Here is a 144,179-nt window from a genome sequence, read left to right as displayed (position 1 = left end):
TGTCGGCCAGAAACATCAATAAATCATCAGCATATAGTGATATATATTGCAAGTCCCTGTGCAAGTTCAAACCCAGGTAATACCGCCCTAGCCTGGCGCGCACAGCTAACGGCTCGATGGCCAATGCAAATAATAAAGGTGACAGAGGGCATCCCTGTCGTGTGCCCCTCTCCACAGAGCAGGAAGTGGAGACCATCATCCCCGTTTTCACCGAGCCATCGCTGATCTATAAAGAATCTCTGTCCATCCTACAAAAGCCTCCGCAGCCCAAACATTCACATACCTTGAAACAGGTTCGACCACTCCAGGCTGTCAAAAGCCTTTTCAATGTCTACCGATAAGACAGTCGCTGAGGGCACACCACTGTACTCTTCCCCCATAAAGCGGAGTAAGCGGCGCACATTTACAGATGTAGTCCGGGTGGGAATGAATCCTGCCTGATCCCGGTGGACCAGCTGCACCATGCATGGTAGAAGCCGAGCCGCCAGGATCCTGCTCAGTATTTTGTAATCTGTGGTCAACATGGATAGAGAGCAGTAAGCTGTCCTATCTGAGGGGTCCTTCCCGGGCTTCAGCAGTGGGATAATGACTGCCTCCCGAGTAGAAGGTATGCAGCATGCCTACTTTCCTCGCTTCCGTAAAGATTACCAGCAGCCTGTGGGCTAGGCTGTCAATATAAGCTGAATAAAACTCTATGGGCAGCCCATCCGTACCCGGCGTTTTATTACGTGCCATATGTTTAAGGCGCCCCTTATTCCGCCCCTTATTCCACCCAGTGTGATCCCTGTCCTAAAAGGTCCGCTTGCTCCTCTTCCAGACGTGGCACCTCTAGATCCACTAAAAAATCTCTTACCTTGGCCCTAGCCTTACTCCGATACAGTTCGGTTTGGTACTTCAAAAACAATCTGTTGAACCCCTGCTGCCTATACACTGGTTCTCCCTCCAAGGTGGTCAAGGCCAAGATGGGCGTGCCCCGAGGTGCCGGGTTGGCCAACCATGCCAGTGATGTACTCGCCTTATCCCGTTCCGCATGCGCTTGTGCCAAATATCCTCTAGAATCAAAACAGCGCAACCTCTCTACTTGTGCCACTACTGCCTCCCTGGCCTGTAAAATTTCCCCTTGTACTCCTGGGCTCTCTGGGCGGACCCTCTCAGCTGTTCACAGTCTATGTTCCACCACTTCTATAACCTGCCAAAGCGTCTTCCGCACCCCCACCATTTTAGTAATACATAGGCCCCTCACCACCACCTTAAAAGCATCCCACTCCAACGCCAGTGATGATGCTGTGCCCTCAGTCTCAGTGAAATACTGTTATGTTATGTTATGTTAATAAGGCATTTGTTAAGCGCACTATCACCGATTGGTTTCTTGGCGCTGAGATCAACAGTAACATAATCTTAGATGTGGGAAGGAGAGTTATTGGTATGCTTGTCTGCAAAGCCAGGTCTTCAAAGCTTTCCGAAATGAGAGGAGGTCCTGGCAGGTCCGAATCTCGAGAGGGAAGGTGTTCCACAGACAAGGAGCCAATGTTGCAAATCTGCGACCGCCAGAGCGCTTGAGTTTAAAAGGGGGCATCTGAAGGAGGCCGAGATGGGATGAGCGGAGGTTGCGAGATGGTACGTACTTTGTAATAAGTTGGTCAATGAATTTGGGACTTTTACAATGTAAGGATTTAAAAATCATACATCCTGTTTTAAAAGCACAACGTTGAGTCACTGGAAGCCAATGGAGTTTCATGAGGAAAGGAGTGGCTGCGTGCCACCTAGGTTGATTCAAAATCAGTCTAGCGGCATAGTTCTGTACCATCTGGAGACGTTTTGACAAGTAAAGGGGGAGACCTAACTAAATGGAGTTCGCATAGTCTAGATGGGACAGAACAGTGGCGATCACTACCTGGGTAACTGCCTCCAAGGTTAGAAGAGGCCGAACCTTCCGGATTTTTTTAGATTGGAAAATGCACTTAGAGACCACCTGGCCCACTTGTGCTTTTAGCGAAAGATCGCAGTCCACGGTGACCCCAAGCGTTTTTACCGATGGTGAGGGGGTCGGGATTGACCCAAATCAGATGGCCAATAGTTGGGGCCCCAGTGTTTGGCGCTAGCTCCAGTGAGGACTAACTTAGTTTTTCCCGGGTTTAATTTCAGCTGGTTTTGGTCCATCCATGCTTTGATGTACCTCATGGTCGATTGAAAGTGCAAGATGGAGGTTTCAGAGTTAACCCCTATCTGTTGAACCCCTGCTGCCTATACACTGGTTCTCCCTCCAAGGTGGTTAAGGCCAAGATGGGCGTGCCCCGAGGTGCCGGGTTGGCCAACCATGCCAGTAATGTACACGCCTTATCCCGTTCCGCATGCGCTTGTGCCAAATATCCTCTAGAATCAAAACAGCGCAACCTCTCTACTTGTGCCACTACTGCCTCCCTGGCCTGCAAAATGTCCCTTTGTACTCCTGGGCTCTCTGGGCGGACCCTCTCAGCTGTTCACAGTCTATGTTCCACCACTTCTATACCCTGCCAAAGCGTCTTCCGCACCCCCACCATTTTAGTAATACATAGGCCCCTCACCACCACCTTAAAAGCATCCCACTCCAACGCCAGTGATGATGCTGTGCCCTCAGTCTCAGTGAAATACTGTTATGTTATGTTATGTTAATAAGACATTTGTTAAGCGCACTATCACCGATTGGTTTCTTGGCGCTGAGATCAACAGTAACATAATCTTAGATGTGGCAAGGAGAGTTATTGGTATGCTTGTCTGCAAAGCCAGGTCTTCAAAGCTTTCCGAAATGAGAGGAGGTCCTGGCAGGTCCGAATCTCGAGAGGGAAGGTGTTCCACAGACAAGGAGCCAATGTTGCAAATCTGCGACCGCCAGAGCGCTTGAGTTTAAAAGGGGGCATCTGAAGGAGGCCGAGATGGGATGAGCGGAGGTTGCGAGATGTTACGTACTTTGTAATAAGTTGGTCAATGAATTTGGGACTTTTACAATGTAAGGATTTAAAAATCATACATCCTGTTTTAAAAGCACAACGTTGAGTCACTGGAAGCCAATGGAGTTTCATGTGGAAAGGAGTGGCTGCGTGCCACCTAGGTTGATTTAAAATCAGTCTAGCGGCATAGTTCTGTACCATCTGGAGACGTTTTGACAAGTAAAGGGGGAGACCTAACTAAATGGAGTTCGCATAGTCTAGATGGGACAGAACAGTGGCGATCACTACCTGGGTAACTGCCTCCAAGGTTAGAAGAGGCCGAACCTTCCGGATTTTTTTAAATTGGAAAATGCACTTAGAGACCACCTGGCCCACTTGTGCTTTTACCGAAAGATCGCAGTCCACGGTGACCCCAAGCGTTTTTACCGATGGTGAGGGGGTCGGGATTGACCCAAATCAGATGGCCAATAGTTGGGGCCCCAGTGTTTGGCGCTAGCTCCAGTGAGGACTAACTCGGTTTTTCCCGGGTTTAATTTCAGCTGGTTTTGGTCCATCCATGCTTTGATGTACCTCATGGTCGATTGAAAGGGCAAGATGGAGGTTTCAGAGTTATCAATCGTAAATAACAGCTGTAAATCATCCGCATAGTTAAAAACCTTCACCTGCTCATCTCTGAGGGCCTGAATCAATGGGAGGATGTAGAGATTGAACAGGTGGGGTGACAGGGAGGAGCCCTGTGGAACTCCGCATGTAATGGACTGTTTTGAACCAGCTAGGTCTCCAAGCCGTACTGCTTGAGAGCGGTTCTCCAAAAAGGACATCAGCCAGCAGGCCGCCGTGTCCAGGATGCCGGCCTGTCCGACACGGTCGATCAAGATGTTGTGATCGACCGTGTCAAACGCGGCCGACAAGTCCAGGAGCACCAGAGCCAGAGGAGAACACCTGTCAGCACAGTCCCGGAGAGTATCCAGGACTGTGGTTACCACTGCCTCTGTTGAGTGTGCCGGCCGGAACCCTGCTTGGTGGGGTTCAAAGCAGCCAGATTCCTCTAAGAAGTTAGAGAGGCATTTAGCTATGTGAGCCTCCAACACCTTTGCCAGATAGGGCAATAAGGAGATGAGCCGGTAGTTTGCCTAACAAGATGAATCAGCCCCAGGTTTTTTCAAGAGCGGTATGACCGTGGCTTCCTTAAAGGCCAGAGGGACTAGTCCGGAAGTCAGAGAATCATTCAAGAGTGTAAGGGAAGGGGCCGGGAGGACGGAAAAACACTCTTTCAGGATGTAAGGGGGGCATCTGTCCGAGGGGGCACAGGATTTAACTCTTGTTAGTAGTTCCTGAAATTGATCCTGGGTGATAGGTGGGAAACTACTGAGAGTGCCAGGGCTGTTCTTGATTGCCATATCGGTAGTAATTGGAGTCACAGACTGGGGGATGCTGGCTTTAATGTCTACAATTTTCTCACTGAAGTAAGTATTAAGTGAGTCACAGAGAGACTGGGTCGGAATTATCCTTGGGCGGACATTATCCAAGTTCGTTAATTCATTAAGAATGGTGAAAATATCCTTGGATCTATTTGAGGATTTAAGGACTCGAGAAGAGAAATGAGCCACCTTCACAACGGAAATGGCATTCATATATTCCTTCCTGGCCCTTGTATATTTGATCTTTAATACTGGGTGATACCTGTCCCAATGGCTTCACGTAAAACCCGGTCCTCCAATGCCTCTGGCCGCAGCCGCCAGGTCAGTACAACTGGTCTCTCCTGGGCCCAATGCATCCTCACCAACAACGGATTATGATCTGATAACGTTCTCGTGAGGCATTCACTGTGGGCTACCCTACTGTGAATGTCAGGGGAGCAAAACACTGCGTCTCGTCTCACATGCAGTTCGTGCAGGGCCGAAAAAAAGGGATAATCTCATTCCTCAACGCGGTGCTCGCGCCATGTGTCTACTAGTCCCCACCTATTCTGCCATTCCCGTCTAACCTTGGAGAGTCTAGGCGTAGGCGCATCAGAATTGAAATCCCCTCCAATCAGCACCGGGCCAGTCATATAAGGCATCAACTTCGACGACAGGTGACCAAAAAAGGATACCTGATCTACATTAGAAGCGTATATGCTGCACAACGTCACGTCTGCACCATTGAGTCGATTCGCCACTACCACAAATCTCTCTTACGGGTCCAACAAATGTTGCGTTAACTGGAATGGGACCCCCGCTCTGATCCATATTAACGCCCCCCTAGCGAAGGCTGAATACAACGTGCAGGACAGCTGTCCTCTCCACTTGCGCTGCAGCGTCAATCCCACCACTCGATTTACATGGGTTTACTGAAGTAACGCAATGTGGACAACCCTGCGCACTAAGTAAGCATGCACTTTGTAGCCCCTTTGCATCGTATGTACACCCCTTAAATTCCACATAATGCATTTCAATTCAGGTAACATCCACATGCTGTGTTCTAGGTCTCATAGCCACCTGCTCACTCCCTGTGAACACACCGGTGGCTCTGACTGCCCTAAGACAAACCCGCAAATCCCCACCCCAGAACCGGCCTCACAACACTAGCATCCATCCAAACTAGCACACTAACTGATCCCCCGTGACTACCGATGAGCTACAATAAAAGAAAAATAGGGTGGTGGACATGAGCCGAGAGCATCAAGCCTACAGTGCTACTGCTTGCTGAAGCTCGGCCCCAATAATAAGTAAGCCCCAATTCCTCGTGGGGCAGTACGATGTAAGGGAACCTCATGCTGCAACCACCCTTTTTGCTCCTGGAAACCCCACCAACCGCCATCCCCTAATTACCACAGGAAAGATAGAGACCAATAATGAGCAATCTACTCCAACCACCCTCTGCTCAATAAATCCCCGCAAGTCTAAGCATCAACCATTTCGTCCGCTGTCCCCAGCGTCACATGAGGTAATTGAAAACTTCTTGCGTCAGACTCATCCGATTCAGACCCCAGCAAGTCCTTTTCTGATTCAGTTACCACCTCCAAGCCTGCTCCTTCTTCTCTGGATATTGCTGACACAGTCTGCAACGCTGCCAGTCTTTCTCCCTCTGCTTGATTCTCCATGGGCCTCTGAGTGTTAGGACGGCGCCTTCTAATACACCGTGACCGGCGCAGGGACGGCATTTCCGCTGGCGCACCCCTACCTCGCCCCGCTTCGCCCATGCCCGCTTTATAAGACTCCAGCCAAGACCATGCCTCCTCATGGCTGTTGTGTATGAATGTTTTACCGTCCACAGCCACTCTCAGGCATCCTGGGAACATTAAAGAATACTGTAGTCCTTCTTCCCGAAGTGCCTTTTTGACCGCCAAGAACAAGACCCGGCGGCATTGTACTTCAAGCGTATAATCCGGAAACAATGTCATGTTACCGTTCTCCACCTTGTATGGGCCAGAGGTTCGAGCCTTGTGTAGCAGCAGGTCCCTGTCTTTATAATGGAGAAGCCTCGCCACCACTGGTCCGGGCAGTCTACAAGGTGCCAGCGGCCTGGCCGGTACCCTATGTGCTCTCTCAAAGGTGTAGAAGGAGGTTAGGCCCTCAGGAGCGATCTCCGTCCGAAGCCAATGTTCTAAGTAGTCCACTATACTGGCTCCTTCCACTCCTTCCGGCAGCCCCACCACCCTTACGTTATTCCTCCGGTTCCGCCCTTCAGCATCCTCAGCCCTTCTCTCCAGAGCTTGCAAACGGTGCATGAAGTCCCCCATCTGGGCTTCCAATGTCTTCTGGTTAGGTTCCAGGGCCTCCAAGGTTACTTCGGTCTGTTCCACGCGGTCAGCCAACTTGGCGTGATCTGCGCAAAGGTAACCCAGCCCAAGCGCCACCTGCGGAATGTCCTGCTGCAAGGCATCCCTGGTATCCGTGATGGCCTTAAGAATTTGGTCCACCTGCTGCTGCATCATCCCATCCAGGCTCGACGCTGACACATCTCTCTTCTCATGTTCCAAAACTTCTTCCTCCGGGTCCGGGGTTACACCCCCTTGTTTCCCCCGCGGTTTCCCCATTGGAGGCCTCGAAAGTGTCCCTCAGCGGCGCCGCCGCCGCTCAGACGTCTCCTCGCACTATATGCGCCGGTCGCCAATGCTAATTCACGCCCTCTGGAGGGGGGCCCTCTCTCCAATGTCTGCTGCTATTTGCTTCCCAGGGATGTCCGTCATCAGATGTTGGTAGTTCTCTGCTCAGCCCAGCTGGTCCCACTACTGCCCCGTTACGCCTCTCTCACCCAAAATGTATGTGTCACCCACAGATGCTCCCCCATCTATGATGGGCACCAGGCTCTGAGGAAGATGGAAGGAAACAATAGTTGGCAAAGGTGGCACCGTCGCTCCCAAGCCCGGCGCGGAGGCGGTCGAGAGCCAGAGCCGTTGATTCTAGCCCCTACACATGTAGGCTCCCTTCACCAGGTTCACGTTTGTGCCTGTCTGCACCAGGCTGGCGCCCTCAGTGTTGCCGTAGATGATATGACCCAGTACACAGCTGTTTCCTGGCTGCAATTCCACTCTATCCACCACCAAGGCAGCGCTCCACTACTTCCCCCGTAGTTGCGGTCGCTGAGAGGAGCCGCTGCAACACCCACTCGCTGGCCCCCACACTGAAAGGCTATGAGTGCGCCGCCATGTGTCTGCAGGCTTTGTCACTCTACAAATCTCGCTCCCCAGTGCCTGTTCTCACTCGTGCACATGGCCCGACTGCCGCCACCGGCTCCAGCTCTCCAGGACACTCACCCCAGCTAGCAATGTCTTCACAGAGCCCGTCTAGCGGTATGTCGCTGCCCCAAGAGGTCCAGGTTTTTCTACCCAAATGCTGTGTATCATATGGCACACCGCCCCTGCACCTCCGTTCTCTCGCGCCACCTCCATCCGCTCCGTCATCGGGCACCCGCACAAACAGTTCCGAGGTCGCCAGGTCCGGTGCTCCGCTGATCCCCTCTCTGCCTCACCACAGGAGTCCCACCAACATCGGGACCAGGGAGCATGCATAGCTCACTGTTGTTCACCCCTGGGGATCAGGAATCCGCATCCTCCTCGCGCCCAGGTGCGCCCGATCGCCACAAGAGCCATCTTAGCCACTGCCCCGCCGGAGCCCAAGGCTTCCTTGAGTCTCCAGTCAGCAGCAGACTTCTCTGCTCGGCAGGACCCAGCAGCAACAGTGCCCCGCACTCATGGGTGCCGTCGTGGATATTCATGCAGTTAAACACTGTTCCCTACCAGGATAATAAATTGGGGTCGGTGCGGAGCTTCAGGCTCACACGTCCATCCACATCGGCTACCTAGCCACGCCCCCACAAATGCTCACTGATGAGTGCTGTCCAAGAGGTATTTGTAAAAAGAGGACACCCTCTCCAAACAGTCATGCAAATCAACCCAATGTCGTATAACCACCAAACCCAAACTAACCCCAGTCTACCATTCCACAGCAATCCATCAAATCCCTTTGCAATCTTGCCCATTAGTAGTCACATACAGTTTCTTCCAGTACAAATTCCCACTGCAATGCCACAAAGCCACAGCTACAGCGGTAATTTTATGACACCACAACAAGACCCCTTGACCAAGAGAAATTGTGTTTGCTTGGATTCAAGTGAATACTGATAAAAAAAAGAGTGCAGAAAAGATCACTGTTGATCAACAGACCAAAAGCCAGCCTGAGCTAAACAACTGCACAGCCAACAACTAGCCCACACTGATCCATGGAGAACACCTTCTATTAGACATGAATGTTTTTCAAAACATACCAAAGGGAACGGTTGTATGGAGATTTTTGTCCCAGGCTACATGCTCTGCATCTTATTTGTGTTACCAGCAGTCTAGAAGGTACTTTACTAAATAGACACCGCCTTCATATGTGATATAGTAAGGAACTTTTGATTTAATTACCCACCGTACAATAGATTATTAATGTTGCTGCAAACCACTACTTAATTCCCCAGCCACTAACTTCATACTCATAATGTGACTTGATTAAAAAAAAGTCAAGTCTCTTCAAACACACATTATTGCCTGATAATAATGATGGATGCAAGAACTGCCAATTCTTAAAACACCTAGCAGTCAAGAGTCAATATTCATAACATTCCTGGGTGTTTTTATTGTATGGTTAATTGGTAGTCTGCACATGGACCTTAAGGGCAAACCCTGCCTCCAGCATTAGGCAGAACTCCCAAAGCAATGCAGCAGTGAGGAAAAAAGTTGCAAGTGTGTACAAAAGATATTAACAACAAGGCAGTACATACAAAACAGTGACATACATAAGCATATACCCCAAGCATGATAGACAGCAAGTCATAATGAAACATAACTTTAAGATAAAATTCAGATGCCTTGCTGTATTATGTTAAAGTCTCTGAGGCCGGCTTCTTTGTTGGCATGCGACACACCATAGCCTACCAGAAGCAGATGGGCGAAACTCAGTGTTAAGGTAAAACTATAATTGCAAAATCTACTTTAGGTGGTCTCCCACGAAAAGTAATTGCATGAAAAGGCACCCTACCCAATATCAATTTAGCAGAGTAACAGAAATAAATAACTGAGCCCAATCAATAAATGATTTCTAGGTCAGAGAAACGTTAAAGGGTTCTATTACAAAGATCTCGAAATCAAGCGGTATAGAATAATGCCATGAAAATTTCAATGCAGAGTTATACAGAGCAGTCAGTAATTATTGTAAGTCCCAAATAATAAAGACATCAGGCAGTATCCCTAGCAGAAAGGGAAAGTCTTCTAAGATCTCTGAAATGTATCTTTTGGCCCATCCATAAAATCAAGGGTTTTTATAGATAATGTTTGCATATCAAATTAGTAAAACATCACAATCATAGTAGCATGACTGATGGTTGCAACTATTTGGCAAATCAGAAATATGAATGTCAGTACCTTAACACATAAGCAATATCCCTTTTTAAGAAAGCATTCAGCTTCTTTCATGCTACTTCCCATCTGGATATGTCCGACCAACATATCAAACATTTCGACAATATCACTCCAGACAAATGAATAAGTCCAGTCTACATAGCAGAATGATAGCAGAAGGGCATTGGAAGTTGAAACATATCAGGAGCACATGAAAGGTAATTGAAAGCTTTATATTCATAACTGTGGAAATAAACCATAACATCGGCTTTCCTTTGCTCTGCAGAGCTTGTGAGAAGATGCGCAGGGGGACAGGATGGGTGGGAGTGAAAAAAGGTGTGAATGACAGAGACAGCATCCATTTTATTGAAAATGGCGTTTTCACATAAATGTGGCCTGACTAAATTATATTAACACACTTCTACAAATTATATTAAACTTGTTTCAGCTGTAACCATATTAGCTCATCATATGTGTATTGGATACAACAAAATTACTTTTTATTATGTATTGCATAAAATATAAACCTAGAAAAACACTACCACAGTTCCCCCCTCTAATTATTCTATAATCATTAAAACCCATTAATAACTTCATTAATCACATTTTCAAATGAACATGTTTTAAACATCCATGAAGCACAATACATAGTTCATGCTTCTGTTCCTGTTCTGGCCTTAATCTGAGATGTAAATTTGACAATCTAAATTCTTCCTCTTCTTTTATCTGCTCCATTATAGCTTTCCCTCTCTCTAATTTCTCACAACTTTCATTACACTTTCATTATATTCTCTAATGAAATCATGCTCTTCTCTACTTAAAACGCATATATAAACCATTTATGAGTTGAAGTTTCATGCTTAGTTTGTGCAATCACCTTAAAATATGTACCATATTTAACAGCTTTGTTATCTTCTTTTATGGGTTAGTCCTCAAAAGACATGTTGAAATCTGTTAGATAAGGATAAAGGAAATCATCATTATTAAATGTAGCAACAGAGACATTGCATTATAATGCATAAGAAATTGGAAGCTAAACATATGTGAAATCTACCCTAAGAGAAGTAAGAAGATACAACTTTAACATCCCTTAATCGTCATATTTATATAATTATGAATCTTTTTAGTTAAATGTTATCCTGAAATACACTAAGTTTTTTTATGCTCTCACATGGAATGTTTTAATTCATTCTTAACATTAGTTAACTCAACATTCATAGAGGCATGGCAAGTACAACAGCCCAACTAAGACTAAACATATGAGTATAATCACCAAACCTACAATTTTATAGTGTTGCTGTTCTCCATCTTGTATTTGAGACAAACAATTATCATGAGGCTCAAAAATGTAAAGGTAGCAAACATTTTATTTAAAACAATAATACATTTCTTCTTTTATTTTTATTTCTTTAAACAATATACAAAACAAAAAATTCATAATGATCTTCTTCTTGCTTCTTTCAAGAGTTCATTTCAGTGTACAATTTCACCTTGTTCAACAACTGTTTCTCACTTTAATTCACTCTCAAATTTGTACTGGCAATAATTCACTAGATTCAATCAGTTTTCTTGTGTAAAGCACAGCTACTAACCCGTAAGTGTCTCAAGCTGCTGGGTATGGGTTGGGGGGAGGGATCTGCTGTTCAGTTGAAGAGCCAGGTCTTGTGGTTTTTCCTAAATTGAGGCAGAGATGGAGATTGCCTGAGATGTAAATAGATTGTAGCTTTCTAACTCTGATTTGTCTTCTTCTGACACTGGCTAGATATACCCATTGATGTGAAACATTTTCTATTTGGAGCTCTTCTTCTTCTTAACCCTTTGACAACAGGTGGTTCACTCCCACTGATTTCAGAGTCTAATTGCCTCTCAGGTTTTTCTGGTTCACAATGTTTTCTTTTACAAATTATTTTCCGAGAATATCTTCCTCAGCTTTCCTTTGTTTACCAACAGTCTTTGAGAGGTTTGATTTATTTTCTAAAGAACTTAGACTTGAGCTTGAACTTGTGCCTGAACCTTGATCAGCCTTGTCTACACAATTTACTGGAAAATGTATTTCTTCCCCTGTGGTTTCTTGTGACTCTGATTTTCAATTTCCATTAATTGGATCAGAGATTCTTTTTTCTTGCTTCCACTCATGTTTCTGGCTTTTACAAGGTAGCTGCCCTTCACTCTGATCCTTGTTTTGGAATTGGACTTTAGACGTTTCAGATTCTTCATCAGAGTTCTCGCTTCACTGAAATATTATAGGTTCATGTCTTTCTTCACCAGTTTCAAAACTCTCCAGTTGAAAATTCTCACCCTCATCTGTGCTCTTCACTTTGTGCTTGACTCTGTGGATCATTGGCTGTTTCTGCCACTTCTTCGTCTGCTACTTTCACCCTTTTTGCATGAGCAGAGTGGATTCACTGTGACACATTTCACTGCAGTGTTGGTCGTCTGTATTACAAGATAGGTCCACTACAAAGCTCCTCCAGACAACATTTTCTGATGTGCTTCAGGGCCACAATCCATTCCCCAGAATTCAGACCATGCCAGAGTATATTTGTGTCACTTTTGTTGCCGCTTTTGTCTGATGAGAGACAGATTTTACCATATCAGTTAGACCTTTGTAGTAATGTAGCACAATGTCATAAATTATTGAAACTAATGCAGCAGAAGGAATATATGCAAGTCTCATTGTTTTCCCCATGGTCACATCACGTGGCGATAAACCAGTTTTTCTGTTGGGTGTGCTTCTCATGCTCCTCAAAACAAGAAGTAGTGTATCGGGCCACTTTGGACCAGATGAAGCACCTACTTAACTTATTTCTTCTTGAGAGTTTCATTCATTCTCTCCACCAAACCAGAAGATGGAGGATCATAACTACAATGGAATCTTTGGTTTATCTAGAAGGCTTTGCAGGTTATTTGCAAAACCTCATTGTTAAAATGTGAACCATGTTGTGTCTCAATGTTAAAATCTAGTTTGCGACATCAACATTATCGGCGCCATCTTGCCCCTTTTTTAGGCCCATTCATGCGCGTAAGTGGCATCCATTTTGAAAGCCATGGCCTCTCTGCCCACTGCCGGTAGCCAGCACGTCTCTCTCTCTCTCCTGACCTCGCAGGCATCCCCCGCGCGCTGACAGCCCCGCTCTTACATGCTTGGGCCATAAACCCCTCTCCAGCGCAACCCTTCCTCGGAACCCCATCCTGTTCCCAGCTCGACACCTCCCTCCATTCCTTTCATGATCCCGTATCCTTTGATAAAACCCCCTTTTCCTCTGTGCCCGATTGTCCTGCTTGTTCCCAGGCCACCACCTGGCCCTGCGGATGCTGTTTATTGCCCCCATACAGTAGGAAGCTCCCCCATCAAAGGATCCAACTGATCAAAGCCCCCACCCCATGAGATCCGATCAACCACATGCATTCCGGGAATCGGCGGAATGCCCAGCTGCGTGACAATCATCACCTGTTGTGACCGGGGTAGGGACTTCTACTGTAAATGTGTGTGGGAACGGGCTTGAAGCGGGGATTCCGGGGATGTCTTTCCGTACATCAAAGTGTTGACAGAGATGTGTTTTATGCAATAAAGCAATAAACTTGTGTATAAGAGGCCAGGCCTCAGAGATGCGGTTAGAGCACCTCGAGAAGATACCCTGTTGTCTGAGTTGACATGTTCTGCTCCGTCGGAATAAAACTTCTGTTTCCTGCCTTCCAGTCTCCAGCGCCTGCCTCTTTGTTTGAAAGATTCGAGTGGTATGGGAGGTGGTTAGCGCCGGGCAATACTGAAAAAGGTTCTCGATCGACATCAGCCCTACCTTTTTCCACAATTGGCGCCCAACGTTAGGCCCATCAGTGACACGTGGATCCAGTGGGAGAGGTCCTGACGACAGAGTGAACGACTGCAACGATCGGGAGAGCTCCTGTCCGATAGACCCTCGTCTGACAGCCGATCATCCGAACTTCACTGGTTCCGAACAGACCTCTCTCGAGTGATCTACGGTCCTGACTGGGAACCATCAGGAGTGCCGCGACAGTCACGGAGAATAGAGGACGATCGGGCACTGGATTCGGAAGACAAGAAACTGTCCATGCGGTCCGGGTAAGGTCGTGTAACACGACAAATTGCGAAATGATTGTTTGGAAAATACTAGTATTACTCTTCGAATTGTTGGTTCTTTTGGAGATTCGCTGTCTGCAAACGGAGAAGAATAGATTCTCTCTTCCTTTGCAGGTAGTGAAGGGTAGGAAACGCAGACTTTTGTCCCCTTTGTAACCCGTCGTGCCTATCTTTCTCCCCCACTGATTGATTGTTTGACCCGAACATTGTTGTTTGCGGATTGTTCTCTGGAGATTCTCTGTCTGCAAACGGAGAAGAACAGGTTCTCTCTTCCTTTGCAGGTAGTGAAGAGTAGGTAACGCAGACTTTTGTCCCCTTTGTAACCCGTCGTGCCTATTTATTCTCCCCATTTGATTGTTTGATTGTCCGAACATTGACTGTTCGATATTGGTTCTTTTGAGGTATTCTCTGCTCGCAAATAACGAAGAATAGAAATGTTCTGTCTAGTCTTTGCGAGTAGTGAAAAGATAGGTAGTGCGGACCTTTGTCCCCCGTTGTAATCTGTCATGCCTATCTTCTCCCCACTGATTGGTAGTTGGTTCAGCCCAGACCGCTTATTAGAGATGAACCATCCAGCTCCACTGGGAGGCACCCCTAATAAGGACATGTTCATGAAGCATGGATTAATCGCCATAGCCTATAGTAAACTATGGCATAAATATACGAAAAAGGATCAGAAAAGTCAGTGGCCACTGATAGGATCCTTCGATGAAGATAAGATAAGTGCGCTAGAAACAGCCCTTCGTAACAACAAGACAACGCCCACTATGCTTGATAGTCTCGGCATGTGGCGCAAAGAAACGGAACAACGTAAAAAGAGAAACGAAATTAGATTAGAGAAAGAACTACGAAAGGCAGCCCACCTAGCTGCTAGAAAATTAGAAGAAGAAATAAAGGAGAGAGAGGAAGCCAAACGGAAGCAAGAGTCCGAAACATCAAGTCAGTGTCCTGTTAGAACACCCTCTACGCTCTATCCTGAATTACCCTCAAAACAGCGAGCCAACGATGATCTTTTATTAGGTCCTCTGATCATCTACATGCCCCCTCCATATGCCCCTTCCCAAGCTTTGCAAACAAAACAGGTGATGGACCGAATGTGGATCAATGTCACACATTCAACCCAGTCAAAAGATCTGGGCCCAAATCCATCGATTTTTTGCACTCCACACCACCCTGGGTTAGACAATGGCGATATGCAAATCAGCTCTGACCCTGTGCCCCATGGGAACAGTCCAGTCCGAACTACAAAAGCCATGTCCTTCCCAGAACGGAATCAAGCATCCGAGGACCGGACCGGTTTCGAGGTAACACCTCTCATCAGCCCGGCTAGCTTGACTCCAGTGTTGTGGAGTGCCTGGGACCCACGTCTGAGCATCCCCAGCACACTTATGGCGGCAATTGCAAGCAAAACAGGTGATGGACCGAATGTGGATCAATGTCACACATTCAACCCAGTCAAAAGATCTGGGCCCAGAACGGTGATGGATTAAACCCAGATCTTTTGACTGGGTGTGAGTGTTTGATTGATTCAGATGCTCCGTCCATCACCACCCCCTTTTGTACCGCTTTTGGCCGCCATAAGTGTGGCAGGGTATGCTCAGACGTGAGTCCCTTGCTCACTTTGCCACTGGATTCAAGCAAGCCGGGCTGAAGACGGCTGGAATGCCAGAAACCGGTCCTCGGAAGCTTGTTTCCGGTCCAGGGAAGACATGGCTTGGCAGTTCGGGCTGGACTGTTCCCATGAGGCACAGGGTCAGACTGATTTGCATATAGCCATGTCTGAACTGGGGTGGCAGAGTGGGCTAAAGAACGGTGATGGATTAAACCCAGATCTTTTGACTGGGTGTGAGTGTTTGATTGATTCAGATGCTCCGTCCATCACCACCCCCTTTTGTACCGCTTTTGGCCGCCATAAGTGTGGCAGGGTATGCTCAGACGTGAGTCCCTTGCTCACTTTGCCACTGGATTCAAGCAAGCCGGGCTGAAGACGGCTGGAATGCCAGAAACCGGTCCTCGGAAGCTTGTTTCCTGTCCAGGGAAGACATGGCTTGACAGTTCGGGCTGGACTGTTCCCATGAGGCACAGGGTCAGACTGATTTGCATATAGCCATGTCTGAACTGGGGTGGCAGAGTGGGCTAAAGAACGGTGATGGATTAAACCCAGATCTTTTGACTGGGTGTGAGTGTTTGATTGATTCAGATGCTCCGTCCATCACCACCCCCTTTTGTACCCCTTCCCAAGCTTTAGCACAACACCCGCTGCCCCCAAGCACAGGCGAGAGTAGTATCAGGGCTTCGGTCCCCATGGCCTCCGCGCCGGCCGAACCCCTTGTACTAGACACAGCACAAGCAACAATGTTAGATGACCCTGAGGCCCGAAAGACAGATTCCACAAGAACGAACAGGTTAAACAAAGATGAGCGAGCAGGGATTGACAAGGTAGTAAGGACACTAGTAGAACGAAAGGAGAGTGAGGAACACATCATGGATATGTTCAACTCATATGCTGGGAGCCACAGACGGCATTTTGTTGTACGATTATGTTATCATGCCCTAAATGCGTATGAGGACCGATATCGAGACAAAGGTCCCGAGAGCCTAATGACTCTGTATAGAAAGGTTGATATCGGGGATGAGGGCGAGTGTGATGTGACGGACCTCCTTGCGCGAACGCTTGAGGTTTTCCGCCACCTCACTGAACAAGGGTTGGAAGCTAAACCTACGACACCTATAGCGACCGAACCACGAATAGAACAAGCTAGCACCATGATGCCAATAAGAGAGGCTGCCCCCTACTGGGTCCCCCCACGAGGTCAGGGAACACACAATGACGTCAACCACCAAGATGCTAGAGGGAGGGTAGTGTATAACTGGGTCTACCAACCATGGGATCGGCAAGATATTCTGACGTTCCGGAAATCTCTGCCCGATTTACGTAAAAACCCCACTGCCTTCTATACTGAACTAGGTACAGCCCTAGGTTCAACGATTATGCACCTAGCTGACATCGATTTGTTTTTTGGGTTATGTCTGCCAGCTGATGTGTGGAAGCGAATCCGGAAAGTCGACCACCTTGAGCTGTTTGGACATACCTGGTCACAACTCGATGGCATAGATAGACAGTGAGAGCCTGGACAGAAGCCTTTGAAATCCATTTTAGAACTCCCAGACAAAATTGTGCAGAAACTGAAGACCCTGATCCCAGAAAAGAAAGTTGACTGGTCGATAGTAACGGCCTGTCGCCAGAAACCCCAAGAAGACGTATCAGAATACTTCTCCCGGTTTGAAACGGTGTTCTCCGATTACAGCGGCCAAGACATGACCACTGCAACCGGACACCATCTGTTTGTCCAGAATTATGTCAAAGGTCTGTCGCAGGAGGTCTCTCAGAAACTGCAGGCCAGCGAGAGTAGTTGGGCAGCCTCCAAACCCGCGGCTATCCTCCAGATGGCCCAATATTATGAGCATCAGAAAAACGAAAATGATAGGGCGACTGAGAAAAAGAAAAAGGACTTGAAGGAAAGGGTGATGATTGCACAGTTGCAAGGGGTGGCTGTAGGTCGAAAGCAGTACAAGGGGAATTACCAGATGAATCCCCCTAGGAATCCACCCCCTAAAGACCGTACTCCCGCACCCTATGTTGGACGTAAAGATATTAGCGAAGACCAGTGTGCACTCTGCAAGGGATTCGGCCACTGGAAATCCCAGTGTCCACTTCTGTTGGAGATGAATAGGAATAGGGACCCTAAAGACGTAGCGGGTGGACTGAGAAATACAGGACAGGGACGAGGGTCCGCGAACGATACGAATAACGACAGATCAGGCAGACCGAACACATTTGACCGTCCCCGACAGAACCAGTACCAACAGTCTGACTGTGACGACGCCCACAACTTCGCATAGGACTGCCTAGGGCAAGGGAGGGATCCAGTCGAGCTCCATGTTGACCAGCAAGGTCCTTATGTCACCGCTAAGGTCCTGGGTACGAAGTCTCCATTTCTGATAGACACTGGTGCGACACGTAGTGCGTTATCTAAACGACTGATTCCAAGGGCACCCTTGTCTGGCTCACTTGTAACATCGATAGGTTTCGATGGAACGCCCTCCACTAACCCTTTGTCCACACCGATCTCCTTTGACCTAGAAATAACATCACTGACACAACGTTTTTGCTTTCCTCCAATACCCCTGACGCCATTATGGGACTTGACTTGCTGAAATATTTCCGAGCCACTATTAGGTGTTCGCAAGATGGAGTTCGGGTCTTTCTGTACGACAACCCGGCTCTGCTCAGACTTTGTCCTTCCCGACGCATGTTCTCCATCACTGACGCTGACTCGTCCCTACTTGACACTCTACCCCCGTATCTGTGGGCCAAAACTGACTCGGATGTAGGACGCATGATGATCGACCCAGTGCACATAACTGTTCGACAGGACGCAATACTCCCGAAACTCCCACAATATCGGATATCGCCCGAGGGCGAGAAGGCATTGGTAAAGATTATTCAGTCCCTGATAGACGCAGGAGTGGTAGAGGAAGTAGTTAGCAATGTTTGCAACAGCCCTATCCTACCCATCATAAAGAAGCAAGGAGAGGGAGATGAGAAAGCGTACCGCTTCATCATCGACCTACGAGAGGTCAACAAAGTAGTCGTACCTCAGTACCCCGTGGTCTCAAACATCACCACTATTCTGACTCTGATTCCTTCCACTGCCACCACCTTCACTGTCATTGATCTGAAGAACGCCTTCTTCTCTATCCCCATCCACCCAGATAGCCGATACCTCTTTGGTTTCACCCTAAAAGCCCGCTCGTATAGATTCTGTCGAGCACCCCAAGGCTACACTGAAAGTCCCAGCATCTACAGCCAGGCCCTCAAGAGACAACTGGACGCAGTCCAGTTATCCGACGGAGTGGTGTTGATACAGTACGTCGATGATATCCTTTTGGCGGCCGACACGACTCCACTTGCAGTCACAGCCACCATCCAACTCCTGCACTTCCTTGCGGAAAATGGTCAAAAGGTCTCCAAAAAGAAGCTGCAATTCTGCCAACCCCAGGTCACTTACCTAGGCCACCTTTTGTCCAAAGACGGAAGGAAACTTACTCCTGACCGAATCCAAACCATTCTAGAAACCCCTGTCCCTAAGACTCAGAAACAAGTCCGCTCCCTACTAGGCCTCACTTCCTTCTGCCGACAGTGGTTGCCAAATTTCAGCCTCATCGTGAAACCACTGCTTTCTCTGCTGGCTAAAGATGTTCCCTTCCCACTCCCTTGGACCCCTGAGTGGCAATCCTCCTTCATAGAACTACGAGATGCCCTCTGCTCGGCCACTGTCCTAGGAACCCCCGACTACACGAAGCCCTTCTCCCTCTACACTCACGAAAGGGAGGGATGTGCTTTGTCTGTCTTGACCTAATTCATTGGCCCAAAGCAACGCCCATGCGCTTACTTCTCTGCCACTCTTGATCCCGTAGCCAGAGCTTTGCCTGCCTGCCTTCGAGCTGTAGCTGCCGCTGCTATCTCTATCCGACAAAGTGAGGGGATCGTACTCTCGAACTCCCTCACGGTGTTAGTACCCCATGCAGTAGACACCCTCCTGAACCAAACCAAGACGCAACACCTGATGAGCGCACGACTGACTGGATACGAGTTGACTCTGCTTGCACCCCACATCACCCTGAAGAGATGCACCACACTGAACCCAGCGACTTTGTTACCTCTACCAGAGAATGATCCCAATGTGTCCCCTGTACATGACTGCGTGACCCTCACAGACGAACAGACTAGGAGTAGGGTTGACCTCAGAGACACAGCCTCCCCAGACCCTGACGGAGAGCTATGGGTGGACGGTTCTTGCATCAAACTCCCCGATGGCACCACCTCAGCTGCTTATGCAGTTACCACTGCCCGAACTGTAGTAGAGACGGCCCGCATCACACAACGATCTGCACAGGCAGCAGAACTGATTGCCCTCACACGAGCATGTATCCTGGCAGCAGGAACCACAGCAAACATTTACACCGACAGTCAGTACGCCTTCGGGGTGGTTCACCATTTTGGGCTCCTTTGGAAGGAGAGGGGATTTCTGACCTCACACGACACCCCCATCTTACACGGAGATCTAGTCTCTGCCTTAACTGAAGCAGTCCTTCTTCCCAAACAACTTGCAGTAATAAAATGCCAAGCACACAAAAAGGTGACGGACATCATTGGGCAGGGGAATGCACTGGCTGACATCACTGCCCGAACCACAGCTGAGAATAGGACAACGACACGCATGTACGTGACCAGGTCACAAGCAGAGAAATGGACAGACGCTAGGGAAACTATTAGGGACATCCAAATGGCTAGCTCACAACACGAATTAACTGAATGGGCGCGGGTGGGACTGAAAGACGATGAATGCTGCTGGCGAACAAAAGACACTAACAAATGGTTGCTACCCGACTCATACCTGATCCCCATACTGACCATGGCACACTCCCCTGCACACATATGATCAACCCCCATGACCGACCTTGTCTCCAGAGTTTGGCACAATGACAAGATCGCAGACTCCGCCAAACATCTGGTCCAACAATGCTTGATATGTTTGCAACACAACCCTGGGAAAGGAACTGTAGTACCCAGTCATCCGTTTGAAGTCCTGCAGATGGACTACATCCAACTAGAAAGATGCCAAGGCCTGAAGTATGTACTTGTCGTGGTGTGCGCATTTAGCAAGTGGGTGGAAGCCTATCCAACCCGTGACAACACTGCCATGGCCACCGCAAAGGTACTACTAAAGGAATTCTTCCCTCGTTACGGCCTTTGTCGAATTTTATGGAGCGACAATGGCCCCCACTTCGTAGCCGAAGTTATCCAACTCATTTTGAAGGGGTTGGGTGTAAAACAAAAGTTCCACGCAGTCTTCCACCCCCAATCTGCTGGACTAGATGAACGACATAACGCCACCTTGAAACTCAAGTTAGCTAAAATAGTGGCTACCATAGGACTGAAATGGCCAGACGCTCTCCCACTGGCATTGCTATCAATGCGTTCCACCCCCACCAAACACCACTTGACACCCTACGAGGTTGTTTTTTGTCGGACCATGAGCATCTGGTCTGCATCAAAACCGACATCCATTCATGACGTCCCGGACGTCCTAATGTCTGATTACTTGTACCAGTTGACTAAAACACTGTCTGTTATCCACCAACAGGTGCTGCATGCTATTCCCGATGCTTCCAGGGGCCCCGGACACAACCTGCAACCCGGAGATTTCGTGTTAGTCCGGAACTTCCAGCGTGCAAAGAGTCTGGAACCCCGGTGGGCGGGCCCCTGGCAAGTCCTGATCACCACCCGAACTGCACTTCAAGTGGAAGGCAAGCGCCATTGGGTACATGCGCACCACACTAAGAAAATCTCCCCGACTCTGACGACGACCGAAGACGTGACCACCCAGGAAGAGCTCCTGAACAATGACCGGCCATCCTTGAACTGTTATCCTGATACAGAGACACTCGAATTGGCAAAATATCCCGACCCCACTGTGCCATCCAGAGAAGGGTATAACCTGCGACGAAAGGAGGGAGCTTCGGCTAAGCAGACCACTGACTAAGTCGTAATTCTCAGAACGGTGGCCTAACACTACAAAGGCTGTCAGGAGAGAAAGCTAGACGAAGTTTGTGGTTCTGCCCGCTACCAAGCTCCCTTGAAGATGATGGAAGCGCCCGATAAGAAGATGATGGAAGGGCCCGATAAGAAGATGATGGAAGCAACCGGACCTCCGAAGATTCGCTACAGAAATCCAAAGACTGACAAAATCCACAGTTCAAAGACTATTGCACTTTTTATCGCCCTTCTCTTTTGCCTCCTCCTCATGACCACCCTCTGGATTGTGGAAGAGAGAGCACCAGCTCGTGAGACATTCCTGACCATTGCACAGCCTACCACAACGAAGGAACATGATCTGATTTCTCTTTCACCCCAACTCCGAGAAAGACGAAAGGAGTTTTGGAACAACTCCTTCGTGCAACTGTTGCACCAGCACAATCTTGCTACCAATGCCACCAACTGCTGGATCTGTGGGTTGCTACCCCACGCCACTGGACATTCTATACCCTTCATCCCTTCACCCTTCTCAATTCACGGCTCCTGCCTTGCTTGGCTGATCCTCTTGCAAGAGAGCTATAGGGATAATGCCACCTCCAGCAGAACTATGACACATTTCTTTCATGAGGTTTGGCAGAATAAAACGAAGAAAACTGCTGCACACTTCTGCCCACAGACCTCCAACGACTCTATCCACCTGGACATCCCTGTCAAAGAACGAATTGAAATGCAGGTGTTTAACAATCCGACCAGACCCACCTTTTCCTACCTCCGAAAACGAACAGCTGCCACCCTGACTGTGGCCCTATCCGTCATCAACGTCACAGGCCTTATATGCATCGAAGGGCTTGGGACACAACTGGTAGGCCGCAGCGCTTGCCGCACCATCAGAACTTTGGACTCCATTGATCCACCCTCTTTTGTCTCCTCTCCGAACATGTACTTTGTTTGTGGTACAAAGGCTTACACCTGGCTCCCCAAAGGCTGGGGGGGCACCTGCTACATTGCCTTCATCCTTCCTCCGACCTATGTGGCTCCAGCGAATCACCACAGACAAAAACGAGCCAAGGACATTGAACAAGCCGACTCCACCGGAGTGCAGTTCCTCGATGCAATGAAGGGACTTGTTCCACTCTGGGGCCCGATGGCGAACAGCCGTGCCATCCGACATTTGACCCAGGCAGTTGAAACATCGATGAACATTACAGCTGGCATCCTCACGAACAATACAGCCGAGTTTCAAGCGGTCCGCCTGGTGGCTCTCCAGAACCGCCTTGTTCTAGATGTGGTTCTAGTGGATCGTGGAGGAGCATGCCGAATCATTGGGTCCAGCTGCTGCACATATATACCGGACAATTCACCCTCAGTGTACAAAGCCATCGAACATCTCCACAGACTTTCCTCAGAAGTTCACCAGGAACAAGAAGAATGGTCGCTTGGTGGATGGTTCTGGAGTACTGTAAAGGACTGGGGGTGGAGATTATTTACAATTATACTGATACCTGTTGTTGTGATATGTGGGTTCTGCCTAGGAATCCAATGCCTGCCACCTCTGTGTTCACTATGTGCAAACTGTATCTGCCCTAAGACTTTGGACTTCGAAAAAGAACGCATGAGAGCATTGTACGATGTCGAGGTTAGGAACTTGATGAAGATAGGTGTCAATTAAGGCAAGCTGGCTAGATATGTTGAAAAGGGAGGACTGTTAAAATCTAGTTTGCGACATCAACATTATCGGCGCCATCGTGCCCCTTTTTTAGGCCCATTCATGCGCGTAAGTGGCAGCCATTTTGAAAGCCATGGCCTCTCTGCCCACTGCCGGTAGTCAGCGCGTCTCTCTCTCTCTCTCTATCCTGACCTCGCAGGCATCCCCCGCGCGCTGACAGCCCCCGCTCTCACATGCTTGGGCCATAAACCCCTCTCCAGCGCAACCCTGCCTCGGAACCCCATCCTGTTCCCAGCTCGACACCTCCCTCCATTCCTTTCATGATCCCGTATCCTTTGATAAAACCCCCTTTTCCTCTGTGCCCGATTGTCCTGCTTGTTCCCAGGCCACCACCTGGCCCTGCGGATGCTGTTTATTGCCCCCATACAGTAGGAAGCTCCCCCATCAAAGGATCCAACTGTTCAAAGCCCTCACCCCATGAGATCCGATCAACCACATGCATTCCGGGAATCGGCAGAATGCCCAGCTGCGTGACAATCATCACCTGTTGTGACCGGGGTGGGGACTTCTACTGTAAATGTGTGTGGGAACAGGCTTGAAGCGGGGATTCCGGGGATGTCTTTCCATACATCAAAGTGTTGACAGAGATGTGTTTTATGCATTAAAGCAATAAACTTGTGTATAAGAGGCCAGGCCTCAGAGATGCGGTTAGAGCACCTCGAGAAGATACCCTGTTGTCTGAGTTGACGTGTTCTGCTCCGTCGGAATAAAACTTCTGTTTCCTGCCTTCCAGTCTCCAGCGCCTGCCTCTTTGTTTGAAAGATTCGAGTGGTATGAGAGGCGGTTAGCGCCGGGCAATACTGAAAAAGGTTCTCGATCGACATCAGCCCTACCTTTTTCCACATCAATAGAAGTTGGAAGTCTGAATCTGACTATCAACTCCCTCAACAAAATGTTGCCAACTGTAAAGCTATCTGATCTACATTCTGCAGCTCACTTGGTCTATGGGGCAAAAAATAAAAACAACCATATCTCATCTATGTGTGTCACTCTACGCTGGATCCCCATAGAAGCTAGGTTGATATACAAGACGTAAAGGGACAAGCATGGGCGCAACCTGAGCGCCGAGCCTGGCCTGTATATACGTGAGTATGTTTGAAAACAAACATATCTATAATGAAGTAAGCCCGTACTATGAGAATATCCGAAGCTGGGCACGCTTCATAGATGACATCTTCTTTATATGGCTTGGAACAGCAGAACTCCTTGAAGAATTCCTATCTTGGCTTAATCTAGGGGATGTGAACCTAAGATTCACAGCTGCATATAATAGGTCCAAAGTTAACTTTCTAGATATTTGTATAAAGAGCCAAGATAAACAACTTAAGGTAGAGCTATACAAGAAAGAGTCTGATCGCAACACAGTGTTGCACTACAAAAGCTATCACCCGAGAAGCCAAAAAGATTCTATCCCCTTTGGGGAATTTCTCCATCTCAGGAGAAATTGCACCGAAATAGATGACTTCTACAGACATGCAGGAGAGATGAAGCAAAAATTCAAAGAAAGAGGCTACCCAAAAAAACTGATTGACCATTCTTTGAAAAGAGTCCGATATTATGATAGGGACTGCCTGCTGACCAAAAAAGATAGAAAGAAGACACAAGAAAAAAATGTGATGGTGAGCCAATATTCAGTGGTGGCCAATCATGTGAAGAACATAATAAACCACAATTGGAAAATCTTGAATGATGGAGCAGAAATTGCTCTAGAACGTCCTCTATACGCGTACAGGAAGAACAAAAACTTAAGGTCCAACCTAGTACATACTTATAGGGACGATGTAATAGAAGGTCAAACTACCCTAACAGGAACTAGAGCAGTTGGGAACCACAAGTGCGGTAACTGCTGCATATGTGAATTATGTATAGTTACCAAAAAGGTGGAACACAAAGGAGCTATACAAGAAATCACCACACTTAACAATTGCAGAACCAAGAATGTGATATATATGATCCTGTGTCCAAGCGACCAGGCATATATAGGGGAGACGGGCAGAGAAGTGAGGTTGAGAATAGAAGAACATAAGTCAGCAATCAAAAATAATAAGGAAAATGCACCACTAGTGGCCCACTGGAAAGAACAGGGACACAGTGAGAAGGACCTAAGATGGGTCATCCTAGAAAGAATAAGGGAACAAACCCGATTAGGAAACAGCATTAATAGAAGAAAACAACAAGAACAATGGTTCATGGTAAAATTCAATACCATTAGGTGTGGCCTCAACTCAAGGGAAGAGTGGGAAGCCCTGATATGAATGAGAAAAACCAGAAGGAAGTTGTAGGAAGACAGGTAAATTGAGGTGTTATACACAGGTTAGAAGGGGAATAGAGAAGGCAAGTTTAAGAACATACCCAATAGATACACATAGGATATATCACAATCCAAGAGAACATAATTTTTGAACATCTAAACCTATGTGGAAAGGGAGCAGGATCCTTACAAAATAGGGGCATCGAGAACTTAGAGCAATTACCCTGTAGGAATTACATTCGACATAAATCGGTATTAAAAAAATGAAACAGCGTCTAAAATAGTCCCCCCGGGTCACCACGCAAAGTATTTAAAATAACGAGTAAAAAAAAAGGAGAGACTACACGACACGATAAAAAAATCAGGGTATATTTATAAATTTACGGAGCTGAAACAAAATATTTAAATATATTTAGTAATAGATGTGGGGATGATATAACATGCACCAACGGGCTGAAAAAAGTGTCGGTTGAATGAATCTAACACACGCAACCACACTGTAAAATAATAGGAACGCCGTTCTAAGATGGCGCCACCATATGTGAAGGATCCATTGAGTTAGCGCATGCGCGCAGCCCAGGTGAAACCAATCTATCAAATCTAAATTTGCATAAATACAGCGCGCCCCGATCCTCGGCGTTGAAGGCGAAAGAACGAGGCAGAAACGCGAATCCCGAACGTAAGAGGTAAGAGAGGGGAACCAAATAGACTTAACATGTAGACGGGCAAGTCGGCCCATTTAAAAACGGGTTGAAGGGTGTAGCTCGGGTGACAGAGTAAAGCTATAATTATAACGCGGACAACAAACCCCGATAGCAGCGCACAGAGGTGGGAAGGGCTAAGTCAACAGACAAACCCTCGCAGCGGATATAATGGCAATATAAATGGCAAATGGAAACGGGGATACAGAATAAAGCCATACCAAACGTGAATAGAAAACTCCTGAGATAGCAGCATGCAGGGGAGGGACCGTTTAAGCAAACAGATTAACCCACGCAGCGGATATAATGGCAATATAAATGGGAACAGGGAAATAGAATAAAGCCATACCAAATACTGAGAGAAAACCCCTGAGATAGTATACCAAGAAGGGAGATAGATAAACAACTAAAACTAGATAAACCAAAGTAGCAAATCCAATATGAATAAAAATAGGCAGTTTGATTTCTAAGATGCACACATATATATGTACATTTGTTTACCCCGACAGAACATATCCAGTTCATCGATGGAGTTACACAGATATATGCCCGTTCAAGAAAGGTTTTATAAACTTTTAAGGTAAGGTAATAAAAACTGACCTTTACCGACTGTACCATTAGATGCATTTAACTACCAAGGAGTGGGGGGATACAGTCCTAAATAGTGCTATGTTCTCTATTGGTATAGATACCCACACAGGTGGCTAAAAGGAGTGGAAGCACCCACATAGATCTGTAAAGGATAGAAGAGGTTCCCCATTGTTCAACCCAACAATCGTGAAGAGGTAAATGGACCTAATTTTCAGATTTTTGAAAAGGGTGGGACTAAAATAATAGATGTACTGACAGTGTCCCATGTGCTCTCATTAGGATGAACTACACCTCAGATTAGAAGCCAGGAACGGAGACTCAAAAAAAACATCCATAGTGGTGCTCTGTCTTACACCTACATGGTAAGAATGTGTTTGATTGTAATGAGTTGAGCTTAGATGTGAGTGAGGACCTTATAAACACCAGACAAGAAATGTAGTGGGACCCTTATACCCATACCTATTTCCACACCAAAATGGAAACGGAGGGATATTATCCATAAAAACGAACGTTCGTAATGAAATGCATGAACCATACAGAGGGAAATTACATGTGTAGAATGGAAAATGAGAGTCTCCATATCTTGTAAGTCTAAATGCAAACATATGAACCCTGATAGCGGGTAGAAGGACAAAAGAGAGATAAATCGAAACAATAAAAATAATATGTGAGAGAGAAATTGAAATTGGTTATAGAACCATATGTACCTATGTGGTAAGAGCCTTAGATCATGCTATTGTGCCAAGATCTGTTCAAAAATAGTGATATCTTGCTTTTCTCCCCGTGTATTCACAGAAAGGGTGTTAAGCATTATTCATTGAAGCCGGTGACCCCAAATTCGGAGGTCCTGAAGAAGGTGCTACAGTATCTTATGTGTTCTGCACCGAAACGCGTCGACGCATTTTTTCATATATAGAATCCAAGTAGGGTCCAGTGAGCAATTGATACACATACATAAATGGTACTGTTGACGTCACTTCTACATTAACTTAGGACCTTTGGATCCAGAAATTAGTAGTGGCAAAAATATCAGTAAGCCACAGTGAGTGTAGGGGGTTGTTTGTTTTATTTTCTGATCTGTGATTCAATGAAATATCTGCCTGTGATATTTGTTCTTTCATGACTTCTTTGTTTTAAATTTAATTTAAACTTGTTTATATATGTAATGAACTGTTATGAATATGTGTTTTTACTTTACCTTTTCAAAGAGTGTTCTTTGAAAGTTTAACCTGTCATTTTTTGCTAATCTTCTTTTGTATATGCTTTTATTAAAAAAAGACTGTGAACGTTCCAATTCTGGTGTGGAAATTAACATTTTGTGAATATAGTGTACTGAACTAGTCTTTCCTGTTGATGTTTGAATGCCTAGACAGATGGGTATGAAAGTATAGCAAGTCCATACGTGAGTGTGTACCCAGGGATTTCTCTTTGACTGATATACAAGACTGCCTGTATCGCCCTCAAGACCTTACATACAGCCAGTCCTCGTTACCTAGCAAACAAACTGAAACTATCAGGGGACACCAGGCCATCGTGAAAAGTTGAAGCTGTGTTGTTAGAGCCTCCAACCTGACGTACAGCCCCTAAGGTCCGAGTCCATTTTAAGTAGGCCCTGGTTCCATCTAGGGTAAAGGAAGTTGCAGTTTTCTCAATTTTAGACAATGGTAGGTGCCATCTTTCCTGATTTATGCAGAATCATTGTCATGTCTGCCATTTGACACAGATATCATCTGACCGTTTCTTTTTAAGAACTGTGAACGTGTCAAGTCATTCGGCTAATGACATAGATATAACACCTGATGCAACATCAGTCTGGGACAAGTGTCTACTTAGAACCATGTAAAAGTCAAATGAAACCAAAAAACTATATATTGTCAAAATAGTGTAGTCTGAATTGATGTCCTCTTACCTTATGTATCTTCATAAAGAAACATCTGGGGTGCACAGCTTAATGCACAAAATCTACTTCAAAGATGCTACATCTTGCACAGTGCTGATAACGCAGAGCCCCTGGAGGAAGGACACTACAGCAGCACGTGTTTGCCCTCTGTAGGGTGCTCTGCCTTCATGCCTTAGCTGGTAACGACAGCTCTTACTGTCAACAAAGCATGCAGTGTGTCTCTTCTCCCTAAGACACTCTAAACCACAAGTTGCTGTACTTTCTATGCTCTTTTATTATAGCGCATAATAGTAGGTTTTAGGGTGTTAGCTTTTTTAGATTACATTTTAACTATGTCAGAAATTTTCATTGTATTTTTTTGTGCTGTTTTTATATCTTGTGTAGTTGTTTTACATATACTGAGAAACAGGTTCACCCTGTTGTAATAAATTATTTAAGTTAAAAGTGGCTATTCTTCTAAGTGCAGTGTGTGTGATACTGCGAATAACGGAATAGGTTTGTTTCTGTTACCACAGTCCCCCTGATCCTTTTATACAGATTGTTAGTAACCCAACAGCAATAACCTTACTTCAACAATGTATTGTGAGGTTATGAGGGGGTACAATAACCTGTCTTTGACATTCAGCATTATTGCATTGAACTGAGTTCACGTGTGTCACCTGTGGGTGGGAAATCAAACTTTGTAGAACTACACCAAAGTTGTAGTTTACGCAACAGTTGGTGACCAACGTAGTACTTGTATCTTACGGTTAGTTTTTTCACTATACACACACACATGTGAACCATTATTACATCATTGTTAGACCTGGCTTTTACAGCGGGTTTATCCCCAGACCTTATGCCTTTGGGCCTTCTGTTTTTGTTGGTTGTATGAATGAGCACTTTACCGCTGCTGATCAGTGATAAAGTGCCTATGTTCTCCCTGTAAAGTATGTTTATGGAATGGCGTTTCCATGATTGGCTTGTTTGACTTACTACTAAATCCCTAGTACAGTGCACTGTGTGTGCCCAGGGCCTGTAAGTCAAAAGCTGCTAGTCGGTTTTTTGCACTGATCGTGCCACTCAAACAAGCAGCTTTTTAAAAGGGTCTCAGACCTGCCACTGCAGTGTCTGAGTGCAGTTTCTACTGCCCTGTGGACCTGGCAAGTGCATCCATTAAAAGGCTATCTGTCCCATAGGATGATATGGGAGTTTAGTTATAACATCTTCTAAGTATATCTTCCCACTGGGACAAGATCGAAAGTTAGAGTTTGGTATGGCTGAACTCAGAATATAAAAATGCACCTTTTAGTAAAGTTGATTTTTATACTGTGTTTTTGAAAATACTAATTTTAGAAAGTGGGTATTTTTTTTACTTAGCCATCTTGTGTGTCTCTGCTGGTTTGTGGATTGACTGTCTGGCTTTGAAGTGACAGAGGCTGGGGGTGTGTATTCCCTGTATACAGCCACTGGGGGTGGTGAGGTATGTCCTGCCTTTCCTAGACGAGTCAGGACTGGGCTGAATAGACCTGGGCTGCATTTAGAGTAGGGGAAGGAGATTTCCTTGCACCTGAATGGGCTTGGTCTGCCTTACGCAATGCTGTCTCCGGCTCCTGCCAGGAAGCTGGACCAGAGAGGACAGAACTGGTTTTGACTGAGCACAGAGCATATCTGCCACAAGAGAACAAAGAGGCATGTTCTATTAATATTGGGGCCCAGAACTTTAGAGTACTTCTAGACTCAAGAGGAACATCTGCCAAGGAGAAGAGCAGGAAAGCTGAAAGAGAAGTACTGTCCCTTTGCTGTGTGCTGTCTGGGGGTGGCCTGCAGTGGCTGTTTCTGCCAAGGAGAGGACACAGACTTTGCTGTATGCCGTGTATCCTGCTTGAATAAGCTATCCACGGTCTTGAAGTTGAGCTTGCCTCCTGTTCAGAAGTCTCAGGGACACACAGACTTCACTACCAGCATCCTTGAACTTACTTGCTGGGAGTTCTGGCCTGCCAAGAGGTGCCTGTTGCTGTGTTGGGACTATGGAGGTTGTTCCTGCTGTTGGGAGTTGGAAAAGAGACGCAATTAAGAGAAGCACGACGGATCCACATCCGTTTCCAACGGATCACAGCTGTGCCACTGAAAAAAACAATGCAGCATCTGTCTGTGGCTGGAGAAATCGCTGCACGCCGAAGCCTGTGCACTGATCTCCGAAGTCCAAGATCACTGAACCGATCCCGACACAGACCGTGCTGTGCGGCTGCAAGAACCAACGCATCGTGGGAGCGCGACTGGAGAGACCAACGCCTCGTTGTTGCTGCATCGAGAACTGATGTATCCCTGATCCCCACACATCGCACCAAGTCTACAAGAACGCTTGGGCCGCAGTAAGAAACTGACGCATCACCTCCCCGCACAGTAACGAACTGACGCATCACCTTTCCTGTGTGGCAGTAAGGAACCGACGCATCACCTCCCCTGGAGTAAGGAACCGATGCATCACCTTCCCTGGGCGTAAGGAACAGACACATCACCTTCCCTGCTGCGTTTTCGTTTATGAATGTGACGCTTCTAAAGTACTTGTGTTGAAAGTGTCATATCTATAGTTTGCTATGGACAGAACTGTTTTTACCTTTTAAGAATCACATTTTTATTATTGTATGTTGGATTTTAGTTGTTTTGGTCTTGTTTGGTTTAGATAAAGATTACTTATTTTTCTAAACTTGTGTGGTATCCATTTGTGATGTTTTCGCTAGACTACAGTATGTGTGCACAAATGCTTTACACACTGCCTCTGAGATAAGCCTGTCTGCTTGTGCCAAGCTACCAAGGGGGTGAGAAGGGATTATTTTAGAAGTGCACCCCCCTTACCCTGACTAGAAGCAAGGGTCCCTACTTGGACAACGGTGCAAAACATTGCCAACTAAAGACTCCCATTTCTAACAATCATTACGGAAATCCCCATATTAATCATGGTTACCTCCTACTGGTGATAAGGAAGCACCTATTTCTGTCAGTTTGCAAAGCTTGACTCATAAAAGGTTATTCCCCCTGTGAGGAAGTACTCACCGATGCGGTCCCGTGGGCCGATAACCCTCATGAGCGGACTCCCCGCACTACCACACCCCCTTCTGTGGCTATTCTAATTTTTTGATTCCAAATTTAGTTGAATCCATTCACTATGGCAGCACCTACTGCGATAGGGGCAAAATACAGGGAAGTGGTCATTCAGCATCTCAAAGCTTGAGGTGTCCCTGATGGGAGGGGGCAGTTACTTTTGTAACAGCTGCACACATAGTGTACACCATTGAGGGCTTACCAAGATTTGGAAATCCATTTAACTTACCAGGAACACCATAACTGGTTTGCTGGTCAACTGCCATCCACGCACAGATATGTCAGTTTGGAGATTCTGAGCAATCAAGGAACTATGTAGCAAGTCTTGTCTGGCTACACATCTGTTCCTCGCCCTGACAATCTGACACTTGCTGAGATGGTTGGGGTGTTAAACTATACAGTCCGCTAATACAAGAGACTTGAATAGTTTGTACAATGTACTTTGAGCTCCAGACCTGATCTCACAGCAGAACCAGCAGCTCATTTACAAGTACAAACTATTACTCCATAGACTATTAATGCTATCATTGAAAAAGTGACCAAGAAGCATGACAAAATGGCCTTCTGTATGGCATGCAAGACCAACCAGCTAAAACCAGTGTATCCATACACTACAACCTGAGATCAACATAGAATACTGACTATGTGTCTTTCTCTTGTGATAGTGCCACCCATAGAGGAATCTAATACCTGGGGAAGCATCTTCACATATATTTACACTAGCACTCATGGCACGCCTCCATTGGAAGGTTTCCCTGATGTACTTGGGCAAGTACACCAAGGAAATGCACAAGCACTGGATTTAGGAATTAAATAAATGGAGAGTTTTTCAGCAGTCTCCACTATCATTTTAAGCAACATTAAGGGAGAGGCCTTGGTTCTGGTCATACGCCAGAGACTGGAAGCAGTTCCAGTTCAAAAGGGAACTAAAAAAAAGAATCACAGAAGTGTATACCTCTGTAGGGTGTGATACCTTGGATGCATGGCTTGTTAAATCACATTTAAAGCCTAAAAATGATGCTGAAGGTTCCATTAATGAGAAATCTGCAACAGAAGGGAAGAAGAAACAGAAAGACAAATCAAAAACTCACAAAACAGAGATCTCGCAAGCGACTGTGTTAACCTCCAGAGTTATCTTATCATTATTATTCCGTGAGATTTACTGAGCACACAAAGATACATGCAGCAGGTGCCTTAACCCTGTAATATATTTTAAATTGCAGAGTATGCAACCAATTAAGCAGAGCAGATTTACTGCTACATTTCTCATTGATGCCAATTTCTTTGTGGCAGAGTGTGTAGTGAGGTCCAGATTTTGAGTCTGGTTTGCATCACTTTTTTGGCACAACCTCAACGCAAATCTCACCTGGTACATCTCGTAATGTGCTCCTATCTACTCAAGTTAGACCTGCTAAACATGTGTGTGGTCCTAATATCTGTCACTTCTTGTGATGTCATTTCCTGTGAGGTCATCCACTTCCTGTGATTTCATACAGTCAGTCACACGCTGTGATGTCAAACACCATGTCACTTCCATACTGCCTGACTTAATACATGCCAGCATTTTAGAAGAGCACAGAGGGAGATTCTAAAAAACAATTGGGAGAATGTTTTCTATTGAAGCAAAGGCAATTTCAGGTGGGATACAGCCAAAATAAAGTCATTTTTGCTTCAAAAATCAGGAGTCTCCCGCCTGAATAGAGTATATTGGCATATATGTGAATTGATTACACACACCCTTTTTTCAGGACTTATAACCAAGTGCTTTAAATGGGCCTGTACTGTCCTGAACAGAATACTAGCACTTTTTCATTTTTAGAGGGAGAGGAGTACCGGCACTTCTCAAGAGTAATGTAAGGAAATACTTTTAATTGGAGAGTATCGGAACTCCTCAGAAACAAGGAGGTACTATGGTACAGAGTAGCACTTTAATTTTTCAGTAGCAGGCACTGTTATACCATGTTTGTAACTTTGTAGCTCAAGTGTAATGAAAGCAGCTTAACCGTGAAGCGCTCTAACACCTTTGGCTTATGTCAGCGCCATGTAAAAAAAAAAATGCCAACCCGCCGCGCTTCCACACCACCTTGTGCGATTTCGGCGAAACGTACTGATATTAAGAATAATAAATATCGACATTTAGAGTTGTTTATATTTCTAAATGTCAACGGTTTAAACGTGTAATACGTGTCAGGTAAACAGTGAGCAAAACACCTAAGGAAGGCACCCAAACATAAGCTAAGAGCAGTTGCAAACTCAACTGCAATATTCACAAACACATATGCTCCTCTGCGTTTGGAGAAAGAGCGATCCCAGCTCACGATATAGGAAGTGCGGGCCGTCGGCCAATCAAATTAAAGAGGAGATTACCCGACCAATCAAAGTTAAGGATAGAATTGCGTCCTCTGAGTGAGAACGCGAGGCTACAGTGGGAAAGTGAACCGATCGTAACGGTGAGAAAATACGCCACCAACTTCGGGGACCGCTTGTAGAAGGAAAGCTTCCCTGACTTCAACACTGATCGAAACATCGCGGACAAGTGTGTTCTGACTCTTGCGGATCGCATACGTTTCACGTGTGAACGATCGCCGAGATACCAGATAGTGAAAGTTCGTTCGCAGATGGTTGCAACGACTCTACTGCGCGCCCTCCGCCGTGTTGGTGCTTGGCTAAGCTGAAAGGAGTCAGGCTACCATCCAATCAGAATGAATATTCTTCCAAAGAAAAGCTGGCACGTGCGCAATAAGGACAATGTTGCGCGTGTGAGGCGTGACGAGGCGCTAGCGGAGGAGGAGGAGCGCGAGCGTAAGCGACGGGTGGACCTAGCTGAGCAGGAGGTGAGATGACCGTGAATAAAATCGCTGTGCTTGCAGAGCGGGTCACTTGGTCAATGCAGGACCTCACCTAAATCATACCAACCTCTATGGGTTCAGAAGGAGGGGCCACAAGACATTGCTTTTCTTTTCTCATTCTCTCTTCTAGCACATTAGTTGCTGTTGCTTGTATTGTTTTGAGAAATACGGGGCATATTATCAAGTACCGGTGTTAAAATTATCGCCAGGAAACTGTCGATAAAACGGCGATAATGGGCTTGATAATACTTCCTTGTTAATTCCCGTAGAAGCCCATGTTCTGATTTTAACATGGGCTTCTATGGGAATTAACAAGGGCGTATTATCAAGCCCAATATCGCCGTTTTATCGGCAGTTTCCTGCTGATAAAACGGCGATAATTTTAACACCGGTACTTGATATATGCCCCTACATTTTTTAACACGCCCATTCCTTTATACAAGGGGTGTCCATGTTAGAACATTAGATGCATGCATCTACAATTGTAAGGGCGTTTCTGCCCTTCGTTTGATCAGCCACTTGAATAATTGGTCCTAATTATCCACGATAAAGGAACTATGGGGCATATTACCAACAACTAGCGATATTTATTGTAAATGGGCTTAGCAATTTTTTTTTTATCGCCAAGCATCGCCGGATATTATCGCAGAGATAACGTGCTATTAGCAACATTTATCTCTAAAGCGATAAAATATCCGGCAATAGCGTCGATATGCGTGAATATCGCTGAGAATACAGCGATATTCACGCATTCACGCCAATAGGGCCTTAGCCATAATATCCACCTCCCATTTTTGTTAAACTCAAACCTACATTAAATTTGTTTGTGGTTGAGCTAAAATTGTCATTTACTGGTGTTTCTCCGCTAAAAGATTCAAAATAGTAGCATCTTTTCTGCCTTGTTTGACACTTGAATTTTGCCTCCAGGGGTCGGGCATTCTTCTCTGGACTTAAGGTCTTCGTATCTCTCAAATCAAATATTGTGAAACAGACCTAGACTCATACGGCACATTATGCGGTTACATTCAGAATATCTTTAAAAAAAAAATTCAAAACATGGGCAACAGCAGTGAACCTGTCTTCATAGAACAGGCATGTTTAGACAGAAACTGTGTAAGGACAAGTACATCTAGGACAGAAGCAGTACAAGCTTTCTGTGTCGTGTTACCTCATTAGCTAGAATTCTCAGAGTACTCTCATGTGAGAGGATTCTGAACTCTAGCAGTTGGTGCGCCACCGCCGTTGGGTGAGAGGAATTGGTTAATAAACACCACTTAGCTGCTTTACTTCTTGTCTCTTATTGAAGTGACACTACAATTTGGCGACAAGGATGGGATCGTGTTTTTAGTGGTCCAGGATACACCTCAACAAGGCAGGAAGTCGAAGTGTGACTTTAAGCAGGCTTCGCCAGCGAGTGATTTCAGCTTCTGAGTTGGCTTTAAATAATTTCTCTGGGGTATCAGATTTGATGTGCAAACTGATCACAAACCCATAGTGGAGATATTTGCAAAAAAAGGATTTAATTCCATTTTGTCATGCATTCGTAGATGGGTTGTGGGATTACAAGACTTTCCTCTCACTGTCCAGTATGTACTTGGTGCAAGTTATTTTGCAGCTGATTGTTTATCCAGGCTTGTTGATTTGGATATGGTTCAGTCTACCAATTGTAATGATTTTGATCAAGAAGAGAGTGTGAGTGTCTGTGAAGTGACCAAAGGATCCATCAGTGAAGAAGAGTGGTTAGAGGATCTTGGGAAGGATGCCACTTTGTGCAAAATAAGAGATATAGTTGCTTCAGGTATGAGAGATAAATATAAGTTCAAGGTATTTACAGGATGTTGGGAGAAGGTGTTAAATGAGCTTGCAGTTGACAGAGGGTTTCACTTGAGAGGCACGAGATTAGTTCCTCCCAAAAATTTGAGAGGCAAGATTTTATGTCTGGCACATGGGTATAGTAAAGACAAAAGGGAGATTTTTTGGTGGCCAACGCTCAATCATGATGAAAGTTTGATTAGAGACTGCGTGGAGAGTACAGTTTCAGACAAAGGTCTCAAGACTAATCCACTACCAATGGTTTGCAGAACTCTACCCAAATATCCTTGGGAAGAAGTTGCGATGGATATTCTTGGTCCAATAAGAGGTGAACATGCAACACTTTATGTCATTGTGCTCATGGATCTGTATTCTAGGTGGGTTGAGGTGTCATGTGTACAGGACATTTCTTCTTCAGCGATTATCAAATTCCTAGAAGGTGTGTTTGAGAGAGAGAGAGCTTTCCTAGGTATCTGCTTACTGATAATGGTGTGCAATTCTGTTCTTGTGAGACAGAATCTTTTTTGCAGAGATGTGGCATTGTTCACAAAAAATCAGCGTTGTATCATCCTGAGACCAATGGTGCTATTGAGAGAATTATCACAAATCTAATGGAAGGCATCCATTTAGCAAGGCGAATGGATTAGACTGGAAAAAAAGTTGTCCAATAGACTTATGGGCTATGGAATCTCTCCACATGCTTCTACTGGGAAGATCCCCTTTGAATTATTCAGAGGAAGATCAGCATCTACTCTTGTGTGTCGTGGATAGATAAAGTGGAGCAAAGGTTGTGTGGATGAATCTCCTTGTTTACGAAGAGACAAAGAAATAGCTTCTCAGCACAAAAGAAAAGCAGAATTTGATTTTCATAAGTGAGTGAGAGATGTGGATGTCAATGTGGGTGATTTTGTCAAAATAAAAGCTCCTAAAGGGTGTGCAGAGTGGTCCAAATTCACCAAAGAACTTCAAGTTATCAAATGTTTTAAAAATGCTGTTAAGACTCCTGATGGTCATATATGGAACAAGAGCTGAGTTACTATCTCACGTAAAACATCTAATCCCATTGACCACTCATTGTCGAGACCACTACCAGCTGTAAGAGGATCTTGTATTTCAGGTTTGCATGGTTGTTATAAAAGTGTTCCTCCAATACACAGGCGGAGTGTCAGAGTGATCATGCTTACCTCAAAGACTTTGTAGCATGAGGTATGGTCCTTTTTGTAATAGTTTATTTAGTGTTTGTCATTTTCTTATACATTTTAATATTTGAAGTTTTGCTATGTACTTTCTTGTATGGTAGGGAGAAGTGTGGCGTGTCAACTCATTTGCTAATAAGGTCACTTGGAATTCTCAGAGGATTCTCATGTGAGAGGATTCTGAACTCTGGCAGTTGCTGCGCCACCGCCGTTGGGTGAGGTGTATTGGTTAATAAACACCACTTACCTGCTTTACTTCTGGTCTCTTATTGAAGTGACACTACACTTTCCCCATCACAGCACACCTACAAATCAGGTAGGAGCAGTGCGAGCTATGCTTTCTCATGGAACGGGTAGAGCATGGCAGTAGCAAAGCAAGCTCCCCGCCCCCCCCTCGCGAAAAGCAGATAGTAGAACCTCCCATTCCCCACAGAACATATTCAGCAGGACAGACTAGGACAAGTTATAATCCCTCACAGAAGATGCAGTTAAGGCATGAGCGACATGTAGTTTGGACATATCTCTTGGGGGGGTGCTTAATTTACTAAGAGGAATGAATGGTGGATGAGTGAGTGAATATGAAACTGATCTAATTCTCACTTAGGTGATTTATTGCACCACTAGCTTTCCCGTCGCGCGTTGCTGCGATCTCAGAAGAAAGGAAATTTAAGGAAACTTGTTATGATACCATACAATTTACATTGTGTCATTTTTATTGAAACTTATTAATTTTACTATGGAAAACATTTTAAAGTGTTGTTTTAATTCTGTTTATTTATTCGAGTGCTTGTGGATACACAGTATTTTTTGTTTTTCCGTCTGGTGCGTACACGATGAATCAGAAGGTTTTCCGACGCGTGAGCTGGCCACGTAAAGTTGTCCATGTGAGAAGCACGGATTCTCCAAGTCTAGTCCACACACTTGCAGCGATTGTCCTTGTGCTTTGTTGATGGTCATTGCAAAAGCAAGTCGCACCGGAAACTGTAAACTTTCAGTATTGGAAAGATTATGTGGGGCCGCGGGGCTGCTATTTAACAATTAAAAAAAAAAATGTTTTGCCAGAAACTTTCGCGGGAGTGCAATGTGCCCTAGCCTTGTGTAAAGAGACAAATTATATATGCGTATAACAACTGCAAAAGGTCCTTTGCAACAAAACCGAAACAATAAGCAATAAACTGTGGCACTGTCACAGAGGTACATTACGGTCCATCCCCATACCCGACGCCGGAGCCCGCCCCCCTCCTTCCTCCCCTACCCAACCCCCTTAGCCTACGTGTCTCAATTGTGCTGCTGTCCCTACATGTTTTCATGTTGTGCACCAGTCTGCGTGTCACGTGTGTTGTCCGCTTCGTGTCCATCCGCCGCTCGCTGCGTCTCACGAGCCCCCGTTCCCTCTTCGCTCGCGGCATTGTCTGCTGTCTGTAAAGCGTTGAGCATGCGTTCCCAGTGTTCCGCCATGGGTACCCTGCGGAGTCCCATGTTTCCTCCCTCCGTATGGCAGTCCATTCTGCTCTGACCCACGACTGTAGGGACAGAACCCATGCCCACGCGCTTGGCGTAGTGCTCGCCTTCCACCTCCTAGTGAGGAGGCGTGTTGCTGTTACCATCCCAAATCTAAGAAGCGGGATGATGCCTTGTCTTTAGGCGAGCGCCTAAGGTGATGCAAAAGGTATTCAAGCCAGTCGCAAGGGATGGTGCGGCCTATGCACCATGCAAGTAACACACTAATGTCCCTCCAGTAAGTGCCAAGCCCGGGGCAGTGCCACAGACGAAGAAGATCTGCGTTCAGCATACGACATCTAGGACAGGACGCGTCCATCCTGTGAAAGTACTTATTTATTAAGTCGGGGTTGAGATAGGCCCTGTGAACTATATATACCTGTATTTGCCGGAAGCGCATATTTCTGGGGATGCGTACCGGACTTTTAAGAATCTTTTCCCATTCTTTGTCTGTCAGTGCTCGCCCTAAGTCTCGCTCCCACTTTCCGCGGAGCGGGGTCAGGTCCAATTCTGTGTGCATCCGTAGAGATGCGGCAAACCACTTGCTTAGATGCCTGCCTCTGCCCATGACATGCAGGTATTGTACGGTCAGGTGCTGCACTGGCTACTCCCAAATGTCGCCCCACCTAGCTGCCATGTGAGCCGTGATCGAGCGATGCAAGAGGAACCCCCCCCCCCCCAAGGGGGAGCCCAACGTCCGTGACCAGGGTCTCATAAGGTACCAGTGCTCCATCTTGATACAAGTCGCCCAACATATATGGACGTCCACTTCCTGCCACTGTTCCAGCATGCAGCGCGTGAGGACTCCCGGTGAGCCCTCCAGTGGCACTGCTGGTGCATACAGGAGCACTGCTCTCGTGAGCTGCAGTGCCCTGCGAAAGTATCGGAATGCCACCACCAGCAATAGCGGGGTGGGACGCACCGGCGCCGCTAGAGGGTGAAACATTGCAGTGATCCGCTCCAGAGTGTAGGGCGGTATGTTCGTGGCGGTGTCTTCTCTGCCCCTGTCCGCTAACCATCGGGCGATCCACTGCAGCTGCGCCACCAGATAGTAATGCTCAAAGCAGGGAGCGGCCAATCCTCTTTGTCCGGGGGTAGAAATAGCTTCCCGAGCGCCAGTCGATGGCGGGACGCCCCCAAACAAATTCGCGCAGGATCTTGTTAAGTTTGGAGAAAAAGGACGCGGGCACGAATAAGGGCAGGTTTGCGAAATAGTACAGAAGGCGAGGAAACATCACCATTTTGGTGAGAGCTACTCTGCCTGTGGGCGTCAGGGGAAGCGTGGACCAGAAGCCAATTTGAGCCCTAAGTGCCGTCACCGCTCTTCCCAGGTTTCCATCAAGTAGGTCTGCCGGCTGACGATAGACCAGGATCCCCAGATACTTAAACGTGTCTGCTTTTCACTGGACCCGAGTGCCAAGAAGGCTATACTCCGGATCGGCTACGTCGCTGCTAAACGCGTAGAGGCATGACTTGCCTGCATTTACGCAGAGCCCCGATAGGCCGGCAAAGCGATGCAGCAGGTGGGCCAGTCGCTCCGGTACACGGCTCACATCACGGACGAAGACTAGTAGGTCATCTGCGTACAACGACACCTGGTGGACTCCATCGCCCAGTGGAATACCGTCGGCCAGGGTTTGTCTCATGGCCGCAGCTAAGGGCTCCATGGCCAGCGAGAAGAGTAGCGGAGACAGACGACACCCCTGACGGGTGCCCCTGCCCACCGCTACCTCCTCCGAAATATAGGGACCCAGCCTGCCGCGGACCACTGGATTCCTGTACAAGAGTCCCGCCATCTGTAGGAAGTTTGCTTCCAGCTGGAACTTCTCCAGTACCACCGATAAATAACCCCATTCTAGGCAATCAAAGGCCTTTTCTAAGTCCAGCACCAGGCACCCCGCCCTGGGCCAGACCCTCGTCGCTTCCGCCGCTACCCTGAAATACCTCCTGAGGTTCAGGGATGTGGACCTTGCTGGGACAAACCTGTTATGATCTGGGTGAACTAAATGTGGGACCTCCGGCACCAGGCGCTCCGCAAGGATTTTGGCTAGCACCTTATAGTCTGTATTAAGCATTGCCAGCGGGCGGTAGGACCCCAAAGACATGGGGTCTCTGTCGGGTTTAGGTAGGGACACTAGAAATGCTTCCCGCATGGACGATGGGAGGTGGCCCGCAGCGACCGACGCCCTGTACACCCGGAGGAGGTGAGGCGCTAGGATGTCCCTATTCGCCTTATAGTATTCAGCTGGCAGGCCGTCAGGCCCCTGCGTTTTTCCGGTCGCCAGTGCTTGGATCGCATCTCCCACCTCCTCCAATGTGAGTGGTGCACGAGGTCTGCTTTCTGGCTCTCCATGGCTGTAGGTCAGCCAGCATGTGCGCATGGCCAGTACCTCTGGCTCTGTAGAGGTCTCTGTAGAAGTCCGTCATCACCTGGTGGATCTCGGGTTGCGTGTATACTATCGTCCCGTCCCCCTCGCGACTGGCACCGATCAGGATATTGCGCTCTGCTTTCTGCACCAGCCAGGCCAGTAGGCGATCAGCTCTATCCGCCTTGGTGGTGTGTGCTGCATAGGTGTAGCACCTCAGGTGTTCGATGAGAACCGCATGCTCTCCACGAAGGTCCCCGAGTTTGCTCGCAGGTCTGCCAGTCCCCTCCCCTTCCCTTTCTCTGGAGCGCAGACTCTATGCGGGTCAAGGAGACTGACACTTGTGTGCGGATGTTCCACGTTGCACCTATGCAATGCCCACGTATAGTCGCCTTATGGGCATCCCACTCCACCATTGGGTCATTTGCCGAGTCCTCGTTCTCTTCAAAGTAAGCCAGTATGGCCGTGCCCAGCGAGGATCTAAACTCTGCATCCTCCAACCAACGCTACCGGCTGCAGCCGCCACGTGGGTACCGGGGGTCGTTCTGCCTCCCAGCTAAGTTTGAACCATAGGGGGTTGTGATCCGAGTGTGTTCTGCCTAAGTATTCCGACTTAGTCAGAAGTAGAAGCAAGGATTGGGAGCCTACTATTCGGTCCAAGCGGATATGGAGGTCGTGCACTAACGAGTGGTATGAGTATGTTCTGTCTGTGGGGTGCTGCGCGCGCCAGAGATCATGTATGCGACAACCAGTCCCGCAAAACCTGCGCTGTTTATGTCGCTGCCACTGCGCGGAGGGGCAGGAAGGAGCGGTCTAGGTGCGTGTCAAGGACCATGTTGAAGTCCCCGCCCAGTAGCCAAGGGAGGCCCATATACCACTGAGGGACATGATTTAAGGACGCCAGGAAGGCAGTCTGGTCCGTGTTGGGGGCGTAAATGGAACCTAGCAGTATCTCCTGCCCATTGAGACTCCCCCCTTGCAAGGGAGTTCCGTCCCTCCGGGTCTACCTGGGTGTCAGTACATATAATTCGGACGCCTGCCCGCAGCCAAATCAAGGTGCCACATGCGTGCGCTGAGTAAGTCGTACCATGCACCTGTCCTCTCAAGCGTCTACGGAGACGATCCAATTCCACTGGGGACATATGGGTCTCCTGCATGAGCGCTATCCCTACCTTGTGTCAATGCATGTAGGCAAAGACAGAGTATTGGCGTGACGGGGTGTGCATGCCGCGGATGTTCCAGGTCATGATGTTGGTGCACGCCATAGTCTGATTCATAGTGTAGTCACCCTGGGGTTCAGGGGGGGTGTCGTGCTGGGCCAGGGAACGGGCTCTCGGGCGGGGGTTTCTACGTGCCGCTTCTGAAACATGTGAACCAAAACCAACGATTGAACTTTATGGGCGAGTTCCCAGCAAGGCAAGCCTCCAAACTAGGTGGTGGATCTACCTCTTAGTGTAACGTGTCCGCAACTCAAATGAATGCGGTGGAGCGCGCAGCCAGCTGTTACATCAGGGCGCTCCCTGACCAAGGGCCCTTAAGGGCTTCTGTGAGATGTTGAAGAACAACTGAGCAGTGTAGCACCCCAAGCTGGCGCGGGCCGCTCGTGAAAGCCCCCCCCGCGCGTCAGGCCCCCAACCACCTTTAACATAGAGCGCGGTGGCGCATCTGCGCCGCATCATCAGTGCCTAATACTTGGTACGCGCACGGCGCTAGAGCCAGCTACAATACTTAACAGCGCGCCGCAGCAGGCACATAAAGGATACAGCTAACAGTGTGCTGCGAAAAGGGGATACATCAGTCTATTTCAGGGCTAATACCCGTCACACCATAAAGTCAGCTGTCTGGGGTGTCACCACAGGCAGAGTACTGTCGCCCGACATCACGGTGGAAGGTGAGGACGATCCGCTTGCATCAGTTTCTCTCTGCAGTCTAGAGCCTGGGCTGCCGCCAGCGTTCTCCACCCCCAATGTCGCAACCGCCTCGAGTGCTACCTGTCGTTCTTGTCGTATTTTCTCAGAATTGGGCGCAGCTTGTCCCGGGCCCGCGGCCCGCCGGGTCCCCCTCTTCCTCAGCCGTCTTCTGGAACGTTGTTTGTGCTAACCGCCCTCCTCCGGGCCCACTGGCCGTGCCTCTGACCACTGTCCTGTCTCTTCCAGCCAGTCCTAGACTTCCGATGGATCCTCGAAAAAGCGAGTGCCCCCTTCGGCAGCCACCCCCAGTCGGGAGGGGAACAACAGCGAGTACGGTAGTTCCAGTTCCTGCAGTTGTTTCTTCACTGCCAGGTAGGAGCCACGTCTCTTCTGGACTGTTGCTGTGTAGTCTGGGAAGAACATCACGTGGCTGTTGCCCACTTTGAGGTCGCTCATCTTCCGGGTCTCGCGGAGCACCGGTCCCGAAAGTTGAGGAGTCTGAAAAGGAACGGGCGAGGCCAGGCACCGGGTCTCTGGGCTTGTGCTGGCTCTCTGTGCGCCCTCTTCACCACAAAGTGCGGGGATAGTGTTCCAGTCGGCAGGAGCGTCCGCAGCCAGGTCTCCATGTAGTGCTCAGGGTCCTTCCCTTCGTCCCCCTCCGGCAGGCCGACCACATGGACATTGTTGCGTCGAACGCCCTTCCTCATCCTCTGCTCGGTCCTCCAGTGCGTGGACTCTGTCAATCAGGTCTTGTAGAGCTGAGGCATGGATGTGCACCACAGGCTGCAGTTCCTGGACTGTTTGGCGCTGCGTGTTGACTGACTCCGACAGTTTACGGTGGTCCGCATGGAGCAGCGTGAAGTCAGATGTGACTTTATCTATTCCTGCTTCCAGAGAGGTCTTGGTTTTTCGCTAGGGTAGTTCTAATGCGTTCCACTGCCGCCAGAACCGTGTCCATTTTGGCTGCCAGGGTAGCTGTGTGTTCCATGGCCGCTCGCTTCCTGCCGTTTCGTCTGCGTCTTGTCCCGAAGCCTGCCCATTGCTAGCTGCTGCGCCGTGGGCATCAGTGCGTCTGACTGTGTGTCTGCCAGTGACTGCAGGGAGGACCTTCTGTCCAGGTAGTCAACGTTATGCGCAGAGCGCGGGGAACAACAGCCGGGTCCGACCTCCTCCTTCAGTTGCCACTGACTAGATGCTCAAGGGCAGTCCGTCACCAAGATCAGCTCCGGGTCGCACCTTCCCGCTTAGACTTGGGAGAATGGACAGCCACTTTGTCCCAGGCTCACCCCAGTTCCATCAGCGCGGGGGACCCCTTCTCTCAGCCCTTCCGTAGTGTCAGCAGAGGGGGGAGCGATCTACACAGTCCAGGGGTGATGGCCGCATGGAGCAAGGACCATCAAAATGTCGCCTTGAGCAAAATGGCGCCCACGTGTATTGTCGTGTTTGGTACTCTCCTCCTCTCTCAGACCACAGCCGCCGTTGCCCTCCTGTTTCTCTGAGGCTCAGGTCCAGTGTCTGGCGCCCCCGCAGCCCTGAACAGCCCGGTGGGTGGCGGACGTGCAGCTCCTCCCTGTCCAGTGACCCACTCGATGGCGGCGAGCAGCACCAGCAGCGCCGCGCCTCAGCATTCCCTGGCGAGTAATGTGATTTCCACCAGAATCGGGGCGTGCTTCTGCAACTTGCTTTGGGGTGTCGGAGTGCTAGCCAACGGACTAGAGATCACGAAGGCGCCTCGAGCTGCAGTGAAAAAAGGGGACTCACAGAACACGGTGTAGAGCAGGCAGACCCGGAAGCTGAGGTCAGACCCGGGACCAGGGTTCAATTCCCGACGCGGCAGGGTCTTGAGCTCAAATGTCCACGGACTCGATAATTCTCGCTTCGGTGCCTGCTCTAATCATGGGTTCTCACTCTGCAACTCTGGGCATTAAGCTTGCTTAATCTCCACAACGGCCCCCCTGCGGCGGGATGCCTGGCTTTCACCTTGGGGATGCCCTGTAGGGGCTATTTCACAGGGAAAAGCCAGGACGGGTTCCCAAGGCAAGCGCCGGGAAACCTCCGGGTAGCTGTGCGCTCAATAAATGCAATAATAATAATAATAATAATAACACTCATGGAGTATAGGCCTCTCAGCTTCAGTGCAAAAGGTGCTCAGGGCACAGCTAACAAATAGCCCAATGCAGAACTTCAGGAATTAGGTGCAGTTGCAAAATTGCAGGATGTCCAGGAGTTCCGGTCCCACGTCTCTCGTGATAGCTACAGGTCTCAGCTCTGCTGGGCACTCGTGTCAGCCTCTGAGATATCTGGAAGTCTGTGTCCTGTGTCGCAGATTCTTCGGGAGCCTAAAAAGTGCAGACCGGCAAGATGCTCTTCGGTGCCTGTTTGAACAGGCAGGTCACTCCTTGACCCCAAGGGAGATTTCATCTGTCTTTCAGTCGATATGGAAAGTCGAAGGTCCAAGATTTCGTCTTCAGAGTTTCGCCCAGGGTAATCTAAAGTCCTAGGGACTGGTTTCCTATACTTCTACTAAATTTAGGAGTTGGCCTCTCTCTAGGGTCCCACCTATGGGAGGACCTTGGCAGGGGGTGGTTACACCCCTTCCACTTTGTCCAGTTTCGCGCCAGAGCTGGGACCGAGTGCCCCAGCAATCGGTTTGAACTGGGAAATGCATGGAGCACCTTGTGTGCCCCAAGCAGTGTCTGAAAAGCATTCACTGAATGCAACCCACCCTGCCCCAATACACTAAAGCCTGTCTGGAGAGGTGCTGGCACCTCCCTGGACAGGAAACCTATTGTCCAGACCACCCCTGCCAGACTTTTGTCCAGCAGCAGGAGGCCAGACTCGTGTCTGTGGCAGCAGCATCCATTTTGTGATGCTGAGGCTCTTTAAAACTATTACCGGGTATACCAGTGTGTACATGTCTTCTCCCTCTAGAAGGGTGGAATGCTACCCCGGCTACCAGAAATGGTGGGGGGTAGTATTCCAAAGTGTTTGACACCAAACACAACATGTTTTGATAAAGCCAAACCAAAGTTAGCATTAACTGCGAGAATTATAATGCACTTAAGAGTATATGGTATGGCTATATCATAGAACAGCTATAAGGAAGGATTTCCGAAAGCTGCGAGGGGCTCATACATTCAAGCTCCAAGAAAGATGCAAAGCACTCTCGGGACAAGTTTCAGGTGGGTTTATTTCAGCAAATGCATTTTGGCATCAAGCTTTCTTAAGTGCTGATCGTCTAGGCATTTGGCATCACACAGATTTTGAATGCTCATTTGCAGGATCTTATTGGAGGCACACAAAGTCATGGGCAGCGGCGAAGGACTGATTGGGTTAAGGTATGATACCTCTCTCCCTGGTGGCCATGATGGCATGTCTTTGATGATTTCTCGCCTTCTGGTAAACATTCAGATATTTTCATGTAGGCATTCTCAGTCTATCATAGACACTTTCTGATTGCAATGTTAGATGTTGCTCACATGCCTCATGCCGCCTCCGGTCCCCCGAAGCTGAATCAACCATTGTGCCTCTCGGTTGCCGGTACCACAGTCAATTGTTCCTGTTCCTCGCCAGCCTCAGATTCAAATGTTGCATCCCAAACAATATGTCCTGTACAACAAGCTATAGGAATTCCACATCTCTGTAGCTATTATTTTCCATACTCCACTCTTTACGTTTTTCTGTTATTATAGCTCTTATTTCTCTTTTCTTGCCTCTTGCTTTGTCCATGCTCATCTTGTTCTTGCCTTCTTGTTGAAGTAACAAGCAGAGCAGAATAACTTCAAGAGGATCTGCTTTTGAGCTGATGATATAAAAGATCACTGTACAGAGAAGAGAGGCCCAGTAACGCCACAAAAAGTAGCTACGATATTCACCCTGCAAAGAGATAGCTCATACACCCATACACACACATGCAGCAGATATGCCTCATACAGACACACATAACCTGCAAAGACAAACCTGCCTACTTCTCTCATGCGCAAACACACAATCTCCTGCAAAGTCAAATTAAAACACACACATATGTTCTCTGCTTGAAAGGCCTCCTCCCTGACAGACCAGTATGCGCGCACACCCATCCCACACTAAATCTCTGCAGCAGACACACAGACTCTGCCAGAGGCAATTCCATAAGCAGACCTATGCCATAGCTAACACCATTGTAATGACTGCAACTTTTGCCTAGTCTGAGAGATGAAACCTGAGATGAAAAAAGCACAGGCTGCTGGGCAGACTTAACGTTCATTTAAAAAAAATTTTTTTTATTGTTCAGCTTGACATCTTAAACAAAAGTACAATGTCAATAAACTTAATCATGGCAATCAATGCAAGTACGGGTTGATATACATTGTTCTACATAGATAAGAAAAGGCGCCAAAAACAAAGAAAATAAGGGAGGAAAAGCGAGGCAAAACCAGGGGAAACAAAAACATATGTCAGAAGAGTCGCACCTGTCCCATAAGGACTGGTACCAAAACATACAGACTCTATGGCCCAGATAGCTCCTACATTCAATTATTCCGCCATTGTGTAAAAGGAGCCCACATTTTTAAGCCTTTCTCCCTCCTCCTCTTACCCCCTCTTAAAAACACAGCTGATTCCAAATTGTGGAGAGCTAGAATTCTTGCTCTCCAGTTTATAAAGGTGGGGGGAACCGGACTGATCCATTCAGATGTTATACACAACCGAATTAATGACATAACAATGCATAATAAGGCAGAAGCATAAGTTGATCTGTCCGACACACAGTCGGTTTCGCAGCCATTTATTACTAATTCGGGAGATAGGACCACCGGAATATTAAGACAAACAATGATAAATGATTGAACATTCCTGAAGAAATGCATCCAGTTTAGGACAAGAAAAAAACATATGTATATCATTGGCTGCTATTAAACCACATCTTGGGCAACCGTGACCACCACTACCTCCCCATTTGGATATTTTGGCCGGAGTATAGTAAAGATCGAAAAGGGCCATATAACTTTGGGAGCGAAGGCTCCCGGAGATTAGCACTGAGTTGGATAGTTCCAATGCAGCAGAAATATCTATAGCGACCTTGCCAAACTTAGTATCCAATTTAGTGTTCTGAAACAGAAGATCATCTGGGAGACCTGATATTAGATTTTGATAGAGGGACCCAATACGTGCCTTCCTCATGATCAGCTCCATAAGTGTGTTTTTAGCAAGCGTCGTAGGAGTGTTATGAAGACGCCTATCAAGGAAGCTGCGTATCTGTAGACATTTGAAAAAATCATGTGTTCCTAAGGCAAACTTATCTTTTAAAAATACAAAAGAAGCCATATTACCCTCATAAAATAAATCACCCAAAACCAAAATACCTTGCAGTCTCCACCTGATTGTGATTTGATCTTGAAAAATGGAGGGTAGCAATCTAGCTGCGGCCAAAGGTGTATAATAGGTGATGCTAGGGATTGCCCATTTCCGGCGCACCTTTCTCCAAACCGAATACATAGCTAAAGTAACCTTAAACTTAGTTTTTTATAATAGCTAGGCTCAAGAACCAACAGCAGAATCCCCCCTACCGGCATCCTTACCCAGACCAATCTCAAAGATAGAGGGCCTACAAGCTAGTGGAAGTATAGCTTTCTCCCCAAAAACAGGCAGGGCGAGATGTTAAAGTAAGGCTGACCAGTTATAGAGCACCAAGTTAGGCACTGACCAACCGCCCCTGTCCAAAGGTAATTGCATCCATTTTGCTGCCCTTCGGGGTTGCCGATAGCCCCACAAAAACCTATTACAACATCTTTCTGCACGTGCAAGACTAGACTGGGCACATTCCAGCGGAATGGTCCTAAAGACATATAAGAATTTTGGTAGAATCAACATCTTTAATACATTCCTCCTACCAAATAAAGAAAGATGTAAATTATCCAGCCTGCGCAAGGGAGAGTTAGCCGTGCCAATAATAGGCAAAATTTTCATTTCTGCTAGGTTTTCTACTGCCGCTGTGATTTTAATACCTAAGTAGGTTGCGCTTTGTACGACTGGCGCATCGGAGGGACCCATAGCAGTAGATTAAACAACCTGGGTTTTCTGGACATTAAGTTTATAGCCTGAAAATTGACCATACAGTTCCGCCAGGTTCCTAATGGCTGAAAATGAAGTTGCCACATCACTAGATAAAACAATAATATCGTCGGCATACGCCAGAACTTTAAATTCGAGCGCATTGATCTTAACCGGAGATATATTTGATGAGAGCTCTATTTTATTTATAAACTGATGTATATAGAGAGCGAGTAGCAGGGGTGAGCAGGGGCAGCCCTGTTTGGTGCCTCTGCTGATGTCAAACGGTCTTGAAAGCATCCCTGATATAGATAAGGTTGCCTGGGGGGCAATCTAAAGTGACTGTAGAGCCTGTATAAATTTAGGACCGAACCCCTTCCAATTCAAGCCCTTCCACAAAAACCTCCAGGCAACCCTGTCGAACGCCTTTTCGGCATCCAACAGGATCGTACAGAGGGGGAATTTTTTTACTTGAGCCCAGTCCAAAAGTGCTATAACACGCCTGACATAGTCTGCCGTATCCCTTCCAGGAATGAAGCCATTTTGGCGAATCGATACCAATAGGGAGATCACCAATGCCAGTCTTGTAGCCATCATTTATTAAAAATTTTTACTGTCGGTGTTAATCAGTTATATCGGACGAAATGAAGCAGGATCCAGCTCTGGCTTATCTTTTTTTTTTTAAACAAAATGATTGTTGTGTAGCGCCAAGAGTCTGAAATGATACCAAGCTGAGCATCCCTAAGAGTTGTTAAAAGGTCCTCCCGAATCTCTAACCAAAATAAGGAATAAAATTCCAATGGGATCAAATCCGGACCGGCCGCCTGGCCCTTAGCCAATGAATTTAATGCTAATTCAACTTCGTCCCATTCTATGGGAGCAGCAAGAGCAGCATTCTGATGATCCGAGATTTTTGCAGTATTGATCTCTTCAACAAAGACTCCAAATTCATGGTCTATATTAAGCTCGCTAACTTCCTCTGTATATAAAGCTTGATAAAATTCAGAAAAAAACGTCAAGACCCCATTGGGAGTATCATGAATAATGCCCTGGGAGTCCTGGATCTTAATGATGCGATTAGCCAAACTGCGTTGCTGGAGTCGCTTAGCAAAGACCCTGCCGGATTTTTCGCCAAATTCGAACATTGACGAGCGAAACTGTAAATATTTAGCGGCAAGGAACTCAAGCAAGGAGGCTTTGGTACACGCGACTTGTGATTGGACATGAGCTATTTTGCCACCATTCTTATTCACGCTGACAAGCTGGAGCTCTGCACAGCATAATTCCTTGATACACGCTTTAGTTTGTTCCTGAATTAGCTTCTGACAAGAGAATGAAAAGCTTTTAGTCTCTCCACGAATTGCAGCCTTCAATGAATCCCAAACGATATTACTAGAAGCTGAGCCTCTGTTAATATTCAAAAATTCGGATACCCATGGTCTAAACATGCATGTTCTAATAGCAATTTTCTCTCAAAGTCCAGGGTCTATGGATTCTTATAGTGTTGTTCAGAGTGCCGTCAATAGTCAGCAGATTGTGGTCTGAGATGATTCTAGGAGAAATTGAGCTAGAGGTAGTGTCTGCAACTTGGTCTGAAACAAAAAAATAATCCAAGCGAACCATTTTTTATGGGGGTCAGAAAAATACGTATAGCCATCTAGGTTCTTACAATGATAAAACCAGAGGTTGGTCATATAATGTTCTTGATTCAAAGCCCTAAAGACTCTAGGTTTCTGGCCTGCATATTTCTCCCCTCCTAATAAATCAAAATTTGCTGATAAATTGATGTGAAAGTCGCCACAAAAAAAATAGGATGAGGCCATAAAGCCAATTCGACATTCAGATAGTCTAAAACTGCAGGGTCATCCAAATTAGAGCTATATACAGTACAGATCGTCAAAGGTGTACCATTAATTAGGAGCTCAGCAATTACCCATCTCCCTCCTGCATCTTGACTGGTTCTCAAACAAGAGCCTAGCCCTCGTTTTAATAGTATAGCCACCCCCTTATCATTGAGGTCTGACGGGAACAGACTATTAAATCAAACCCAGGGATTTTTAGGTACTCTCGGTTAATCCAAGGCACATGAGTTTCCTGCAGGCACAATACCTCTAGATGGAGAGCCTGGATGACACGTGAAAATAGAGCCCGCTTCTTCCCATTGTTCAGGCCACAAACGTTCCATGAGGCTATACGTATTCTACCTGACGCCATTGAAACTTTTATTTTAAATAATCACAATTATGATAGTTCTTGACATAAAACCATGAAAGCCATGATAGAGAGAAATTGTTTTCAAGCTGTTTTTTACAATGCGCCCCAACACCCCTCCCCCAAATACTCCCCACCACCCCCGAGTCTAGGCAGCGGGACCAAGGTCCCAGTGATGGAAGAGCTGGTATGAGCAGGAACCCCCCCCCCCCCCCCCCCGAGAGTCACTGCCAATTTTTGCAAAAACAAACAAGCCAAATAAGGGAAGTGCCCTCCCGAGATGTAAAAAGAAAGCATAATGGACAATGCAATCAAACTAAAGCAAATATACATCCCTTAAGAGATCATCACCCCAACTAACCGCCACAGAGAAAAGGAGAAAAATATGTCATTGTACTCGAGCAAATACATACAGTTGAGTCAATTTACAATGAAACTGAAATGACTTCAGGTAGAGCAGAGTTGAAGATAAATTAAGTTGTTTATTTATAGTAACAACCCCAGGGAGATCCAAGACCAACACATCCAGTGACTGCTCATCTGTGTACTGCCCCCTGGATTCCACACTCTGGAATCCAGTGAGCACAGAGGCCATGGAACATTGCATCATCATAAGGATATAACATATCTCCCTTTCTATAAAAACAAAGAAATAAAACTTAAAAGAAAAAACAAGAAACATACTGTAACCCAAAATCATGTGTCAGAATGTTATCAAAATCATGAACAAACATAATCCTTCATCCACACAGGTTTACCTTTAGGCCTAGTAGATAAAGACACTGAGGTGGGAACAGAAGTGGAAACAGGATTACATTTGGGCACAGTGGATAAAGAAGTGGAAGCAGAAACAGGAACATCATTTCTCTTCTCAACAGATGTTTTTTGAGAACTTGCAGCCTGACCAAAAATGTGTTTACATTCAAGATCATTACATCTTGTAATGCTCCTTATATTCCATTGTTTACCATCATCTAGTTTCACAACGTTACCTGTAACTGAGACAATTTGCTTGGGTTTAGACCACTTAGAAGAACCAGGTTTCCGATTCCCCATTAATTGTGAACGTACCCAATCACCAACCTTAAATGTTCTACCACTACAGTTGATTTTTGAATTGTGACAATTAACATATTTGTTTTGGTATCGTTGAACCTTACTTGTTAAAATCTTGCTGTCAACTACACTTGGACGGTTTCTGGACATCCAAGCGGGCTTGACTTTAGATCCAGCCGCACGCCCTTTTAATAAAGAAAATGGAGATACTCCAGTAGCTGTGTGGGGAGTGTTCCTGTAACACCACAACATTTCTTTGACAGCATCTTTGCAATCATCATCATTATTGCTGGCCAATTGAATGCATTCTTTCAACACTCGGTTGAATCTTTCTACTAAACCATTTTCTCTTGGATTATATACAGACGTTGTCATGTGTTTAATGCCAACTTTGTTAAGATAAACTGAGAATTCCTCTGCTATAAATTGAGGACCATTATCAGATAGGATGATACTTGGATAGCCCTCTCTACGAAAGATTCCTTCACAGAATTCAATAATATTGGAGGCCTTAATATCCTTGACAAAAGCCACCTCTGGCCACTTTGAATGAAAGTCCATCAAGACAATTGCAAACTTGTTTTCAATACCTTTAACATGAAATGGACCACAAATGTCGATAGCTACTTTGTCCCAAGGTTTGTCAGGAAAAGGAGTAGCAGCGATGGTAGTTTCTTGGGACCTATGAGACTTGTCACTAGACATACATGCCAGACAATTTCTGACACACCTGTCTATGTCCTTGTCCATTCCAACCCACCAAAAATCATTTCTAGCCCTTCTTTTCATGCTAGTCATTCCACTGTGTCCTTCATGTAACAAATTCAATAATCTGTCACGCAAAACTGCAGGTACAACTAATCTGTCACCTCTCCTAAGAATTCCATCATAAAATGATAATTCCGGCCAGACCATCTTATAGTCTGCCAAGATGGACTTGTCTAGGGAAGACAGATCTACACCAACGTGTAGATTGTTGATAACTTGTTGTAACAAAGTGTCATCAGACACAGCTTGAGCCCATTCCTGCTTGCTGAATGCATTGTTGCAAGACTCTTCAATGCTGGCAATTAACCACTCATCATTGTCCTCTGTTGTATCACTTTTGACACAAGGCAAAGGAAGGCGAGATAAACAATCTGCACTTATATTTTTATGACCTGGAACGTAGTTAATTTGAAAATTATATCCTTGTAATCTATACAACCACTTTGCTATTCTAGGTGTAGCCCTTGAAGCACCTTTAGTGGTAAAGATGTCAATAAGAGGACGATGATCAGTTCTTAATTCAAATGAAGTTCCCCAAATAAAAGTCTTGAAATGGTCTACACCCCACCAACATGCTAACGCTTCCTTTTCAATTACTGAATATGAAGGTTCAGCACCCTTAAGTGTGCGAGACGCAAAGGCTATGATTCGTTCAATTCCATCATGCTTTTGCATAAGAACAGCACCTAAGCCATAAGCGCTGGAATCCACCACAATAATAGAAAGGTGTTTAGGATCATACGGTTTAAGAGCTACAGCTTTTGTGATATCATTCTTGATGTTCTCAAAAGCTTGTTGACACAAAGTTGACCATACAAAAGAGGTACCTTTCTTCATTAGTAGTCTTAAACTATGTACTTTATCAGCGAAGTTTGGGACAAATTTAGAATAGTACTCTGCAAGTCCCAAAAATGATCGTAATTGATCCTTATTAATGGGGTGAGGTGCTTTCTCAATAGCATCTAATTATTTCATTTTAGGTTTAACACCCTCATTGGAGATGGTATGACCAAGATAATCAATTTCTTTCACTCCAAACTTGCATTTTTCGCCACACACAGTTAAACCAGCATCTTGTAACTTTTGCAACACATTGTGAACTGCATGGTCATGACAAGTTAAATCCTTCCCCCAAATAAGAACATCATCTTGAAAAATTCTAACATTCAGTTCATCCTTCAAAATGCTACACATGACCCTCTGAAAAACTGAGGACGCAGATGCCAATCCGAATGGCATCCTGAGATATTGAAAAGCACCCTCCGGTGTAATAAAAGATGTCAGATGTCTAGAATCAGCGTGTAACTTGATTTGGTGATATGCATTTGACAAATCAATTGAAGAAAAATACATGGCATTTTTGATACTAGAGATCATTTCATTTATATGAGGTAGGGGATATCTATCCACCCAAATATTTTTATTTAGATCCCTCAGGTCTACACACATCCTAATTTTTCCGTTGGGTTTGCGAGCCAAAACGATGGGACTAAGCCATTCTGAAGCTTCAATAGGTTCTATTACCTTAGCATCACATAACCTATTTAATTCTTCCTTTAAAGGATTCCGTAGAGCGAAAGGTACATTCCTTACTTTGTGGACAGATGGAGTGTTGTCAGCTTTTAATATGATTTTATGTTCGAATTTGATCAGACATCCTAAATTTTTGCTAAACAGTTTAGGAAAGATAGATTCCCATCTTGAAGATGAATCCTCATTGGTTAGTAAAACTTGGTCAAGATAATCATAAGCCAAAACTACTTGATCAGGATGATTTGGGTTAAGTAGTAACCCCATCTTTTTAAGATCTTTCCAACTTAATAGTGCACGTCCTCGCTCAACAACATATACTTTTGTTGAACAAGACCTTCCTTTGAAAGTCACTTTAGCATCAAAATAACCCACAACTGGTAATTTAATGCCACAATACCCTTTAGGTTGTGCATCAGGAGTTATTAAGGAGTATTTGTTCCCATTTTCCCACATATCTTTATCGATAATGGTATACGGTGAACATGAATCTGCCCATAACATCATGTAAACTTCATTTATTAACACCTCACATTTAGGTGGGCAATAATCATCAGATATATCATTGACAAAGTCATCTTGCAGCATCATCACCTCAATATCATTGTCATTGCTGTCAATTTCTTCATCATCACTTTCAACATTAGATTCAACAAGATTAACTGAACGTTTCCAATTGCTATTATCACCAGTCCTACACCACTTGGCAAAGTGGCCAATTTTTTTACATTTAATGCAGGTAACTTTACTAGCAGGACATTTATTGAAGTCAGCAGTGTGTTTTTGACTACCACATCTGAAACATACTCTTTTTGTGAAAACTGATTTATTTCTGAAATTGGGTTTGAATTCCTTATTATCACTTTTAGAATCTGACTTTTTGTAATTAGAAGTTAAAGCATTAACATTACTTGACTCATCTTTAGAACCTAACTCCTTAACATAATGGGAAGTATTCTCCATTTTTCTAGCAGTGTCAAGTGTTTTCTGTAAGGATGGATTCTTGAGTTCAAGTAAACGTTCTTGAATTTTTATGTTTTTAACTCTATTTATAAATTGATCTCTAATTATTTCCTCGTGTAAATCTTTAAATTTACATGTAATGGCCAAAGTTCTTAAACATGCCACATATTGTTGCACATTTTCGCCAGGTAGCTGTGCTCTGGAGAAAAATTTGTGCCTTTCAACTACAATACTGGTTTTCTTTCCATAATTCTCTTCTAATGCTTTTAATGCATCAGAATATACATCTATGGATGTATCATTTGCGCTTGTTTCACTGGTTTCACTACCTTCATCATTGTCAACAACAGTTGAAACGACACGAATGATGGTAGGTAAAGTTTTTAAGACTTTCCTGCCCTCAACTCCCAAGTTATGTTTTAATAAAGCTAGTTTCCTGGATGGCAAAAATACATCACCACCTATCGCCTCCAAATAAGTCTCAAAGGATTCAGACCAATCTTCCCAATTCATGGGTGGAGGACCAGGGGATTGTAAAAATTTTGGGGGAGCAATCACAGAAGATGAAACATCCATACTATTCACAAATGTAATAACAAACCACAATAACAGTAAGAAAAATGGAGAAAAACAAATAATTAAAATAATAAAAGTAGTCACTGTTGTCACTTTTAGCATAAAATAATGAATTAAAATAAATAATGTAGTCACCGTTGTCAGTTGAATTAAAATAAATAATGTAGTCACCGTTGTCAGCTGTAGACTGTAGCAGTAGTAGATTGTTGTTAAATAGTTCCAGTTTGTAGAGATGCTTGAGGTTAAAAGAAAACGCTATAAAAATGAACAAGTTTGGCAGCGTTTCTAAACTGTGACGAAGAAAATTGCATGTAGCGTGTAAAAACGCGTGTAAACAACAAGTTGCAGCTGAGTTGTGGCGTGACGATCAATGGCATCAAGTTGCCATGGTAATTCAAAATGGCCGCCACGTATGCGTAGTAACGTGATAATGCGCCGTGACTTAGGAGCGTGGTTGACGTATCCTGACGTGGAAGCTTTGTTGATGCAGACGCATGAGAAGACACGAAGACAATGAAGGATCGAGTGCACGCGAAGGAATCCAATCGAAAATATACAGCGTTTTTCAAGTAAGAGACGTTGGCAGTGCAAGGAGATCTTTAACGTTGGAATTGCGTTTAGTTAAAAAAATGTCGAAATTGCGCTATACTTTGGTAAACGTTTATGCAAAAGTATTAGAATAGCGCAAATGGTTAAATAAAGTGGCAAGATTTTACCACAAAGAGTTTATCCATTAGTTCGGATTTTAAACGCAAAAAGATAAGTTTAAAAAGTGAAACATTAACACGGTGTAGGTAAAAAAAATTGAATACATACATCAGATGCCTTGGAAATCCACAGATATGCTCAAATATAATCTGGGGTTGTTGTATTCATAAGATGAAAGAAAATCTTCAGTTCATCAATTGATTTTCTTCATGAAGTCTTCATTGGTTTAGTTGAAATTCTTCAAAACATCCCATCCTCGTCGCCACTGAAATGACTTCAGGTAGAGCAGAGTTGAAGATAAATTAAGTTGTTTATTTATAGTAACAACCCCAGGGAGATCCAAGACCAACACATCCAGTGACTGCTCATCTGTGTACTGCCCCCTGGATTCCACACTCTGGAATCCAGTGAGCACAGAGGCCATGGAACATTGCATCATCATAAGGATATAACAGAAACCAAGAATGCTTTTTGCCTGAATCTCAGACTCAAAAAATCTAGTCTGGCCTTGATAGGTAATTTTAAGTTTTAGATGGAAAAAGCAAAAAGACCTGTGCCCCCTTAGACTGAAGAGGGGCAATCAGCTGACGGAGATGCCACCTCGGTTCAACCGTGGCTGGACAGACTTTACGTTCAAACGGCATAGAGCACATGTTGAAGACATAGGGGCAGAGCTGGGCGAGGCAATAAATTAAGGTCGAGAGCCGACCCAAGTGTTGGCGTAAAACGTTTTGGCATGCCAATCGTGCAAAATTATTTTTTTTAGAATATGATATGGTGTCTTCAATTCAAGAAAGCGCATTTCTTTAGCACACGGAAACGTTTCACCCTGGTACATTTGATTATTTGAGAAGTATTTAATAAAGTGAGTTTCGAAACGTGAACTCAGAAACTTCCTGCCACTTCCCTGGTGACAATGCTGTTAGTTAACTTCTAGGTGAGTCAGAGTTTGTGTGTACTTTATATGTTGCTTAAATTCTTATTACAGATCGAACAACAATATAGGCCTGTAAATCAAACAGGAGAGGTTTTTGTACAGTGCACACCCGGCATTCACATATTTGAAGTTGCTCTGTGATAACAAAAAGGAGACACAGTGAAATAAAGTATTTGTCTAGGATCACACAATTAGGTCAACTAGAGAAGTAGGGATCGACCCCAGCTTTTTCAGTTTCACATTTTGCAATTCAGCCACAAGATTGGTATTTCTTAATGACATCAAAAGATAATACTTAGTTTATAATTCTCTGCTGCTTCAGATTAATTCTTCACCTACTGCTTTCTTAAATATCTTTGTTTGTTCAGATTACTCTCCACTGTTTTTCTGCACTCTTACTGTATATTTAGCAGAATAATTATTCTGAGATCGGAAGTCAACCAACAATTGTTTTTCTCTGGCTCTAATGCCCATAAGCTTTATCAAGACTTTTGTATTTTGCTTAAGTCATTTGTGTGAGAATGTGGGTTGTTGTTTGAAGAGGGTGTGAGCCCTTTTGAAGCAACAGCCACAGCTCATGTCCGGGTGAACCACTAAATTAACCCTCTGGTAGCTTTGCACAAAAACAGTCCGGCTTAACTTAGATGCACTGTGTGAAGTATTTATACAGCACTTAAACAGTAATAAAGTGATAACACAATACAAGAAAAATCACACACTAATTTAGAAACATAGAGTAAAATATATTATTTGACACTAAAACAGCAAAAATCCAATGAGTAGAACCAAAAATATGCAATTTCAAAGATTTAATGCAAGTCTAGCACCTAGAAGCACAAGACCCACTCAGTTATCTGCTCATACGAGGCCAGGTGAAGTCACAAGTTCAGGCCGACTGTGATGGAGCACAGCCCGAATACAAGGACCAGGTTAGTTCCTTAGTTATCTTCTCAAAGTCTAGTGGAGTCCAATTCATGGTGGAAGAGGCCATGAGGAGCAGGGAGAGTGTTGCAGATGGTGGTGGTCGCTGCAGCGCTAAGTTCAAGCCGGGCATAGCTGACCATCGTTGCTGTTGCCCAAAGATCTTGTTGGGCATCGCAGATGGTCGTTGCAGGAGCTTCCCATTGGTGGTCATTGCACGCTGTTGATGCTGTAGTCCCCCAGGGAACTGTGGAAACTGATCATCACCATTTCTTTTCTCACTCTTAACCTGTACATAATAAACAAAGCAAGACACAAAGAAAGTACAATATTTATTGAAACTTTCGTAGTCTGATATGAAGCAGTTGTGCTGCGGTTATAAAACGTTTACAACTAAGCAGAGTAATAAACATGACTAGCAAACTGTGTACAATGAACAGCTCTATCGTAAATGATATATCTGCCCAGGCCTACCCTCGCTGTGCAAGCATAGGGCTATAGCAGTGATCTCTGGGATTAGCATAGGACCCCATACCTGGCATTTGTTGTTAGATGGTCCCCATCATAAGTGTAAACTCCGTTTACGCAAGGCTGGTGCACCTGTTGGAAGACCTGGTTCCTCCTCTGGAATTCTCCTTACTGTTTTCCAAGCAAGGACTACTGTGTTGGAAAACAGCGGCTGTGCTGCCGTATTGTCTAAAACATAGGGAGATGTTGCTGAGTGGGCACTATAAAACACTACACCATGTTGTTTGACCATGTAGGAAATGTTCAGACTGAATGCAGAGAAGAACTGAATAACAGTAACATATGCAGAGTATTTCTAAAATAATGTGGCACAAAATAAATGTGTTATGTGCGACTTTGCAAGGGTAGTGTAAAACTTTAAACTAATGGAGAATCAAAGTGGGTCCAAAAGGGAACTTACTACAGTACATTGTAAATGTCAAGGTATTTGTAGAGTGCACTGCCACCAAGCGGTTTCCTGGCGCTATTACTCATACCGCTGTGGAACCCTTCCTGGCTTTCCCTGTGAAGTGTCCACTCCTGGGCACCCCCAGGGTGAAGCCAGGAATCCTAGCGCTGTTGGGGCCGGTGTGGAGTTTAAGCAAGCTATTGCCCAGAGTTGCAGTGTGGGGCCCATGATTAGAATAGGCACGAGGCGAGAATTGTCAGGTCCGAGGAAATTGAGCCCAAGAACCGCCGAGGCGGGAATTGAACCCTGGTCCCGGGCCAGAACTCTGCATCAGGGTCTGCTGCTCTAACCATTGAGCCACACTCCTCCATGGATTCTTCATTCTCAAACAGCAGGGCAGTCCTCTGGCAGGTGTGTAGTCCTTGTTCGGTATCCACAGTTACAGTAGTGTACAAAAGAGTTGGGCTGAGGGTCCAATATTTATACCTGATGCTACCTTTGAAGTGGGAGAAGACTTTATCCTCTCATCTGATTCTGTAATCTCCTCCCTCCCTGCCCTGGTCCCAGGATGTTTGGTGTCGCATGTATTTGGGTGTGTGCAGAGACAGATCATTTGAAGTGCAAACGTGGTAGGCGGCTGTTCTGTCCATCCTGCCAACATCCAGTTCCCCTTTGTGATACTGTCTCGGAGGATTATACAAAAGCCCACTACACCTAGCCATGTGACCAAGGATACAGCCTGCAGGCACCAAATGGGTATGACAACGAAGTGCCAACTTTATAAAAGTGACATTTTCAGAATTGTGACTTATTTTGCCAGGTCGAAACAGTAATTTGCCTTGGCGCCAAGACGCCCACGGGCATTCGTGCGCTCTACAAATCTGATCATCAAATCAAATTGCAGCCTGTGTGCAGTTTTAGACCAGAGCCTTGTTTAAAAAGGTTACTTTCGTGGGTGGCATAATAAGTACTGCAGGCCCACTAGTAGCATTACCTTTATAGGCCCTGGGTACATTTTGTACCACTTTACTAGGCACTTCTAAGTAAATATTATGTGCTAATTGGGTGTAAGTCCATTTACCCTTTTATAGGAGTGGGCCCAAACACTTAACACTGATTAGCCGTGGTAAAGTGCACAGAATACTTTGGCCAACAAAACAAATTCAGCAAAACTGGAGGAGTGAAGGCAAAACGTCTGGGGGGGGGGGCATAAATGTCAGGTCTAACAGTTTGAATATGTCCATTATGACCAATGTCCTTATATAGTTAGGTCACTATTCTAGGTCCCTCATAGTAGTATAGTCCATATGCTCCAATCTTTTTTTGTCACTTGTAGATGGTTTATCTTGTTTTCTTTGTACATACTCTGCGAGGAAAATCTCCTCCATCCCTAAGCCCTTTAAGTTGAGGTCCTGCTTGCTGAGTGTATGCTGGGCCTTGTATTACACTCCACATGTCTACACATTAACCTGCTGGCACTGTTTAAGAGTTTGGTATTCTTAAGAAGGACACGCAAAATTCTTACCCCATTCCTTTGCAGAACATAGAGCTTGTTAAGCAGTTTTTTCAGAGGCCACTATATGTTCCTTCACAATAACTAATCTTGAGATAATAAAAAAAGCCAGGCTGTCTTTGTTAAAGAAAGAATAGTATGGCCGCGTTGACCAATCGCAGTGGTTCTTTTGGTAGGAAATTGTGAAACTGTCACGACAGTGGTGCCTTTACGTAGGCAAACAATATGGAAGCATTAGTGAGGCTTTACATACTTACAGAATGTAGAAACTGATATGTTATGTGCCCATTACATACTGGAGCAATGTGTGAACTGACATGAAAATGTATTTTTTGTACTGGGGAAGTGGCAGTTTGTTTAATGTAATAAATTACTCTGACACAGGCCTGAACATGTAAGAATACTCACCCTAGGCTAATACGTAACATGCAACAGTTGAATTTTATGTTTGTTAAAGTATAATTTGCTTGCTTTATTCTCACCAGGCACGAACAAATTACCTACGCAAAAAGGCTCGCCATCAGCTACCTGAACATACTAGTACCAGCAATGTTGTGGCTTTGGCTGAGCCAGAGAGATGCCCTGGCCACGTCAACTTCTTTGAAGATCTCGCAGAAGGCAAAAAGTCAAAACAGGGTAACAAGGAGTATGAGGAGGAGAAACGGAAAGAGAAGGTACTTCTAAAGCTTGTCCGATACTACGAACAGAAAACAATAATGTAGAGAAGTCCAGAAGGAAGGAAGGCTAGCCTTACTACATGAGACTAGAGAAAAGCACGTGAAAGGCTAAATAATATTTAGGTAAATGAGAGAAAAGAAATAAATTGGACCAGAGAGAAAGGAAAAAACGGAAAAGAAAAAAAGAAATTGGGGTTACTGATCATACTACATGAAAGCACATGATCAACCAAGGCCTACTCTGGTGAAAGGCTTATGAAGCAAATGATTGCCCCAGGATGATTATTAGGATGGTAGAAAGAAGAAGGTAGTGAAAGCATGTGGTGAGTTCAGGTGCTAGGAAAAGCTTCAGGTAGGTGATCCACTGAAGATACTAGGGACACCCTGGGGAAACCCCTGTTAGAGTACAGGGTTTCCAAAGGAACCTGATAATCAACTTGCTAATAACAGATAAGGACCAGAGGAAAGACTATTATCAGCCCAGGTTTGCTGAGCATGTGATCAGCGCATGTTTTATAGGGGACACATGTTTTATAGGGGACACTGAATGAGGGCATGTGATCAGCCAGTGGTTAGTCAGGAAGAGCACAACATTGAATCAGGCAAAATAAGGAAGCTAGAGAAAAACAGGCCATGTTTCGAGGCCTATGTAGCAGAGTGGAAGAAACCACTTGTTTACCCAGCCTTATAAGGGGAAACGTTAAGAAAATCATTCTCCCGGCTTTATGCTGGTAAGGAATACAGCCCGAAACCTACGGCGAGTACATGAGGCCCTGGGGAGAATTTACACCATAGAAGAGGAAGCAATATTATTAGCCCTTGATGCCACCATGGCGTTTGATACTTCCTCTTCGCAGTGTTGAGTCGCGTGGGATTTGGCCTCCGGCTGATTGGCTGTATCAAACTATTATATGCACAACCCACTGCATACGTTGCGGTCAACAACCATCGATCTGGCACTTTTCCCCTTCATCTGGGCATGAGACAGGGCTGGCCGCTGTCCCCACTCCTTTTTAGGTCTTGCTGAGCCAATGCGCTTGCGCAGTGCTTCGGCGAGAATTATGTAGGGGCTTCAGGAAAGCCTAACAAGAGGGCTTTGGAATGCGGATTATGGCCAGAGCATGTGCGCCGGCTCACCATTTGTTCCTCCCTGCCCCCCATCAGACTTGAAAGGAAGCCGCTTGCACACCACCATTTGTCTTAGCCTCGGCACCAGACTTCAAAGGAAGCCGCTCCCCCGTCCCGACCCCCTCATCAGACTACAAAGGAACGCGCTCCCGAACTTGCTGGCCTCTCTCTCGTGAGCCTTTATTTACTTGTTCTTTGTTGTCTCTCTACCCTCTGAGACTACTGTCCCTCCAATCGCTCTCTTTCTGTCTTCCCTAAATATCCCCCCCTTGCTTTCTGGTTTTCCTCTTTCCTCTGCCTCTCTTTCTGCTGTCCCTTTATTCCCCACTTCTCGTGTTCTTCTCTTCCTTGCTTCACTCGCCCCTTCCCTCACTCGCTTTTTATTAAATACTCAACTTGTATACCTCCCGGGATGCCACGGCCTCCATAGCTGCACCTCTCTCTTCTTTGCCGTCTTTTTTGCTGCAGTCTGTCTTCCATTCGTCTCACCCTCTCCCCCTTACTTCACCTCTTTCTCTCCCCTTCACTCTGACTCTCCATCTCTTCTTTCTCTCTTGATTCCCCTTTTCCCCTCCTCTTCCCTGCCTCACTTTTTTTCCGTCTCACTGCTCTTTCTCTCCTCCATTTTCCGTCCTCTTCTTCTCCCTGTCCCTTACCTCTGTATATCCTCTTTCTCCCGAGTTATCCGCTCTCCCCTTTCTCTCTCCGCACACCCCCTCCTCTGTTCCTCTGTTCTCTCCCTGCCCCTCGGTTGCTCCACCTGTGCTCCTGGCGGTCTCTTTTTAAGGTCTTTCCTGGACGTCTCTCCTCTGGCTCTCTCATTGCCACCCCCGCCTCCCCAGGGGCCACAGAGGCCTGCCTTCCCTGGCCCCCTCCCTGGGGCCCGCATTAACACTCCTGAAACTGGTAACTCTTGCCATTACAAGTGTGGCCTGTGCGGGGGCAGCTGGACTCTGCCGACAGCTGGGCACAGCTGGCAGAGATGTTTCCGCTGAGGCACAGGTGAGACAGTCACACCTTATCCCTCTCTCAACACCTCGGGCTGTTACCTGCCTGCGTGCAGGTGGACACTAGCCTCACCGCCGAGGTATGAGGGGGGCCATGCTTTCCTCCCAGCACCCGTCTTTCATCACCTTCTCTGAGGCTACAGTTCAGTTTCGGGTCTCGTGGGCTATGAGGTTGTTACACCACTCAAAGGCAACCACCACATCACTCGGGGACACCACCACATCACTCTGGGACACCACCACATCACTCTGGGACACCACCACATCACTCTGGGACACCACCATATCACTCGGGAATGTAATGTAATGTGTCTTGTAAAGCGCACTGCTGCCCTGAGGCATCGTGGCGCTGTAGACCGCTGGGGAACCCATCCTGGCTATCCCTGTGAGATGGTCCCTACTGGGTATCTCCAAGGTAAAACCAGGCATCCCCGGCGAATGTGGGGGGCCGTTGTGGAGATGAGGCAAGCTAATGCCCAGAGTTGCCGAGTGTGATCCCTGGTTAGAGTAGGCACCGAGGCGAGAATTATCGAGTCCGCTGGCCCTGGTCCACGACCCTGCCGCGTCGGGAATTGAACCCTGGTCCCGGGTCGTTCTCTGCTTCTGGGGCACCACCACATCACTCAGGGGCACCACCACATCACTCAGGGGCACCACCACATCACTCAGGGGCACCACCACATCACTCGGGGACACCAGCACATCACTCGGAGACACCAGCACATCACTCGGAGACACCAGCACATCACTCGGAGACACCAGCACATCACTCGGGGACACCAGCACATCACTCGGGGACACCAGCACATCACTCAGCCCAACCACATCATCACTCAGCACCACAACAGCACTGTCCTTGCGTGCTACCAATAAGCATTGCCATAGCCAATAGGACTCGCATTAGGAAAGTGTAAGCTATTGGCTTTGTGAATAACAATGCTATTAATTTTTATATTTTCAAAGCCAACACATATTAAAAACAATTGTCATTTACAATACCAATAGCTCACACTTTCCTAATGCGAGACCTATTGCATTGCAAATGCTTGTTTCCCTGGTATTGGAGCCGCTCGCTGTTTGGATCAGGGGAGATCCGGGGATACGCGACTTCAAATGAACACAAGAGCACGAGGATCGCATTTCCCTGTATGCGGACTATATCCTCCTCTATTTAACATCTCCAGCGTTCGCTGAGGAGAGTACTCCATGTCTTTCATATCTTTCAGGCACACTCGGGATATCAGATAAATTGGTCCAAATCCTAGATGTACGTGTTGTGGGGCGAACCCCCATCCAGCCTGAGGGGATACGAGATACCAGTGGCCACTCTTGGCATCCGATATTTGGGTGCCTTTGTAACCGCAGATGCTCAAATCTTTTTCAAGCATAATCTAGCGACGCCCCTTCAACGCCTAAAGACGGATGCCCTAGCACTCCCTCGCTTTCTTTATGCACTACAGAACGCGCCATAACCGCCGACCTGATAAGGAGCAGAGCTGATGATGAAGCAAGACACCTAGCTGGCTGGGTGTGTGAGGGTCTTTTTCCGAAAGGAGGAGACTCTTCTTCTGACTTCTTGCTCTACACCACCATGTGGAGCCCTTGATCACACACCACTACCTGCTTTAGACATTAGGAACTGCATACCATTATTGTAGGGATAAGATATATCAACGGGCATGTATGCTGGACCTGCTTAAATAATAGCCCTAGCTTCCCCCCTTTGGATTAATTATTTTATAATGGTGGCAGAAGAGTGGGAACATTACAAAGTCATGATGAATCGTACAAAGGCAGATGAGAAATAAAGAAATGCGCAACCTACTGTTAAAAGGACAGTTCTTCTGCAAGACATGTTTAGTTAAAAATCTTTACCTGGAGGTAAAGTTAACCCTTTCGATGCTGATGACGAGCTCAGCTCTTCATCACCCACGGGTGTCGTGTGCTGATGACGAGCTGAGCTGGTCATGACACCAGCAAATTGGCAATTTGCAGCACAGCGCAAAAATCACCGCAGCAGCGATGCGGTTAAAAAGAATTATATTTAGAAAAATACTAACTTAGCACATCTTCTCCTGCCAATTTTGTTTTATTTGCATTCTCCTATCTGAAGCACATTAGAGACTATTGCTTCTCTCATCTATGTAGGAGCCCCTTACAAAAAACCTATGTCCCTCTACATGGTTAAACAAAAAGAGTATGCAGTTCCCCTGAAAAAAAACTTTTTAAGACAGTTGGAAACAAAAGTGAGTTAAGGCACACAGGAGGGGGATCCTCCTTTTCGGAACTAGAGTCCTCACACACCCAGCAAGCTAGGTGTCATGCTTCATCATTTGGGCTCACCCCTCGTCGGGTCGGCGGTGCAATACCCGACGGGCACCCATAAAGGGGCTCTTTGGCGGGGGTCTTTTGTTCCTGCCATATGGTGCTGTGGGTGTGAGGGCCCTAGGGAATGGTGTAGATGTGTGCTAGTGATTTTAAAAGAGGTTAAGTAGTCTACAACAAACTTTTAATAAAGTGGTAACCCACCTCACTAAAAACAAGGAGAGTGGTTGCTTTTCAGGCTTAAGGGTCCGGGAAAGCAAAAACCTACTCTATAAAATGGTGGCCGACATGTTTCATGCTGGTATGTTGAAAATAATACTACGCATTTCTTCAGGACCTAGTAAAAGCTATCTACACTACTGGGTGTTCATGCCCTAGTCTTTAATTAGTGTGTGCCAGGTCCCGCTTTGCTGGAACCTGGAGAGGATGACATAAACATTGAACAGTGCTGTCACCCAAAAAGTGCTCACATTATATAAAACTGTCAAATGGGAAGGCTAAAAGTATACCTTATCCAACGTAATTAGATCAAAAAGAGGGAGAGGAGATTAAAATGCCTGATGACTGGAATCAGGGAGACAGGAAGATATATTAATTCATTATCTCCGGTGAGGGGCAACTATTTAACTCCCCTCTATATGGTTCTCCATCTAGAATTGCTATTTCAAAGGTCTGAAAAATGTTGCAAGTTCGTCCTCTTTGGACTAAGTGATTATTTGCTTTTATGTTACTGGATGTTCATAGGACTTTAAAGAAGCTACACATAAGCACAACTCTCCTATCTTTCAGATATCGCTGTCCTAACATTATAGTGTTCTGTTTTGGGGAGCGAGGTGGGATGAGGAAGGAAATTGGAGGAGGAAGGTCAATAACAAAGAGTTTTGTAGTGGTGCATTTGATTTATAATCATTAATAAATATATATAAATCTATATCATTTTTTCAGGGAAAGATAGTTTGAGGTAGAAATTATAAACCAAGAGACTGACATTTCCTTAGTTATTATGTGTGCTATTTTAAATAGCTTAAATCTTCAAGCTTGTAATGTTATCAAGACCAGTTCTTCTTGATTATTTGCACAGGAACGACAGGAGAAGGCAATTGGTCTGCTTACCTACCTGGGTCAGAGTGCAGCAGAAGCCCAGACCAGTCTGCCATGGTACCAGGAGGCTCCCGAACACCGTAAGAAGGAATCTGCAGACCCAGTCAAAGATGAGAAGCTAAAGGGGAAATTGGATCCTTTGCATGAAATGGAGAAGTACTTGAAAAAGAAAAGGGGTGAGAAGAAACACAAGAAGGAGTCCAAGGACCATGGGAAAGAGAGGCACAAGAGAGCCAAGGAGAAAAAAGCTGGGTAGGTGGTATTCATGATGATGCGGCTGGTAACTCGTCATTGTCATGAAAGTGATTCCAGTAAACGCCAGGAGTGGAGATTGATTCAATCACCATGCCCACATTTCACAATCAATCAAGCAGCATTTGTAGAGCGCATCACTGTCACCCTTACTGGTATCTGGATGCTATGTCTCAGTCGAAGAGCCAGGGTTTGAGTCTTTTCTAAAGTCTGCCAGTGAGGGTTCAATACGGAGCTGGAGGGTAAGGCCATTCCATGTCTTGGCAGCACTGGGGGAGCAGCCACTGCTGTGATGGATAGGAGGGAGGGGTGTGCGAGGGCGAGAGAAGAGGAGCACAGGTGTCTAGAGGGTGGATGAGAGTTCAGTCGGTGGTTTATGTAATCAGGTCCGAGGTCTGGGAGGGCTTTGTAGGCGTGCGTTAGGATCTTGTACTGCCATCTCTTCTGGATGGGAAGCTAGTGGAGGTCTTTCAGGTAGGGGATAATGTGGGTTCGTTTGGGAAGGTCAAGGATGAGTCTGGATTCAGCGTTCTGTATGGTCTGGAGTCTTCTGAGGAGCCGAGTGGAGATGGCGTTTAGATGGTGTTGCTGCAGTTGAAGTGACTGTTGACGAGGGCCTGAGTGACTGTCTTTCTGGTGTTAGTTGGGATCCATCTGAAGATTCTGCATAGCATGCAAAGTGTTTGGAAGCAGGAGGAAGCAATTGTGTTGACTTGTTTCATGGTGAGTTGGCTGTTGAGGATGATGCTTTGTCGGTCAGTGTGAATGTAGGTCTGAGTTCAGGGGGGCCACCAGTTGTGCTCCCTTGCATTGCTGTTCTTCCCGAAGATCAGTACTTCAATTTTGTCAGAGTTAAGTTTGAGGCAGTTGTGTCTCCTCCATTTGGTTACATTGGTCATGGCGTTTCAGAAGTTGGTTTTAGCGTTGGAGGGGTCCTCGGTGAGTGAGAGGATCAGTACAGTATCATCTGCATAGGAGATTATGTGGAGTCCATGGGATCTGAAGATTTCTGCGAGGGGGGTATTATGTGAATGTTGAACAGGGTGGGGCGGAGGGATGAACCTTATGGTACTCCGCATACTAAGTCTTTGGGTGCAGAGATGAAGGGAGGCAGTCGGATTCTCTATTTGTGTCCTGTAAGGAAGGAGGCGATCCACTTGAGGGTGTCTTTCTGTATGCTTATGTTGTAGAGTCTGTTGATGGGGGTGTTGTGGGAGATGGTGTTGAATGCCGTGGAGAGGTCAAGTGGGATCAGGGCAACAGTTTTTCCACGTTTGAGGCATGTTCTGATGTCTGTTGTGAGGCATCCAGTAGGTGTTTTTGTTCCAGGAATTCGGTATGTAACAGAAGATATGTGAAGGTCAGTAAGTCTTAAAACACTGCATGGTTTAAGCTCTGGCTATTGCCGGGAACCTGAGCAAGGTGCTTGAATAGTGTATTTTGCACTCCAAGTAATACACCTTCCTGACATCCCCCTTTAACTCAGACTAACAAGGAAGGGCCCCTACCACAGAAGAGTACTGGACACCATTACTACTACATGCAGTTTTATATTTTTAACATTGGAAGTCTAGACCTGTATATACAGATTTATTTTCAAAGCTACACATGTATAGAAAAGAACAGGGTAGGCAGTTGGGTTTTCAGAATGAAAGGGAAGTTGTTAAACTAGGATTCAGGAATCACTGTGCGTGAAAAACGTACTTGAAGGTCTAGGTCCCCTTCCTACAGATTTGATTTCAAATAATTCTAAAACCCAGACTGGTGGGAGACGAAAACTTGACACTGCAGAAATTTAGCTCCATGCATTCCCCAGGAATACTAGTCCAATCCTAGCAACTGTTCTAGAGCTAACGTGAAGCACTACATGCTTTCAAAAAAGCACATGCCCATGCACAAGTGGCTGCTTTACAGATCGCATATTGTGGGCCTTGGCACTGAAAACTTTTTGATGCTTCCTCAGCCATGACTTAGCAAGTCTATAGTTGGTCTGAGGAAGGTCCTAATTGTGTAATGCCTCAGGTTTATTTGTAAGAGTGCCACCATAAAGTCACTTGTGTCTGGGTACTCTTCAGCAAATATAAATACAAAAAAAGTAAAATAGAGCCTTTTCACTTGTTAGTAAACCGTATACCCTTGGCTAAAAATAAATCACTGGGACACCTCTCATTCAGAACTATATGTTCAAATGTATTACTTTATAACAGTATTTCATTTCAAGGATTTACCCCCAGATTCATCAAGAACACATTTTGCGATTCCTTAATAGCGAAAAATAGCGATTCGGTATTAAGGAATAGCAAAATACAATTCATCAAGAAATCACTTAAAAAATAGCGATTTCTAATAATTCCTTAATTGCGACTCGCAAATTGCGAGTCGCAATTAAGGAATATCTCCCCATTCATTCCTATGGGCCTAAAGGCCCATAGGAATGAATGGGAAGACCATCTCAATTTGCTAATCGCAATTAGTGATTCGCAAATTGAGATTGCGATTTCAAGGGTGCAGGGGTGTCCAAAGGACACCCTGTTGCACCCCTGAAATTGATGTGTGCACATAGGTTGCGCACACCCATGCCCTTAGGGCATGAGTGTGCGCAACATGAAACTTTGAAAAATGCACTTTAGTGCATTTTTCAAAGTTTTTGCTATTTACCACATAGTTAGACTTCGCAGTAAATAGCGGCCCCAGATTGCGAATTCGCAATTTAAAAATGGTTCATGAATTGCATTTAAGGAATCTCAAATTGAGATTCCTTAAATGCAATTAATCGCAATTTAGCGATTTCTAGAATTGAGATTTTTGCATTTGGGATGATGAATCTCAAATGCAAAAATAGCGCTCGCAAAGGGCCAGATTCTCAGAATCTGGCCCTTTGCAGGCCGATTTTAGTTTGATGAATCTGGCTGTATATATATTCAAAAACAAATCGGAGGTGTATTTTCTTCCTTCTCACTCCAATATCACTATAACCCAATATATTGCTGTTGTGCCCACATCCATTGATAATACTTCATTAAGTGTCCACAGGAGCCTTTGTTTTTTGATAAGTATTTAAAAGGATTGCCCTCCCCCCCCCCACTTTCTCTATGCATTGAAAAATACACTGTCCCAGTCTCACACTCTTACTTCCAAGCCATAAACAGTGCAACCCAGATGCTTCTCTGGGATGTCGCCTCCCTGTATAGCTCTTCGGAAACTGTCAAAGGCTTGTACGAAGGGGAGATTGCTCTCTCCAACTTCTAAAAGTATAATTCGGCATCACAACTAACTGTCGTTAACCACTGGGTTCATCTTCCGGAGAACGAACTGGCCTATAGAATGGACAGGAGAAACATGCAACCCTGGGGTTTCTTAAGAGCCATCTATGGGCGACCATACACCGCACCCCTCCCGACAGTGACCGCACCCTTTGGAACACCTCATTGATTGCTATGAGTTGGTGGAGATGGGTCACACAGGTTTCCCCCCCCTGAGGGACACTGGGCGATTGTGCAATCTGCTCCCACAACGGGACCTTGAAAAGTGGGACCACATTGGCCTGTCTAGGGTGGGTGATGTGTGTAAATGGGATGAGGTGCTCACATTTACTAAAGGAATGCCAATTAGCGCCCACGGAGCCCTACTGCTATCTGCAGATCCGTCATGTCCTGCAAAAGCTGCTCCTGAGAGGTGAAGACCTTTCCGAATCCTCCCCACTAGAAGATAGGTTGCTGGACGACTACATGCCCAGAAAGACGATCTTGCTTACCCACGAAAAATTGTTACATTTTAGCCCATTTGCAAGCGAGTTGGGAGCAAGACCTGGGCAGTTTGGAGGACGGTGAATGGCCTGAGGCTTTGGCGTACCCTAGGTAGGTGGCTATTGTGAGAAGTTGGCCCGATATGCAACGTTCGCTATTCTAGCGACCGCTATGTATCGTTCCAACGACCCTTATGGTGTTTGGTTGTAAGTCAACCTATAGACCAGCTATCCTAGTAGCGTGGATACGAGCAGTCTAAGGCTAAAGACTCGAGAGGGCGCGTTAAGCCAGCTGTTTACCACACATGTACACCTTGAACACCCAGTGAAAGGACACCACACAAGTGTTATGAAAATAAACAGTATATTTATTAAGAATCACAACAGCCCTGTACTCTTTGTGAGGACAGGGTACTAAGCACAAACCAAATCTCTTAGGCAAATACTTCAAGTGCACAATTAAAACAAGTGTCCGAGGACACGGAAAGTTTAAGGTCTCGGGCGGACCCGATAAGGCAAGTCGGAAGCGAGGGACTCGGGACCCTAGAGTAAAGAGGCTATGCAGGCACCGAAATGCCGAGTTACCTAGCCACGAGGGCTGCGGCTGCACAAGTCTTACAGGCGTCGGGGTCTTCGCTGACGAGCCAGGAGCCGGAAGAAAAGGAGTTGCTGGCCGGCGACCAGTGATGAATAGTTCGTAGAGATCCAAGCCTGGATCAGAGATCGTTGACACCTGAAAGCAGAGGGGACCAAGTTCGTACTACTAGCCAGTAGTCAGAGGGTACCAGGAGGGCACCGGTTGGCCGTCACCTCGACTAGGTGAGTGGGCGACGCTAGGCTCTGCAGTCTCACGGACCAGGAGGCGTTGTCGGCAACCACGGTGGAGGTGCGAGCTGTCCCACGAAGGATGATGCTGTCGGCGTCGCTGGGCCCAGGATGGGGCAACAAGCCTTGGCAAATCTCAGGGCCACGTGGTGGGCCTAAGATGGCGTCTTGAGTGGACCAGGAGGGTCCGGGGTGCTTCTCGCAAAGATGGAAGCAAGGGCCAGTCTGGAGCAACCAGACCAGTAGAGTTGTTTGTCGGTCGTCGTCAAGGACGGGCACAAGCCAGCGGCTAGTGACCAGACAACGTGCTGAGCAGCGAGCAGAAGGGCCCCACGCAGATCGTGGAGATGCTGGGAGACTGCACTTCGGTGCTGGAGCGACTCAGGGTCGGGGCTTCTCGGACCCCAGAGCACTCACCAGAGAGTTACCTCGATGGTCGTGCTGGTTTAAGAGCGTGCAGGTTCTGATGATGGCCGGTCCCTCGAGGTCTCGTCGCACCCACAGATCACAGCTGAGCTGATGACGTGGGTAGAGGTCAGAGGTGCCAGGGAAGCCGGTTCTCGTCGAGCTGGGCCGTCGGATCCTTGAGGAAGGACTTGCAGCAAACCGCAGAGTTCTTAGATGGTGCCCGCTGATGCAGGGTGACTACTCCTTAGTCACAAGGGAGAAATCTTGAGAAGAGTCTTGAAGTCCTTTCGTAGAAAGTATTCTTGATTCAAAGATGATCTAATTTGGAAGTGTCCCCGCTCCGGCCTTTATTCTAAAGAAAGGGGTGGGTACATGACTAGGTCCTGCCCTAAGGGTGGGACCAGGAAGGGGGGTAGTTACACCCCTCTCCCCTGCCGGACTTTCCCCAGGCCAGGGCTGTCGCCCCTGGAACTGGTTCTAACCGGCAGATGCGTAGTGAGCACCGGGGTGCCACTCCGCAGTCACCTTCTCGCAAATGCCCTACCTACCCAGAATACACAAACCCTGTCTGGGACGGTGCGAACACCGCCCTCGACAGGAAACCCTTTGTCCAAGCTCTCCTCGCTGGAAGGTCTCCCAGCAGCAGGAGGTCAGACTCGTGTCTGTGGTGGCAGCACCCATTTTGTGGAGCTGAGGCTTTAGTTAACTTTAACCGGGGTTCACAGTTACGTACATGTCGTGTCCCTCTAGAAGGGTGGAATGCTAACCTCATCGCCAGTATTGGTGAGAGGGCAGCACCCCGATTCGTATGACACCTTACTCGACATGCCTTGATAACGCGACACCGAAGTTACCGATATGGTACGCGTTATCATGGAACAGCCATTGGGTCTTGATTCCGCAAGCTGCAACCGGGCCTGAACCTAGCTCACACGAGCCCACGCACTCTGCCTTCAGGATTGTTAAGGCCTGCCATAGGAGTGACTGATAGGAACTCGGGTGTCCATTGTATGGTTAGATATAGAACTACTATACCTAAAGCGAAGGGTGCTTACACGACTTCGCCCCAGCTGTCGTGCAGCCAGTTGTGTCAAATTTAGGAGGCCAGCCAGGGGTGGCATAATACATGCTGCAGCCCCTGGCGGCCCTGGGTACACCTATGCCCTGTGTTACGGGGTCTGATAAGGTGGCCCAGTACCAATTGGTAAATGCACCTAGGGTACATCTCGTAATTTAGAAAGAGAACAGCCAGGCTGTGGGTCTGATTAGCAGGCCCACAGCCAGAGAAAGTCGTAAACCAGTGAAACAAAAGCGAAAAATCTGGGTGATCATAGGATTGCAGACCCTACTCTCCTACATGACCCCCCCCCAAACGTCGGAACAATAAGCTAACCTTGACCAGGTGAGTCTTCTTGTTCTAAGTGGAAATATCTGGAGAGCCCATCGGCATTGCCATGATCAGTACCAGGTCTATGTTCCACTGCAAAGTCCATCCCCTGTAGGGAAATGGACCACCTAAGCAGTTTGGGGTTTTCACCCTTCATCTGATTTAGCCACAAGAGGGGCTTATGGTCGGTCTGAATCTTGAAGTGAGTGCCAAACAAGTATGGCCTCAGCTTCTTCAGGGCCCAAACCACAGCAAAGGCCTCCCTCTCAATAGCTGACCAATTCTTCTCTCTAGGGGTCAGCCTTCTGCTTATAAAAGCAATGGGCTGGTCTTGACCATCAAAATTCAGTTGAGAAAGAACAGCTCCCACACCCAACTCAGAAGCATCTGTTTGGACAATGAATGGTTTGGAGTAGTCCGGACTCTTGAGGATAGGCGCCGTGCACATGGCCTGCTTTAGGTCATCGAATGCTTTTTGACAGCTCGCTGTCCACTGAACCTTCTTTGGCATTTTCTTACTTGTCAGTTCGTTTAATGGTGTCACAATTGAACCATAGTTCCTGACAAACTTCCTATAGTAACCAGTCAGGCCCAAGAAAGCTCGAACCTGAGTCTGGGTGGTTGGAGGAGCCCAGTCCCTGATTGACTGTATCTTGCTCTCCAGTGGCTGAACCTGGCCTCCACCTACAAGGTGGCCCAGGTATACAACCTGTGTCTGCCCTATCTGGCACTTGGTGGCCTTGATAGTGAGGCCTGCTGCTTGCAGCGCCTCTAACGTCTTCCGCAGGTGGACCAGGTGATCCTCCCAGGTGGAGCTAAAGACAGCAATATCGTCAAAATACGCCGCACAGAAGTCATCCAGCCCAGTAAGGACTTGATTCACCAACCTTTGGAAGGTGGCAGGTGCATTTTTCAGACCAAAGGGCATCACCACGAACTGATAATGCCCACCAGGGGTTGAAAATGCGGTTTTAGGCTTGGCGTCCTCAGCTAACCTGATTTGCCAATACCCAGCTGTCAGGTCAAACGTACTTAAGTAGTTGGCCGAAGCCAGCCTATCAATAAGCTCGTCTGCCCTTGGTATTGGGTGGGCGTCAGTCTTAGTGACTGCATTGAGACCCCTGTAGTCTACGCAGAACCTCATCTCTCTCTTACCACCCTGGGTGTGAGGTTTCGGCACTAGAACTACGGGACTAGCCCAAGGGCTATCCGAAGGTTCAATGACTCCCAGCTCCAACATTTTCTGCACTTCACTCTTGATGCAGTCTCTAACGTGATCAAGCTGTCACCAGTGTCAACCTCATGGGTGCACCAATCGGTCTGACTGGGTGTTAGAGAAAACATATGTCGGAACGACTGAAGAACCTGTTTACAGTCGCTCTGTTGATGTTCGGAGAGGCTGCCACAAAAGACAACACCATCTACCGATCCATCGTCAGGATTCTGAGTGAGCAGGTCGGGGAGAGGGTCACTCTCTTCTTCCTGTCCCTCATCTAGGGCCATGAGCAAACTCATGTCCTTCCTGTCGACATATGCTTTTAGCCTGTTGACATGAAGCACCCTGTGGGGGCTCCGGGGAGTTCCCAGGTCGACCAGGTAGGTGACCTCTCCCTTTTTCTCCAGGATGGTGTAGGGCCCGGACCATTTGTCCTTGAGTGCTGCTGGGGCCACTGGCTCCAACACCCACACCTTCTGTCCGGGCTGGTAAACAGTCAAGACAGCCTTTTGGTCATGCCAAGCTTTTTGGAGTTCTTGGCTGGCCTTAAGGTTTTCAGATGCCTTTTCCAGGTATTCAGCCATCCGCGAGCGGAGGCCAAGCACATAGTCCACTATGTTGGCTGCAGGCTTTTTGAGAGGTCTCTCCCATCCTTCCTTCACCAAACACAGGGGTCCTCTTACAGGATGCCCGTACAGAAGTTCAAAAGGGCTGTAGCCAACCCCCTTCTGTGGGACTTCTCTGTAGGCGAACAAGAGGCAGGGGATCAGGACGTCCCATCTACGCCGAAGCTCTTCCGGTAGTCCATGAATCATCCCTTTTAGGGTCCTGTTGAATCTCTCAACAAGCCCATTGCATTGTGGGTGATAGGGTGTAGTGAATTTGTAGTTGACACCACATTCCTTCCACATAGCAGTTAAGTAGCTCGACATAAAGTTTGCACCTCTGTCGGAGACGACCTCCTTAGGGAAGCCCACTCTGGAGAACACTCCAACTAGGGCTCTTGCCACAACAGGTGCTGTAGTGGTCCTAAGGGGAATAGCTTCAGGATACCTGGTGGCATGATCCACTACCACCAGTATTAACTTGTGCCCTGAGGCTGTCGGTGGTTCCATGGGACCGACGATGTCGATCCCCACCCGTTCAAAGGGCACCCCCACCACAGGCATTGGTATAAGGGGGGCCTTTGTCGTGCCACCTGACTTACCACTGGCTTGGCAGGTGACACAGGAGCGGCAAAACTCCTTGGTATCTTCGTTCATGTGGGGCCAGTGAAAGTGTGAGACAAGCCTGTCCCACGTTTTCGTCTGGCCTAAGTGACCTGCTAAGGGAATCTCGTGGGCCGAGGTAAGTAGGAAACCACGCTGAGACAAGGGTACAACCAGCCTCCTGGTCATGCCAGGCTTGGGGTCTCTTGACTCAGTGTACAGGAGTCCATCTTCCCAGTATACCTTGTGGGTACCTGTGGCGTTCCCAGCAGCCTCAGCAGCAGCCTGCTGTCTGAGGGGTTCAAGAGAAGGGCAGTCTAACTGGTCCTTCCCCAGGTCCTCCCTTGAGGGTCCCCCTGAACCCAAGAATTCAACTTGATCAAGTTCGAACTCCCTAGGCTCAGTTTCCCTCAATTCCTGTAGGTCAGCCTCCTCTGAGACTTGATCCACGACCTGGGGCAAGGGGGAAGGCGCAGCCTTAACCCTACCGCTCTTTTTCTTGGGAGGTGTCTGGTCCGTTGTTCCAGGATCCAGCACCTGTTCAGTGGGGCATTTCCTGACCTGTGACCTAGTCACAGCGAACACATGTGCTGGCAAACCTAACATTTCCATGTGAGTCCGGTGCTCCACTTCTGACCATTGTGATGACTCCAAATCATTGCCCAACAAACAATCCACTGGGAGGTCTGGACTAACTACAACCTTCTTTTGGCCAGTTACCCCTCCCCAGGAGAAAGCTACAATTGCCATACTGTGATTGGTAGTGACATTGCTTGCATTGGTCACCAGGAATTCTGTACCTGGCATGATCTGTCCAGGGTCCACAAAGTTAGGCGTCACCATGGTGACGCTGGCACAAGTGTCCCTATAGGCCTGAGCCATCTTTCCATTTATGAAAGGCGTCTGTCGGTATTTGCCCAGGGTATTGGGACTTACGTCAGGGGACACGTCCGCGTCCCCTGTACTGACAAGGACAGCCTGAGTGAGTGTGCCAACTAAGTTGTCACGCCCCTCAGAACCCAGGGTTAACCCTACTAAACCCTTGGGAGGCGCACTACCACTGCTGACTGTACTAGGGGGCACAGGTGCCTTAGGGGCTGCAGTGGCAGGAGTCTGCCCTCCTCCTTTCTTGGTGCACTCACTAAACCAGTGAGATTTACTTTTACAGTACTGGCACCATCTTTTGGATTGGCCTTCTTTCTTCTTTTGGGGAGCCTGACCCCCACCCTCTTTGGGTTGTTGGGGACCTGTCGAAGACTTCTGGTCATTTTGTTCCCCCTTAGAATCTTTACCCTTCTGGTCTGCTTTCTTCTGACCACCTTGATTCTGGCCCTGGTTCTGTTTAACTCTCGTACGAACCCATCTGTCTGCCTTCTTTCCCAATTCTTGGGGAGAGGTCAGATCCGAGTCGACAAGATGCTGATGCAACAACTGGTTCTGACAATTGTTTAAAATTTGTTCTCTCATCATCAAATTATACAATCCTTTGTAATCAGGAACCTTACTGCCCAGCAACCAGCCCTCAAAAGCCTTAGTGGCACAATCGACAAAGTCAGACCAATCTTGAGACTGCGTTTTCTGGGTATCCCTGAACAGCACCCTGTACTGCTCAGTGGTTAGGCCGAACCCTTCAACGAGTGTATTTTTCAAGACTTGGTAATCGTTCGCATCCTCCACCCTTGTGGTGAGGAGCTTGTCTCTTCCTTTACCTTCAAAGGAGAGCCACAAGATAGCTGCCCACTGACTCTGGGGAACACCTTGCACCGTGCAGGCCCTCTCCAAAGCAGTAATCCATTTGTGGATGTCGTCCCCTTGTTTAAAGGGGGGCACTATCTTACCAAGGTGTTTCGTATCGAAACTCTTTTCCCTATTGCTAGGTACATTGCTGCCACCAGTGGGGACTGCCCCACTTAACTGTTGCTCTCTAGCAAAGGCAAGCCTTTCTTTGGCCAGGGCAAGTTCTTCCCTTTCGATCCTCAGATTAGCTGCCCTTTCCTTAGCTTCGTACATTCTCCTCTGAGGGGACGTCATCCCTCTCTGCGAAGAGTTGTGAGAGCCATTGGTTCGAAGGGATCCGCCAGAGTCTCTTGACAGAGATCGGACTCGTCCATTCCCAATGTTAAGCGGACCTGACAGTAGCGCCGGGGGTCCCCCAGTACCACTATCATGTTTGCTTAAGTTGGACCTGCTTAGTCTAACGACTTCTACCTGTCCCTTATCTGCCTCATCCCCAGAGGGATCCTCATCCTCATCATCCTCCACATCTTCGTTCTCAGTTGCGAGGTGGATGAGGTCAGGATCGTCTCTGGTTCCCTCGAGGGGAGGCATGTCTCCTTCTGGATTAGAAGAGCTAAGAAGTTTCTCAGCCCTTCTGGCATCATAAGTCTCCAAGAGACCAATCAGAAAGGACGTTGTGGGGTTAGACCCCTGCTTGATCTTCCTGGAGTGACACAGCTGTCGTAACTCCTTGAAGTTCAGCACAGTATATCCTGAAGGGATGACCTGTGGAGGGTCAACTGACACAAGGGGAGACCCAGAGTTTCCTCCTTTGTCCGACATACTGCTTCTAGTGTGGTGTAAGTTATGCACCTACCTACACTACGTGTTTACCTACTGTTCCCTTGCTAAGAGTTGTAGCCAAGGTGTGCTAAGCCTTGAGGAGCTACAACAGCTGGTTCAGCAGAACTCAGAGTATTCTAAGCTTTAGTTATATGTACTAATAGTACTTGTGCGATCTTTCAACAAGATATTCTTAGGATACGTGTGGTAAAACAACAGCAAGCTCAAATCCCAACCGCTGCTCACCAATGTGAGAAGTTGGCCCGATATGCAACGTTCGCTATTCTAGCGACCGCTATGTATCGTTCCAACGACCCTTATGGTGTTTGGTTGTAAGTCAACCTATAGACCAGCTATCCTAGTAGCGTGGATACGAGCAGTCTAAGGCTAAAGACTCGAGAGGGCGCGTTAAGCCAGCTGTTTACCACACATGTACCCCTTGAACACCCAGTGAAAGGACACCACACAAGTGTTATGAAAATAAACAGTATATTTATTAAGAATCACAACAGCCCTGTACTCTTTGTGAGGACAGGGTACTAAGCACAAACCAAATCTCTTAGGCAAATACTTCAAGTGCACAATTAAAACAAGTGTCCGAGGACATGGAAAGTTTAAGGTCTCGGGCGGACCCGATAAGGCAAGTCGGAAGCGAGGGACTCGGGACCCTAGAGTAAAGAGGCTATGCAGGCACCGAAATGCCGAGTTACCTAGCCACGAGGGCTGCGGCTGCACAAGTCTTACAGGCGTCGGGGTCTTCGCTGACGAGCCAGGAGCCGGAAGAAAAGGAGTTGCTGGCCGGCGACCAGTGATGAATAGTTCGTAGAGATCCAAGCCTGGATCAGAGATCGTTGACACCTGAAAGCAGAGGGGACCAAGTTCGTACTACTAGCCAGTAGTCAGAGGGTACCAGGAGGGCACCGGTTGGCCGTCACCTCGACTAGGTGAGTGGGCGACGCTAGGCTCTGCAGTCTCACGGACCAGGAGGCGTTGTCGGCGACCACGGTGGAGGTGCGAGCTGTCCCACGAAGGATGATGCTGTCGGCGTCGCTGGGCCCAGGATGGGGCAACAAGCCTTGGCAAATCTCAGGGCCACGTGGTGGGCCTAAGATGGCGTCTTGAGTGGACCAGGAGGGTCCGGGGTGCTTCTCGCAAAGATGGAAGCAAGGGCCAGTCTGGAGCAACCAGACCAGTAGAGTTGTTTGTCGGTCGTCGTCAAGGACGGGCACAAGCCAGCGGCTAGTGACCAGACAACGTGCTGAGCAGCGAGCAGAAGGGCCCCACGCAGATCGTGGAGATGCTGGGAGACTGCACTTCGGTGCTGGAGCGGCTCAGGGTCGGGGCTTCTCGGACCCAGAGCACTCACCAGAGAGTTACCTCGATGGTCGTGCTGGTTTAAGAGCGTGCAGGTTCTGATGATGGCCGGTCCCTCGAGGTCTCGTCGCACCCACAGATCACAGCTGAGCTGATGACGTGGGTAGAGGTCAGAGGTGCCAGGGAAGCCGGTTCTCGTCGAGCTGGGCCGTCGGATCCTTGAGGAAGGACTTGCAGCAAACCGCAGAGTTCTTAGATGGTGCCCGCTGATGCAGGGTGACTACTCCTTAGTCACAAGGGAGAAATCTTGAGAAGAGTCTTGAAGTCCTTTCGTAGAAAGTATTCTTGATTCAAAGATGATCTAATTTGGAAGGGTCCCCGCTCCGGCCTTTATTCTAAAGAAAGGGGTGGGTACATGACTAGGTCCTGCCCTAAGGGTGGGACCAGGAAGGGGGGTAGTTACACCCCTCTCCCCTGCCGGACTTTCCCCAGGCCAGGGCTGTCGCCCCTGGAACTGGTTCTAACCGGCAGATGCGTAGTGAGCACCGGGGTGCCACTCCGCAGTCACCTTCTCGCAAAAGCCCTACCTACCCAGAATACACAAACCCTGTCTGGGACGGTGCGAACACCGCCCTCGACAGGAAACCCTTTGTCCAAGCTCTCCTCGCTGGAAGGTCTCCCAGCAGCAGGAGGTCAGACTCGTGTCTGTGGTGGCAGCACCCATTTTGTGGAGCTGAGGCTTTAGTTAACTTTAACCGGGGTTCACAGTTACGTACATGTCGTGTCCCTCTAGAAGGGTGGAATGCTAACCTCATCGCCAGTATTGGTGAGAGGGCAGCACCCCGATTCGTATGACACCTTACTCGACATGCCTTGATAACGCGACGCCGAAGTTACCGATATGGTACGCGTTATCATGGAACAGCCATTGGGTCTTGATTCCGCAAGCTGCAACCGGGCTCGGCTCGGGCCTGAACCTAGCTCACACGAGCCCACGCACTCTGCCTTCAGGATTGTTAAGGCCTGCCATAGGAGTGACTGATAGGAACTCGGGTGTCCATTGTATGGTTAGATATAGAACTACTATACCTAAAGCGAAGGGTGCTTACACGACTTCGCCCCAGCTGTCGTGCAGCCAGTTGTGTCAAATTTAGGAGGCCAGCCAGGGGTGGCATAATACATGCTGCAGCCCCTGGCGGCCCTGGGTACACCTATGCCCTGTGTTACGGGGTCTGATAAGGTGGCCCAGTACCAATTGGTAAATGCACCTAGGGTACATCTCGTAATTTAGAAAGAGAACAGCCAGGCTGTGGGTCTGATTAGCAGGCCCACAGCCAGAGAAAGTCGTAAACCAGTGAAACAAAAGCGAAAAATCTGGGTGATCATAGGATTGCAGACCCTACTCTCCTACAGCTATATGCTCACGGTTTCTACGGCACTGCTGAAAATCGGTAAATCAGAGACGGCACGCTGTCCCAGGAAATGTGGGCAGGCATTAACTTTCTATATGCTATGGAGCTGCCTGGCATTTCAGGGGGATTAGATAGCAATGAGATTTCTGGTTGATTAGGGCAAGCCCCTAAGCCAGGTAGAAACCACCATTCTAGTCGGGGCAAGGGAGTTACACGCTGAAGATAACCTCTGCTCTAACCTTGGTAGCTTAGCAGAGCAGTCCGGCTTATCCCGGAGGCAATGTGTAGTGTAAAGCACTCGCACAGCAGCGACACACTAGGCACACCACAAAGGAAACTCCACTTAAGGTTTTATAAACAAGTAGCCTTTGTATTACTCCTAAAACACATTAGAACGCAATCACATATGTACACTGTGCCACCAGGCACAAGGTATTACTTTACAGGGGATTATATACATTATAGGGCCAATCGAGCTTCTGTCATAACCATTAGCACACACAAGTCGTGAGAAATTAACACAACCAGTAACTACTGGTCAAGGCACTTAGCATAAACGTCTTATGCATAACATCTTAGGCATACATCCTAAATTTACTAGTTCACCCCAGTAACACAAACATGGTGCATATGTCACCTCAGGGCTTTACGCCCCAGCAAAACACAGGATGAACCCCAGGCCAACTGGTCTTACTCTGGGGACCGTCTTGGTTCTTCCCCGTAATACCCTCTCTTTCAGTCAGGGCTCTACTAGCATATGGCCTATGAACTGGCCACCAGGCTGCAGATGCAACAGAGTACTGGCCCCTACAGGCCGGTACAGGAATGGGGAGGGTGCAACTCACCCGTCTCTTCATCGAAACCAAATGCCCCCCACGTTGCAGCTGCCTGCCATTTGGCGGTGCAGCTGTACAGACAAAATAGGCACCAACAGCATGCCTCGTAAGCCCCCCTCACCCAGGCTTCTCTTTATAGGGCAATCGGCACAAGCAGGCACCAACAGTGTGCCTTGTAAGCCCCACTCACCGGGTCTTCTCTTCTTCCCTACCAATCGAGAAAGCCAGGACTTCAGCAGGGAGCCCGCGAGGCTCCAGTCCCTCCTCTGCGTCGGGTGAACCTGCGAGGCTACATCTCTTCCTTTGGCGCTCACCTACGCGGGGTAGGCTCCCGCCTGCATTCAGGCTCGGTGTTGTCTCTTTCGGGTGCAGGCCACGCACACAACCAGGCTCCGCCCGGTCTCCACGCTATGTTTTCCCGGCCGCCGGCCACGCCCCAGGTCAGGCTCTCTTCGCCTGACTTCCGGCCTAATCGCCTGGGCGAGCGGAGCTGAAGCCCTCTTCTCAGGCTCTGGAAAAGATAATGACGGGTGCCCATCACGCACTCTTCGTGGTAAAGTTGGAGCCCCTCCTCGGGCTCTTTTAGAGGCACGCGGGGCTCTCCTCCTCACCACGGGAGCCCTGTCCACAACTAGGCAACAGCCGCCTGGCTTCCTGGTCTGTGGCTCTTCTGCCATGGCGCAATGGCGCCCTGCCAGCCACAAAGTTGGAGCCCCCTCCTCGGGGTCCAAGGGACAATAAAGAATGCAGCGCTCACGAGGCGCTAGGTCCCAAGTTCAGTAGGGCAGATTTGGGCACAGGCAGACCAGCACGTAGGGACCCCTAGGGGACAGCAGCTAGGTTCCACAGCTGCTGCCCACCAGTCCTTAAGCTCCAGCAGGTAACCAAAAGTTCCTCTAGCACCTTTCCATGGGGTCACAGCTCCAATATTTATAATCCGTATGTCCTTTGTTCTCCCCCTGGCACATGGCTCTGTGCCTGGTCCAAACCAGTTCTGGAGGGGGGGGGCACTGAAACATTTTATTTACAGTGCACAACAACACCCTTTGTTAATGTAGGCTCTGGCCTCAGACACACCACCGGGGGCCGGAGCCAGCATTGTGGAAAGCTGGCACAGTCCTATTCAGGCCCAGGTGCTGCTCCTCCTACTACTCCAAATGCAGATTGGCCTATTCAGCCTAGCGCTGACTCACCCGGCCCCTCTGAGAGCCATTGCACCTCAGTCACTCCAGAGCCAGACATGCAATACACATCAGGCAGGCACAAAGACACCTAGCACACAGAAATGCCCACTTCTAAAAGTGGCATTTCTAAAATAGTGATAATAAACCTGCGAACACCACTACGCAGCATTTATTACCACTATTCCAAACATACCAAACTTGATCACGCTACTCCTCTCATATCAGGAATTACCACTAAACCATTTATTGGGGAATCCCCAATGCATTCCTGTGAGAGGGCAGCCTCACAGTAGTGAGAAACCAAAATGTCTGTTTGTCACTACCGGGACATTCCACTCAGTTAAGGCACATGTCCTATCTTTCACCTACAGCGCACCCTGCCCATTGGGGTAGCTAGGGCCTACCTTTGGGGGGATTGATATGTAGTAAAAGGGGAGTCTCAGATGTGGCACCCACTTTATGTGCCACCCCACAGTGGCAGTAAAGTGCGCGCGCAGGCCTTGCAATGGCAGAGGCCTGAGACAGATTTGAAAGGCTACCACGGTGGGTGGCGCAATCTGTAGCATTTAATTTACTGGCCCCGGGTTTCTGAGATACCACTTACAAGGGACTAATGGGTAAATTAAATATGCCAAACAGGTGTAGAGCAATTTTACCATGTTTACCATAGAGCGCACATGCACTTTATACTGGACAGCAGTGATGGTGTCCAGAGTCCTAAAACCACCAACACCAGGTCAGAAAAAAATACCAGGAGGAAGGCAAAAAGTTCAGGGATGACCCTGCAAAAAGGGCCAAGTCCAACAATTATCTTTACATCATTTGTGAAAGTGAGATGGACCCGTAGGCAAAACGGGGCCTCCTACATATTTGGAATAAAACTGCTCTACTCATATAAACTGCTTATGGTTTACGCTGAGGTTAATGGTGGCCAAACGCAACATAGCATGGCTGTGGGTAGTTGAGACTGCACCGCAACTAATTGATTGGAAGAGAGATATGGATTGATGCATGCAGGCAGAAAGAGCAGTGTGAGAGCAGGGGTCGTCCCAACAAATGGACAAAGATATGAGGAAAATGGAATGTGTATCTGGGAGAGCTATGCACACCAGTTGTGAATACCAACCGAGATGCTTTGGGTCGGAGACACCTGGACTTTGTTGCTGCTCAGTGAATAGTTGTTAGGGGCCGTGGTTGGGAGTTTCGGAGATCCAGAGATCAAATGGGAATGTGTCCCTGTGTGCCATTGTATTCTTACAATGATACTTGCTGCTTAATGTCCCCACGATAATGTTTAGTTTTGTAAGCAATAAAGAGGTTTTATATATAAAAATAAAAAAATGTCCAAGCTTCCCCGTCATGCTACCACACCCACAGTCCATTGGCAAAGCACTATGGATGAGTTGGTCAGGTACATTTGCCTACGCTATTCTGCCCTCCCACTCCTAGCGTTTGTGGTGAGGACACTACTGAGACCGACATCCCTGATGCTCATTCTAGTCGCACAAAATGGAGCATTCCAGCCCTGGTATTCCACGCTTCCAGGTCTCCCTCAAAAACACAGCAGTCTTAGGCTACCCAAACCTCCATGAGGGACCAAGGGGGAGGGACTGGGGGAGGGGGCTGGTGGCGAAGAAAATTTTTCATCTCACTTGAGGATGATGCGGATCCACCAGCAAATACAGACATAGATCTGTATCTAACCCTCATTCCCCTGCCCTGTCCCAGACTACACCACCACCTACCATGACCTGATAGGCAGGGCTGCCGCCTTCCACAGGGTTCCCGTACACACTGAGCCTTTAGAGGATGATTTTTGTTTGAAACCCTCCTCCATTTAGCATTCAACAAAATATCTGCCATAGCTCAAAGGCATGCTCAGACACGCACCTGTTATTTCCAACAACCATTTTAGGTCCAGTCATCACACCCAGGGTTGACAAGAATTTAAAACCCTCACCCAACGACCCCATATACATTGAAGGGCAACTCCCACCTGACTAGTTAGTGGTGGTCACAGCCAGGCAGAGGCATAACTCTCAAACACTTGGTGACGCGCCACCACCAGATCAATAGAGTAAGAGGGCAAATGCCACGGTTAAGAGTGGCTGCAGAATCTGTCAATCATTGGAGAATTGCCAACTCCATTGCCTCTTCTCCCACTACGGCAGGCCACATTGGGACAAAATGGAGGACATCCTCCAACATGTTCCTGACTAACACAAAAAGAGGGCTTATTAAATTGAATGTCAGGGAAAGTTAATTTCAAACACCACAATTTGCTGTGCCCTCTATGCAACTGATTCTGCAGCTAGAGGCATAAACTTAAGTGTCCTACTTAGGAGACCTGCCTGGTTCAGTCTCAAAACCTATTGGCTCTTCCATCGATGAAGATCACCTTTTTGGGCTACGAGTTGGCTCCCTTCTAGAAAAGATAGAGAAGAATAATGAAATAGCTAAAGCTATGGGGATGTTACAAACACCATCACAACATGACTACTTTCGCCACTCCTCATATCATGGAGGATCCAAAACTACCTCCCTTGAAACTTCCACCTCATACCATAAAACCCACACACCATAAAACCCACACACAAACATCATCCCAAAGGGGATATTACAGAGGATCATACAAAGGCAATAATTCCAGGGGGAGAGGTAACCGCCACCCCCACCCCCACCAAATCTTGACTTACCAGCCAGCCCGACGCGATCACACAACACCTGTCGGCAGTCGTCTACAAGGGTTCCTTCCTACCTGGTTAGCATCACCATGATCAGTGGGTGTTGGATATTATCCAATATGGTTATTTTCTGGAGCTCTCTGCCACACCTCGAAACATTCCATCTCGCAAAACATAAATTCTTTCGAACATCACAGTTATTCAGGGAGGACATTCAGGCGCTCCGCAAAAAAGGTGCCATAGAACCAGGGTCAATACACCAGCAGAGCTGAGTAATCTATTCACTTTACTTTCTTATCCCCAGAAAGGACAGTCCCTTGAGACCAATCTTTGAACTCAGACCTCTAAAGCAAAACATTCCTTCAGAGCACTTTCACTTATTCACTCTTCAAGATGTCATTCCTTTACTACAACAAGGCGACTTCATGGCCACACTCGACATCAAGGGCGCCTGTCTCCACATTCCTATTCACCCGACGCATCGCTGATACAGCAGGTTCTTAATGGACTGGCAGCACTTCAAATTCAAAGTGCTCCCCTTCGCGATCAAACTGCCCCCAGGGTTTTCACCAAATGTCTTTTAGTAGTAGCTGCTCACTTGCACAGGTAAAACATGCACGTTTTCCATATCTAGACTATTGGCTCATCAAAAGCGCAACTCGTCAAAAGTGCTTCCTACACACTTAAAACACCAAAAACCTACTTCATCAACTAGGCTTTACCATCAGTGCAGTCAAATTCCACCTTCAACGCCTTTAAATGGAACTGTACATGGGAGCCATCCTAGACTCACCATGGGGGATAGTTTACCCCAATGCTGGCCAGATTCAATCCTTCCAGGTGCTCATTCCGCGAAAAGACAATCTGCATATCATCAGCATACGAATATAGGGAAAGACCCGCCTCTTCCACAATCTCTGCCAGAGGTCTGACATAGATTTTGAAGAGCAGGGGGCTTAAAATGGATCCCTGTGGGATTCCATATGCTTATACGCAGATCTTAGATGATGCCTTAGCAGAAAAGACTTGAAAAGTGCGACCCTCAAGGAATTAAGCAAACCAGGATAGGGCAGTGCCGTCCAGCCCAACAGACCTAAGGGCGTTAAGCAAGATGTTATGCGACCGTGTCGAATGCGGCACTCAAATCTAATAGAATGGGTGCCGCAGTTTCCCCTTGATCTAAATGCTGGGGCCGTTGCCCAATAACCCCAAGCAGAGCGGTTTCAGTTGAAAAGTTGGCTCTGAACCCGGATTGTGAATAATGAAGAAAGCCAGCTTTGTCTATGTGTTGTGTCAGTTGACTATTGATATGTGTCTCCAAAATTTTGGAGAAAGCCGGAAGCAGAGATATAGGTCTAAAGTTAATTTTGGCAGGAATGGACAATGTACTTGGCAAGTACGCACTAGGCATAGGGAAGAACTGAGACAATGGGTGATGGTACAGCGAATGTGAATGAGCTTAATGTTTTATCTTGGAATGTACGGGGCTGAACGACCCAAGAAAAAGAAGACCGGTACTGGGATATATGGATAGACACCAGGTTATAGTGGCCCTGTTGCAAGAAACACATATTGACCCGAGGACCACGCCCCAGTTCTCAGCGAAGTGGGCATCTCATCGCAGCTTCGCATCACACTCTAGTTATTCGAGAGGGGTAGCCATCCTTATCAGACGTGGAGTCCAGTTTGTACAGGGAGGCATGGAAACTGTCTGTTATGGGGGAGACTAAATTCCTATGACGTAACATTTGCTAATTACTATTGCCCAAATACTGATGATACACACATTGCTCACAGTGTGGGGCAGAATACAGACAATTGGTACTACTTATTTCATCTGGGGGGGAAAAAGGGGGGGGGGGTAAATCGGTCCCATGTTACCCCCATGCATTACACCAACATGCAGAGGACACTAAAGGACATAATAGATACCAGCTGCCTGCTCGACGCGTGGAGATACAAACACCCCACATTGGAAGAAGGGACCCACTATTCTGCGGTACACTCATCATGGGCCAGATTAGATTATGTACTGGTGTCTGAGGGTATGGTACATTGGGTGGGAGGAGCGATACACCTTGCCCGCACATTCTTGATCACTCACCGGTTCGGATCACACTACAGCCCCCGATAAACGCCTCTCCATATATTAATTGGCGACTCAACCCTTTGCACCTCCAAGACCCAGTGTTTAGGGCAGAAATAGGGCAGGAAATTCAGGAGTTCTTTGAGCGGAATGAAAATTCGGTAACAAGCCTAACAGTGTGAGAAGCATTCAAGGTCACGGTACAGGGCTGGTGCATTATTAAAGGAGGAGGGGTCCTGAAGGATCTATGCAGAATACTGTGTAAGTTAGAAGTGGAAATCAAAACGCTTCAACAGGAACTGTCGGAGGGGGGGAATGCAGGAGCTACAAGCGCCAAATTGCGCACCAAACTCACAGAGTATGAGGACGCAGCCGAAAGAGTGCAGGTTCAGAGGGAAGTCTCACATGACACGTATTTATGGAGAGGGGGAGCGCCCAGGGAAGGCATTGGCGAGCGCAGTAAGGCCACCTAAATTTGCGAATTTCATAGCTCAAATAGAGGATGAGCAGGGGCAGAGACATAGTAACCTAACAGAACAGCTAGACATATTCGTGGCCTACTACAAAAACCTTTACACATCTCAGAGAGGCTCCCCTTTAGATTTGCAACAATACTTCGAGGACACAAAGGGATACCCAGCAGAAATTCCTCAACCTGGAACTAGAGGTAGATGAAATCACGGAAGCGATAATGCACATGAAGTCAGGGCGGGCGCAGGGATCGGATGGATTGCCGGTGGAATTTTATAAGACCTGTGTGTCAACCCTTGCCCCGATCCTAAAGGCGGTGTACTACGAGGCGTCGGAGGAGGGAAGCCTGTTGGGGACAATGAGGGAAGCGCAGATTATTGCACTGCTGAAGCCAGGGAAGTCCCCAACTTCTTGTGATTCTTACCGTCCCGTATCATTGCTAAACTGTGACACTAAAATACTCGCTAAGGTGCTGGCTCTGCGCCTTAACCTCCTGATGGAAAGGCTGGCTCTGCCGGACCAGGCAGGCTTTGTTCCCAATAGGGCCACGTCCCATAACCTTCGAACCCTGCTGGCAGTTCTTCAGGATATAGACCCAAACAGTGCGGCGGTGGCAGTCTTTTTAAATGCCACCAAAGCGTTCAACTCTGTGGAGTGGGACTATCTGATCGGAACGTTGAGGCATATGGGTATGCCATACACCTTCCTTGACTGGGTACAACTACTGTATAGGAACCCACGGGCCACAGTGCTCTTAAATGGCACCAAATCGGCCAACTTCACTATTTCAAGAGGCACGAGACCAGTATGCCCACTGTCCCCTATATTGTTTGCGTTGGCAATTGAACCCTTAGCCGCGAAGCTAAGACAACACCATAGAGATAAGGCCCTGGCGTACCAGGTTAGGCAGCTACTCATCTCCTTATACGCAGACGATATGACTTTATACGTAAAAAAGCCAAAGGACAACCTGAATCCGATCTTGAGGGAAATCACTAAGTTTGGAGCTATATCGGGGGTGCAAATTAACTGGGCTAAGTCTGCAGTCTTCCTATTGACACATAAGACAGATAGGCACCAGCTGGACTACCCACTGCAGTGGGAGATGGAAGACTTCAAATATTTAGGGATACGTATCACCAGGGATAAGGACCCACTGCTGCGCCCCAATTATGGTATGCCATAGACAAAGTAACAGACAGCATCTCTAAATGGATAAAGCTGCCTTTTTCGATAGCAGGAAGGATTTCCCTAATAAAAATGACAATTTTGCCAACATTCTTGTATTTATTCATTAATATTCCTTAACACCCGGGCAGTTTCTTCTTCTGTATCCTCAATGCACAGCTAATGAGACTTATATGGGGGGGGGGGGAAGCATGCACGGTTGAACCTGGCAACGATGATGCTACCATATCATCAGGGCGGATATGATGTGCTCAATTTCGAGCAATATTATCACTGCGCGCAGGCCCACTTTGCTGTTTATTGGATGCACCCACCACCTTTTATGCCACACTTAGAGGATGGTTACAAGGCCCGACTCCCCCGGAGGGATACCTATTCACACAGGTGCAAGAACGAGGACAACGCCCGTCCACTATGGACTGTACGGTGACGGCCTGGCGATGGTTAGACCGCAAGATGAACATACCACTAAATGTACTCCCCCAGGGTGACACTACTGCTTAACCCGTTGTCGGTTACCTGTGAAGTACTGTGTTGCAGAATGCTGTGCAAACAGAATTACAGTACATGGGATGATCTATATACGGGGGGACAGTCCGCAACAAAGAACAATTTTTCGGGGGACATGAGCCCACAGTAATGGGCACATTCATGTACACACGGATCAGACAGAGTATGAAAGCAGTTACACAGGCATTCCCGGCGGAACCCGACCCATTTATACAGCTCCATACTACAACCGGAGGCCCCCACACATGTGATTTCCCTGCTGTACAAACAGGTCAGAGATATCCCCCCCCCCCCCCTCCCATCTCCTGCGTGCAAGAGTAGAATGGGATAAAGATCTAGGGGAGCCTCTGTCGGATGAACAGTGGGAGATAAGTTGCGCGCAGACGGAGACTATTACTGGCAGCAGCAGATTAAGACTTATATATTTTAAGTTCCTACATCGCCTATATCACACCCCAGCTAAATTGCACAGTTTTCAACTGAAGGCGGCTGATAGGTGCAAGCGATGCGGAAGGGAGGGAGCAGACTTCATGCACTTGGCATGTTGGTGTCCGAGAGTGGGAGAGAGAGAGAAAAACTCTGTTTTATTTAGACCTTAGTCTTTAAAACCAAATCGAATAAAATGCAGGATAATATACATAATTAGTTATTAATAAAACAGTGTACAACTTTTGTTAAAATCTTTAAAAAAAGCATAAATCATACAGAACATTCTACTTAAAATCCGAATTATCTTAGACTTTTAAAGTCAGGACTGTTCATATCTTCATCAATCCACCATTGCTATAAGAAGATTAAAAGGTATTAAAACCCATTGGACTTATCCTGCCTGAGTTACTCTTCTTCATTTATTTTATACAGGGTAACTGGGGTTTCTCACTACACTTCTTTGAGCTTTCCCTTGACCATTTGATTAATTTCTTTCAGGTAATAACCCAAAGCTATAGCTATTTCTAGATATTCCATTCTTAGCACTAAATTGATTGCTTGGGCTCTCGCTCTTGTGTTATATTTTATGAATATAGGTCGCAGAATCCGTTTTCTCACTTCAACATACCTGAGACAGTCAAGAAGAATGTGCATTATCTCACACTTAGACCCCATACCGCACTTGCAAAAACCATCTGGGTACATCATTTCTGCCGTGACTTTCTCCTCCACTCTCCAGGGGATAATGCCAATTCTCATCTTTAAAATATCCCACCTAAATCCATAGTTCGGGAGTGCTTCTAGGTATGGATATCCTATATCGGTTTCCCACACTTCTATCATGTTCTTTACCGATTTTTTGTTTCTTAAATAACCTAGGTCCTGTGACCTCGAGTACTCCCTTCCTTTTTGTCTTAGTGTCACTTTTGTAAAGACTGCTTCTAAGGGGTTTTGGGTTGTACCCACACCTAGGCAACAAATTGTCTCTTTTATCTTCTTTTTTGCCTCAGCTGCCCATCTTAGATTGCTATGTTGTATTTCCCCACTACACCAAAGTGACACCTTTTGCGCTTCCTCTAGAGATTGCCGTTTCCAAAATCTAGCCACAGCCATGCTGGTCTGGGTATTCCATCCTATCAGTCCTGTTTCGAGTCTAATTGCCTGTAGCATGGCTGACTTTGGCAAGGACAGTAGCGTTTTTACCGCTTTACCTTCCTCCCGATTCCAATCCCCTTTACCACTAAGGAATAGGACCTCTGCCCCATATAGTACTTGTGGGGGGACCATGGCTGAGAAAGCTTTTATCATGGGTTTATGTGACATATCTCCGTAGGTTTTATTAAATTTTTCAAGCCACAAATAGAAGAAGAAGCTTTTGCATTTTGGTTTTCTACATGTTTGTTCCATTTTAAGGATGATTCGAACCATAGACCCAGATATTTATATTCTTTTACTGTTTCTAATTTAGTTTTATCTAGATACCAGCAAAAGTTCTTTGGCTTTTTACCAAAGCACATAACCTTTGTTTTGTCCATATTTACTATTAGCAGTTTACTCTTGCAGTAATCGTTAAAAGCATTTAATTTCCTCTGTAGCCCCAGCTGTGTCTGGTCAGTAATAACAAGATCGTCTGCATACAGTAAGCATGCTACTTTCTTACCACTCATTCTGGGGCTAGCACTCTTCTCCACCTCCAATGTTACCGGCAAGTCTGCTAGAAAGATTGAGAAGAGTAGAGGAGCTAACACGCAGCCCTGTCGGAGTCCATTGTCTATTGCTATTTTCCTTGTGAGTGCCCCCTGTGTATCTTTTACTACTTGGGCCCAGTTTCCTCTATGCAATTCTTTTAGTATCGCTAATAGGTCAGTTGGGATATTATATTTAATCAGGCACTCCCAAAGTTTCCCGCGATCCACTGAGTCCAAGGCTGCCCGGAAGTCGACAAAACAACAAAACAAGTTTCCCCTTTGCTCTATCGACTTCCGGGCCAGCGCCCAAAGGGCATAACAGTGGTCCATTGTGGAATGGCCTTCCTTGAATCCTCCCTGCTCCACTGGGATAATTAGATTTATCTCTACCCAGTTTTTTAATTTGCCAAGTACTATTTTGGCGAAGATCTTCTCCCCAATGTCAAGTAAATTGATTAGCCTATAATTTTTAGGACTATGCATATCCCCTTTCTTATGTATGGGCCGTATTATGGCCCCTTTCCAGGTATCAGGGAAACTCCCGGTTTCTAGGATTATTTGAAACATGTCCGCAAAAAATTTTGCCCACCAGTCTGGTTGTGTTTTGATTATCACTGCTGGGAGGTTATCAGGGCCTGCTGCTCTCGTAAGGTTTAAACTCTTTATCGTTTTCCTAACCTCATCGACAGAAAACTCAGGTTTCATACCTACTACCAGACCGCTCCAATCTGTGTACTGGTTCTCTTCCTGATCTGTTTTTGCGCTATACAGGTCCTGTAAATATTCCTCCCAGGCCGCCTCCTCAACAATGCAGTTCATTGCCCCTTTGTGGCCTTCTGCAGCTGAATTCACTAGTTGCCAGAACTGGCGTAGGTTCCTTGTTTCAATCGTCTCTAGGAGTTTTACCCAACATCCTTCTTTAAATTCTCTTTTTACCCTCCTTGTTAACATGTTATACTCTCTTTTTAGGGCGGCTAAGTCTTTTCCACTGGCCTGATTCCCACTTCGGGCAAACCGGCGGGCCATTCTCCTGACTTCTCTTTTCTTTTCCAGACATTCCTTTGTAAACCAGCCTGTTAATTTACCTATTTTTCTATCGCTTACTTTGGTTTTGTTATTTCCCCCATTACCACCTCTTAATCCTTTGCAGAGTATTTGGACAACCTCCTCGATTTTTCTTACATACCAGTCAAGGGTTTGTCCACTTACTATCTGTAGATCTAGATGTTGTTGTAACCTTATTAGTCTTGAGATGTATTCATCCGTTAGTTTAGTTGTACGGCGTCTAGGGTAATCCATCTGTTGCTCTAACACTTGAGGGCGGGTTTCTACCTTTACTACTGTCCGAGAGTGGAAACTTACTTGGAGGCAGTATTTGAAGGGATGTCAGCCATGATAGGAGAACTGATACCACAGACCCCACTGGTTGGGCTCCTGGGCCTAACCCTGAATCTAAAGACAAAACATAAGAAATTCCTGGCTATGGGGTTCCTGATTTAAAGAGGAGGGTGGCTTGTCGTTGGTGGGAGAGGGCGCGCGCCCAAATTTGAGGAATGGGTGCATGACTTGACCACTTGACAGGAGCAAATACAAAACTATGCTGATTTGTTGCCAATGAAGTCCCGCCCTAAAGATATATGGGGCTATTAGTTGCTTACCTCCTGGAGCGGAGTGCAAATGATGAGAGGGAGGAGAGGGACTTAACGGAAAGTGGAGTAAGGTAGAATAGTCTGAACTGACTGTACTACACGTGCATAGGCAATGGGGAGAGACTGGAGCAGGCTGAGCTCGGTAATTATAGGAAGATTAAAGTGAGCAGCAAGCTATACGTTGGAGTGGGAGCCTAACTGAAATGATCGTAGGACCACAAAGGGAGGTGGGAGGGCTGACCGTTTCCAAGATATTGTACTGTGCCAAATGTCGTAACATTAAATACGCTGTAATTTACAGGGGGGGAGGGTGTTGCAGTGTTGGGGTGGGGGTGGGGGGGGTGGGAAGAGTTATAACTGTTTTGAGGAGAATGAGATCTCAGATGGAGACTAAACTGGTAACAGGCATGTAACGACGATCGGAATGCATATATCAATGTACCATGCAATGTTTCAATAAAGGTTTTTAGTACGTTTGACCTTTACATAATATAGAGTGTAAATAGAAAAATAGACCAAAAACGTAAATAAAAGCAGCCATTGTCTCACAAAAAAAAAGATAGGGTGGTAATGCGTACCAATCCAAAATTTCTTTCAAAGCGGGTGTCTCCATTCCACCAAATTGCCAGTATTTTTTCCCCAACCTGACTCCGTTGCAGAAAGGGGTCTACGCACCTTAGATATATAACGAGTCCTCATGTATAATATAGATAGAACCAAATCATTTAGAAAAACATAAAAACTCTTTGTTGGCTTTAAAAACCACAAAAAAGAAGGGCCATTTCTAAATTGGACATTGCATGCTGGATTTTCATCTAAACATGCTATGCTAAACCTAAAAGAGCGTTACCTATTCCTCCTAGAGCTTATGCCACTCGTAAAAAAGTACCTTCAATGCCATTCCTAGGAGATATACCTATATCTGACATATGTAAATCAGCTATATGGTGTACACTTCATACATTTACAAAACATTACAATATAGATGTGCTGGCCCGTCAACAAGCCAATGTTGGCCAAGAAATTCTACGTACATTATTTCAAACCACTGCAAACCCCACAGGTTAGCCTCCTCTTCTGGTGTAGGACTGCTTTACAGTCTATGCTAAGCTTGTGTATCTACAGCCAAACCTTCCTCGAATAGAAAATGTTACCCAGTAAGCATCTGTTCGTGGTGTGTAGAGCTATAGATTCACATGTGCCCACCCTCCTCCCCGGACACCTATGTTTGTTGCAGTTACTTTTATAGGTTATCATATTCCTTTAGATGGTCATTTTACTATGCTACACTAAACTTCACATTCCTTCCTCTCCCATCTTGCGGGAAAACAATAGTCTATGATTGTGCGCATTACCAACAAGAGGAGGAGTCACTCTACCTCGTGACTTAAAACACTTTCTTCGAAGAAAAACAACTTGCACCCATCTGAGCCCAAAACTAGATGGCAGGATTATGCTAATCATGTGAATTTACAGCATTACATGCCACGAACAGATGCTTACTGGGTAAGTAACATTTTTCTTTTAATATCATCGAAGCAAATCAATATACTAGGTGATGCCATTTCATTATACCCTATATAGTTTTATCAGTAAAACTTTAAGTCGGTGCAAATGTAGTAGTCATTTCGATTGAAAAAGTGTTGTCTGTAATGGCACTGCACTGCTACACTATGCATACTCCACTCTACTCCACTTTATGCCCCTCTACGCCACTTCAATTCACTCTGTGCTACTCCAATCTGTGCATCTCCTCTCTATGCCACTTTCTTCCACTCCATTTCCTTCTACGAAACTTCACACTGGCACTTAACACCACTCCAGAACACTCCACGAAACTCCACAACACTCTACGCCACTCCACTCTACTCCACTCTGTCACTCCACGCCCCTCCACTCTATTACACTCCACTCTATTTTACTTCACCTTACGCCTCTCCACTCTGTCACACTCAACTCTATGCCATTTAACTCTAGGTCACTGTACGCCACTTCACAACTCTACTCCCCTGTGACACTCCCCCCTAACCACCTTACTCCACTGTACGACACCACTGTATCTTACTCTGTACCCCTTTACTCTGCACTCTATGATCCTCCATCCACTCTACGTCATTCCACTCTATGATCCTCTACTGTACGTCATTCCACTCTATTCTGACTCTCCACTCTGTGTCATTCCACGCCACGCCGTTCGACTCTGACCCTCCACTCTCCATCCTTGCACTCCACTCACACATCTCTACGACCCTCCACTCTCTATTCTGACCCTCCATTCTCTACCCTATGACCCTCCACCCTACCCTATTTCACACCACTGTTCTTCTACTCCACTCTATGACCCTTCACTACCTTGACCCTACTCCACCCTGACCCTCAACTCTGCCACTCCACTCTACAACCTGATTCTCCATTCTGCCACTCCACTCAACAACCAGACTCACCACTCTGCCACTCCACTCTACAACCCGATTCTCCATTCTGCCACTCCACTCAACAACCAGACTCACCACTCTGCCACTCCACAACCCGACTCGCCACTACTCCACCACTCGCCACACCACTCTGACTCTACTCCGCTCGGACTCTCCCCTCCTGTCTATGCCCCTTCTCTTATCTCCACGCCACTCTATGCCATGCCCTTCTACTCTGATGCTTCACTCTATGCCATTCCACAACACTCTCCCATACACCATTCCCGCCACTCTACGCCTCTCTCCTCTACAACATGATACTCCACACCACTCTGACTCTACTCTACTCCGCTCTGACTCTCCCCTCCTGTCTATGCCCCTTCTCTTTTCTCCACGCCACTCTATGCCATGCCCTTCTACTCTGATGCTTCACTCTATGCCATTCCACAACACTCTCCCATACACCATTCCCCGCCACTCTACGCCTCTCTCCTCTACAACATGATACTCCACCCCACTCTGACACTCTTTGCCACACCACTAACTTTTAGCCATGCTGAACAGCAGCTTCACTGGAGTACATGGCTTAAACACATTGGCAAAGCCAATATCTCTTGCATAGATGAGACCTATTGGCTCGATCAATGTTTGTTACTTCTAGGTACTGGTTGTAATTGACCGAGTAAAAACTGCAGTTCTGTAGGAAAGGGACCTAATTATTAACATTTGTTTCGACAGTGAAAGGCTCAATAAAGAACAGAGTGGAGGCACAGCTTGGCTCAAGGACAAAATGGCAGCTGTCCCTTTAGACCTTCGAGGTACTTACCATGTCCCCCAAAAATACCGTGTATGGACCCCTATAACAGACTCCTCGCACATGGAAATAGAAGTCCGAAGATAAGCAGAGTGGAAAGCAACCACCAACGGAATCCAAAAAATGGCGTTCTTGGAGACTACGCTGCATTGAATGGATGGTGGTTTAAGACGAACGCAGGTTTGAGGCAAGATGCGTCCGTTTTAGAAGCATGCAGGCGGAAAAAGAAATAATACCTCCTTAAACAAGCCAAGAAGATCCTGAAAGAACCCCTCCACCCCCTTGAACTCAACAGGCAGTATAGTCACCCCGAAATCAAGGCAGTTACTATTCATGAAAGCAGTGGGTCTTGGAAAGGGTTTAAAAACAAGTAGTTGGCCTGGAGGAGCATAGAGCAGAGTATAGTGGCATGGAGTGTCCTAATTCACAAGGGACTCCATATATGTCTGAGCACAAGAAATCTAATACATGCACAAAAAAGTCATGGATTTAGAAAAGCAGGCCAAGAGGAATAGCATGCGCTTCCGTAGCACCCCAGAGGGTGAGGTAATGGAGGAGTTTTTGGTGAAATTCATTCCAGACCTTTTAGTAAGACTTTTCTCTGCCCCTGGCGTTCAAAAGAGCCCACCCTCCTGGCAAACAGACCGCTCCAACCAACTCCGCCCTATAATTGCATTTCTCCTCAGGCACCAGCAAAATTGACTGATCATCCAGGTAGCAATAAAGCATGGCTCACAAGATACGCAGATGTTTTCTTTGGCACCAAGTTGAGGGGGAAAACGTTCTTAGTGCAACAACTTCTTTTGAGACAATGAAACTTTGCCATATTTGAACTAGGAACCACGAACGTAACAGTGCACAATAAAAGCAAGAATTTGGGAAACCTGATCAACGTGAATTATTTTTGGACTCTATGTGCTCAAGTCATGGAGGGATACATATGACAACTACTTATCACAGATTTAGAAACCACCGTACGACTCTTAAGATCTCCTGACAGGAAAGAACTGCAAAAGGTTGTAGATTCAATGAAGATCGACTGAGACAAGCTTAGATTCCCATTTAAACCCACCAATACAGATAAAGGTCCATAACATGAAGTCACAGAATGGCAAAATACAGGCTTGACAAGCCCCCTTTACCTTTGAATTTCCTGTTGATAAACACACATGTTGCAGCACTAATACAAGGGACAGTCCTCAGACAGCTGTCAAACGGAAGGCCCTTTCTGCCACGTACTACCCTATAAACTCTTGTCACACTTTCCTGTAGAACTGAAGACCAGAGCCAGTTCTGGTAACTATAACTCAGATACACCCGCCACTGAAAATCTTAAACAAGTAAACTGAACAGCACCGTAAACGTCAAACATAGAAATTACTCTGTGAAAAAGAAACCTCAATATCCCAGAATGCACTAGACAAGGAACTTAATGAACGTACCCACTGTCTTTAGCTTACTATTTTATAATTGGTCGGTTCTCGTAACTACCCTCATAATTTTGTACTACACGTATGTTTAGAGCAGAATTAAGCTCGTCCGAAAAGAGCGTTATGAAGAGTTCTTAGTTATCCTTGTAAATGTTTTCTTTTTTTGGTGAACAATGAGAGAACCCACCCATGCAAATCCCGAATGACAAAGAAGTGGGGAGAAGAGGGGCCACACAGGTGCTCCTATTGTATTGTCCTATACCACTCTACCCCATTCCTCTGAACTAAACACTCCCCAGCTACAGAGGTATCAATAAGATCCTACATTAAATTAACAGATACTGATATCCAACTGGATGTGTCACACTAAAAGAAGGAGATAAAGATCCTGCAATATCTTGCCTTGAAGCAAAAAGGGCCGCTATCGCACTCCTAAACTAGACGCACCTGACACAAGTAGAACAAGAGAAACTAATATGGGAGCGCCTGGTATTAGAATGCAGTTCTAAAAAACCAATTACAGGCACAATATGCAACCTCATCCACATCCCAAGGAGTGGCTATCCTTTTCAGGACCTCTCATTTAAAATATTTCTCATTGGCAGGCCAAAAAGAGGCATATTTATCTTTGCTAAAGTTACAAACCAAGGTGAGATGTTCATAATAGGATCATTATGGGCACCCAACTTCATGCAAACTCCCTTCTACACAACCCTATATCTGCTCCTTGCCGAATCTGTCCAGTCAACATTCCTCATGGGAGGAGACTAGAAGTTAGTTATTGACTTAATTATATTTAGAACTGGTCCCCTAGACAAGGGTAATTTCTCAGGTGGAGCACTTCTCAAATACATTATATGTTGCCAGTCCCTCTGCATGTTATATTTCTTCATTTTGATTTGTAAAATGGAAAATACCAATTAAAAAATGCATTGAAAAAAACAGAACAATCGGTAATTATTCCCAGGAGACCATTTTGCTCCGTTCTCTTTTTCTTTGAGCATGCAGACAAAACCTTCAGTGAAGGGAGGGTTGATGAACGAGTGAACAGTGGAGGATACTCTTGCTGGCGAAGTGTTGCTCCAGGAAAAAACCTTTCCATCCATAGCAAGGTGTCCTTACCAAATTCATCCTCTTTGGATAGATTTCATAGCAGTACATCAACCAAGAGGACAAGGGAGAAACTGGAAGATAATTAGCCAAGAAGATTTCCAAGAGAAGTTTAAGACACTTTGCCTTACCTATAGCTGATGTACAGATATCCACTCTGGGCACGTTTTTTGGTTCCGACTAGTTTCTAACGTGGCTTGATCAGAACCTTGGACTATGTATCACATGTATGTGTTACTAGTGACTATGATGGGCCATCAGATCTAGAGAGACTAAGTTGGCATGTAAGCTGCACTGCAATGAGGACCGCAGAGGGTGTACAGGGTGCAACTGGTTTGCCTTGAAGACTTATTTTTAGGCTTCTGCAAAATTATTGTTCAGAGCTGGTGTTGGAACCTGCCAGCATTTTGGAATGAGCAGCAGTGCTAGACAGCAAAATCACAAGCGGGTGAGCCCTACTGTTCATTCTAGATGGGAGAGTTAATAGCAGCACAAGTATGAAAAGTAAATGTAAATATGGGCAAAGAGGAGACACACATGAAGTTAAATATGCTGAAGCACAACCGTTAACCCCTCCCCTGCTGGTGACGGAACCACTCCGTCATCAGCCGCGGTCGCGCTGTGCTGAGGATGGAGCGGTTCCGTCACGGCCCGCTCGGCACGCCTGTGCGGCGCAGATTCCGCGCCTGCGCTGAGCGTTCCATTGAGCGGGCGGAGCCGTCACGGAACCGCTCCGTCATGAGCACAGCGCAACCGCGGCTGGTGACGAAGTGGTTCCGTCAACAGCATGGGCGCGCCGCGCCGCGCGCCCCCCCCCCCTCGCCCCCGCCGCAGTGAAGGGGTTAAATATGTTTGGAGGCAAACATAAAGTGAACAAAGTAGTTATGACGAGAAAGAATTAAGGTTTTTAGAGTCTGCATTGTAGAGAAAGAAAGAAACATTTGAGAGAGGAGTTAAACACGGTGCCCCGATTTCATGCAAATGAAGCATAGGCAAGATAAGCTGGACAAAATATTGAGGGAGAAGCAAGAGAATAGGAAATCTAAGGAGAAAAGACATCCTTTTTAAGGTCTCGGACTAGGCAGCGCATGCTCGGTCTCATCAGAGAGATACTGTATTCAGTATAGTGGGCAAAGCTCCGCCCACTTTCCAGCTATCATTTTGATTGGCCGCAATTCTAAATGCTGCATTTTGATTGGTTTTTGGGAACTTAATCCCGCCTCCTCCCGGCCATGACATCATTTTCCTCCTTCCGAGGCTTTCAGCCCCTTTACTTCCACAAGTTTTGTTGCCCAGCCTTTCCCCGTTCCCTCCGGTAGTCTGTAACTTCTTGGACCATCACCACCCTCTCCCGTCTATGCATTCTTTCACGCACGCACTTCTGTTGAAAATGCAGTAGGTCCCTCATAAATATGATTCCTATTGCATTTTCAGTGCTTGGTTGTCTTGTGATTGGTCCATGAATTAACACTCTTTGTTGTATGCGTGCGATGCCATCATACCCATGCGGGTGGCGTAGCCCGCAGAGCCTGCACCCGCCCCTCAGCCACAGTCGCTGTATACCAGCGTGAGCCTGCCGCAGCTCTCCCTCGGCCGCGGCCAGCCTGCAGCACCAGCGGCCATGGATCCACGTCAGATGGTGTAATCAGGCAAAACAGCGTCAAGGGCCGAGATGTCAGCGGGCCCCGGACCGCCCCGCAGAGCCTGCATGGGCCCGGGGTCTCATCCCGGAAAGTTTCACCGGCCTCCCACCTCACTTTCCCTGGCTGGCGTGATCGCAGCGGCCCAGCACCAGCACCTTCAGCTTCCGGCTGGCAGCCCTCTGTCCCTATCCACCCCTCCGGACCTGGTTCCTGAGCGGAACTGCGTGCTGTGCTGGCAGAAACTGAAGGTGCTAATGCTGGGCAACTGCGATCACGCCGTCGCACTTGTCTTGTCCCAGCTCACTATGATTCCAAACTCTATGCAAAAATGTTATTTTAGGTTGTTGCATAATATGACAGCTTGGAGCAGGTGCCTACCACAAAGAAACTGTCCCGAATCGTGTTTCACATCAATGTTGTTTTTCTTTTTAAACGGATTGCTTTGTTCCTCAGTTCTTGCCACTCCACAATTGCATTATCAGTGGTCACAGTATTGAATCCTGATGGCCCACTCAGCCTTTCATCCTTCTGAGGTCAATATATGGGCTCCTTGGGTAACAATAAACAACTGTGTTTAGCGCTGATACCAGAAGGAGTGACGTGTGCTTTACAAATCTGCACTTTAGTAATAATAATAATAATAATAACTGAAGCTTATACAGCGCCTGGTTACACTGGCCAGTGTGTCCCTGCGCTAACTTGGCCACTAGCTTACCATACTATTGTGCCGTCCCCACCAGGATCTCCTAATGCCTATCCTCGAGGAATAAGTAAGTTTTCAAATATTTGCGGAAAACCACCTCTGAGGTTTCCACACGGAGCCTGAGAGGAAGGCTATTCCATAGACGGGTCACCAGGAACCGAAAGACCTCCCTCCCATTCTTGCTCTTCTGATTTTAGGTAACTGCACTAAACCCGCCCCTGGGATCGCAATTGACGATTCAGGGTGTATGGAGTTATGAGGTTGAGAAGGAAGCGGGGTCCTTTCCCCTTTGTAATCCAATGACTTACACAGAGGGCTTTAAATTGGATCCGCTCCCTAACTGGCAGCCAGTGAAGCGTCTCCAAAGCTTTTTTAGAGGCTGCTCTCAAGTAGCATCAACATCAGGCAGGCAGCAGTATTTTGGATGCGCTGCAAGGCAGCTTACATTCGCTCCCAGATAGAGGACATTCCCATAGTCCAGCCTTGAAGTTACTAAGGCATGGACCAGGGATTTCCTAGCTGTTACAGGGAGTAAATCCAAGGTTTTTCTGAGGCCGCGTAGGATACCAAAAGACACACCAGTAACACGCCTTGTGTGATAGTCGAATGATATTTTATAATCAATCCAAATCCCCAGATTTTTGACTTGATCATTTGGTACAGGGAGAGGCCCCAGCACCTGGGGCCACCATGCCACTTTGTTACCCATACTGCTCGATTCAGATTCAACTAACAATAGCTTTTAACCCCTCCCCTGCTGGTGACGGAAATGCTCCGTCATCAGCCGCGGTCGCGCTGTGCTGATGACGGAGTGGTTCCGTCACGGCCCACCCGGCACGCCTGCGCTGCGCGGATTCCATTAAGCGTGCGGGGCCGTGACGGACCCGCTCCGTCATGAGCACAGCGCGACCGCGGCCGGTGACGGAGCGGTTCCGTCACCAGCATGGGCGCGTCGCGCGGCCCCCTTAGCGCTGCGGCGGAATAGCCGCCACAGCGAATGGGTTAAAAATCACAATGTTGTTGTCAGCAGGCTCTATTCTGTCCCCAGCGCACGCACAGCAAGTAGTTTGAGCCTTGATTGTAAGCTGTAATTTTGAATTGTAAATGTATTTATATTGCGCTTACGATCCCCGACGAGGCTTTTTCAGTGAGTAGCGCTGTACTCCGGACCCTAGATTCACCCACCCTACCCACACACACATACACACACCCTACCCCCTCATACATAAATACATACACTCACACACCTCACTCCACCACACACACAAACACACCCTACCCACACACACACATATTCACTCACCCCACCACAGACAAACACACCCTACACACACACACATTAACTCATCCCCCACAGACAAACACACCCTACACACACCCACACACCGGCGGCGCCAGCAGGGGATGCGATGGCAACATGAGAGGGCTTGTGTCGCAGCGGGTAAAACAGAGCATGTACTGGAAAACCACAGGGCCCATGAAGAAATCCACAGAGTACTCAAAAGGGAATTTGTTCCGCTATCTAGATTAGAATGTGTACTTTCCATGTCTGTATATTGAATTACCGTGGCCAGGTGGAATAAGTGCGCCTTAAAAAGTATTTAGTCTACTAATTTATGGCACCAAAGGTTGGGACATAGGACTCTGAGACCCATTATAGGCACTTGTGGACACATCGAATTTAGATAATATTGCCGATGCAGGAACAACATTGTGGAGACTGCGTCACCCACTGCTTGCTTGACCCCCCCTTGTATAACTAACGTGACTATTATTGCTGGATGGTTATGTCCATACTGCGAGCAGGGCAAGACAGTTGGCTATAGCGTACTACTCACTGTGAGGGTGCACAGTTATTGTTCTGCCGAATTTGCTTGTTGGATGTATATTAATATATTTATAATAGCAACTACACCACTAAGCTCATTAATATGATGAGACAAATTGGCATTGCCAATGCTTGTTGTTAAGGTTGTCACATTTGATGAACTGGAACTGCAGAAGGGCAAGCAGAAACGCTTTCTTATGAAGATTAGTAAGGGAAAGAAAACAAAATGTAAAAGTTATCTGCATAGAAGTGAAAATCAAAACCAAAAAAAAAAATAAGAGGTTGGAGGAGTGGAACAAAGTGAGAATAGTAAAGTACTCAAGACTCCTCAGAACAAAGTGGTGAACTGTATAAGAAGCAGACCGAATCCTTCCAAGTGATCGTATAACAACTATCGGATAAATAAAAATTAAGTTAAGTAAGTTCACTGCCAAAACTACAGAAGGTAGATAGGGACTAATCAAATAGAATGCACCACTTCAGAAAGATCTAATCGAATAAGAACATTAGGGAGTTTGTTGTGATGTACATGTACAAGATATTTGGTAACAGAGAGCAAATCGGTCTCAGTGGTGTGGAACGGAAACCAGACACAATGTGGATCATTAGGCAAAATACAAAAAGATAACAAGGAAAAAACTATTCCCTCAAGCGTCTTGGATAAAGAAGGAAACAAAGAAATAGGATGAATATTATGTAAATCATTACAGCATGGGTGTGGCTTGGAGCGTCAACATGGCGGTCGCACTCTAAGAGTGCTCCTGACCCCTCCGTCATCCACTCCAGAATCAGCCACAACCAGCTATCATCCACCCCGCCAATCTGCTGCTTGCATTCTATCATAACTTGTACTAGTTATTAGAGGCCGAAAACTGCAACCTTGGACGTGGCGGCCGGCCTTGTATTCAGACCTCTGGGCCGTGCCGCTCTTAATATGGCGACACCCATCTCCTGTGCTTTGTAGCCATGGCCCACGCCGAGACTGGTGCGGAGGGCGGCCCCTGTGGCTGACCCGGGCCCCCTCCAACGTGGCCAACTGATGTGTTGATGCGAGGTCGCGGTCCAATCCGACTCTGCGTGACCAAATACGAAGAACTTCGGCCTCCGCTGGGGCCCGACACGAAGGCCCGGATCAAAGTGACTGAGTCCCATGTCTCTAAAGTTGAGGACGACGTCCATCAGTTAAGACCAAGTCGCGAGTCTGCAGACCCACACTAAAGAACTGCATAAACTAGCAGAGGATGCGGAAAACAGGTCAAGACGCTATAACCTCCGTCTAGTAGGATTTCCGGAGGGCTCAGAGCAGGGGCAGATGAGTAACTACATTGAACACTGGACACACTCATGGATGCTCAAAGAATCCCTCTCCCAGTGGTTTACGATCGAGCGGGCTCACCGCTCTCTGGCTCGAACACCTCCGCTGGGAGCACCACATAGACCGATAATTGCTCAGATCCTCAACTTTAAGGACAGAGACGCCATCCTCGCCGAAGCACGAAATGAACATCCCTAACGCACCAGGGCCCCCCAATAATGATTTTTCCTGACTACACACACACCGGTCAAAACCCAAAGGCGATCAATTGTCGAGGTTAAACAAAAACTCTGTGCATTGGATCTCCAATATAGGCTTCTTTTTCCAGTCTTCATCCGAGTGGTGTTCCAGAACAAAACCCTCTTCTTCGAGTTCCCTGAGGCACCCTGGACGTGGCTGACGGAGGAACGCCCCTTGAGACTGAGCGCTCTGGACCGCTCCTCCAAGGCCCGAGCCGAGGATGCCTGGGCAAGGTTGCCTAAGCCAAGCAACAGACGCACACGCAAGGGACGCGAAATGCGTCGAGCCAGATCGGAATCTCCCGTGGGTACTGGGCTACATCCACAAATGCAGGAACCTTTGAACGACTCCCACTCCTCGCGGCGAGCTGGTTCTACAGTCCATTCGGATCCTGGAAGTACCTCGCCTCAAACCCCTCCTGTGGACTTAGCGAACTCGGACCTCTCTCGGAGCCCGGCACTCCTTGAATGCTGATAATGCACAGTGGTGGACTGCTTTAAACATAAGACGTGGCTCATTCCTGATGGCCATGTCTACCGCAACTCCAGTTCTTCTGATTGCGGTGATACATCCTTTATGTGAGATGGGGTCCTCCACGAATCTCCACACCCAAGCGTTTTCGTGGTTTTTTTTTTTGCATTGATTGTTCGGGTCGACAGATGCTTCCGTTTCCGAAGTACAGGGTGGAGGCAGGGTAGTAGGGGTGGGGGCATTGTCCCAGTTTCTTGTTAATACTCCGTTGTCCACACCAGCAACTTTTTTCAGCAATATGATACTCCCACACACAGCCCAAGATGCAGAGACGCACCTGTAGTCCACAGCTTGCTCATCTCCCGTGGGTCCATATCTGCACTTCCACCCACCATGACTCACACACGTAACTGCAGGGACCTGCTCCGTATAATATCGTGAAATGTCAGTGCGTTTTTGGACTGAGTTAAAAGGACAGCGGTCCTGCAGTACGCGCAATGCCATACAGCTGACATACTTCTACCCCAAGAAAACCATCTCCTAGGTAATAACTGCCCTTTCCTGGCACAATACGACTATGACCGAGTTTGGCATTCAAGGTTCAGTTGAGGGTCTAGAGGCGTGGCAATCCTTATGCGTTGCAATCTTCCTTTTCTACTTACCAAAGCCACTAATGACCCCGTGGGATGCTTCGTAACCCCAAGAGGAACCATAGGAGGCACTGCCCTCAATTTAATGTCTGTATACGCCCCACCATCACTGCTTACTCTTACCCACCCAACGCATCGCAGACTTCATCGCTTCACTTCCCTCCGAGACGACAATAATCGAAGGTGACTTTTTAATGTAGCCGGACCTTGATATCGCGTTCACCCCATTTGCCAGAAGATCCACACACGCTAAGCTCCTGGCAAACTGGTGAAGCTCCCTAGGAGGCTGCGGCACCTGAAGGGTCTGGCACCCCCCAGAGCAAACAATTCACACATACATCTGCCACACACCAGACGCATGTGCGACTTGACTATATCTTGGTGCCCGCCCTTGATTGTCAGAAAATTAGGGACATCACCATCCTTCCTAGAGGCATATCTGACCATTCACCCATACTTTTGGTAGTGGGAGATTCCCCCGGACACGCTGCGCCCGATATGGAGGATAAATGCCTGGTTCCTCCAAGACAAGGATTTTAAGAAAACTGTAGGTAAGGAAGTCAAACATTACTTTGTCACTAACCAACATTCCGTCTCTTCCCCGGGCTCTCTGGGGGAAGCTGGTAAAGCCACCATTTGCAGCTTTGCCAAAGGCCAACTTAAGCTCACACGGCTAGCACAGAACTCCCAGATCATCCTCCTGGAGGCTCAGGCCACCCTCCTTGATAGCCGCATGCCAGAGCAGAAAGATGACTCACAAGATAGATGACTAGCGTTCCTACGGGATGAGATCAGGCAGACTTCCATGGAGGCCGCCAGACTACTATGGAGATCTTCTGTAGCTAGGGTGCATGGGTGGGGGGACAAAAACAGGAAGATTCTTCTACGGCTGGCCACATACCCCATAGCTAATAGCATAATCCTAGAGAATAAAGGCTCAGACGGCACTATCCATTGCTCTCCTGCAGCAATGGCCCCGACTTTCACTGCCTACTACTCTAGGCTTTACTCCGAGCAGCGCCCTAGCCGTCCCCTCCCTGAGTTGCTCCACCAAGAGTGCATCTCTCTCCCTTGTCTCACTGCAGCAGAAAGGACTGATCTTGACCTCCGCATTACTCGAGAGGAACTCAACGATGCCATATCCTGTACTGCATCAGATAAAACTCCAGGCTCTGATGGGTTCCCCATGCAGTACTACGAGGCTTACAGTGAAACACTTGTTCCCCGTCTTGTAGATGTATATGCTGAAGAGGTCGAGAATGGCTCGTTCCGGCCAGAAACGGACGCTGTCACCATAGTGGTGATCCTGAAATCCCAATTTCCCTTCAGTGCTAGGCTCCGACTACCACCCCATCTCTCTCATCAACACGGATGTTAAAATATTTGCATTGGTCTTTGCCAATCGACTGAGACCCTATCTTGCCAAGTTGGTCCACTCTGACCAATGTGGGTACATGCCATCTCGAGGTACTAGACATTGTCTCAGACGTCTTCACTTAGCCCTGACGCACCGCCAGTCACTGACCCCTTACTTAGCGCTTCTCCTCATTGACTTTGAGAAGGCTTTTGATTCTGTAGACTGATGGTACCTGGAAGAGGTACTGCTTGAAATGGGCCTGGGGCAACACTGCCGTACTTTAATTATGATACTATAGACCGCAGGCACGTGTCCTTGTTAACGGGGCTTTATCAGGGCCGTTTCCTATTAGAAGGGGAACAAGACAGGTATGTCCCCCCTCACCACTCCTATTTGCATTAGCAATGGAATCTTTAGCATGCCTTATCCGATCAGGCTTAGACTAGGACAAAATCGCCCTCTATATGGATAATGTCCTGCTCTTTCTGGCTGAACCAACCCTGTCTGGACCCCACTGTCTCAGGCGTTGCATTTGTTTGGCCAGGCCTCCATTTAAACCCCACCAAATCCATCTTGCTTCCTCTCCATGGCTCGAGAGACTGCTTCGATTGGCAGTCCACAATACCTATTAGGAGGCAATCCTTCAAATACCTCAGAATCTGGGTGTCCCTACTTCCTGACCTTGCGTGGTCACTCAGTGTGACCCCATCGGTGAGGAGAGCCCGAGCTGACCTCCACAGATGGCAAACGCTACAGCTGAACCCTCTGGGAGGAGTCGCTCTCTTCAAAATGATGACACTGCCCAGAGTCTCATGCATAATTCAGAATACACCCTTTTGTTTCCCACAAACTTGGTTCACGGAACTAGATAGCATGACCACCAAATTCCTGTGGAAAGGTCGGAGGCCCAGTTTGGCCCCGTCCCAATGCCGGATCGGATCCTTCGATGGGGGAATGGGCATGACCAACCTATATCTGTACTACTTGGCGACCCACTTGCTTACTATACACGATTGGTTTAATGGAGGCTCGTCCGATCAGGCATACAAGGTGGAATTGAGCACCTTGGGCCTACCCAGGAGATGATGTACGGGGGGGCCCTCTCTAGATCTTTGCCTGTGAAGACACGGGGAGTTCTCCTGGCCTGGGGCGCCTCCTTGCGCCATACTCCATGTTCATACAAGCTAACCCAATACACAGCACTCTGGCGAGGCTCCTGGCTTCGGGAGGTCAGCAGCCTAGAAGGACTGTAGGGCTCGGCATCTCTCAACTCGGAGACGTATGGGGAGGTGACCATATGCATACTTTTCAAGACATTCAAACCTGATACTCACTACACTCCGCTCAATTTTACAGGTATCTGCAGCTACGCCACGCCCTCCACAACCACATATCAAATGGCACCTCGCTGCCAGAATATAGTCCACCTGAGGTTCAAACCATGACGGGTAACTTGGGGAAGAGAGGGACCTCCCGTATCTACCTATCCTTATCAAACAACACCCCCAACATGTTGGACTGCCTTAGGGATCAGTGGGATAGATGGGTTGGGCCTCTGGAGGAAGAAGACTGGAGAGAAGCACTGATGACACCCAGAACAGTCACCACTTACGCTAGACTCCGTTTGGTCCAGATATATTACTTAAATACCCCATACCTAACACCAAAACTCCTCTATAACGTAGGGCTAAGACCAAATGCATCGTGCTCCCGATGCAATCATGATCCAGCAGATTTATTTCGCATGGTATGGAATTGCCCCGTCATCACATGATATTGGGACTCCATAGAGAAGGAGCTCACAGAGGTTCTGGGTTGGGAGGTCCCGCATAGGCCGTTAAATGTGCTCCTGGGTATCACTGATTGGCTGGATGGGTCTTTGGCTGAATTTTTTAACCACAAACATGATGGTGGCCAAGAGGGACATTGCAGCTAACTGGTTGATTCCTGCCTCATCTACTAAAACGAAATGGCGTAGAGGAGTGGACTGGTGTGCTGCACAGGAAAGACCTATGTATGAGGCGAGAGGGTGCCAGGCGAAATACCGCAAAGTCTGGGGCAAATGGTTGAGGCAACTAGAATAATAATACCTCATTTGCAGGATTGTGGACTATATGCGTGACTCTGACTTTATTTTGCTTCCTGTAATTGTGTATTCCATGGGTCTCATGACGACGTCCTACAATTGTTACGAAAGGCTGAATTTGATTCCTACTTGTTCTTTCTGAGTTTAAAAACCAATAAAATTGATTATCAAAAAAAATAATTACAGCATGTAGCTCTTTGCATGCTGTGATGTATGCCTGCCTGTGAGTAGTACAATACTTGGGGATCTGTGGATTCAGTATTGAAAACCCAGGACCTTGTGATGGCTCCTCCACATGCCTTTCCATATAGATTTATGGATTGCCACATTTCTGAGAGCAGGGTGGGACACACATTGAAGGAAGGAAGATAGAGGCCATCTTGTGCACTTCAAAAGCACTCTCTGCTTCTGGAAAGGGTCAGTGGGGCATGGGCACATCTCAGGGAGAGGATGGGGCTATCGGTGAGGCAGAAGTTCAGGTGTGATCCTCGAGGCACTCCCATGGCCTGTGTTGTTGGGTTGTCTAGGTTGGAGTCCCTCCTTCTGTAACTGCTTCCTCAATAAAGGACAGAATAGAGGAGTGGGCACTTTAAAGGAAGCAACACCCACCTCACTAATTTTAAAAAGATACAGTAAATCGCAACTATGTCTGGGAATGGATTATAAAAGGGGAGTTAGAGTCTCGGAAATTGTCAGTTCCCAAGCAGTCAACTGTGTCTGTGCATGGACGTGGAGAAGCTCAGTGTGGCTTCTGTCTTGTGTGACATGGACTGGGGACCAAGGTCTGCAAGTTTCCCTGCTGGGTGAGGGGACATCCCCCAAGAGAATCAAGACCACAAGTCCAGGAGCACCAGCATCTGCTTGCCTGTCTAGACCAATGGACCCTGTGAGGAGGAGAGTGTACCTGAAGGGAGCAATGTGCTGTGGGGGTAATCACCCCCTACGTAGGCTTTACTTCGCATACCATTACTTCGCAAGCATTACAACGCATGCGATGTAACGGCGCGTAGCCTTTACTACGCAAGTTGTTACATCGCATGCGTTGTAATGGATAAACAGTGCCAAACAGGAAGCAATGCTGTAAAGGCTGACCCGGATGAGCACACACATGAACTCACCACCCACCCTCGATTCAAGGCTTGTTCTGCCAGCTCTGAAGCAATATCCAACTCCCGGGCTCCTGGCCTAAAATGAGAACTGCACGCTTGCGGACCCCTTCAGGGTGGAAGACAGGCCTCATCAGTCTTGAATGCTGACTACACTGGATGGGACATGATGGAATATTGAGAGACATAGGGAGCATTGAGGTGAAGGTAAGGGCATTGTCTTCATGCAAGGGGTCTTCTCATATCTGCATCTAATCATCCCCCATACCTCCCTCTGTTCTGCCAGCTCCGACGCAACATCCGACTCCCGGGCTCAGAGATAGGGAGAGCAGCCCCTGTCGTCATGGAGTGAGGGGGTGCAACTGAGTCCCGCATAGGGTTCCTCACCTACGAGGAGGAGGTCAGGAGAGGTAAACTGGGGCGTTGTCCTAAGGGGAGGGACATGAAGAGGTAGATTTTTAGGTTTTAGTGTTTGTGTAGTGTAGTGTAGTGTTTGGGGGTTTTGGTAGTGTTTTAGAGTGAATGTGTAGTGTATTTGTATTTAGTGTAGTGTTGGGGTAAATGTCTGTTTTCATTACTAGGCAAATTTTTAGTTCGCATACATTTACACTTACAATGTAAAGGTATGCAAACTAAAAACTTGCCTAGTAATGGTTATTGCTAAGTAAAAACTTCGTAGTAAAAAGCTGCGAAATAATGAGTCATATTTGCTGTGGGGGGATCCGGTCGAGTGGACCCCTGAGACGGAGAGTTAGATTTCTGGCCCTGTTGTACTGCCGCACCTATGGAACCGTTTGCTTGTGTGGGGCCCAAGTCCGTGACCCAGTATGCTAGAGGGGGCGCATTGAAGTCAAAGCATCGCACCAGTCGGGCTGTTTGCCCAAATGAGACCCAAATCGGTGACCCTTTATGCTAGAGGGGGTTGCCATGAAAAGCAACAGCTCTCACCTTGGTGCACCACTGAGAAGAGTGAGGGCCGTCGTCCAAGGGCAGTGTGTGACCCGAAAGAGCTGCGAGTTCTGACATGTGCACTGACTTGACCATCTGAGACAAAGTATCTGTCCAAGCCCTGTCCGGATCGGAGAAACATGCTGCATTACCAGAGGGGTGCTGTAGATATCCAGATGCTTTGCAGATGGCAGAAAGACTAACTCTGTTCGTCTGCATCCGCTTTAGTCTACTGCAACGCCTGATTGCTAAATGTTCCCAGCGAGAGCGGGTAAGAGTGATTGCTAACTGCAGTGCCCTGGGGGTACTTTCTCTAATAGAGCTTCAACACTGGGACATTTTGACTTTTAGAAGCCGCTGTAGAACTTCTAAGATATGTTCTCACTAGTGAAGTCTAACCTGAATGTTGCCCCACGTAAATGGGGAATAACAAGTAGACTGGTAAGTTGAGCTCCATACTTACCCTGACAGCGCTAGAATGCCGGCCTTACCAAGATTGTGTATATTGTTCGTGTGTGCCGTATTTCATTTTGTTTGTATCTAAATGCTTCCTTTGTCATAAAAGTGACTATCTGGCCAAACATTAATTTATTGGGGTTGCTGGATGTATTTTGACTCTTGTGTGCTCATATACACCTGGCACAGACATCTCCCCCACACCCCTGTGAAGTCTTGGACTGCTCGATTTGCGCAACAGCTGAGAGACAGGTGCTGAAGGGGTTAGTACTTGGCCCATTGCTCATTACCCATAGTAGGTCAAAACCCTGGCCCAGTAGCTCCTGCTTGCCCCAGGATCCTCTAAAACGGGTTCTGACAAGTACAAAATAGACTGTGTGGATAAAAGCCTTGTTCAGAAACAAGCCACTAGAAGAAAACTTCTTTAGCAGCTTTCAGCTGAGAAGCATAGGTGACATCTGTGGCCAGAAACGGATAAAAAGGTGTCCTGTGTTCTGTTGAGACTCTTCTGCTTTTGGCAGGCTCTTTTAAGCGACAGTAACAGCAAGTGTGTATCTTGAATGCTTTATGATGGGACAGGAATCTATTGAAGTTTGGCGATAATATCAAATGATCCAACTGGAAAACTGGTGCAAATGGAAACCATTGGTCTTTTGTATTGACACTTTTTTCCATCTCTTAACAGATTTGCAAAGCCTTCCATGGAGCAGTTGAGACAGGAGCGTCTGAGGCGTGAAAAATCGGAGCGAGACAAAGCAGAGATTCTGTTGTCTGGCAGCCGTGGGGAGAAGACACCAGTGCCAGTTGAGCAGGAACTGGACGACCGAAAGCGTCGCTACAACTCACAGTTTAACCCAGAGCTAGCTCGTAAACCCAAAGCTCATGATGAATACAGATGACTTTCCTCCTGGGGCCTGTACATCTTTAATGTGGAGAGAATGGGTTGGGAACCCCAGGCTAAAATGAATTACTTCTGAGCAAGAGGTAGATCTACATTTACAGCTCTGGAAACTGAAACTATTGACCACTACTTGGTACTTGGGCAGTTTGCCTATTTCAGCTGTTGTCAACAGTAGAATCCGAACTGAGTTTAAATGTTTCGTTGAATATTCTGGTGTAATAGCGACCAGTTTTTAGTGTTTTAAGCACTGAATAAAGAATGCGCTTTGGGTTTTAAGAACTCAAGAAACATGTTGCGTTGCATTGCACTTGCTGATGCATTATCTTGGGCACAGCAGTTTCAAACCTCAGGCCAGGGTATGCAGGCCCAAATATATATATATATATACATATAGATATGCATATCTAACCTCCCCCTCAAATGAATGATAGTCACTGATGACAATGTCAGGTGTTGGTGCAGCTAAGCAAGTTTTTGCTGGCCACCAGTTTTCAGTATTGTGTCACCTTTTGGGTTGTTCACTTTTAGTTGCCCGAGATGTAAATCTTACTTGATTAATGTAGAATGTGTCCAGTGATGGCAACTGCAGGCCTGTGCATTTTGCCTTTATTGTATTTCCTCTCAGCACACATTCTCTTGGTTACCTCAGGGTTAGCCGTGTTTATTTAGTGCAGTTGTTCATCTATGTCTGCCCCATGTCAGACTTTATCTCATATACTGTCAAGTTTACTTTGGGTGTAGGAGAATTAGCAAAATGCTAAAATCTGTCAACAAGCAGAAATGAACACTTTACCTAACTTGTAAAACTGTTGTTGCAGTTTGATGTCTGTGCTTTACTACAAATTAAACTTAATCCCCGGACGCGGGAAATTTCCCCGCAATCCCTAACTGCCAACTAGTGGAATTCCCATTGCTTAATGAGGACTCCCTGAACGCATTAATGCTAAAAGTCTCGTCTGGCTCCTCCACGCCACCTGCTGCTGGTTGCGGATACTATTAGACCTTTCATCTTAAACATCTTGAACACCTCAATCATCACAGGAACAGTACCAAAGGCATGGAAGTGCGCTCAGGTAAGAGCACTATTGAAAAAACCTAACCTAGACCCAGCAACCATGGCTAATTATCGTCCTATCTCTCTTCTCCCTTGGGTGAATAAGCTGTTTGAGAAGCATATTAATTCCATGTTGGTTAACCATCTGGAGGTTAACAACTTACTCCATGACTCTCAAGCAGGCTTCCGCCCAAAGCTCTGGACTGAGGTAGCTTTGTTGACGGTAACTGAGCTAGCCCGAAAGCACATGGATCAGGGCGGCTCCACAGCAATTATGCTGTTAGACCTGAGTGCAGCCTTTGATACAGTGGATCATAATATCTTGGTATCCCACCTAAAACATCTCGGAGTCGCAGGTCAGGCCCACACCTGGTTGCAATCCTTCCTGGAACCAACCAATCCAAAGCATGACCCCTCAATCGTGGAGTGCCCCAGGGCTCCTCCCTAAGCCCAACCCTTTTTAATGTGTATATGGAGCCTTTGGCAGAGATAGTGCAACCTTTTGGCTTTGAAATTGTAACCTACAAAGACGACACCCAATTAGTGGTGGCTCTGAACCATCTGGAGGGCACGCCCAGTAATTTGGGCAGTTGTCTGGAAGCAATAACCAAATGGATGGCGCTATCCCATTTGAAACTAAACGGGGAAAAAACGGAGCTGATGTTTCTGGGAAAATCCGTTTCACCTAGAGCAACCATCGACTGGCCAACCTGCATGGGTGCCCCGCCAGAGCCAAAAGACCAGATCAAAAGTCTAGGAATATGGCTAGATAACAACCTAAGCTTCAATCAGCAAGCCACCAAACTCTCTGCCACATGCTTAGGCCTGATGAGGATGCTGAGAATTTTTGCCTCTCCTTCCATTCCAGGCTCGAAGGATAATGGTGCAGGCAATTATCCTGTCCCGCCTTGATTACGGGAACGCACTTTATCTCGGCGCTCCGGTAAGCTCTGTCAAGAAACTCCAGGTCACCCAGAATGCCGCGGCACGTCTCCTTCTCGGACTTCCCCGAAGATATTCGGGCACTGCCGCCATGAGGAAACTGCACTGGTTGCCCATACAGGCTAGGATAAAATACAAGGCGATGTGCATAATACACAAAGCTATGTGGCAAAAAGTTCCTGCAATGATATGTTTCCTAGTCACTCCGTACCACCCTCCTAGATCGTTACGTTCCAGCACAACCTTTCTAGCCTCAACTAGGAAAATCAAACGAGCTAGATGGGGAGGCCGATCCTTTTCATGGAACGCTGCCTCCGACTGGAACTCCCTACCTCTCACCCTGCACAGCGAACCTGATCTTTTTAAGTTTCGCAAAAACCTGAAAACATTCCTCTGTCAGTAACCCTCCGTCTGGCCGCTGTCCCCTCCACCTGTCCTAAGCGCTACGAGTCCTCCGGGTAGAAGTGTGCTTTATAAAACTCCATTTCATTTCAAAGTCTTGGTGCAGAGAAGGTGATGGAATGTATTGAATATTATGTAATTGATTGCTGAGTATGTACGGTACCTTATTTGCAAAAATGGAAAATAAAGTAAATAAATAAAAATAATAATTTTGGTGCAGTGCACAGGATTCAAGCACTGTCACTTCTATAATGGAGAAATGTCAATATAAGCCCCACACAAGGTGTGCCTTTGGTGTTTGCACCTTAGGTCAGGGCGCTCGGCAACTCCAAGGAAGCATTAGAAAGACTGGAAAAAAACATTGTTGCCTTTTAATATAGTCACCCAGTCAAGAAAGCTAGATAAACTCGCTCGTGATATTAGGATTTATGATTAAAAAGTGACATACCCCATCACTACTGAGGAATAGTACAAACAGGACAATCTGGACCTTTTTTAGGGGACGAAAGATGACTGACTCACATGGGAGGTGGACCAGATCAGGGTTGGAACAGCAACAGAGGTCCAAATTGGGGGTTGAACACGGGGCAGGGGATGGAAAACTGTGAGGTTCTACCCACAGGAAACCCACGGGGAGATTCAAACCAGGAGACAGACGTACAGATGGTAATATCTGTAATTGAATCAGTGATTGAGGGCAATTTGGGGGCAGGAATACAGGGTGGGGTTCAACCGAATAGAGACTGTCCTTCGATGGAACAGACTGAAGATTCGAGAAATCCTATCATCAAATCATCCAAGCACAGATTGACCCTTGGTGAACAAATGGTTTTAGCAAAAGGATTATCCTTTGTACCCTCAGAACTCCAGTTGCTTCAATTCCAAGGTTGAACTTCACCAATTGTACAGAAAGGTACGCCTATGCCACAATTTCTAAAAGAACCCCAACCCCACACAGGACAGGAGGGTCTCGCCACAGGGTATGGAACACCTTCTACTTTAACCCCTTCCACCCATCTTGTGTCCAATAAGATACTGGCTTTTGAGCAAGTAGTCCTGAGAGATGTGATGAAACTCTTTGATAATAAATAAATTAAGCACTTCATAAGCAAAGATGAGAGACTAAGCTTAGAATCCCTTAAAAGAAATAAAGACATAGTAATCCAACCAGCGGACAAGGGGGTTGCAATTGGGATTCAGGACACTGAGGATTATATCACAGAGATCACAACACATCTGCTGGTTGCGGATAACTGCAAAAAGATTCATGGTGAACGCACAAAAGAGGCTGCTAAACTCCTACATCAACTGACTCTTAAAGGACTTGATGCGGGGTATTTTAGTGAATTGGAATTCGGCTTCTTGAAAAAGAAGGATCCCTGTATCCCAACCATATATACCCTACCTAAGGTACATAAAAACAGGGAGAAACCACCTGGAAGACCCATAGTTTCAGGTTGCGGGTCCATCTTGGAACCGCTCTGCAAATATATTGAACCTTTCTTTTTTCTTTTTTTTTTTTTTTCAACCATGGGTTACAAAGACGAGATCCCATGTTCCAGACACCATGGAGATCATTAAACTAGTGGAGAACTAGCCTTTGACAGAGCTTAACAACTGTTTGTGACATTGGACGTAGCCTTTCTATATACTAATATTCCACAGTAAGAGGCTTTGGAAGTAGTCTGGAATGCCCTCAATAAAAGGGATGGACCCAATTGGGTCCCTACTGAATTGATAGTGGGTTTGCTCAAAATTGCCATGACAAAATATACTTTAAAATTCAAGCATGAGTAATTTTTTTCCCGATAAAAGGAGTGCCTATTGGAGCTGGATTCGCTCCTGACAGTTAATCTGATCATGTATACATACGAGAGGAGGCATATATATTACATTGATAATCCCTTTCTTGATAACATTACTTTTTGGAAAAGGTATATCGACGATGTTCTCGTTATTTGGACTGGGAAAGAAGATACATTTTTCTTATGGTTGAATAATAGGTCTTTGGACATATAATTCCCTATGACACATAGCCAAGACAAGAGCAGTTTCTTAGATTTGAGTATCAAGATTATGGACAACACATTATACACTACACTTTTCAGAAAACCGATGGAACGTAACCCATTGTTCGGGTATTCCGGCCATCACCCTAGGAACCTCAGAGATGACTTACCCTATGGTCAGTTTCAAAGGCTTTGTAGAAACTGTACACATAGGGGCTGATTTTTTCCAAAGAAACTATTCACCCCATGGCGCGACTGCGAGGGGGGATACCCCTAGGGTATACTGAAAAGAGATAGAAAAAGAGCATTGTATTGCCATAGATAAACTTTATTTGATGTTAATAACCTTTGTGGCGCTAACAGAATAGTATCTGTATCCACATTCAACGTTAGAAGTAATGAAATTAAAAAGATCATTAACTATCATTGGCCTCTTTTCTCAGATGAGATTGACACGGTTGAGAAACCACTTTTTGCCTTCAAAAGGGGAAGAAATGTATGGGATTTTGTGGTTTGTTCATATGAGGACATCACCAACTCCTGACCTTAGGGCCCAACTGTTGATACCTCGCTTAACCCGTTGACCGCGGCGCGAATTTCGCTGATGTGCGGGTGAAATAAAGGTTGGGTGTGGTTCGGACGGCCCCCGGCCGACCTCCGCACACGCCCACCGTAACGTCAGACGGTCAGGGTCCATCCGACGCACCAAAAGGGTTAATTGGCCTCTTCAAAAGTGAACTATGTAAGGCTTGTGACCTCGCTTTGGAGAGAAAATAATTTATGTACTCAAATCATAATTATATATTCAAACATCACACAAATTGTAATTCCACAGATGTAATTTATGTCATCACATGCCGCTCCGACATGCTATATGTAAGGCAGACTAGACAGAAAGTCATAGTTAGAATCCTACAGCATTTGTCAAGGATTCATTACAAGACACAGGGCACACCCTTGGTTGAACACTGCAATCACATGCAACACATAGCTGACAGTTTAAGATGGTGGTTATTGGAAAAGGTTATTCAGAACCCTAGAGGAGGGGACTTGGCATCCATTCCAAATTTGCGCGAGTGCAATGGATACATTTGCTAAATACAGTTAACTAGGGGCTTAATGAATCGGAGGAGATAGCAAGACAGGTTTCCCTACTAAGCATGGGCTAGAGCCTCCTGTTGCCAGTTACAGATCAGACAAACAATGAGCACGGTTTTGTTTTAGCATGCTTTCAATCTGTCATACGTGTATCTGCATAATTTCTGCACTTCAGTTTGCATAACTGGAGTAATTGTTGTTCTTTACGTAAGCTATGTTTTTTACATGAGTAAAGTTATTCAAAAACGATGTGGATGCTTGACAATGTTTTGTATACCAAGTATGTTGCTTGCTAGCCTCTGAAACCGCTTCATATGATCTATGTTTAGCATACAGTTTACTATATCTAAAATGTACTATGTTGAGGTATTGGATTAGTAACACAGTCACTGACATACACTTGAATAACCACGATCACTCTTGAGTGAATAAGGGGTGTTGCATTTTGATTTTCTTTTCAGACCACGAAGTTCTGTCCTTCAACTCCGACAGGTACTGATTTCACCCGTTGTTTGTTGTCAATGGCAATATTAGAGGATTTCCTATCTGGTCGATTTTTATGAGACCGCCGTCTGTACCATGCTGGATATAGAAGTGAAGTTCGCACCATCTAGAAACATTAAACAAGTGGTGATTTTAGGATTCAGATCTCTGCTGGCACCATGTTGTCATGACTACCAGAAAGCTTTGGTATGATGGCTTTTACGTCATCGTCAGTCATTGAGCAGGTGACTAAAAGCACGATCACTGGCACGGACGTGCACACTTACGTAGCAGCCATTCCTTTTATTAAACTACACTCTGCCAGCCCGCTTCTGTGCATTTGCGCCTGGCCATTCTGTTGAGACAGAATGATCTGAAGGTAGGCCGTACACTGCAGTTTTTAAATGGCACTCATTTTCTAGAACTAACTTTCCATCTTTAATTTATTTCATCTTAATAATAATAATAGGGGGTTCTGTAAAGCGCTTGGTGACGCACAGCGGCGTGTCCCCGCGCTGTGGAGCGAGTGCTTGCAGGGAAACTGCAGGGGGCCAGACCCTGTTACCGGGTGAATAGTATTGTTTTTAACTTGGCTCTAAAGATTGGTTCGGATGCCTCAAGACGCAACGCCGCAGGAAGTTTATTCCAGCTTAACGCAGCCAGATGCCTGAAAGATCTTCCGCCCATCCTTGCTTTAGACACCTTGGGCATGGACAGACGCCCCGAGCCGGAAGATCTAAGGGAACGGGAAGGCTCGTATTGTGTCAGCAGTCCCTGCAATGGAAGGGGTGCCCTACCATTGACGATTCGATGGCAAGTGCAGAGTGCTTTAAATTCCACCCAGCTTCTTACCGGAAGCCAGTGCAGGGTCTGAAGAGCCGCTTTAGAGGCAGCCCTTCTGGGTAGTCTGAGCACCAATCGGGCAGCAGCGTTCTGCTAGACCTGCAGGCGGCTCAGATTCTTCTCTAAGGTCCCTAAATAGAGAAGGTTGCCATAGTCCATCTTAGATGTGACTAGTGCATGCACTAGCGTTTGGCGTGCTTTGATGGGTAGGAATTTCAGCACCTTCCTAAGGCTCTTGAGAGTCCCGAAGCAGGATCCAACCACCCGATTGATCTGGGGGCCAAAGGTCAGGTTGGAATCAAACCAGGTGCCCAAATTCCTCGCCTCCTGGCAGGGGGTAGGTGTTGGTCCCAGGCATGGCGGCCACCATGCCGACGTCCATGCCGCCTGGCCACCCCCTACGACCAGCACCTCAGTCTTGCCTCCGTTGAGCTTGAGGCAGTTGGCGGACATCCGGACTGCAAGATCTTGCATGCACGATCTGAAGATGTCCGCCGCGAGACTGGGCGCACGTGACAGGGAGATGACCAGCTGTGTGTCGTCGCCATAAAACACCATGCGCAGGCCGTGACTCTCCACTATAGTGGCTACCGGAGCAACGTAGAGATTGAAGAGAGTTGGACTCAGGGATGAGCCCTGCGGCACCCCCTGGTCCAAAGCTACACGCTCCGAATAGAAGTCACCGTGCCTGACTTGAAAGCCTCGGCCAGATAGGAATGATTGGATCCATTTCAGCGCTGCGCCTCTCACCCCTCCTTTACTCAGACACTGTAGCAAGATGGAGTGTGCCACAGTGTCCAACGCAGCGCTGAGATCCAAAAGTATCAAGGCCATAGTTTGACCCTCGTCTGCACCCTGCCTGATGGTTTCAGTGTCGATAAGGAGAGCTGACTCCGTGGCCGAAACCCAAATTGGGTGGGATGAAGAAGATTGGTCTTTTCCACAGAATGCATTAACTGCATATTGGCCAACTTTTCCGCCACCTTGGAAAAATAAGGTAGCAGGGAAATGGGACGCAGATTGTCCAGCTTCTCAGGGCTTATGTTGGGCTTCTTGCGGAGTGGGAGCACCACAGCCTGTTTCCAGTCCTCTGGCACAGAGCTGGACCGGAAGGAGACATCCAGCAGATGCCTGATGTAGGGTTCGAGTGTCATCAGGCTGTCCCCCAACCGCTTAGGAGAGGCTGGGTCCCGAGGGGAACCTGACTTCACTAATCTGCATATTTTAATTAGATCTTCTGATGAGGGGGTAATAAAGTTGACAAGCAGGTTTTGTCCAGCTTCCTCTCCTGCTGGTACTGCTGATACTTCCGCGACTGAGGGTGGGACAGGGAAGGCAGAGTAGATCTTGGACACTTTATCCCCAAAATAGTTAGCAATACGATTGCAGGTGGCTACCGAGTACTCTTCCCCTCCTGTCGAGGCTTTAGGGATGGACAGGGATTTGTATACGCTGAACAGTTCCTTAGCTGAGTTCTCTGCACCCAGGATTTTGTCAGCATAATATGCGGCTTTCTCTATCCGGATCTTATTGTGATAAACCCGTCTATTGACGAGATATCTCTCTTTCAACTGGTTATCGTAGGCCACTCTCCACTGTCTTTCTGCACGTTTACAGTCCCTCTTGGCACAGCGCAACGCCTCGTTGAACCAAGGTGCAGTTCTTTGTCTACGGGCCTCCTCCTTTGACCGGCCTAATGGGGCCGTGCAATTCAGGGCAGCCGTGATACGGTCATTGAGCAGTTTGTTTGCCGTATCCGCATTGTCACCTCCCGGGGGCCCCTCTGCGGTGAGAGCCTTATAAAACTCTGGTAGGGAGAACCTAGCCCATTTACGCCTGGGGTAGTTGAAGGGGGTGGGGTTCGTGGCTTTATGTTTAGGAAGGAAGATTGAAAATGGTACAAGGAAATGATCGGTCCAGGGCAGGGGCACCGGGGAAGCAACCAAGACTTCCTCCCAGTTGGCGAATATTGGATCTAACAAATGTTGTGTGTAGGAAGCTGCCCCTTTAGCTCTAACTGTAGGGTCTGAAGTTCTAGACGGAACTCCATTGCTCCTTTGTCGGACAAATCTTCTAGGTGCGTGTTTAAGTCTCCGAGTAACAGAAACTTGTCTCTCCTTATCGCTGTTTCTGTGACGCACTCTAAAAGGTTGCCTTTAAACCTAGCCATAGGCCCCGGTGGGAGATAGATTAAGAAGCCCTTCACAGTTGTGCTCCCATCAATTTTTATGGTGAAAACACCAGCCTCACTTCCCGCCAGATGGACTGGTTCCAATTGACAGGAAAGTTGCTGTTTGAACCCAATCGCAATTCCTCCCACTCTGCCTTCAGGTCTATCCAGTCTCACCATCTGGTAATCATCTGGTAGTGTCTGAATGATGTCGGGGTCAGAATTGGCATCCAACCACGTTTCTGTGATAAACAGCAGATCAGGTTGTTTATCCGCAAGAAGATCGTGTATGTCATGCTTGTGGCGACGAAGCGACCTCACATTGAGCAGACCACAGGACAGAGAGAAGCAACTGGCCCTGGAATCTGCTGTCAATGTGCAGAAACTAAATTGGCAGTGTCTGCACCCTTCATCCTCCCCAACTCTTATGCTATGATGGCCGAGTGTGCATGTATTAGAGGACAGACTTACTAAATCATTCCTGCTCCACGTGATTCGGACATCAGGACCAGGGGTTGTGGCCCTGGGCCGTGTCCGGTCGCAGACGGGCGCAGACGGGCTTGGCTTAGGCGCGGCTTCGGCGCGCGCCCGCTGCGCCAGCCCGCTGCGCCGTCTGGCCATGATGCACATTATATAGGGTGTGAGGAGGGTGGGAGGCCGGCGCGACTAGAGCGCACCCCCAGCCACACCTAAGATGGCGCCCACCGCCGCCAAACACCGGATCAAAAAAAACGGCTGGGCGAGGCAGGGAAGAGAAATAATAGCGTGTAGAGGGGTGTCAGTGTTCCTAAGCATTAATCACATTCAAATATACAATTTAGAAGCCCCCCGAATAAAAATGTTATTCGAATTTAAAATCTCCTAATAACGATTAGATAAAAGTATTCTGCCAGCAAAGTAGTGTTTTCTGACAAACAAGCTCCCAGCCCTAGTTACCCTCGCTAGGGAGATCGGGTACAATCTGTGTTTTTGTACTCAATAGAAATAATTTGAACACTGAGACGCATAAATCGTTATTGGTTCCTGCTGTACAGCAAGCACTTTCTGCTCCTGTTACCGAACGCCAGCACAGATAAAGGAACAAGTATTGTGGCGTCCTTCCCCATTGATATGAGCTACTAGACAACTAAGGTAGGACTGCTCCCTGTTTAAGCACATTAGACGATTGTAAACTGTGCTGGATATATAGGTCTTTTATTGAGCCTGTAATCCTCTTTCCATAGATTGTACTTGCTTTTAGTATTCAGGAAGCACTAACTGGCTCCTGTGCATTGTCCCATACACACAGAAAGGTTTTTACCTTGGGGTTGCCTCCATGAAATGGACTATTGAATTTGAAGGTAGGGATATTAACAGTCTGAGGGCCAAATACACTCTTTCACCACATGGCTCATAGCTCTTACACATAGTCAATACTGTTTCACTAAATACAGGCATTTATTGAGAAGTTGTGGTTGTGTGATTCCCTCCTTCCCTATAACAACTAAGAAGCCTTCGTAACAGGTGAGAGTGGCATGTATAACTCTACCAGGTATTTTTACGTACATTAGGCTCACTACCACACTGACGCGCAGTATTCTTTATTATACATGCTGTGCAGAAATATATCCATAGTCCTTAAGAAGAACCATGGTGATATTATGTGAAAACACTCTACATTGGGTGTTGAAGCGCCGTAAACTATAGGTGTTCCGTACTAGTATCTGACATATCCACACCAAAGAATAAGGCCATATGTTTGAATATGTAAAATAAGGATATAGGGGATGCCCAATTAAGTTATTCTCTATGTGTGTTTGTTAGACCTGGCATCATTGGCATGAGTCTCCTTTCCATTTTTACTGATTGCCTCCTCTGTTTCTGATATGTTTTTGCTGGTTATATGCTTTGGGCAGTGTGCCACTGCTATTCAGTGCCACCGTGCAAGTGCTCCCTATGTTAAATTGATGTAATGATTAGTGACTCCATGATTGGATTATTTGATTTACTTGTCTGACCATAGTACAGTGCACCATGTATGCCCAGGGCTTGTAAATCAAATGCTGCTGGCGGGCTTGCAGCACTGGTTGTGCTACCCATAGAAGCATCTTGTAAAGTGTGTCTCAGGCCTGCCATTGCAAGGCCTGTGTATAGTATGTGACTGCCATGCCGACTTGGCAAGTGCACCCACTTGCTAGTCCCTAAACCTTCCCTTTTCTTCATATCAGGCACCCCTATGGTAGGCCCAAAGGCAGGGTGCATTGTAACTATAAGGTAGGACATGGCATGGTGTGTGTGTGGCATGTCCTAATAGTGAATTACAGCCATTTTCATTTATCACTATTGCAAGGCTACCTGTTCTCCACAGGCGAGAATGGGCAGTTAGATTATTAAATTTTATAATCCTAACTGACTCAGGGAACATGGTGGAAATTCGAATTTAGTATGCCTGAACTCCGAATGATAAAATACATCTTTTAGTAAAGTTGGTTTTAACATTCTGTGTTTGAAAATACCGCCATTAGAAAGAAGGTATTTTCTTGTCTAACTATCCAAAGCTAGGTTGCGTATTTTTCCCAGAAAGCGTGTCTTCGTCGAAGCTGTCTACTGTTGCATCACCGGAGAAGCGTGATGCCATCGGGAGGGTCGCCATCGCATCGCCAGAGAAATGTGTCGCAGGGCCTGTCGCGGCTCCAAAGTACAGAGTCGTCACAAGGCTGCCCGGGCGTCCACGCATGGTCGCCGCATCAAGGGTGCCATCTTCTGGCATCGCACCAGGATTGTCGCACCGCATCGAGGCGCCATTTTGCGCATCTCAACCGGACTGCAGGCTGAGAACCTACGCATCATCCCCGCCCGGTAAGGATCACAACGCATCCCCTACTCTGCGCAAGCATTGAGGCGCGACGCATAATCTCCCCCGGAGCACGGAACTGACGCATCTTCCCTTTTGCGAGCCTTCTGTTCATTTTGCGTTACGTATCCAGGTACTTTTGTGTCGCATTTATCACCAACTTGAACTAAGCAACTTTTATTATCTTTAAGTCAATCTGAAGTACAGTATTGTGGATTATTTGTCGTTTGTGGTCTTGTGTTAAGTCTATATAAAGAATACTTATGTTCGAGGCATGTGGGCTGCTGAATTCATATCTGTGCATAGATCGCCGCCTAGTGTTGGGTCCGGATGATTGCACATTGTTGTCCTGGAAGAGTCTTCGAAATATCACGAGATAGGTGGCTCCTTCCCTGGACTACAGTGCGCATGGGCATCCCCTCCATCCTCAGATTGTTTTTTTCCGCCATTGGGTTCGGGTGTACTTTCTTGACTCAAGTTCAGAATCGATATAAAACTCTTTTCGCAAGGCCAAAAGGCCTTCGGGCGTCGGTATTGTCTTTCGTTCGGTGTCACGTACTTTATCCAGTTCTTCAAACAGGACGTCGAAGGCCGTTTGCCTTTTTCGACACCAAAGGCCCCATCAACGATCGACGATGGAACGGAGCCCGTTCAAAAGGTGCCCCGTTTGCAACTCCAAATACCCTCACATTGATGTGCACCCAGTGTGCAATAAATGTCTATACCCGGACCACGACGAGGCCAGCTGCATGGCCTGTTCCAAGTTCCGGTCAAAGAAGACACTTCGGCGCGCCGCAAGACAGTCGGCGCAGAAAACGGCGCCCGACCCGGAGAACATCTTCGAGGCTGATGACGACGGTGTCGATGAAGAGGATCCTGACCAACAGTCGGACCCTGCGTCGGAGCACTACTCTAACTATGATGTGGACGAAGAAGAAAACTACGTCCATGAGGAAGACGTCGTCGAGGTAGGAGACGACTCAGAGCCCATCGGAGCCATCGATGACGACTTGCTAAATCGAAACCGAAACTACTAAAGACAGTTCTCGGATCGACGGCCTCTGATTCGTCGGCTCCAATCAAATCGAAGAGTGTTGTCGACCCTTCGAGGTCACAAGGGGGCTACGGCCCGAAGACCGAGGCGCCGAAGCCTGTCTCTACGGTCAAGCACGTCGCACTGACGCTGTCGACGTCCAAAGATGGCGACACTGGCAAAGGACTCAAGGCTAAGAAGACTCTTGATCCGAAGCTTCCAGCCTCCAAGCCAATAGTGGGCAAGGCCCTCGAGTCGAAGGGCAAACTCGACCCGAAAGAGCATGTCGCGTCGAAGCAGAAGAGCGTGCCTGCTGTGCTCCGGGAGCTCGAGTTGACGCAAGGCCGCAAGCAGACTAGTGATCAGACTAAGTCGGTCGGATCGAAGATAGCACCACCCTCGAAGAAGGTCGGTTTGTCTCCAATGCTTACGCCACCAATTAAGTACGGACTGCCCCCGACCGCTCGACCCAAGGCGTTCGAGCCACAAAGGAGCACCGACACGGCCAAAAAGGTGTCGGTAGTTTCAAGAAATCAGCCCATTGAGGAGGACATGGTGTTCCAAGCGCCCTCCTATGACAATCAGTCAAAACTATTCATCGACTCAGATTCTGGCAGACTCACTATTTACAAACGAAAGATCATTCCAGAAAATCCTTTGGAGTCATACAAAATCCCTCTCAAAAAGAAAAGGGATTCTGCCACCTCACCTGTTCTTTTTGAACCTGTGGAGTCCTATGGACAAGAATATGCCTATTCTCCCACAAGCACCAATGAGGATGTGGGGGAGGGATACAATGAGGAAGAATTTACTTATCCTATTGACACAGATCAAGAGGAACCTCAACCCTGGACTGACCCTGGTGAGCCACACACCACGCCTGACACTCAGTCCTATACCGTCAAGACCTCGCCTACTGAAGATACTGCTGCGTTTAACGCATTGATTGAAAGGGCAGCCAATAACCATGACTTGGAAATGCACGCTGACCCAGTGGAGGAAGACTTTTTGTTTGATACTTTCTCAACTTCAGAAAGATCAGTAAAGACATTGCCTATGCTAAAATGTGTCCTTAACCCCTTCCCTGCTCATCATGAGGCACAGTGGAGCTGTGCTTATGACGAGCTGACCTTGTCATGAACAATGATAAATCTTACTTTCCAGCACAGGAGGGGAAAACCACTAGCAGCCAACTGGTTAAACACGCTAGTGACATTTTCAAGGAGGCCACAAGGGCAAGGGTTGTAAACCCAAGGATTGAAAGGAAATACCGGCCTGCGCCTGTGGACCCTACGTACATCAAGGGCCAGCTCCCATTGGACTCACTAGTGGTGGCTAATGCTCGTAAGAGAGCGAACTCTCAAACAAGTGGTGATGCTCCTCCTCCGGAATCCAAAATCTCAGAAGCTTCTGGCAAACGAGTAGCGGCTCAAGAGGCAAATATTTGGAGGATCTCAAATACACAGGCCTTATTAGCCAGATATGATGGGGCTCATTACGACACGTTAGAGCAGCTACTACAACACCTGCCTGATGCTTATAAGGAGGGAGCAGAAATGCTGATACAGGAGGGAAAGTTGATTTCAAATGCATCCATTAAATGTGCGCTCGATGCAGCAGACACAGCAGCTAGGGCCATCAACACAAGTGTGATGCTTAGAAGGCATGCCTGGCTATGCATCTCTAGTTTTAAGCCAGAGATCCAAATAAACTTTACTCAATCAGCCGGTAAACCCTGACTTTCTCTTTGGTCCTGATGTGGACACGACCCTAGAAATTTTTTTAAAAAGACACTGAGACAGCAAAATCCATGGGAGCTCTGCAGTCACAACAGTTCAGGGGCGGTTCCTTTCGTCGCTCCGGTAACAGGGGAGCCTCTAGATGTCAAGCATAACAGCAAGCCCAATACAACAAAGGGGGCGCGCAGACCACCTGTAACAGAAACAGTAGGGGTGGATATCGTGGGAACAGCACCAAGGGCAGAGGACGAGGAAATAATAATGCCAGGTCCTCCGCCACCAATAAACAGTGACGCCTTGTCACTGCCCCCAGACCATATAACACCGGTCGGGCGAAGACTTCAGCAGTTCCTGCCAGTCTGGGAAGGCATTACCACAGACAGGTGGGTGAGACAACTTATCCAATATGGCTATTGTCTAGAACTGACAATACATCTTAGCAAGAACGCCAATACGGAGCCGGTTACATCGACTCTCGTGTGAAAATAACGATGCAAGCGAGCCCATAAACGTTTACCACTACACTTGCAGAATTGACACGCCTGGCTACGTGCTCAAGACTTAACAGATATACGTATTCAAAACAGAAATTCAGATTCTATCTTCATTTCACAACACATATACATCAAAGACAACCAGTTACCAGGACCCCTGACGAAGGGGTGTAGACCCCGAAATGCATTGGGTTACAAGTGTAATTGTGTTGTACTAAAATTGTTTTGAATAATTGTATATGAATTATTTTCATTTACTATTGATTTTTGTTGCAATGTTCGCAAAATGACATGAATGGATTTTAATTGACTAAACTTGTGATGATTCAATAACAAGAAAAATTGACTAATGTTTTCATTTGCATAAATAGCCAAACGTTGTGCGCACTAGAGTCCTGGAGATCTAGCGATCCCAGGCCACATTCACATATTGTCTAGAACTAACATCCACTCCACACCCAACATACCCCCAAGACACCGTCCTATGTCCGCAGAGCACATACACTTATTGCAGCAAGAGGTCATCAGCATGCTGCAAAAAGGGGCCATAGAACTCGTGCCTTTAGAACAACAGGGTACAGGGGTGTACTCACTGTACTTCTTAATCCCAAAGAAGGACGGGTCTCTCAGAGGCCCATTCTAGACCTCAGACCCCTGAACCAGTACATCCTGTCAGAATATTTTCACATGCTAACTCTGCAGCAAGTTCTACCATTGCTCAGTCAAGGGGATTTCCTAGCAACCCTAGACCTAAAGGACGCATATTTCCACATTCCAATTCACCCAGGACACAGGAAATATCTCAGGTTTACCATAAACAACCAGCATTACCAGTTCAAGGTCCTGCCTGCCTCTCGGGGTCACTACAGCCCCCAGAGTGTTTACCAAGTGCTTGGCAACAGTAGCTGCGCACCTTCGGAGACAAAACATCCATGTCTATCCTTATCTGGATGACTGGCTTATCCAAGCAAAGTCAGTCCAGCAATGTGCCAGCCACATGTCCCGCACAATTCACCTCCTACACAGTCTAGGATTTTCACTAAATTACGCAAAATCTCATCTTCAACCCGCCCATGTACAACAGTACCTAGGAGCGACAATAAACACTCTGACAGCAACATCGCAGCCAAACTCAGCAAGAATCAACAGCATGCAATCGCTGATTCAGAAATTCAGGCCCCAACACTCACTCCCAGCGCAAGAATTTATGCAACTGATAGGTATGATGGCCTCCTGCATCTTCATAGTCCCTTACGCAAGGCTACACATGCGCCCGCTTCAGGAGCGCTTAGCACGACAGTGGAACCAGGCTCAGGGACATCTAAAAGACCTAGTGTTGGTGACCGGTCGTGCATACAACTCTCTGCATTGGTGGAACACACAAAACCTTTGCAGGGGACGACCGCTCCAGGAGCCTGTACCACAGATAGTGCTGACGACGGACGCATCTCTCCAGGGCTGGGGAGCGCATGTCCTCCATTATACAGTGCAGGGTCTATGGACGACGCAGCAGCAAAAGATGTACATCAACCTGTTGGAGCTGATTGCAATCTTCATGGCGATGAAGGCGTTCAGATTGCATTTGTGCAACAAAGTTGTGCTGATCCGAACGGACAACATGACTGCCATGTATTACATCCAGAAGCAGGGAGGCACACACTCTCCACAATTGTTACATCTAGCCCAAAGCATGTCGAAGTGGGCCATTCAAAGAAACATGTTCTTCATGGCGGAACATCTCCCAGGCAAGGACAACCAGATGGCGGACCTGCTCAGCAGGCACAGCCATCAGATGCACGAGTGGGAGATACATCCCTCGGTGCTCCAACCATATTTCCAGCAGTGGGGTCATCCAGAGATAGACCTATTTCCACAAAGGAAAACGCAAAATGCCAAACCTTCGCCGCCAGGTTCCCACACCCGCAGTCTCAGGGCAATGCGATATGGATGAACTTTTCAGGCAGATTTGCGTACGCTTTTCGTCCAGCACCGCTCATACCACTAGTGGCACGCAAACTGCGGCAGCACTCCATGACGCTCATCCTGGTTGCTCCAACGTGGGCAAGGCAGGCGTGGTACCACGTTCCTAGAACTTTCAGTGGTGCCTCACCAACGACTGCGACTCACATCCAGTCTCCTCACTCAGAGCCGTGGAGACATTCAGCACCCAGCTCCGCAACAGTTGAGCCTTGCGATATGGCTCCTGAGGTCATAGTTTGGCTACCTGAACCTGCCCCCTGACTGTAGGAACATCATCAAGGAGGCAAGAAGACCTACAACCAGGGCATGCTATGCGGCCAAATGGAATCTGAACATAGTTCTCACCAGACTAATGGGACCACCCTTTGAACCTCTTCACTCTTGTGAGATACAGTTTCTGACATGGAAAGTGGCCTTTCTAGTAGCAATCACATCGCTAAGAAGAGTTAGTGAGCTTCAAGCCCTAACTATTCAAGAGCCTTTCATACAGATTCATGCTAATAGGGTAGTGCTGCGTACCAACCCTAAATTTATGCCTAAGGTGGTGTTGCAGTTCCACATTAATCAAACCATAGAACTGCCCGTTTTCTTCCCGAATCCAGATTCAGTAGCAGACCGAGCACTGCACACATTGGATGTTAAAAGAGCTCTCCTGCTCTAGTGAGTCTCTTTGTTCATAGCTTAGTTTGGGCAGATCGAGTTTGTCTAGCAAGTTTGCGCCGCCGTCTGCCGCTAGTGATTTGTCCGCTGTGTACAGTTCCTTGTAGAAACCCCTGAAGGTTTCAAGGATTAGCTTGTTGACCGTGTGGGTTCTGTTATTTTTGTCTGTAATCGCTACGACAGAGTGCTGCCTTTGTTTGGCTTTCAGGTATCCTGCTAGTGCTCTGCCTGCTTTGTTTGCTGAGCATAGGTTTATGGATTTGTATTTGTTAATCTAAGTGCTTGCCCTTTCACTTAGTATCCTGTTCAATTCGTACTTCTTTTTTGTGAGTGTGGTGAGGGTGTTCCTATCCACCAGTTTCGCGCTATGGTTTCTTTCTAGTTCCTTTATCTGGCCCTCCAGTTCTGTAATTGTTTTGTTCCTACTCCTGTTCATCCTGGCTTTGATGCACAGGAGCTTCCCTCTTATTGTGGCTTTTAGTGCTTCCCAGAGGGTGATGGTGTCAGTGTCTGCGGTGTCGTTGAACGTTAGATATTCCTTAATCGCCTCTTCTACCTCAGTTATGTTTGTCGGGTTCTCTAGTATGTCGCTGTTGAGGCACCAGCTACGGTTTGGCTTCTCGTTGTGCTTCCCGCTTATGGAGAGGGAGATGTGAGCGTGGTCTGAAATTGTTATGGGCCCTATTTCTGTTGTTTCAGTCAGATGTGTGTGAGTGGAGAACATGAGTATGTAGTCAATTCTGCTATATGAGTTGTGTGGGTTTGAGTAGAATGTGTATTCTCTGGCGCTGGGGTGTTGTAGTCTCCATGGCTCTGACAATGCTAGCTTGGCGCATAGGTTTTTGAGTGTTGTCTGCTCTTGCGTTATGTGGCTGGGTCCATGTGGATGTCTGTCCGTGGCATTGTCCATCACTTGGTTCATGTCTCGCGCTGTGATTAGCAGCTCCCCCAGGGGGATGCTGTTGAGCTCGCTTTCTACCTCTTCCCAGAATTTTTTGTCTGTTGAGTTCGTACCATAGATGTTGGCTATGTGTATAGTCTCTTCCCCTCTTTTGATACAAGTGAGTAGCCTTCTGCCCTTTGTGTCTGCTTGGTGGTCGTGTACCCTGAACTTTGCTTACTTGCTGATGATGGTGATCACTCCCCCTTCTTGTTTACGGCTGGTGAGCATACTACGTCGCGTATCCAGCTCGCCTTGAGTCGGTTTGCGTCCTCTACTGAGACTCTGGTCTCTTGGAGGACATATATGTCGGCCTTGAGTTTATTTAAATATTCTAGTGTCTTCCGACATTTAACTGGATGGTTAAGGCCCTTGACGTTTAGGGATACTATCTTGATGTCTGCGGCTATTTGCACTGGGGTCTGTGTGGTGAGTGTGGTCATGGCGGTCTGTGTTTTTCGCTTGTGCCTACGCAGTTATTAGAATTAGTCCTTCGTGTCAGATTTGGGCCCAGAGAGGCTACCCCCGCCCAATGTTGTTGGTCCCCCCCCCCCCCCCCCCCCCCAGGGCAGGTTGGGGATCTGGGATGTGTAGTAGGACAGAAAGAGGGGAAAAAGAGAAAAAGTGTCTCCACAAGGTTACGATTGTCCATGCCGCTTGACTCCCTGCCCGGCACGACCCTGCGGCCTCTTCTTCATCCTCTGGCACTCCCAGGATCCTGATGTTCCCCTTCCTGTTTCTGTCTTCCTGTTCCGCAAACATTCTCTGAAGGTCGCTGGATACCTTGGAGACATAGCGTACATCTCTGTCCGTGCTGGCTGTTCTATCTTCTATGTCGCTAATTCTCCTCTCCGCTTCACCTACTCTGCTGGCGATTTTGTTTTGGTCCGCTCTTATTGCAGTGCATCCCCAAAGAGGGGAAGGACCCACAATTCCTGCAAAACTATCGCCCGATCTCACTAATAAATGTAGATTGTAAAATATACGCAAAAGTAATGGCTGCAAGACTAAACACATATCTACCTCAACTCATACACAAATCGCAAGAAGACTACCTAAAAAACAGACTCTCACAAGACAACACCAGACTACTCTGCCACCTTATAAACCGCACCGCTAACAGCATGGAGAAGGCAGTCATGATTGTGCTTGACGCAGAAAAGGCCTTCGATAGAGTCTTGTGGCCCTTCCTTGACCTATGCATGTGCAAATTTGGCGTAGGGGATAAATACCGGGGTATGGTCATGTCACTCTACAAAAACCCCCGGGCACAAGTGGTGGTCAACACAACCACGTCGGCAATGTTCACCCTGGAGAGGGGGGTGAGGCAGGGGTGTCCTCTATCACCGGGACTATTCCTACTCGCATTAGAACCACACCTTCACATGATCAGGAATAATCAGCTAATAACAGGAGTACGAGTCGGAGGACAAGCTTTCAAGCTGGCAGCATATGCCGAAGACATCCTGAACACCACTAACGACCTAGAAACATCAATAGAAGCCCTGATGCAAACCATTGAGGACTATGCGCAGGTCTCAGGATATAAATTAAACCGTGACAAATCTGAATGCAAGCCAATGAACTGCCACACAACAAGGACAGTACTAGGCACGTCCGGACTTGCGTGGCAGAGGAAACCCCTGAAGTACCTGGGCCTCCTCTTTGGAAGAGACCTTAGGTCGACCCTAGACCACAACGAGGAGGCAATGCTGAGGAAGATCAGGAGCAAGCTAGAAGCCTGGAGCCCCAAATTTATCAGCTGGTGGGGTCGAGTCGAGACGATCAAGATGATGATCACACCAATGCTAAACTATCTGCTGAGCATGCTACCACTAACCTTAACTACGGATTTTCACAAAAAAAATAGATAAAGCAATCAACTCATTTCTCTGGGGTGGCAAGAAGGCTAGAATCAGCCTATCAAAACTTAGACTAAAAAAGTACCAAGGTGGGCTAAACCTTACGAACTACAAGGTCTTCCAAATGGCCTGCCTAGCAAAACCGGGCATACACTGGATCTCCCCCACACCAAAGTACATGCCGGTCTGGCTCGACCTGGAAAGATGCATCCTGGGGGGGCCGGCCCAATCATGGCGCTGACTGCCAACAGACACCCAGAAGCAAATAATGCAATCATCAGGAACACAAAAACGGCACTACTCCGAGTAGACCGAGAACTGGAGGTCAGCATCAAAGGGTCCAAATGGGAATCAATATGGTACAACTCCAAGGTGATCACTTACACTACTTTTTCGAGTGCGGACATAGATACCTAGGATCTGGGGTAGTTACTTTCAACTATTTCTAGTAGACCCCTCGAAGATTTATTCATAATATTTATTCATATATCATCTATTTGTGGGAAACATGCCTTTCCGCCAGAACACATTGAAGTAGGATTGTTTATAACACATCGGTTTTGTTTTTGTTGGCGCTTGTAATGCATATAACCCCCCGTAATCTGTGGGTAATATTGCACTTGGACGAGCGACCCGGTCGGCACTACATCTCCCGACTGTCGCGTTGTTTTGCCACGTCGACGTCAGGACGCTATGACGCTCGTGGCGTCAGACGGAGGGGGCGGAACAGGCAATGGTGGACCGGTAAATACAGGAAGGGACACCGCGTCTTTCATCTACGAGGTGCCCTAAGGTACAGGATTACTTTGGGCAGGGCTAGCCTAACTGAACGGTAAGGAGAACGGGTGAGGGTTGTAAAGTCCGGCGCCCTACCTCGTGATTTGAACGTCACTCGACCAGCAGAAGGGATGTTGCTAATTACTTCGTACGCTCTATTCCTTTCAGATTGTGTTCACAGGCAGACCCCCCTGACGGACACCAGTTCGAGTTTATGTAGATCACAAACTCGGTAAGTCTTGCTGAGCTGAACTTTACAAGCCTTATTTGATGATTTTTAACTACGTGCCTAATGTATGAGTGGTTCTCTGGTGGAGTGTGCCTGGGCTCATGGGGGTCCCAGGCTTGGCTTGGGGCATGTGAGTGTGTTGCTTTGGTTCATGACCATACCGACGAGCGAACACTTTGATTCAAGACTCAGTAATCAAAGCTAGTCTCCTGGAATGTTTAGTAAGATAATCCAGGCTGGAATAACATACGATTGAGTTAGTTGGTGGAAAGTTGTTGAAGCACAGTTCTTTTAGTTGGAGAAATACCCGAGTTAGAAAAACAGAAATCTCAGGAAGGAATTGAGTATAAAAATGGGGGGCTAGCACCTGCACCCTTCTCATTATTCTTTACCCTTTTCTAGTGAATGTTCTCCCCTTAACTTTGGGGACATTTTCTCCACTGAATGATTGGAAGACCCGTAAGAGTACGGATTTACGAGACCTACTCCATTCGGGAAACCCAGTGACCGAATTACGGCATGGGAAACTAGTGGATTTGACTGCGACAGTCCTGAGGAAGACCTAAGTGACCTCTCGGGGCACAATTGAAGCGGTCGAAACATGTTGACTTTAGCAGTGGTAGGAGGGAAGTCTTGAGGAACCTAATTTTCTCAATAAGACATTTTCCCATCCTCTCATTATTTTTTAATCCTGATAAGGGTATCAAAATTGGGTTTAATAAAGTTATTCTTTCTATTGGCATCCTTAATCAGTTTTAAACACATCCTTACTGCACTTTTTCCGTTGCACTAACATCAGATCTACGAGGTGTTCACTTGCACGTTCTAGCACTCATGTATGTTATTCGTTGTACGTATTGACTGATTGTGTTGTACGTCTTGTAACGTGGAATTTATTATTTTTTTCCCCCTCCCTAAGGCTCTGCCCTGGATGTGGCTACACCAGGGCGTTGTAGCAGGCCCTTTGATGAAGCATGTCACATACTTCGGTATGTGAGTGAGGGCAGTTTTTCCAAATTGGAGAATTTTCCTTTGTTGTAATTGTGTACTCTATATAACCCTTGTGTGTGATCATCGGGTTTCCTTAGGGGGCCTGGGGTATCGGAGTTTAAACTATTTTGGCCCTCTCCCCTTTTGTGTGTAGATCACAACTCCAAGGTGACATACAAAGGGGGACATTAGAGAACACAGAGTGGTACAGCAGAAGCATCACGACGCCGGCCCAACTAGAGCTAGACAGCAACCCGCTCACATTCGAAGCACTACAGCGCACGCCTAAACTACCAAACAAGGAGTTCTATGAATTCCTCAGGATCAAGGCAGCCATCACCAAAGCTAACCTCTCGAAACACAAACCATCCATCATACAGTACTCACAAAACCTAAACAAGACAGGCCACCAAACTGCTCACATTTACAAACTCATCACCCCCGCACCACAACACTAAACAACAAAACACTAGAATTCTGGGAAGGGGAGTTACAGAGACCACTAAACGAAGATGAAAGGGCCAGACTATGGATCTCAGCATCCAAAAACAAGATAACCCCACAATTAGCCCAAACAAAATACTGGCTATTACACAGACTACACTGGACCCCAGCCAAGCTAGAAACAGTAGGAGCCAGCGAGAGCGGCAACTGCTTGAACTGCCACAAAGCAAGGGGGGGACCTTGCTCACGTCCTATACGAATGCCCCAAGGTCAAGGTTTTCTGGCGCAAAGTTTACAAACTCAAAGACCCGCTTACAGGCTGCCACATACAACGCGGCCTACCAGGCATAACCATGGCCTTCCTGGCCACAGGGCTCGACTCCAAAGAGAACCGCGAACTAGTTGACGTCTTGCTAACCGCAGCCGCCAAAACAATTCTAGGTAACTGGAAAAATACGAGTGAAGCCACGTTCAAACGTTGGTTTAACTGGGTAACATTTCTACGAGGGGCCGACAACATTACCGCCAACCACCACCCGGCGAATCACACGGCCAGAGGGACATGTGGGCGGCCCTGGATGCCCACCTGGAACAATAACCCCCCCCCCTTTCTCTCTTTTCTTTCTCTCTCGTGCTCCACCACAAGCCAGACATTATATTTTGGTCTAAGCAGTCAAGAATTGTGACAAACTGTTTGTATATGTCAAATTTATTTTCAATAAAAATATTTTGAGATTAAAAAAAGAGCTCTCCTGTATTACATAGACAGAACAAAGGATTTCAGGAAAACTAAGCAACTGTTTGTTGCCTTCTCTCCACAACACAAAGGCAACCCCATTTCCAAATCAGGTGTAGCCAGATGGATTGTTAAGTGCATACAGATATGTTATCAGAAGGTTAAACGCACATTAACAGTTCCCCCAAGAGCGCATTCCACACGCAAGTTAGGGGCATCCATGGATTTCCTAGGTAACATTCCTCTAGAGGATATATGTAGAGCAGCCACATGGACCACCATACATACATTTACCAAACACTACTGCGTAGCTGTACACTCCAAACAGAAGCTGCTGTAGGACAGGCTGTTCTCAGAACTCTTTCAGACTGCTGCAGCTGGCACGGGCAACCACCGCTAAGGAGGTAACTACTATTTATTCTATGCACAGATATGAATTCAGCAGCCCACATGCCTCGAACGGAATATGCTACTTACCCGTATGCATCTGTTCTTGGCATGTAGGGCTGCTGACATTCATATCGCCCGCCCTCCTCCCCGGTGCCTGTCGCAGCTGTAGCACTCAGAATCATTCTCAGGCATGGTCATCACTTACTGTACTATACCCCATCTCTGCCACAATGGCGGAAAAAATCTGAGGATGGAGGGGATGCCCATGCGCACTGTAGCCCAGGGGAGGAACCACTTATCTCGTGATACTTCGAAGACTCTTCCAGGACAACAATGTGCAATCATCCGGACCCAACACTAGGCGGCGATCTATGCACAGATATGAATGTCAGCAGCCCTACATGCCAAGAACAGATGCATACTGGTAAGTAGCATATTCCTTTTATAAAACCTGTGTGGTGTCCATCTGTAGTGTTTTCACTGTATTACTGTGTACATTAACAAACGCTTAACACACTGCCTCTGAGCTAAGCCTGTCTGCTCGTGCCAAGCTAACAAGTGGGTGAGCAGGGGTTATCTAGGAGTGTAATCCCCTTATTCTGACTTAAAAGTAAGGGTCCCTATTTGAACAAAGGTGAATACCATTGCCAACTAGAGACCCCCAGATCTAACAGTGTTGATATTGTCAATTGTCTTAGCTTTTGGGTTGTGTTCTCTGTAATGTATTTTATATGGCACTTATATCAAGTTAACGAATGAGGTCATAAAAGTGTCATTATGCTGCTTAACCAGCAATCATCTGAAGCTAAATGCACAAAAAACGGAATTCCTATTAATCTCACCACCGAAGAACCACACTGAAGTGAAGGAATAGACCAAGATTGATCACAGCACTAAACTGCACCCCTACTCTAGTGGACTTGGCGAAATCATAAGGAATCACATTGGATAATAACCTAGATATGAAAGCCCACATCAAATCAATGGCCAAAAATGCCCGCTTTCACTTGAACTACATTAGGAAAGTGAAACCATTCATTTCTAAAGCAGGTCTGAAATTAACAGTACAATCCTTAGTTATCTTAAGGATTAAATATGTATGTACAACCTTAGCAGGTCTATCAAAAATTTCCACAGCACCACTAAAAGCGTGCCTCAATGCAGCTGCAAGACTCCTCATAGGATCGAAGAAATTCGATCATATCTCGCCACACCTGAAATCGTTAAACTGGCTACCATACGAAGACAGAATCAAACTTAAAATGGCATGTATCACCCACAAAGCGCTCCACTAGAAAACACCAAGATACCTGGCCCAGAAGATCGAGTTATCTGGAGGAGGCAGACCAGCTAGGAGTGCCAAGGAGCTGCTGCTGAGACCACCCATATTTCGGAAGAAAACATATGACCGAGCTTTCTCTGGGGCAGCCCCCAGAGTATGGAACTCACTCCCTTCAAATATTAGGAAAATTACAAACACAGCAACATTCAAGAGGGAAGCTAAGATCTTCCTAATAGGTAAGTTCCTTACATAGGCAAGAAAGGACATCACCGCCACCGCGACATAGATGTTGCCTAAACTGAACAACAAATGGAAGAAAAGAGAAAGTCACCAGCTATACTGGGGATAACCTAGTGGTGCTATACCTACCCAGAATTCGGAGGAAGAATGCACAGATAAAGATAATTCGGAACTGGTGTTACTGGAGTACAATATACAGTACAGTAGGCAAGTACAATAACTTTTATGGTAACCTTGAAGATAGACAGAAATTATATAGATATATGTAAATTCCGATGTCATGTACTAGCCTAAATATACCACGCCATTGTACATATTTTATGCTATAATACTTTGTAGACCTATACCTAACCTACCTCGTATCATTGTGAAACATTTACTATATAGCTCTATACCGACCTACCTCATTCACTGAATGGTTATGCTATGCAAGATGTCTCTCTAACCCACCACATGTATATGTATCTGTGAAGCGCTCTGATACCCAAGGGTCACGTTCGCGCTATATAAAACTTTCTAAATAAAATAAATGTATGTATTTAATCATATGTTGTAAAACAGTTTTGTGTCCTTAAATATATGTATAGTTTTATACGATATATGATTTTTAATATATCGTTCATATTTTGAGTTCCTGGCATCAGTTTCATCTTTGTCGTTATCAACATTGATAACCACAATGATTGATTTTCCATTGATTGGTTGTTTTAGTTGAACAGGACAAACGGTTGTACTTTTTTGAACAGTAATATATACTGATGTATTATCTTGGGCACAATAGTTCCAAATCACAGGCCAGGGTATGCACAGTACACTTCTCAACACTGCCAACCTCACCTATGAGCCCTCCAGGCCCAAATATATACATATAGAAATTCATATCGAACATCCCCTCAAAGGGACAATAGTCACTGATGACGATGTCGGGAGAAGATGCAACTGAGCACATTTTTGCTGGCCACCAGTTTTCAGTATTTTGTGACCTTTAGGGTGGTTCAGTTTTAATTGCCTGGGATGAAAATGTTACTTGATTAATGTATAATATTTCCAGTGATGGCAACTGCAGTTCCATGCAGTTTACCCTATTGTATTACCTCTCCACACACATTCCCTTGCTAACCTCAAGGTTAGCCATGTTTATTCAGTACAGTTGTTCATCTATTTCTGCCCCATGTCACACTTTATTTCATATACTGTTAAGTTTACTTGGGTGTTGGAGAATTAGCAAAAGGCTGAAAGTTGTCAACGGGCAGAAATTAACACATTACCTAACTTATAAAACTGTTTCAGTTTGATGTCATTCTTTTATCAATTCTAATGCTCTGTATATTACCTGTAATTTAGTGCTGATGCCAAAGCAGTGAGAAAGATTTAAATAGTCATTCACAGGCCATGTACCATTGTAGTGTAGTCCCTATATTCCCAATAGGCTCTGCGCATTGGAATAACATATCCTATAGATATGACGTAGGACTGAGGTCTACTAGGTCTCTATCGAATACATTAGACTTAAGTGTGAGTGCCAGCTAGCTCAGAGGTCACTAGAAACGTTCTCGAATAAACAAGAAGGGATTTGTTTCTGACAACTGCATAAACATGACAACTTTGTTTCCCCAAGATTAAATTGATCTTCAGAGTCATGCAAACAATAGATAGGTATTTCACTCAGTCAATCGTGCATGCTTCGTTTCACCAGAGGTGTAGAAAAATAGATAGACAGGCGTTTTCAATAAAAGTATTTATTGAGCAGTCTTCTTTCTCAAGCATAAGAAATGAACTGCTACAATCGTATAACTTTATTAAATATAATGTATACAGTATAAACAGTAGAATAAAATAATACTGTAAGATCATTGTATGGTTCCTAAACCATTGATAAATACATGCATAAATAACAGGCTAAAAGTACTCAACTGGTGCTTCTAAAATATGCCTACCTCAATGTACCTAACCTAACCTAAGCTTAGTACGAGGGAAGCAGTAAGTGAGGTGTAGAATAAATAGATTATTCTTTTGCCAAGAATCTGTCCAAGGTTTCCCTTAGGGTCTAATCAGCTCTGTACCTTAGTTTGGAATGAAGAGGGTCAGGCTCAGGACTCGATTTCTCAACAACCAGCAAGGGTAGCTTGGAAACACTGGAGCTGGATTTCTTGGCAGGAGAAAAGACAGCGTCTCTCTCAGTGCGTTGGCTGGAGGGTCGGCTTCCTCTGCACTTGCAGTAGCAGGGCACACCGGGCAAGTAGATAGTCGAACTGCTCCGAACCTCTGTGTGTTTGCTATGGCAAGTGTGGGCATATTTATACCTTGAAGGTGTCGAGTTTGACGTGAAGGAGGACATCATAACGTCATTAAAGACTCCCAGTTCTTTGAAAACTTCATGAGTTCTTGGACAAGTCTGTTCTCAAGCAAGGGAAAATCCCTAGCTGCTGAAGCAGAGTTTTCCAAGAAATCGCAGATTTTAGGAACTAGTGGAAGTAGCCCTGCCGTATTTGGACGGCATGAGCTATGACTAAATATGGTTATGATTCTTATGCCTATATAAGGATACAATGATTTATACCTATATAAGGGCATGAATTAGGAAATGTACAATAGTGTCCTAAAATGGTTCACAGCATCCACTCCACGTTATCAGGTTCATCTAAGATTAAGTACTAAACATAAAAAGCTAGAATATGTGTTTTTACAATCCCACCCAAATAAGACATAAAATGTATTAAAAAAATGGTTGTACACTAAATGAGCATTTGTACAATATGCTTCTAAGGGCAATGATTTTATTGTAAGCATATGATATGATATTATCAATGCTAACCAAATGAATCACAAAATTTACATTTATGAAATGGCTCGAGATACAGAAAAAAGGTCGAGACCATCCCATAGCAGGATTTACAAGCTAGTTCGATTTGTGCATTAGGTCAATATTTTTTCTAGGAAGTAGTCAAAGAATTCTTGTTCTCTAAGAATAGTTCTACTTTAAGCAGATTGCTTTGTGCTAAAGAAAAAGTCTGTTATTGAAAAAGTCAAATCAAATTGTAGTGAAAATAGAGTTCCAAACTTGGAAGCATTTGTTTTGAAAAAAATGAAGGTCGAATTTCAGAGTTCGAAAGAACGCTGTGTGCTAATTTCAAAAGTTATTCTCGGTGTCAGGAGAAACTATTAAGTCGTCAAGGCTGGCAAAGAAATCGTCTACCACAGTAGATGAAAGTTCAACTACTTCATTAGGAAGGTCAATTGTACACAGATGTGAAGCATCCGTGTCAGCCGCATTACCAATGTTCATAGCAGATGGTACCTGTGTGCCTGTCGGTCCACGTATCTCACTTACAGTTGGATTTGCTGGTGAGATCTCAATGAATGCTGTCATCAGGATTGGTAGCCGTTGGGGACAACACAACACATGAGCCGTTACCGGACCCAGTAATAAGTCAACATCCGTTGGCATAGCTGATTTAAGTGTTACACAGACATCTAACACGCATTCTTCTCCACAAAGCATACATCGTAGAACAGGTAAGATGCAATCTTGCCAGATTGGTCTGAATGACAGGAATCGTGGTATTGAGATCTCTCAAACGAGCCAAGCCAAGGATCTGTGTTATTATGTCACGATACCTCATGGCTAGGAGTGCATTCTCCATTCTGACTTTGGTATTGCTGTTGGTCAGATTTGCCATTACGGAGCAGGAGGAATAAAAATAAGATCCCTGCTACGAGTCCCAAAATGAGAGGCAGGCCGCCAAATACAGAGTGTATGAAGTTAGGAAAAATGCCCAGGACCGCTTCAAAGGGTGCTAACAGTCCCGAAAAAAATCGTCTTAAATACATGTGCAATACCGCTGGTATCAGACATGTTAAAGATACGACCTAACATTTCTGCGAAATGTATTGGGCAGTTTGTTGATAATAATGCATGTATCTCTGCAGAGGACCTTGCAACTTGCAGATCATACGTCTCTCTGGACGAGGTCAGTGGCACAGTTTTTTGTAAAAGAATGGCTTTCATTCTGCTTAAAGTATCAATTCCTATAGAAGAGATGTTCAGTGAAGGCCATAGTGGTGACTCCCCTTCTGTCTTGGTTTTAGGAAGCAATACTTGCATACAACAAGTGACCCTGGCTGATACACTAACGAGATAGCCTATTCCTGGCATCATTCCACAACCGCTGTGATCATTTAACATAATGTAGCTACCATTGGAAAGCTGCCTGAAAATTGGATCTATCACCGCTTCGGGCAAACCTTGCAGGTGGCAAGAAAGGTTATTGGAAGA

The 144,179-nt window shown here is 46.7% G+C and overlaps 1 protein-coding gene across 1 annotated transcript; it reads left to right on the top strand.

Annotated features, from left to right (window-relative positions):
- Positions 1–34,145: 34,145 nt before the first annotated feature.
- On the top strand, positions 34,146–120,027 carry LENG1 (leukocyte receptor cluster member 1). The gene is made up of 4 exons (XM_086930327.1): positions 34,146–34,584; positions 61,998–62,186; positions 67,731–68,002; positions 114,058–120,027. The coding sequence occupies exons 1-4, from the start codon at positions 34,453–34,455 to the stop codon at positions 114,269–114,271; spliced, it is 807 nt and encodes a 268-aa protein (XP_086786453.1). The 5' UTR covers positions 34,146–34,452; the 3' UTR covers positions 114,272–120,027.
- Positions 120,028–144,179: the final 24,152 nt, after the last annotated feature.

This window comes from Lissotriton vulgaris, chromosome 7, assembly GCF_964263255.1.
Source record: "Lissotriton vulgaris chromosome 7, aLisVul1.2, whole genome shotgun sequence".
NCBI lineage: Eukaryota > Metazoa > Chordata > Amphibia > Caudata > Salamandridae > Lissotriton > Lissotriton vulgaris.
This window is presented reverse-complemented; position numbering and strand designations above follow the sequence as displayed.

Bases quoted from the DNA above. Each gene is read 5' to 3' on its own strand.
- LENG1 (XM_086930327.1), top strand. From the start codon at position 34,453: ATGAATATTCTTCCAAAGAAAAGCTGGCACGTGCGCAATAAGGACAAT. The intron at 34,585-61,997 runs GTGAGATGACCG...TATTCTCACCAG, and splicing joins TGGACCTAGCTGAGCAGGAG to GCACGAACAAATTACCTACG. The intron at 68,003-114,057 runs GTAGGTGGTATT...ATCTCTTAACAG, and splicing joins GCCAAGGAGAAAAAAGCTGG to ATTTGCAAAGCCTTCCATGG.